This window comes from Balaenoptera ricei, chromosome 11 (genome assembly GCF_028023285.1).
Source record: "Balaenoptera ricei isolate mBalRic1 chromosome 11, mBalRic1.hap2, whole genome shotgun sequence".
Lineage (NCBI taxonomy): Eukaryota > Metazoa > Chordata > Mammalia > Artiodactyla > Balaenopteridae > Balaenoptera > Balaenoptera ricei.
The window spans coordinates 23,467,541-23,580,280 of NC_082649.1; the positions used below are offsets into that span (position 1 = coordinate 23,467,541).

General features: G+C 42.7%; 2 protein-coding genes, 1 long non-coding RNA gene, 1 other non-coding gene and 2 pseudogenes across 11 annotated transcripts; 3 read left to right on the top strand and 3 right to left on the bottom strand.

Annotated features, from left to right (window-relative positions):
• Positions 1–10,866: 10,866 nt before the first annotated feature.
• On the top strand, positions 10,867–17,200 carry LOC132374351 (BOLA class I histocompatibility antigen, alpha chain BL3-7-like; annotated as a pseudogene).
• A 15,811-nt stretch (positions 17,201–33,011) lies between these two features.
• LOC132374514 (class I histocompatibility antigen, Gogo-C*0203 alpha chain-like) lies at positions 33,012–43,106 on the bottom strand (annotated as a pseudogene).
• Positions 43,107–47,767: 4,661 nt separating this feature from the next.
• LOC132374515 (uncharacterized) lies at positions 47,768–79,096 on the bottom strand. 2 transcript variants are annotated; one of them, XR_009505682.1, is made up of 4 exons: positions 77,843–79,096; positions 64,253–64,467; positions 64,073–64,149; positions 61,256–63,977 (listed from the first exon to the last, which is right to left on the bottom strand). It is a non-coding gene; the product is annotated as an uncharacterized LOC132374515 (long non-coding RNA). The 2 variants fall into 2 exon arrangements; XR_009505681.1 differs by lacking the exons at positions 61,256–63,977; positions 64,073–64,149 and adding an exon at positions 47,768–50,186.
• Positions 61,937–62,075, bottom strand: LOC132375488 (small nucleolar RNA SNORA70). Its single transcript, XR_009506037.1, has one exon. It is a non-coding gene; the product is annotated as a small nucleolar RNA SNORA70 (small nucleolar RNA).
• On the top strand, positions 77,880–91,588 carry TRIM39 (tripartite motif containing 39). Of its 3 annotated transcripts, none has more exons than XM_059938237.1 (7): positions 77,880–79,347; positions 80,971–81,430; positions 82,777–82,872; positions 86,719–86,949; positions 88,133–88,155; positions 88,736–88,851; positions 89,596–91,588. In XM_059938237.1, exons 2-7 carry the CDS (start codon positions 80,978–80,980, stop codon positions 90,141–90,143), a joined length of 1,467 nt encoding a protein of 488 aa, XP_059794220.1. In that variant the 5' UTR covers positions 77,880–79,347; positions 80,971–80,977; the 3' UTR covers positions 90,144–91,588. The 3 variants fall into 3 exon arrangements, with proteins under 3 accessions (XP_059794220.1, XP_059794219.1, XP_059794221.1); XM_059938236.1 differs by having other exon boundaries at positions 77,881–78,890; XM_059938238.1 differs by lacking the exon at positions 77,880–79,347 and adding an exon at positions 79,361–79,593.
• A 1,212-nt stretch (positions 91,589–92,800) lies between these two features.
• RPP21 (ribonuclease P/MRP subunit p21) lies at positions 92,801–102,445 on the top strand. 5 transcript variants are annotated; one of them, XM_059938243.1, is made up of 6 exons: positions 92,805–92,932; positions 93,009–93,109; positions 93,205–93,287; positions 94,298–94,423; positions 95,755–95,894; positions 102,214–102,445. In XM_059938243.1, the coding sequence occupies exons 1-6, from the start codon at positions 92,840–92,842 to the stop codon at positions 102,289–102,291; spliced, it is 621 nt and encodes a 206-aa protein (XP_059794226.1). In that variant the 5' UTR covers positions 92,805–92,839; the 3' UTR covers positions 102,292–102,445. The 5 variants fall into 5 exon arrangements, with proteins under 5 accessions (XP_059794225.1, XP_059794226.1, XP_059794224.1 ...); XM_059938242.1 differs by lacking the exon at positions 102,214–102,445 and having other exon boundaries at positions 92,801–92,932; positions 93,033–93,109; positions 95,755–98,149; XM_059938241.1 differs by lacking the exon at positions 102,214–102,445 and having other exon boundaries at positions 95,755–98,149.
• Positions 102,446–112,740: the final 10,295 nt, after the last annotated feature.

Below are 112,740 nucleotides of genomic sequence, written 5' to 3' on the forward strand. Positions count from 1 at the left end.
AGCTACATGTAAAAGAATGAAATTAGAACACTCCCGAACACCATACACAAAAATAAACTCAAAATGGATTCGAGACCTAAATGTAAGACCGGACACTATAAAACTCTTAGAGGAAAACATAGGAAGAAGACTCTTTGACATAAATCACAGCAAGATCTTTTTTGATCCACCTCCTAGAGTAATGGAAATAAAAACAAAAATAAACAAATGGGACCTAATGAAACTTAAAAGCTTTTGCACAGCAAAGGAAACCATAAACAAGACGAAAAGACAACCCTCAGAATGGGAGAAAATATTTGCAAACTAATCAACGGACAAAGGATTAATCTCCAAAATATATAAACAGCTCATGCAGCTCAATAGTAAAAAAACAAACAACGCAATCAAAAAATGGGCAGAAGCCCTAAATAGACTTTTCTCCAGAGAAGACATACAGATGGCCAAGAGGCAGATGAAAAGATGCTCAACATCACTAATTATTAGAGAAATGCAAATCAAAGCTACAATGAGGTATCACCTCACACCAGTTAGAATGGGCATCATCAGAAAATCTACAAACAACAAATGCTGGTGAGAGTGTAGAGAAAAGGGAACCCTCTTGCACTGTTGGTGGGAATGTAAATTGATACAGCCACTATGGAGAACAGTATGGAGGTTCCTTAAAAAACTAAAACTAGAACTACCATATGACCCAGCAATCCCACTACTGGGCATTTTCTCAGAGAAAACCATAACCCAAAAAGACACATGCACCCCAATGTTCATTGCAGCACTATTTACAATATCCAGGTCATGGAAGCAACCGAAATGCCCAACTACAGTCGCATGGATAAAGAAGATGTAGTACATATATACAATGGAATATTACTCAGAAGCTGGGCTGGAGCTCACCATGCGGCCATGTTATTCTCCTGTTGGATATATGTCATCTCACAGAACATCAACGTCAGACAAGGACATCTGAGGCCATGACGCAGTGAAACAAAACAAGCCCACGACATCATTCTGTCCAAGTACAGACCAAACAAGGCAGCACTGTGCACCTCACAATGGACCAAACCTTTCCCTGTGCTGACAAGAGTGACCACGGCTTCTTTCCAATTACAGCTGCATCCTCACTCTAGTCTTCCCTCCATACAGGGAAGATTCACTGACAAGCCCAGTCACAGAATTACCCACACTTCCTGACAACACCCAATCTAGAGTGAGCCCCTCCTCCATACGCCCTCCTCAAAATCACCCAACCAGAGCCCACATCCTGTATATGTTCTATCTAACACCTCACACTAAGACACCATGGTCCCCTATGGTGTGTCATCTCCCTCCTTGCTGCATCCAGTAATAACTCCAACTTGTTTGCCCACAAATTTGCTCCTGGCGGTCTTTGGCTGAAGAACATTGAGACAGGTTATCTGTTTGTCAATTTTTTTTTAAGCGTCATTGAGTTTGAATAGGGGCATGTGTTTGTATCTTTGTGAGTGTCTGGTTGACAGAAGATTTATGGCTTTTTATGATTTTTCAGCTTTGGGTCATATAACTCTTCATTCCACAAGTGTAAAAAATTCATGTAAAGGAACTTTCCTGGTGGTCCAGTGCTTAAGAATCCACCTTCCAATGCAGGGGATACAGGTTCGATCCCTGGTCAGGGAACTAAGATCCCACATGCCGCAGGGCAACTAAGCCCTTGCGCCACAACTAGAGAGCCCGCGGGCCTCAACTGCTGAGTCTGCGTGCTCTAGAGCCCATGCTTCACAACAAGAGAAGCCTGAACGCCACAACGAAGACCCAGCGCAACCGAAAAAAAATTCATGTATATTTTTATCTAGGAGAGAGGGGTCCACGGGTGAAGGGAAACAGAATTGATCGAACTTGGGGGGAAAGTATAGCAGGAGCAGTAAGTAAAGAATTCTAAGGTTACATCTTCTACTTTATAATTTTACAAGTATGTACAGGGCCTACAAGGTATTTGATATATGATGTATTCTATAACTACTTCCTCTTGGGCTAAGTGAACTCTTTGTCTCTGCTTATGTTTACCAGGTTAAGGAAAACAACACCAAGAGCTCAATGTAATATAGACAAGGATTATCTCCAGTGATGGGCAGTTTTGAACACTTATGACCTTAGGGTGATAAACTATGGTTTGGTTAATGTGTGAACACTCTAGTTGTTAAAATACATGTTAATGAAACTTTCGGTGCATGCTGTATTTTTTTTTTTTTTCCATACAAATACAAATATAATTTTTAGAAATTTCATGTAATGTCTGAAACATTTATATTAACATATTTCCATACATATTTCCATACAAATACAAATATAAGATTTTTAGAAATTTCATGTAATGTCTGAAACATTTATATTAACATATTTCCATACAAATAACCCAATGAAAGTTTAGTATGAGTTGTTTTGTTTGTTTTTTTATACTGCAGGTTCTTATTAGGCATCAGTTTTATACACATCAGTGTATACATGTCAATCCCAATCGCCCAATTCAGCACACCACCATCCCCACCCCACCGCAGTTTTCCCCCCTTGGTGTCCATATGTCCATTCTCTACATCTGTGTCTCAACTTCTGCCCTGCAAACTGGCTCATCTGTACCATTTTTCTAGGTTCCGCATACATGCATTAATATACGATATTTGTTTTTCTCTTTCTGACTTACTTCACTCTGTATGACAGTCTCTAGATCCATCCACGTCTCAACAAATGACTCAATTTCGTTCCTTTTTATGGCTGAGTAATATTCCATTGTATATATGTACCACATCTTCTTTATCCATTCGTCTGTTGATGGGCATTTAGGTTGCTTCCATGACCTGGCTATTGTAAATAGTGCTGCAATGAACATTCGGGTGCATGTGTCTTTTTGAATTACGGTTTTCTCTGGGTATATGCCCAGTAGTGGGATTGCTGGGTCATATGGTAATTCTATTTTTAGTTTTTTAAGGAACCTCCATATTGTTCTCCATAGTGGCTGTATCAATTTACATTCCCACCAACAGTGCAAGAGGGTTCCCTTTTCACCACACCCTCTCCAGCATTTGTTGTTTGTAGATTTTCTGATGATGCCCATTCTAACAGGAGTGAGGTGATACCTCATTGTAGTTTTGATTTGCATTTCTCTAATAATTAGTGATGTTGAGCATCTTTTCATGTGCTTCGTGGCCATCTGTATGTCTTCTTTGGAGAAATGTCTATTTAGGTCTTCTGCCCATTTTTGGATTGGGGTGTTTGTTTCTTTGATATTGAGCTGAATGAGCTGTTTATATATTTTGGAGATTAATCCTTTGTCCGTTGATTCATTTGCAAATATTTTCTCCCATTCTGAGGGTTGTCTTTTCGTCTTGTTTATGGTTTCCTTTGCTGTGCAAAAGCTTTGAAGTTTCATTAGGTCCCACTTGTTTATTTTTGTTTTTATTTCCATTACTCTAGGAGGTGGATCAAAAAAGATCTTGCTGTGATTTATGTCAAAGAGTGTTCTTCCTATGTTTTCCTCTAAGAGTTTTATAGTGTCCAGTCTTATATTTAGGTCTCTAATCCATTTTGAGTTTATTTTTGTGTATGGTGTTAGGGAGTATTCTAATTTCATTCTTTTACATGTAGCTGTCCAGTTTTCCCAGCACCACTTATTGAAGAGACTGTCTTTTCTCCATTGTATATCTTTGCCTCCTTTGTCATAGATTAGTTGACCATAGGTGCGTGGGTTAATCTCTGGGCTTTCTATCTTGTTCCATTGATCTATGTTTCTGTTTTTGTGCCAGTACCATATTGTCTTGATTACTGTAGCTTTGTAGTATAGTCTGAAGTCAGGGAGTCTGATTCCTCCAGCTCCATTTTTTTGCCTCAAGACTGCTTTGCCTATTCGGGGTCTTTTGTGTCTCCATACAAATTTTAAGATGATTTGTTCTAGCTCCGTAAAAAATGCCATTGGTAATTTGATAGGGATTGCATTGAATCTGTAGATTGCTTTGGGTAGTATACTCATTTTCACAATGTTGATTCTTCCAATCCAAGAACATGGTATATCTCTCCATCTGTTGGTATCATCTTTAATTTCTTTCATCAGTGTCTTATAGTTTTCTGCATACAGGTCTTTTGTCTCCCTAGGTAGGTTTATTCCTAGGTATTTTATTCTTTTTGTTGCAATGGTAAATGGGAGTGTTTCCATAATTTCTCTTTCAGATTTTTCATCATTAGTGTATAGGAATGCAAGAGATTTCTGTGCATTAATTTTGTATCCTGCAACTTTACCATATTCATTAATTAGCTCTAGCAGTTTTCTGGTGGCAGTTTTAGGATTCTCTATGTATAGTATCATGTCATCCGCAAACAGTGACAGTTTTACTTCTTCTTTTCCAATTTGTATTCCTTTTATTTCTTTTTCTTCTCTGATTGCCGTGGCTAGGACTTCCAAAACTATGTTGAATAATAGTGGTGAGAGTGGACATCCTTGTCTCGTTCCTGATCTTAGAGGAAATGCTTTCAGTTTTTCACCATTGAGAATGATGTTTGCTGTGGGTTTGTCGTATATGGCCTTTATTATGTTGAGGTAGGTTCCCTCTATGCCCACTTTCTGGAGAGTTTTTATCAGAAATGGGTGTTGAATTTTGTCAAAAGCTTTTTCTGCATCTATTGAGATGATCATATGGTTTTTATTCTTCAATTTGTTAATATGGTGTATCACATTGATTGATTTGCGTATATTGAAGAATCCTTGCATCCCTGGGATAAATCCCACTTGATCGTGGTGTATGATCCTTTTAATGTGTTGTTGGATTCTGTTTGCTAGTATTTTGTTGAGGATTTTTGCATCTATATTCATCAGTGATATTGGTCTGTAATTTTCTTTTTTTGTAGTGTCTTTGTCTGGTTTTGGTATCAGGGTGATGGTGGCCTCATAGAATGAGTTTGGGAGTGTTCCTTGCTCTGCAATTTTTTGGAAGAGTTTGAGAAGGATGGGTGTTAGCTCTTCTCTAAATGTTTGATAGAATTCACCTGTGAAGCCATCTGGTCCTGGACTTTTGTTTGTTGGAAGATTTTTAATCACAGTTTCAATTTCATTACTTGTGATTGGTCTGTTCATATTTTCTATTTCTTCCTGGTTCAGTCTTGGAAGGTTATACCTTTCTAAGAATTTGTCCATTTCTTCCAGGTTGTCCATTTTATTGGCATAAAGTTGCTTGTAGTAGTCTCTTAGGATGCTTTGTATTTCTGCAGTGTCTGTTGTAACTTCTCCTTTTTCATTTCTGATTTTATTGATTTGAGTCCTCTCCCTCTTTTTCTTGATGAGTCTGGCTAATGGCTTATCAATTTTGTTTATCTTCTCAAAGAACCAACTTTTAGTTTTATTGATCTTTGCTATTGTTTTCTTTGTTTCTATTTCATTTATTTCTGCTCTGATCTTTATGATTTCTTTCCTTCTGCTAACTTTGGGTTTTGTTTGTTCTTCTTTCTCTAGTTTCTTTAAGTGTAAGGTTAGATTGTTTACTTGAGCTTTTTCTTGTTTCTTTAGGTAGGCTTGTATAGCTATAAACTTCCCTCTTAGAACTGCTTTTGCTGCATCCCATAGGTTTTGGGTCGTCGTGTCTTCATTGTCATTTGTCTCTAGGTATTTTTTGATTTCCTCTTTGATTTCTTCAGTGATCTCTTGGTTATTTAGTAACGTATTGTTTAGCCTCCATGTGTTTGTCCTTTTTACGTTTTTTTCCCTGTAATTCATTTCTAATCTCATAGCATTGTGGTCAGAAAAGATGCTTGATATGATTTCAATTTTCTTAAATTTACTGAGGCTTGATTTGTGACCCAAGATGTGATCTATCTTGGAGAATGTTCCGTGCGCACTTGAGAAGAACGTGTAATCTGCTGTTTTTGGATGGAATGTCTGATATATATCAATGAAATCTATCTGGTCTATTGTGTCATTTAAAGCTTCTGTTTCCTTATTTATTTTCATTTTGGATGATCTGTCCATTGGTGTAAGTGAGGTGTTAAAGTCCCCCACTATTATTGTGTTACTGTCGATTTCCTCTTTTATAGCTGTTAGCAGTTGCCTTATGTATTGAGGTGCTCCTATGTTGGGTGCATATATATTTATAATTGTTATATCTTCTTCTTGGATTGATCCCTGGATCATTATGTAGTGTCCTTCCTTGTCTCTTGTAACATTCTTTATTTTAAAGTCTATTTTATCTGATATGAGTATAGCTACTCCAGCTTTCTTTTGATTTCCATTTGCATGGAATATCTTTTTCCATCCCCTCACTTTCAGTCTGTATGTGTCCCTAGGTCTAAAGTGGGTCTCTTGTAGACAGCATATATATGGGTCTTGTTTTTGTATCCATTCAGCCAGTCTATGTCTTTTGGTTGGGGCATTTAATCCATTCACGTTTAAGGTAATACTCGATATGTATATTCCTATGACCATTTTCTTAATTGTTTTGGGTTTGTTTTTGTAGGTCCTTTTCTTCTCTTGTGTTTCCCACTTAGAGAAGTTCCTTTAGCATTTGTTGTAGAGCTGGTTTGGTGGTGCTGAATTCTCTTAGCTTTTGCTTGTCTGTAAAGCTTTTGATTTCTCCATCAAATCTAAATGAGATCCTTGCCGGGTACAGTAATCTTGGTTGTAGGTTCTTCCCTTTCATCACTTTAAGTATATCATGCCACTCCCTTCTGGCTTGCAGAGTTTCTGCTGAGAAATCAGCTGTTAACCTTATGGGAGTTCCCTTGTATGTTATTTGTCGTTTTTCCCTTGCTGCTTTCAATAATTTTTCTTTGTCTTTAATTTTTGCCACTTTGATTACTATGTGTCTCGGCGTGTTTCTCCTTGGGTTTATCCTGTATGGGACTCTCTGTGCTTCCTGGACTTGGGTGGCTATTTCCTTTCCCATGTTAGGGAAGTTTTCGACTATAATCTCTTCAAATATTTTCTCTGGTCCTTTCTCTCTCTCTTCTCCTTCTGGGACCCCTATAATGCAAATGTTGTTGCGTTTAATGTTGTCCCAGAGGTCTCTTAGGCTGTCTTCATTTCTTTTCATTCTTTTTTCTTTAGTCTGTTCCGCAGCAGTGAATTCCATCATTCTGTCTTCCAGGTCACTTACCCGTTCTTCTGCCTCAGTTATTCTGCTATTGATTCCTTCTAGTGTAGTTTTCATTTCAGTTATTGTATTGGTCATCTCTGTTTGTTTGTTCTTTAATTCTTCTAGGTCTTTGTTAATCATTTCTTGCATCTTCTCAATCTTTGCCTCCATTCTTATTCCGAGGTCCTGGATCATCTTCACTATCATTATTCTGAATTCTTTTTCTGGAAGGTTGCCTATCTCCACTTCATTTAGTTGTTTTTCTGGGGTTTTTTCTTGTTCCTTCATCTGGTACATAGCCCTCTGCCTTTTCATCTTCTCTATCTTTCTGTAACTGTGGTTTTTGGTCCACAGGCTGCAGGATTATAGTTTTTCTTGCTTCTGTTGTCTGCCCTCTGGTGGTTGAGGCTATCTAAGAGGCTTGATGGGAGGCTCTGGTGGTGGGTAGAGCTGACTGTTGCTGTGGCGGTCAGAGCTCAGTAAAACCTTAATCCACTTGACTGTTGATGGGTGGGGCTGGGTTCCCTCCCTGTTGCTGTGGCGGTCAGAGCTCAGTAAAACCTTAATCCACTTGACTGTTGATGGGTGGGGCTGGGTTCCCTCCCTGTTGGCTGTTTTGCCTGAGGCAACCCAACACTGGAGCCTACCCGTGCTCTTTGGTGGGGTTAATGGCAGACTCTGGGAGGTCTCACGCCAAGGAGAACTTCCCAGAACCTCTGCTGCCAGTGTCCTTATCCCCACGGTGAAACAGAGCCACCACTCGCCTCTGCAGGAGACCCCCCAACACCAGCAGGTAGGTCTGGTTCAGTCTCCCCCAGGCTCACTGCTCCTTCCCCTGGGTCCTGATGCACACATTACTTTGTGTGTGCCCTCCAAGAGTGGGATCTCTGTTTCCCCCAGTCCCGTCAAAGTCCTGCAATCCAATTCCCACTAGGCTTCAAAGTCTGATTCTCTAGGAATTCCTCCTCCCGTTGCCTGACCCCCAGGTTGGGAAGCCTGACGTGGGGCTCAGAACCTTTACTCCAGTGGGTGGACTTCTGTGGTATAAGTGTTCGCCAGTCTGTGAGTCACCCACCCAGCAGTTATGGGGTTTGATTTTACTCTGATTGCGCCCCTCCTACCGTCTCACTGTGGCTTCTCCTCTGTCCTTGGACGTGGGGTATCCTCCTTGGTGAAGTCCAGGGTCTTCCTGTCAATGATTGTCCAGCAGCCAGTTGTGATTCTGGTGCTCTCGCAAGAGGGAGTGACAGCACGTCCTTCTACTCCGCCATCTTGGTTAATCTCAAGCCTGTGTCTGCATGCTGTATTTTAAGGATATATCTAAGACCCACGTAGACAAATCCATGATTTCCATATGAAGATTATTTTAATATGCATCAACCTATGAGTCACACAGTATCTTTTTGGGGGAAGAGACTTAAGATTAAGAATATTCTAGATATGCACTGCCCAATATGCTAGCTACTAGCCACATATGGCTATTTAAATTAAATATAAGTGATCAGCACAATAGCCAGTTTTGAGGTGCTAAGTAGCCACATGCAGCTAGGGGCTACCTGACTGGACAGGACAGATATAGAATAATTCCTTCATCACAGAACGTTCTATTGGCCAGGACTGCTCTTCATGCTTTGTGGGCCTCAAGTCATATACATTAGACCCATGTGAGATGAAAGGGCCAATATTATTTCCCTTAGAGACTATGTCAGATTTCTGTCTGGGATATGAATACATATTAAGCTGGTGTATAACAAAACCAAACTAGGTTATGAGTGGGTGTGGTGCTTTCAGGCACAAACTGTTCCCAGGTCCAAAGGGAAACACCTGTCCCTCCACCTCCCTCCCAGACACTGGCACCAATTTTCAGGGGGTGAGTTCTCTCCTAGAGGAGTCCTGGGCAGGGCCCTCAGCTAAGTTTAGGGAGGCAGCAAGTCCAGCTCGGGGAGAAGGATTCTTGGAAATGACGAGAAGGCAAAGGCAGGGATCAGTTGGGAGACTCCCTGGTTTATTCAGAACAGCAGTTCTCAGAGTGTGGTCTGTGGAACTCTTGACGTCACTGAGACCCTTTCATGAGATCCATGAGGTGAAACCTACTTTCATAGAATTACTAAGATAATATTTGTCTTTTTGCTATGTTGACACTTGCTTTGAGGTATAACAGCATTAATAGAGACTATGGTAGCAAACTGCACTAGTAATTATTTTCACCACAACTTACTTGCAGAAAAAAAAAAAAAGCATGTTTGCTTTAAAGTGTCCTGGTTGATGCATTAAAAATTCTTATCTCTTCTTAATAAACCATAATGGAAAAGAATATAAATATATATGTATATATACATAAATATATATATAACTGAATCACTTTGCTGTACAGCAGAAATTAACACATTGTAAATCAACTATACTTCAGTAAAATAAATTTTAAAAAATAAATAAATAAAAATTCTTATCTTTCCTAAATCACCATCCTTAAATCCTCATTTTAAAAGTATCTTCTGTGATGACATGGGAAGTACCCATCAAGCCCTTCTGCTACATTCCAAAGTACTATGTCCCAAGGAAAATAATTTGTGTGAGCTGAACTATCCTCTTTTTCATGGAATACAATTTTTACTTGAAAGAATGAATGACACTGGAAGATCCATATAACTTAGTGAAACAATGTATTACTTTTTAAAAATCTTACATTAGTACAAGAGACATTCAATGTGCAAAATAGGCTTATGGATTTTAATGTAACAGAATAGGAAATATTCAATGATATTGTTTCAGGTCCACTTTGAAAATAACCTTTGAGAAACTGCCACTTGTGCAGTTTTAGTTTTGTATCAAAGATAAACATCCACGATTATCTGAAAAGGTTATTAAAAATACTACTCCTACTGGGATTTCCCTGGCAGTCCAGTGGTTAAGACTTCCCCTTCCAGGGCTGGGGGTGAGGGTTTGATCCCTGGTCGGGAGCTAAGATCCCACATGGTTCGCTGCCAAAAAACCAAAACATAAAGCAGAAGCAACTCTGTAACAAATTCAATAAAGACTTTAAAAATGGTCCACATTAAAAAAAAAACAAACTACTCCTACATATGTGTGGGCCTTTTTATTTTCACAGACTTCAGTCAACATAACGAATTCAATGCAGAAGCAAACATGAAAATCCAGTGGTCTTCTAATGAGACAGACAAGAAAGAGACTTGCAAAAATATAAAAACGTAAAAAGCTCCACTTTTCCCAACTACCGTGTTTATTCTGGGAAATAGTTATTTTTCATATTAAATGCATGGGTTATTAATATTATTCTAAATAAATTAATTTAAAATGTTAAACTCTGTTATTTCTACTAAGGAAAATATCGGTAGAAGTAACCACATAAACAAAATTATCCTGGGGGGTCCTCACTAATTTGTAAGACTGTATGAATATTCTGACCAAAATGTTTTGAAAATCGCTGACTACACATCCCCTGGGCCAGGACTCGGGGAGACAGTGCGACAAACAGCTCCTGGTGCAGGAGGGGAGGGATCAGGGCAAAGTCCCAGGTCCCGGGGAGGGCGAGGCTCTCAAGGTCCCAGGCTCCAGGGCGGTGTCTGGGGCTCTGACGCTCCGTGTTAGGGTTCCCCGTCTCCCAGAGTTTCACTCTCTCTCTCACCACCTGTGTCGGGCCCTCCTGCCTGGACACTCGTGACGCGGACCCAGTTCTCACTCCCATTGGGTGCCGGTTTCTAGAAGCCAATCAGCGTCTGACCCGCCGAGACTCAACTTCTCCCCAGACCCCGAAGATGCGGTAATGGCACCGCGAACCCCCGGGGGTCGGGTGCGCAGGACCCCCAGGGAAGGTTCGATTCCGCCGCCCCCGGCCCAGACACGCCCCCTCACGCCGGTCCCCGCCTGTCCCTCCCTGGCTTCCCGCCCCCTCTTCTCTCCCCCGGAAGTCCCGGCCCTTCTCCGACCTTTTCCGTCTCACGAGCCCCTCGCCCCCTCCCCGCTCCCAGCCCCAACACCTCGGACCCAGGACCCGCGCCGGGAGGAGGGTCGGGCCGGGTCTCACCCCTCCCTGCCCCCAGGCTCCCACTCCCTGAGGAATTTCTACACCGGGGTGTCCCGGCCCGGCCGCGGGGAGCCCCCCTTCATCTCTGTCGGCTACGTGGACGACACTCAATTCGTGCGGTTCGACAGCGACGACCCGAATCCGAGGATGGAGCCGCGGGCGCCATGGGTGGAGCAGGAGGGGCCGGAGTACTGGGATCGGAACTCGCGGATCTACAAGCACCACGCACAGACTTTCCGAGTGAACCTGAACACCCTGCGCGGCTACTACAACCAGAGCGAGGCCGGTAAGCGACGCGGGCCCGGGTCCAGGTGGTCACGACCCCCATCCCCAGGGACGGGCCGGGATAGTCCCAACATTGCTAGACCCGCCCGGCACCCCCTACCCGGGAGGGTCCGCAGGTCTTTCACACGGTTTCATTTTCGGTTTAGGTTTAATCACTGTGATTGGTCGGGGCGGGGGCGGGGCTGACTTCGGGGCGGGGCCAGAGTCTCACTCCCCTGTGGATGTACGGCTGCGAAGTGGAGCAGGACGGGCGCCTCCTCTGCGGGTACAGACATTTAGCCTCCGGCGGCAAGGATTACCTCGCCCTGAACGAGGACCTGCGCTCCTGGACCGCGGTGGACACAGCGGCTCAGATCACCAAGCTTAAGTGGGAGGGCTCGGGTGAGGCAGAGCGCGACAGGAACTACCTGGAGGGCACCTGCGTGGAGTGGCTCAGCAGACACCTGGAGACCGGGAAGGACTCGCTGCAACGCGCAGGTACGAGGAGCCGCGGGGCCTCCCTGGTCTCCCCTCGGGCTGGAGCTGGCTTCCCACAAGGAGAGGAAAAGCAATCAGTATCAGAATATCACCCTTCCTTCTGGACGGGAGAGCGAGGAGTCCTTCTAGGTTCTTATATTCAGTACTAGAGACTGACTTGCCCAGAGGGCTAGACTTTTTTTTTTTTTTTTTTTTGGCTGCGTTGGGCCTTCGTTGCTTCGCGTGGTCTTTCTCTAGTTGCGGCGAGTCGCGGCTACTCTTCGTTTACGTGCGCGGGCTTCTCATTGTCGTGGCTTCTCTTGTTGTGGAGCACGGGGCTCTAGGCACGCGGGCTTCGGTGGCTCGTGGGCTCTAGAGCGCAGGCTCAGTAGTTGTGGCGCTCGGGCTTAGCTGCTCCACGGCATGTGGGATCTTACCTGACCAGGGATCGAACCCGTGGCGCCTGCACTGGCAGGCGGATTCTTAACCGCTGCGTCACGAGGGAAGCCCCGTTGGGCTTTTTCTAAAGGACAATTAAGGAATCCAGTCTCATGGGGATGGAAAGGGAGACCATCCCTGAAATAACTGATTAATAATTCCCTGTGACATTGACAGCAGTATTGTGAACCATGACTTTCTCCCTCAAGGCCTTGTTCTTGGCCTGAAAACACCTTTGGAGGCCTGACTCCAGCTTTGCTGAGTCCTTCGCCCTCCACCCAGACTAGGTCCAGAAATCTGTGTTTTCTTCCTTTGAGACCTGGAACCTCCTACCATAGTCTCTCATTCTAGAACTTTCCATGGAATAGGAGATATTCCCAGACCCCTGAGACGAGGCTGGTGTCTGGGTTTTGTGCTTCTCCTTCCCAACCCTTGTCCTCGCGTTTCTCAGGATGGTCACATGATGCTGCTTCAGTGGCCCATGGAAGTAACCCAAAGTGTGAATTTTCTGATTCTTCCTCCTCCGACCCTCCAAAGACACATGTGACCTGCCACCCCATCTCTGACCGTGAGGTCACCTTGAGGTGCCGGGCCCTGGACGTCTACCCATCGGAGATCACCCTGACCTGGCAGCGTGATGGGGAGGATCTGACCCAGGACATGGAGCTTGTGGAGACCAGGCCTTCAGGGGAACAGAACCTTCCAGAAGTGGGCGGCTGCGGTTGTGCCTTCTTGAGAGGAGCAGAGATACATGTGCCATGTGCAGCACGAGGTGCTGCCTGAGCCCATTACCCTGAGATGGGATAGAAAGGGGGATGGGTGGTCGAGCTTATTATCAGATAAAGCAAGAGCCTTTCAGGAGAACTTCAGCAAGGTCAGGACTCAAGCCTGAGGAAGGCCCTCACCTTCCCGTTCCTCCACAGAACCTCTTCAGCCCACCGTCCTCATGGCATCATTGTTGGCCTGGTTCTCTTGGTGGTCACTGGAGCTGTGGTGGCTGGAGCTGTGATCTGGAGGAAGAAGCACTCAGGTAGGGAAGGGAGGGAGGGATCTGAGTTTTCTTGTCTCACTGGGGGTGTTTCAAGCCCAGGTAGAAGTTTGCCTGCCTTGTTCCTGGGAAATACCATCCACACATATGTGCTTACTAGTCTGGAGCTGAGTGCTAACACTTACCCTTCTGTAAAGTATATGTGAAAATGAAAACAAATTTTTCACCTTGATAATTCTGGTGATGGGGACCTGATTCCCAGCACTTGAAGGTCAGAGGGGAAAGTCCCTGCTGAGGACAGACCTCCAGGAGGGCAGTTGGTCCAGTCCCTGCACATCTCCTTTTTTCATATTTCCTGACCTTACCCTGGGACTTTAGTCACAGTTCTGGAAACTTCCCTGGGGTCTAGGACTAGGGGGCTCCTCTAGGATCTCATGGCCCTGCCTCCTCCCTGGCCTATCATGTGATGTTTTCTTCCCACAGGCAGAGAAGGAGGGAGCTATGCTCAGGCTGCTAGTACACTTCGGTGGGTTGGAGGGTTATCCCTGAGACCCTTGGAATAGTATAGATGGGAGCCCATGGGGGGAATCTTACCCATCCCCTAATTCTTCCTTTAGTCTCATCTTCTGTGGGCTCTGACCAGGTCCTGTTTTGTTTTATCCTAGGCAGCGACAGTGCCCAGGGCTGTGATGTTATCTTTCACCAGTCCTAAAGGTGAGACCCTGGAGAGCCTGAAGCAGGAGAGGGGTGGGTCAGAGGTGACACCACTGGGTTATGGGGATTCTCTGAGTGGACATTTGGAACATACAGTGGACTGTTTAGAATGTCAAGACTTTTCTGAATGACTTAAATTTATTTATGATTATTTTCTTCTAAGTGTGAGACAGCTGCCTGCATAGGACTGAGTGATGCAAGATTAGTTCCCCCCCCCACCATTGTAGCTTCAGATCCCCTGATTCCTCTTTCTGCAGCTGCATCTGAATGTGTCTGTGTTCCTATTAGCATAATGTGAGGAGGTGGGGAAGACTGGCCCACCCCTGCCCACCGAGACCCCTCCCCACCCTGACTTCTGTTCTTTTCCCTGATCCACTTGCCTGTTCCAGCAGAGGCAGGGCTGGGCCCTTTCTACCTCTACTTTAACTTCAGGGTGCCCTGAGAAATACTGAAAATAAGAATCTGGATGTGAATTTGTTTCTAATTCATGTCATGACAGTCGATGTGTTAATAAACAAAAAAGATTCCTAAAGTTTAAGACAGGAAACAAATGGAAGCACTGAGAACCTTCCAGAATCTATGTGTATGCTGTGCTGAGTCTGATGTAGGTGGGACCAGAGAAGGATATAAGGAGCGTGGACAGGGCCTGTGTCCAGTCAGTGCTCAGTCCATTGTGGGCTTTGAAGTGGTCACTAATTGGATGGGTCATCTTCTCTGTTGTTTGTCCTTGTCCCTTCAGTAGAACCTTGTCCCACCAGGACCTGTGATCCAAGTCACCTGGGCCTTGTCCTGTCTCCGAGCTGTGGGAAGCAAGGGCTTCATGTGGCCGGGTCAGCCTAGACTCATGCCTCAGTCCAGCCCTCAGCCCTATCTTCTTTTGGATGTTTATGTTTTGCTTCTTTAGTTTTTTGCTTTTTTTTTTTTTTTTTAATTATGACTGTTCTTTTCATGTATAGAGTTCTGGTCTCATTCTGCTCTGGGTGTCCCCCATCTCTGACAACAGTAGAAGTCATTTTGCCTGTCAGGGTCCCCACAAGGCCTGTGGCAGCCCCTGCACACAGGAGTCTCTGTGGTATTGAGAGATGACTTTTCTCTCTCATTCAGCTCTTGTTCTCCTTCTAGGGCTGTTTCCTGGATTATTCTTTCCATCTTTTCCAAAGAACCAAAAACTGGAAAGGAACAAGGATTAAACCCTGGAAGTCCCAGTGCTACGTGATCTGATCAGACCACACACCTGAGCAGACTGCAGAGTTTTGGCACTGCGTCTAGACAGCACAGAGACCAGGGAGTCCTAAACTTTAATTTGCGTAAGAATCATCAGGACATCTTGATAAGATTCAGAAGGTCTGCAGTAGGGCATGGGATTCTGTATTATAACAAGGTTGGTGCTAATTCTGCTGACTTTCAGATCACATTTAGTAGCAAGAACATAGACCAGGATTCCCACACGGCTGTGCACCAGCCTCACCTGTAGGGCTTGTTGAATAAGCAAGTCTTGGGCTCCGTGCCCAGCATTCTGAGATGGTGGGTCTGGGAAGAAGCCTGAATATTTTGCAGCAATCCTTGCAAGCAATCTTGGGATTCAGCCGGATTGGGAACGACTGAGGTCAGTGATCAGAGCGCTCAGGTTGGGGAGGAGCCTTAAATCCACACTTAAACCTTGTTTTTTCCTGGGAAGAAAAGGGCAAGACGTATGCTGGAGACACATGTTGGTTTTTCTACCCTGGGGTATGTAGCCAGGTGGAAGACTGACGAAGTGTTATCAGCTCAAGATAATGAAAATCTATGAATCCTTGCTCTCTGAAACTATTCCCTGGATGGATTTCTCACTCATTCCTTGGTATAAACAATGGAATACAAGTTTTTCTAATTGTAACATAAATGAAAATTGTGTGTGTGTGTGTGTGTGTGTGTGTGTGTACCCTGGGAACTCATTTCATTTCAGGGAAAGCCACAGAACAAGCTTGAGGCTACACAGCCAGGAACAGAATCCATAATCCACTGCAGGTCGGGTCCCACATAGAGGGATTCTGTCTTGGAATCAGACATTTGGGGCCTTGGATGGGAGGGAGTTTATTTTGCATATGTGAGGAATGCAAATAATTAATGTCCAGAAGATGAACTGTGGTGATTTTCAAATGTCCACATACTGTATGATACCGAGAGGTAGAAACAATATCTTCCATAGTGGCTGTGCTATTTTGCATTCCTGCCAGCAAGGAATGAGTGTTCCCGCCCTGGTCTAAATGTTTGTGTGCCCTCAAAATTCATATGCTAAAATCCTAATGCCCAGTGGGATGGTATTAGTAGGCGGGGCCTTTGGGAAGTGCTTAAGTCATGAGAGTGGAGCCCTAATGAATGGGATGAGTGCCTACAATCCTGTTCCCAGTCCCCAAGATGTGGGGTTTTTTCCACACCACCAAGCAATTCTCTGATACCAGATGGGGGTCGAACAATTCAACTCAATTCTGACGCTGTCTACACTATCTACCTGGAGATCACATCAGATCACACAGGTTAAAGGTTCAGTCTCACAAGAATACCCACCCCTCCCAACTTCAGATGCTGATTGCAAATCCCAGTTGTCACCTATACTTCTGACTGATCAGTTAGGTATCAGTGGTTCCCAGGACCCCTCCTGATAATTTGCTAGAGAGGCTCACAGAACTCAGGAAAACAGTTTACTTAATGTTTATCAATTTATTATAAAAGGATATGATAAAGGATACAGATGAGCCTCCAGATGGAAGAGATTAATGGGGCAAAGTATGTGGGGAGGGGCACCAAGCTCCCATGCCCTCTCTGGATGCACCACTCTCCCAGCACCTCCACGTGTTCACCAACCTGAAAACTCTTCAAACTCCATCCTTTTGGGTTTTTATGGAGGCTTTATTACATAGGCATAGTTGATTAAGTCATTGGCCATTGGCAATTGATTCAACCTCCAGCCCCTCTCCCCTCCACGGAGGTCATGGGGGTGGGACTGAAAATTCCAACCCTCTAATCATGGTAGTCTCCTTTGGTGACCAGCCCTCATCCTTAAGTTAGCTAGGGGCGGTCCAAAGTCACTTCATTAACATAACAAAAGACACATTGATCGCTTTCATCACTAGGAAATTCCAAAGGCTTTTGTAGCCCTGTGCCAGGAAAGGGGAGGAAGACCAAATATACATTTCTTATTATAAATAACAACATCACAGTGCCTCACAGAGAGATCCTTAGCTCTTAACATTGTGTGAGGACACAGCCAGAAGGTGGCAGCTATGAATCAGGAAGACGGTCCGTACCCACCCTTGCAGGTACAGTGATCTTGGACATCTCAGCCTCCAGAACTACGAGCAATAACTTTCTGTTATTTATAAACAACCCGGTTGGTGCTGTTTTGTTACAGCAGCCCTAATAGACCATAGTTCCTGTTGCTCCACATCCTCACCAGTACTTGGTAATATCAGTTTTTATTTTAACTATTCTAATAGATGTGTAGTGGCATACTATTTTTTTATTTGCATTTCCCTAATGACATATGATATTGAGCATCTTTTCATATGCTTTTTCATATACCATCTATATTGTCTTTGGTGAATTATCTGTTCATATTTTACATATTTTTTAACTGGGTTATCTGTTTTCTTATTGTTGAGCTTTAAGGGTTCTTTGTATATTCTAGATACAAGTCTTTTATCAGATATGTGATTTGCAAATATTTTCTCCAAGTCTGTGGCCTGAGCTCTTTTACTGACATAACAACATATGCAAATGACCAAATATAAGCATAGATTTGTATTTTACAAAAAAATAATACTAGGGGCTTCCCTGCTGGCGCAGTGGTTGAGAATCTGCCTGCCAGTGCAGGGGACACGGGTTCGATCCCTGGTCTGGGAAGATCCCACATGCTGTGGAACAACTAAGCCCGTGCGCCACAACTGCTGAGCCTGCACTCTAGAGCCCATGAGCCAAAACTACTGAGCCCGCGTGCCACAACTACTGAAGCCCACACTCCTAGAGCCCATGCTCCGCAACAAGAGAAGCCACTGCAATGAGAAGGCTGTGCACCACAACAAAGAGTAGCCCCCACTCACCGCAACTAGAGAAAGCCCGCGCGCAGCAACGAAGACCTGACTCAGTCAAAAATAAATAAATTTATTTAAAAAAAAGAAAGAAATACTACTATTTTTCTGGAAAGAGAAATGAGAAATTGCTAACTCTAGTTTCTGGGCAGATGACCTGGGTGACTGGGGGATGGCAGCTGGGGAGATGTGACTTGTGTGTGTGTATTTATCTATACATCTATATCTATGTATCTATATATTCTGATATAGATACAAGATATAGATATATCCCTCAGCATTTTTAATTTTCTTGTGTATCAAAGAATGGTTTCAAAACTAAATTACAAAAAAAAAAAAAAGAAAAAAAAAAAACTAAATTACATTAAAATCCTTTAAGCTTGTAAAACACTTGACATCATGTCCAAATCATGTGTTAAAACTCATATTCTGATCCTCTATTCTAGCACCAATGATTTATTTTTGACTTTTTTTTTTTTTAGAGCAGTATTAGCTTCACAACAAAATTGAGAGGAAGGTACAGAGATTTCCCATATACCCCCCCGGCCCCCACCAATGCATAACCTCCCCCATTATCAACATCCCCCCCAGAGTGGTACATTTGTTATAATTGATGAACCCACATTGACACATCATGATCACTCCAAATCCACAGTTTACCTTGTTTACCTTAGGGTTCACCTTGGTGGTGTACATTCTATTGGTTTGAACAAATGTATAATATAGGTATCCATCATTATAATATACAGAGTATTTTTACTGCCCTGAAAATCCTCTGTGCTCCTCCTATTCATTCCTCCCCCTTCCTAATCCCTGGCAAACGCTGAACTCTTTACTGTCTCCATAGTTTTGCCTGTTCCAGAATGTCATACGGTTGGAATCATACAGTATGCAGCCTTTTCAGATTGGCTTTTACTTAATAATATGCATTTAAGGTTCCTCCATGTCTTTTCAAGGCTTGATAGCTCATTTGTTTTTAGCACTGAAAGTATTCTGTTGTCTAATGTACCACAGATTATTTATCCACCTACTGAAGGACATATTGATTGCTTCCAGGTTTTGGCAATTTTGAATAAAGCTGCTATAAACATCTGTGTGCAGGTTTTTGTGTGGACAAGAGTTTTCTCCTTTGGGGAAATACCACGGAGTGTGATTGCTGGATTGTATGGTAAGTTTGGTAACAAACAACCAAACTGCCTTCCAAAGTAGGTATACCATTTTGCATTCCCACCAGCGATGAATAAGACTTCCTGTTGTTCCACATCCTCCTCATCATTTGGTGGTGTCAGTTTTCTAAATTTTGGCTATTCTAACAAGTGTGTAGTGATATCTCATTGTTTTAATTTGTATTTCCCTGATGACTTACGTTGTGGAACATCTTTTCATATACTTGTTTGCCATATCTGTATATCTTCTTTGGTGGGGTGGCTGTTAAGGTCTTTTGCCCATTTTTTAATGGTTGTTTGTTTCACTGTTGCTGAGTTTTAGGACTTCTTTCTGTATTTTGGATAACAGTCCCTTACCAGATGTATCTTTTGCAAATATTTTCTCCTACTCTGTGGCTTGACTCTAATTCTCTTGACAGCAGAAGTTTTTAAAATTATTATTATTGAGCTATAATTGACATTATTTTCAGGTATAAACCTAATGATTCAATATTTGTATATATTGTAAAATGATCATCACAATAAGTCTAGTTAACATTCATCACCATATATAGTTATAAAACTTTTTTTCTTGTGATGAGAACTTTTAAGATCTACTTTCTTAGCAACTTTCAAATATGCAGTACAGTATTAACTATAGTCACCAGACTGTATATTACATCCCCAAGTCTTATTTATTTTATAACTGGAAGTTTGTACCTTTTGATCCCCTTCACCCATTTTTCCCACCCTCACCTCCCCCACCTCTGGTAACCACCACTCTGTATCTATGAGCTTGGGGACTTTTTTTAGGGGAGGGGATTATATTCCACATATAAATGAAGTCATATGATATGATATTTGCCTTTCTCTGTCTGACTTATTTCACTTAGCATAACGCTCTCAAGGTCCATCCATGTCACAAATGGCAAGATTTCATTTTTTTTATGGCTGAATAATATTCCAGTGTGTGTGTATCCGTGTGTGTGTATACCACATTTTCATATCCATTCAACCATCGATGGGCACTTTAGGTTGTTTCTATATCTTGGCTATTGTAAATAATACTGCAGTGAACATGGGCATGCACATCTCTTTTTGAGTTAGTGTTTTCATTTTCTTCAGATAAATACCCAGAAGTAGAATTGCTAGATCATATGGTAGTTCTCTTTTTAATTTTTTGAGGGATCTCCATACTGTTCTCCATAGTGGCTGCACCAATGTACATTGCCACCAACAGTGCACAAGGGTTCCTTTTTCTCCATATCCTCGCCCACACTTAAAGAAGATTTAAGTAAGTCCAGATTATCAATTATTTCTTTCATGGATTGTGCCTTTGGTGTTGTATCTAAAACGTCATCACCATACCCTAAATTCATCAAGGTTCTCTCCTATATCATCTTCTGGGTGTTTTATAGTTTTACATTATACATTTAGGCCTATCCTCCATTTTGAGTTAATTTTTGTGAAGCGTGTAAAGTCTGTGTCGAGACGGACATTTTTTAATATGGATGTCCAGTTGTTCTAGCACCATTTGTTGAAAGAGGTTATCTTTGCTCCATTGTATTGCCTTGCTCTTTTGTCAAAGGTCAGTTGACAGTATTTATGTGGGTCTATTTCTAGGCTCTTTATTCTGTTCAGTTGATCTACATTGTCCCTCAGCATCCACAGGGGATTGATTTCAGGACCCCTCAAAGATGCCAAAATCTGTGGATGCTCAAGTCCCTTTTACACAATGGCATAGTGTTTGCATATAACCTACACACATCATCCTGTGTACTTTAAATCATCTCTAGGTTACTTCTAATACCTAATACAATGTAACTGCCATGCAAATGGTTATAAATACAATGTAAATGCTATGAAAATAGTTGCTGGTATATAGCAAATTCAAATTTTGCTTTGGGGAACTTTTTGGAATTTTTTTTTTTTAATCTTGGGGGCAGTAGTTTGCCTTGTTTCCTCTCCTCTTTTACGAATCTCAGAAGAGTTGGTGATTTTTCAGTCTGTTCAGCTTTTTACTTGGTTTAAGGACAGAGAGGTGATTTCCAAGCTGCTTATGTGTAGAACCAAAACCAGAAACTCCCCAAAGATCTTTTCGCTGAACTATTTTGGCTTAAATTTTCCATTTCTAGAAAAGATTGGCTATAGTATATGGACAAATCCTTCCACTGAAAAGAGGTACAAATGCCATGTAAAACTCAAAAACCATCTTCTTAAAAGCATCAAAGAGTTGACAAGATAGTAATAAATGACCTAGCTCCCCAAAGAAGGGAAAGATCCTGCTTGGACTTCATAGAGAACAGTGTCCTGAAAATGGAGAAACAGCTCTGTAAATTTATTGCCCCAGAGCCCAGACATAGCAGTCCTGCACTTTCAGCTCTTTGTCCCAAACTCCTGACTTTTCTACCCATCTGCCTTCCCTTTAAAATTTTAAACCAAGCTTTTAAAATTCTGATTATAATGTATATGGATAGTGTATAATATATGATAATGTATATTCACTATAGAAAATTTATAAAATGCTGAAAATAATAAATGACAGTAAAAATAACTGTAACCCTCACACATGGAAATATTTTGTTGCATTTTCTTCTAGTTTATTATATAACCTGCTGCTGCCCAAGTGCTGAAACTCTAAGTTGATGAGCACAGACCTCAGTGGCCCCAAGCTCTGTGCCTGTATCTCTGCCTTCCAACCAGTTATGATGGATGGTCCCACTCCTATCTAAGGTCACCCCTCAGCTTGGGCATAAGATTGGGCCCCTGCTTCCCCCGAGAATCAATTTCCTAGTCTCTATTGTATCATTCATTCTTTTTTTTTTTTTTAAAAGAAATCTCCATTTTAATGTTTATTTATTTATTTATTTATGGCTGTGTTGGGTCTTCGTTTCTGCGCGAGGGCTTCCTCTAGTTGCAGCAAGCGGGGGCCACTCTTCATCGCGGTGCGCGGGCCTCTCACTATCGCGGCCTCTCTTGTTGCGGAACACAGGCTCCAGACGCGCAGGCTCAATAATTGTGGCTCACGGGCCCAGCCGCTCCGCGGCATGTGGGATCCTCCCAGACCAGGGCCCGAACCCGCGTCCCCTGCATCGGCAGGCAGACCCTCAACCACTGCGCCACCAGGGAAGCCCCTCATTCATTCTTGCATACAAATGTGCTGTAATACCTCTCATTAAAACAAACAAAATGAAACTAAAGAAATGAAAACAAAAATCATTCCAGGACTTCCCTGGCGTTCCAGTGGTTAAGACTCCGCGCTTCCAGTGCAGGGGGCTCAGGTTCGAACCCTGGTCAGGGAACTAAGACCCGCATGCCGTGCAGTGTGGGCCAAAACAACAACAACAACAGAAAAAAAATCATCCCATCAAAATCCACCACCTGATCCCACATCCCCCACCCACCAGTGCCCCATTTCTATGACACTCCTTATAGAACAATCCCTGAGTCCATTCTCTCACCTACTAGGTTGTCTTTTCGTTTTATCAGATGCATATACGCACATATCTTGAAAAGTAAATACCTCTACAAGGCTCGTTAAGGAGACATACATCCCCAGTCTTCCATGCATCCCATTTCCGATCCCAGAGCCAACTTCTGTCTGTTTCTCTTATTGTTACTTCTGTTGTCTACATAGCACGTTTGTAGTGCTCCTTCTTTGTTTTTCAGTTTGTGTATCATTTTAGTGGATTAGCTCTCTTTAACATACCACAGTCCTCCAAATAGTTATTTTATAATTTTGATTAGCTCAGTGTTCAATATCTACATTATTATAACCATGTAAATGCTATTCACAACTAAGCATTTAGTAGACTATGATTATTTTTTTCCCTTGAATTTTTAAAAAATTTTTCTGGAGTAAATAAATGTCTTATTCCTTCATTTGCTTAGTTTCTGCTGTATTCATTACGAAATCATTCCCAAACTTTCCTCCACCATCTAAATATTTATGAATATATTCAAGCACATCGGATATTCATTCTACCAGCTTCGTCTCTTTGCACAGACTCTCCCATAGACCTCGATGCTGCCACACGGGGACTGGTTCCCTGCACACCTGGGGCAGGGCTGATGTCCCACATCTCCTTCACCTCATCGGGGACAGCCCTCTGGCCTTTCTCTCCTACTGGCTTCCCTGTTGCCTGGATCCCATGTGTTCCTCTTTTTGGTTTTCTCAAACATTTCCCCCCTACTTCATCTAGTTAGTATCCTGAGAAAGGGAACATGTAAAGTAAAATATTGAAACCCTTAATATCTAAAAATGTCTTCAGGCTATGCTAACACTTATTCACATAGTGACTTGGTATAGAATTCTGTGTTGGAAATAATTTTCCTCAGAATTTGGAAGGCACTGCTTCAACATTTTCTAGCTTCTCCAGAGCAGATTTTCTTGCCTCTTGAAGTTTTCAGGTTCTCTTCTTTTCCACCCTTTTCCTGAAATTTCATTTGTGATGTATCTTCATGTGTATCTGTTTTCATCTCCTGTGCTGAGAACTTGGTTGGGACCACTCAAAATGTAAACTTTTGTCTGTCAAACTCTGAGAAAATTTCTTGAAATTTTAAAATTATTTGCTACTTTCCATTCTTTTTGAAACTTGTATTATTGATGTGTTGGAATCCCTTGATTGATAACCCAGAATTCGTATAGTTCTTGTCTCCTTCTTGCCATTACTTTTCCATTTGTAGCACTAAATGGAAGTACAACTTAATTTTCCAATTCATCTATTGAATTATTTATTTCTGTGATATTTCTAATTTTAAAGAGTGCTTTCTTCTTCTCTGACTGTATACAATTGTATGTAATTCTGTTCTTGTTTCATATGCCGTATCTTTTTTACATCTTTTAGATATTATTGATTATAGTCATAGGGAATCCGTTAGTTCTCCTGGTTATCTGCTTTCATGATTTCTGCTAAATGTTCATTTCCCTCACAACAGTGAGATCTCCATAGCACCAGGGTCTTACTCTTGTTCTTCACTCTGTCTCCAGGAACTAGCAGATCCTGATCCACTGGAGGCCTCAAAACATACGCTGGATGATGGACTTTAGTGTGGCTTGGGCAGTTAAGTCACACTGCCGCTTGATGACCTCCTGAGTTCTGAGCCTAGCAGTTTCCTATCACAGAACATTCTGGAACACTGCAACAGTTCATTTGCATGGGATGCAGAGTCATGCCTGCCACCTGATGGACAGGGAACCAAAGGAAGATGGGTCACAAAGGTCTCTGAGAGAAGATATCCTGGGTTCAACCCCAACTCTACCACCTCCTTAACCTCCCTGAGTTTCTCTTTCCCTGTCTGTACAAAGGGATCACAAATTGGGTGCTTCATGGGTTTGCTCCGAGGATTAAATTTGACTCTCCATGTAAATCACATGGCATTATTGCCTGAGAAATGTGTTCCTTTATTCACAGTTACCATCATTACAGCATTTAGATAAGTTCCACTATTTTGCTTTTATAAACCACAATTCAAGAAACATCCTTGAACACATTTTTGAGACATGTGTGATTATCTTCTTAGGATAAATTCTTTTTAGGAATTAGTTATTTCTTTTTTTTTTTTTGGCTGCATTGTGTGGCATGTGGGATCTTAGTTCCCCAACCAGGGATTGAACCTGTGCCCCCTGCATTGGAAGTGCAGATTCTTAACCACTGGACTGCCAGGGAAGTCCCAGGAATTTAGTTATTTCTGCATTAAAATGTAAGCATACTTAAATTGTTGAGATGATTTGCAAAAGTGCCCTTTAGAAATTTTACACTACTTATCTTTATTTCAAAGCTGAAAAAAAGCCTAACAGTTTATTAAAATTTAATGTACTCATTAGTTCTATTATTTTCCCCACAAATTCTATACTTCAGGATAGAGATGAGCAAAAGACTCTGGATTTTAGACAGCTTTCTTTGAATAGTTAAGAAAGTCAGCTTTGTGCTTAGCACACTAAAAAATAATTTTATATTATATAATCTTTTGGTATCATTTATATTTAGACCATGTCTGGGGAATCTAATATTCAATTACTAAATTAAATGTTCTCTTTACTACTTACTTTGTAACCCTATAATATTCTAAGAGTAAACACAAATTAATAGAGTTGGTAAGAAGAGGAGAAAAAAAGAAATTTTGTATTCCAGTTTTTAATCCCATCAAGCTTTATGACCAGTATATTTTTTCCCTATACTGGCAATATCCTCCTCATTCATTTTCATCTTTGCCAAGCTGATAGATTTTTTCATTCTTTTTTTTTTTAATTAAATAATTTATTTATTTTTGGCTGCGTTGGGTCTTTGTTGCTACACGCAGGCTTTTCTCTAGTTGCAGCGAGCGGGGACTACTCTTCGTTGTGGTGCGCGGGCTTCTCATCGTGGTGGCTTCTCTTGTTGCAGAGCACGGGCTCTAGGCGTGCGGGCTTCAGTAGTTGCAGCACACGGGCTCAGTAGTTGTGGCTCATGGGCTCTAGAGCAGGCTCAGTAATTGTGGCGCACAGGCTTACTTGCTCCGTAGCATGTGGGATCTTCCAGAGCAGGGCTCGAACCCGTGTCCCCTGCATCCTCAGGCAAATTCTTCACTGCGCCACCAGGGAAGCCCCCAAGCTGATAGATTTTAATTTTTATTTCATTTCTTATTTCACATTCTTGTTTTTGTTCACATTTATTGCTAATATATTTGTTTGACATTTAACCTATGTGTCAAAGAATTTACACAAATACTTGCACAAGATAAAGGAGCAGCTTGGAGCAGGAGATGTATAAGTACAAGTGGGCAAAAGACAATACAATTGAGAACCACAAGAAACAACAGATAGTACAAAGAGGCTCATAAAACTTCAATATTGTAATTATAAAACATAGAAAATAAAACAACCTGGATTATTTTGTATAAAGAGAAAAATGACAAGCTTGAAAATGCCATGATGGAGTATCAAGGATCAGATTTACTCTCCTGTCTTAAACAACGACAAATTCAGATAAATATATGAAACAACAGTATTCAGACCTTGGGCATCAGGCAGCACAAGAACTGTGACTCCTATGAGAAGGGAAACGAAAGCAGCAAGGCCTACAATTGTCCAGCTTCCTTCCTGGAGAGAGTTTCCAGGACACAGCGCGGGTGGGGAGGAGCCCTAACACAGCCCAGCAGTCTCAGTGAGTTAAGGGGACAGAGTTATGAACTGTGAGGACTAGGATGTTAGAATTAGCAGACAGTGACATTAGAAGTTATTATAAATGTACTCCTTATGTTCAAAAAGTTATATAAGGACATGAAAGGTATATAAAAGACCACAATCAAACTTCTAGAGATGAAAACGTCTGAGATAAAAATACAATGGATGGGACTTCCCTGGTGGTGCAGTGGTTAAGAATCTGCCTGCCAATGCAGTGGACACGGGTTCGATCCCTAGTCCAGGAAGATCCCACATGCCACGGAGCAACTAAGCCTGTGCGCCATGCCTGCGAGCCACAACTACTGAGCCCACTCGTTGCAACTACTGAAGCCCATGTGCCTAGAGTCCGTGCTCCACAAAAGAAGCCACCGCAATGAGAAGCCTGCGCACTGCAACGAAGAGTAGCCCCCACTCGCCGCAGCTGGAGAAAGCCCACGCACAGCAACGAAGACCCAAAGCAGCCAAAATAAATAAATAAATAACTTTTAAAAAAATACACTGGATGTGTATTGGTAGATTGGTAGATTGTGTTTGGATGTGTAATGGTAGATTTGATATTGCAGAAGAAAAGATCAGTGACCTTGAAGACATAAAAATTATACGAAGTAATAATTAATTATTACAGTGTATTACTAAGTTTGCAACATATGTTCAAGCAACATTATTCATAATAACCAAAAAAACAGAAATAACCTAAATGTCCATGAATAACACACGAGGTGACTATTTTCCTTGGAGGGACCCAGAGGATACTGTTTATCAGGCAATAAGGAATGTGCAGGCAAGGGGAGTATCAACCTCATTGTGCCTGTGCTTGGTAAGCCGGGCCTGACTCTAGGAGATGATATTACAGAACCTGGCTCCTTAGCATTAATGGGGATAATAGGATCCCAGAAAGCCAGAGGACAAGTGACAGCAAGTTAGAAACAAAGTGGGCAGAATTGCCAAAATAGCCAGCAATGTCAGAACTGAAGCCAGAAAATTCTGACTGCAAGGAATTTTGGAAATGGGTAACAGACCATTGTACTCCTAGGGGCAAGATAAATGGGCAGCCTACAAGAGTGTTGCTTAATATTTTAACCAATAGAAGAAAAATGAATAAGCTGAAGGCTGAGATTAATGGCTCCAATACAAAGTTATGATTCCTTGGGACTTCCCTGGCGGTCCAGTGGTTAAGACTCCATGCTCCCAATGCAGGGGGCTCGGCTTCGATCCCCGGTCAGGGAACTAGATCCTGCATGCCACAACTAAAAGATCCCGCGTGCCACAACTAAAAGATCCCGCATGCCGCAACTAAAAGATCCCACATGCCGCAACTAAAAAAGATCCCGCATGCCGCAGCAAAGATCTCGCATGCAGTGACGAAAGATCCCACGTGCCGCAACTAAGACCCAGCACAGCCAAGATAAATAATAAATAAGCAAATAAATGAAAAAATTTTTTTAAAAGTTATGATTCCTTGACCAGTTTCCAGACCCAAGCCAGATCTCAGACACAGAATCCATTAATTAAAGGAGAGGCCAGGTCCCCTGTTGAAGTCCCGTGCAGCACCATGTCAAGTGTACATCAGTAATTCCCCAAGCCCATCACTAAAGGAATCAATGGCCATTTATTCATACACTGAAGAAAGAAAATACCCTGATCTTTGCGAGGTTTATTAGACACAGGATCCAATTTGACACTAATTCTTGGGGAACCAAAGCACCACCATGGACTCCCATTAGGGAGAGGCATATGGGGACCAGGAAATAATTTGTTTCCTGTCTCAGGTCCACCAATATCTCAGTGGGTCCTCTGTGTCCACACATCCACTTGGTGGTTATTTCCCCAGTTTCCAAATGTGTCATTGGAATGGACATGCTTAACAATTGCCAGAACCCTCACATTGTTTCTTTGACCTGTGGAATAAAAGCCTGGTAGTAAGAGAGGCCAAGTGGAAGCCCATGAATTAGCCTTTGAACCTCAGGCAGGATAGAAAATTAAGACAATATTGTATCTTGAGGGCAATTAAAGAGGTTAATACCACCCTCAAATACATAAAGGATGCAGGCGTGGAGGGTAGTCCAAACATATTAAGTTAATTTGCTGGTCTGGTTCTTGCAAAAATTGGATGGATCATGGTAGATGATAGGGAACTGCTAGAAATTTAACTCAAATTAGCCTAATTGCAGCAGATGTGCTGAATGTGATATGTTTAAATAGAGCAGATTTATGCAGTTTCTGGTACATGATATAAGGCTATTGAATACCTAAAGGGAATTTTACCTCAATTCAGTTGCATAAACAAATGGCTCAGGCCTTCATGTCACCTACCACTGTTGTGCCTTTCTCTTTTCCTCATTTCTCACCTATGACCTAACGGGGAGTTCCTATGACCAGTTGACATAAGAAGGGAAAACCTGAGCTTGGGTCACAAATGTGGCAGCTCAGTATGTCGGTGTGAGCCAAAAGTGGACTACTGCCGTGCTGCACCATAGCCCCACTCAGGGATGACCAAAGACAGTGCTGAGGGGCCGTTCTTCCAATGGGCAGAACTTCAGGTGGTGCTCCTACTTACCCACATTGCATAAAGAAAAAGAAGTAGGGCTTCCCTGGTGGCGCAGTGGTTGAGAATCTGCCTGCTAATGCAGGGGACACGGGTTCGAGCCCTGGTCTGCGAAGATCCCACATGCCACGGAGCAGCTGGGCCCGTGAGCCACAACTACTGAGCCTGCGCGTCTGGAGCCTGTGCCCCGCAACGGGAGGGGCCGCGATAGTGAAAGGCCCGCGCACCGCGATGAAGAGCGGTCCCCACACCGCGATGAAGAGTGGCCCCCACTTGCCGTAACTAGAGAAAGCCCTCGAACGAACCGAAGACCCAACACAGCCAAAAATAAATAAATAAATAAATAAATAAAGTAGCTATAAAATTAAAAAAAAAAAAAAAAAGAAAAAGAAGTGGCCTGAGGTAAGACTATGCACAAACTCAGGCAGTGGCGGTGGCTTAACTGGAGGGGCCTGGGAGGGACCTAAAAGGAGCAAGATTGGAAGATCAGGACAAGAATATTTGGGAAGAAGCATATGGTAGGCACAAAGTGTTAGGATAAGCTGTATCACATGTTAATGCCCATCAAAAACGATCTACTATGCAAGAGACACTAAACAACCAAGTGCACAGAACGACTCAGCCAGTAGACATTAGCCAGCCTCTGTCCTTAGCTAACTCAGTGTTTGCACAACAAGCTATAAAAGGAATATCCATGGTTGGGCTCCCTTTCACCCAGGCTGATATAGTTACTGCTACAACTGAACAGCTGATCTTCCAGCAGCAAATAAACTCCAATGTGGTATTATTCCTTGAGGAGGGCAACCAGCCCCTTGGTGGCAAGTTGATTATGTTGTTACTCTTCCACCTTGGAAAAATCAGGGATTGATCTTGATCTAGGCTGACATGTATTCCAGGTAGGATTTTGCCCTTCTTTCCCACAGAGCATCACTCAGAACTATTAACCTAGGGCTCACATAGTAATATAAGTATCCAAGGCTATACTTCTAGTCATTAGACTAGACTAGTCATTAGACTAGTCATTGGGTGATGAAGAGAACACTAAATTCTGCTGGGCTCTCATTAAAAAATAACAATATTTGCATCATTGTGGCAGGACTCCTTCAGTCACAAGTTAACAGTTTTAGCAGAACAGATTGAGCATGTTGATCTACCTGAGAGGGCAGGGATGAGGCTGACTTGAGACATGACTGGATCTAGGGAATCAAACTTGTCATCAGCTCTCTCTCTCTGTTCCTAAGGAAGGTAGCCAAGATCATCTCTAACCTCCCTCACATTGCACCACTTTAACAACTTAAGCAGAAAAATAAACATCTTTCTCACAGTGTCCATACATAAAGTACCAGAGAAGGTTACCTTTGGACCAATCCCTGTTGCCAGGCAGATGTGGTACAATGTGGTACACCCTGATTGGTCAGGTCTGGGTCATGTGCCTCTCCTGGTACATCATAATATTTCCTAAGCTATTTAAGGTCATGCTGATTATTAAACCATGTAACTATAAATAAAAAGAACTTTCAGAATTCTTTGGGCCATGAGAAAAATGAGAGAACATTAGCTATTAGCAAAGTTGGCTTTCCTTTATGTTTCTTTTTAAAATTAATTAATTAATTAATTTGGTTGTGCCAGGTCTTAGTTGCAGTTTGCAGGCTCCTAAGTTGTGGTATGCATGTGGGATCTAGTTCCCTGACCAGGGATCGAACCCGGGCCCCCTGCATTGGGAGCGTGGAGTCTTAACCACTGGACCACCAGGGAAGTCCCTACCTTTATGTTTCTAGCTAACAAAACTGACTCTTTTAATCACAAAACTGATTCACCTTTCTAGGTGGTAAACAGACAGACTCTCAGATATTCCCAAAGATCTTCATCTCCTGGCATCCATGCCCATGTATAACCTTTACCCTTAGAGCATAAGCTGGAGCTAGTGACTCACTGGTAGCAAATAGAATTCGGGAAGTGAGCGATGGAATATTTATTTTGGGATGACCGGGGACAGGATATGAGGGAACTGAGGTCAGTTGTCTCAAGTTCAGCCGTCCAAGCCAGGTTGGGGAAGCACAGACTCCCAGTGAAAACCAATGTCAAGTGGCTCTGCATTCCTTTTCCACCTGAGGAGTTTCTCCTCTAGATCTCAGCCTCCACAGTCAATGCCTCGTGACAGGAGGAGGAGGAGGAGGAAGAGACCACCAGCAGTGATTCTAATGCTGGCTAGGACCGTTGTAAATATATTGGTTTGAAATGATTTCAAATCCACTTGTTTATACCTTAAGTGGAGCTGTTTTAATCCACTTGTTTATGGTAAGGACCAAAAAAAGTTGTTCTTCAAAGTAAAGTTGTTTTGACATAAGAATGAAGTAAGTTGTGTCAGGATGTCATCATGTCCTCTGCTGTTGACTGATAAGCACTTAGCAGCCCAGCTGCTGACGGGGGCCCTCTGGGGGCTTATCAATAAGAACATGTGGAGAAGCAACTATGGCAAAGGGACATTTACAATATAAAAAACCAACAGTTAGGGAGGAATATCTGAGAGTTTCAGTCAGGGCAAAGCTACCCTTCACGGATCTAGCTCTCTGAAGATATTGAGACACTTGCTCCTGCCCTGGCCAAGGCAACTCTTTGGTCAGCAGCGATGTTCAACCACGCAGCAGTCTCAGGAAGGGAAGGGACACTTGTTCCTGCTTCACCGAGGCCCTCCTGGTTTGCAGTGACATGAGCCATGCAATGGTCCCTGGAGTGATAACCCTCGGAGCAGCCTCGCCTGCCCACCAACACAGGCTCCAACGTTCCCTAGCAACATGCTCTAGCAAAGCCTTCTCTCCCGAGAAAACAAACTCCTATAAAAGATGCACCTCAAAGTACATTTGGACATTATTTCTGTAATCTCCCCTTGCCCAGAACAACAGTGTAATTAATCATTTGTTTGGAGTATGTTATTTCTTTATTAGCTTATTAAAAGACATTATCCTGTATGCTATTGGCTGATGAAATTATTATAATTTCCACAGTGAACCTGTGTTAAATAAACTATTGGCAAAGACAATCTCAGTCTCTGAGCACAATTTGCTGCCTCCAAACCAAATCATAAAACAAACAAGGAATCTGATCTGTAGTGAAAACAGGAAGTGAAGAAACAAAGACTCCCAAACCTAGCACGTGGTGAGCCCCATGGCTAGAAAGATGAGCACCAACATTTCCAGCCTGGACACTGCACTATTTCCTACAGTTTCCACTGCTGCATTGTTCACCCTTCACTTCTCGATTCTGTTCTCAGCGCAACAGCCAGACTGATGCTTCTAAAAAGAAGTCATACCAGGTCCCTCTTCTTCCAAAACTGTCTTGGAGTGCTACATCTTCCTCAGAGAAAAGTCAATCCAATATTCTCAAAGCCCACATGATCTGGTCGGACACTGGATTTCATCTCAGTTCCTCTCTCCTCCAGCTACGATGGCCTCCTCACTCTTCCTTGAGCACGCAGACACTCTCCTGCCCTAGTGCACTGGCACTGGAGGCTCCCCTGCCTGGAAAGAACTTGCCCCAGACATCCTCGTGGACATTCCTTCATGTCCTTCGCATCTTTACTCAAAGGTCACCTTCTCAATGAGGCCCACACTGACAATGATGCCCTAGTAAAACAGCCACCTTCCCTGTCCCCACACACTTACATGCTGGGTCTCCTTCCTCAAAGCATTTACCAACCTCTAAGGTAAACACTTCCTCTATTACTCTGCTTATAGTACCCACTCTGCCCCTTCCCACCAGAACATGCTCCACAGGCCAACAACTTTGCCTGACTTTAGTTTTCTGAAGTTTCTTAGATGCAAAAATAGTGTGTCATGTATCTGACACACAACATATATATCGGTTGAATGAATGATCAGTGGATAGCACCTCCATATTCTAAAGGCAGTATCTTTATTAATGTAGCCTAAGGCCACATGTTGTTCTGTGGCAGCTACAGCACGACATCTACTCTCACTGGTGTCAATCCTGCCTTGCTTTTCTCACAAGTGCTGCTCTCCCTCCCTCCCTCCCTCCTTCCTTCCTTCTCCTTCTTCCCACACCAACCCTCCTGCACACCACAGCACACAACTTCTTTCCCTCTTGAGAAAACAATGGTCCTTGACCTATGCGTCCTATTTTCCAATCCACTGTAAAGCTAAAGTAGACTCAGCTTTATAAATCCATGAGTCTGGCCTGAAGCCAGCACTAGCACTACTAGAGCTAAGGGCAGGGAGAAGGAGTAGTGAGCAGAGAAGATAAGAGGAATTTCTAAGATGAGAAACTATCAGATCCCTCCTCTCTACTAATTCTGGGATCTGGTTCCTTAAAGAAAGGTTGGGGAAAAGACGGAAAGAACAATCCAGAAAATAGCCTTAGAAGGAGGGCAAGAGCTGGATGAGTCAGAAAACTCATTTCTGCAGACCACTGACACTACAGTGAGCAGGGAGCTCCTGGGCCTTGTGGGGACAATGACAGGCAAAATCACTCCTGCTCCTGTCAAGAGATGGGGGACACCCAGAGTAAAATGAGACTAGAATTCATACCCAAGAACAAGAAGAGGCGTAATTCTCTATAGAAACAAATAAAAAATAATAATAAACACCCAAAAGATGAGGGCTGAGGGCCAGACCCAGTCCTGAGTCCTGGCTGACCCAACCACGTAAAGTCCTCACTGCCCAGAGTCCAGAAGACAAGACAAGGTCCAGGTGATGTCCGAGTCCCTGTGATCACAAGTCCTGGTGGGACAAGGTTCTACTGAAGGGACAAGGACAAAGAAGCTGAGAAGATGTGACCAGGAGTGACCACATCAAAGCCCATGATGCAGTGAGCAAGGAGTGGGCACAGGCCGTGTCCACGCTCGGCTCCTCACAGCCTCCTCCTGTCCCACCTGCAACAGACAGAGCACAGCAAGCACACGGATTCTGGAAGGTTCTCAGCACTTCCATTTATTTCTCGCAAAATTTAAGAATCTTCCTATCTTTTAATTAACCCACCAACACCACCTCACGACAAGAATCAGAAGAAACAAATTCATATCCAGATTACTATTTTCAATAAGGAGTAAGAAACTGCAATTCAGTGCAACGTGAAGTTAAGACAGGGATGGAGGTGGCCCAACCCCACCTCTGCTGGAACAGGCAAGTGGATCAGGGAAGAGAACACAGGTCAGGGTGGGGAGGGGTCGTGGTGGGCAGGGGTGGGCCAGTCTCCCCACCTCCTCACATTATGCTAAGAGGAACACAGACACATTCAGATGCGAGCTGCAGAAACAGAAGTCAGGGGATCCAAAGTCACAAAGGAGGGGGGTGGGGCACAAACAAATCTTACATCACTCAGTCCCACACAAGGCCATTCTCTCATACTGTGAAAGAAAATAATCATGAACAAATTCAAGTCAATCACCGTAAGTGGTCCATTCTTAACAGCCCCCCACATGCTCAAAATGTCCCACTCAAAGAATCTCCATAACCCAGTGTGTTCCCTCTGCCCCAGCCTCTCTCCCATTTTGGGCCCTTTAGGGCCTCACCTTTAGAATCAGTGAGAGCATCAGAGCCCAGAGCACTGTCACTGCCTGGGGGAGAACAAAACAGGACATGGCCAGAGCCCAGAGATGTGACTAAAGAAGGAATCATGGGGTGGGTGAGCTCCCCCATCGGCTCCCGTCTGCACTATCCCAAGGATCTCAGGGTTCACCCTCCACCACCACCTCTGCTCAATACTTACTTGCAGCCTGTGAATAGCCCCCTCTTTTTCCACTTGAGGAAAGAAACACAGTGTCCTGTGAGAAGCCAGGGAGAAGGCAGGTCATGAGGCCCTAAAGGAACCCCCTAGTCCTGAACCCCAGGGAAGTTTCCAGAACTGTGACTGAAAACCCAGGGCAGGATCCAAAAACATGAAGAAAGTAGATGTGCAGGGACTGGACCAACCACCCTCCTGGAGGCCTGTCCTCAGTAGTGACATTCCCTGACCTTCAAATCCTAGGAATCATGTCCCCGTCACCAGATTCATCACGTTGATATTGGTCTCGATTTTCACATGTGCCTTACAAAGAATAAGTGAAAGCAAAAGGTCCCAAACTTACTAAGCACACATGTGTGGATGGTACTTCCCAGTAACGAGGCAAGCAGACTTCTACGTGGGCTTGAAACCCCACAGCGGGACAAGAAAACTCAGATTCCCTCCCTCCCTTCCCTACCTGATTGATTCTTCCTGCACATCAAAACCACGACAGCTCCAGCTGCCACAGCTCCAGTGACCATAAAGAAAACCACACCAGCAGTGTTGCCCTTGATGGAGATGGGAAGGAAAGTTGGCTCTGGGAAGGAAAGAGAAGGGAAGGGGCCCAGACCTCAGTCTTTAGTCCTGACCTTGATGAAGTTCTCCAGAAGGGCTTCTGCTTCCCTGAGAATCTCCCCGCTCCATTCCCCTCCTTACCCCATCTCAGCGTAATGGGCTCAGGCAGCCCCTCGTGCTGCACATGGCACGTGTATCTCTGCTCCTCTCCAGAAGGCACAAGAACAGCCGCCCACTTCTGGAAGGTTCCGTCCCCTGAAGGCCTGGTCTCCACAAGCTCCATGTCCTGGGTCTGATCCTCCCCATCACGCTGCCAGGTCAGGGTGATCTCTGCAGGGTAGAAACTCAGGGCCCAGCATCTCAGGGTGACCTCCTATTAGGGCCGCTGTGTTGGGCCACGTGTGTTTTGGGAGGCTCTGTGGTAGACAAAGCAGGGAGGGCTCAGGCAAGGGCTCACTGAGTGGCATCGACTCCAAACACCAAGACACCACAACTCCTGATGGTTTGGCTGCTGACCAGGGGGAGACAGGGAGCTTCCTCTATCTGAAGGTAGAGGGACCCATATTAAGCTGAGCCAGGTTAAAGACAAGGGTGTGGGAACTCAATCTAACATTCTCCTCCAGGATAAGAGCCTTTTCAAAGACTCTCCACTCTTATCAAGCCTTTGGTCAATGTTTCTAGATACAGGTGTGTATCTAGTGGAAAAGTGCCAAAAGGGTGAAAAACCTCCAAGGTTCTATGAAGTAGCTCTGTGCCCTCCTGAGAGTAGTTTCCTGAGCCTAATAAGAATGGGTGGGTCAGGACTTCCCTGGTGGTCCAGTGGTAAAGAATCCGTCTTCCAATGCAGGGGACGTAGGTTCAATCCTTGGTCAGGGAACTAAAATCCCACTTGCCACGGGGCAACTAAGCCCATGTGCCACAACTACTGAGCTCGCACGCCTCAACTAGAGAGCCTGCATGCCACAAACTACAGAGCCCATGCACTCTGGAACCCGTGCGCCACAACTACAGAGCCCATGTGCCCTGGACACTGCGTGCCACAACTAGAGGAGAGAAAACCCGCCCGCCACAACTAGAGAGAACCCCACGCACCACAATGAAAGATCCCACATGCCTCAACGAAGATCCCGCATGCCACAACTAAGTCCCAATGCAGCCAAAAAATTAATTAATTTTTTAAAAACCAGTGTTTGAATCAAAGCTTTTAAAAAAAAAAAAAAAGAAGAAGAATGGGTGGGTCAGATGGCACCATCCAGGAGACTCAAGATAGGAAGCCCCCCAGTCCACATCTCTGGCTTGCAGGGAAGTCATCATCAGCACATTGGCCCCAGCCATCCCACACTAAATATCTTACACCCCTGTGCTGGATCAGTTCTGGAGGAGACCCCCTCACCTCACCCACACTCTGGAGAGAGAATGGCCCAAGCTGGGGATGGGGGAAGGGCTGAGTGGGTGGGCTGTGGGAGGTCATTACCAGTGCGGTTCAAGCTCTCCCCTCCAAATTTCAAGTATCTCTGCAGCCACAGGACGCACTCTTTCTCCAAGTAGTTCTCGTCTCTCTCAATGAAGTTCCCACCAGCCTCCCATTTTCATTTGGTGTACTGAGCAATGAATGGTGCTGCTGTGTATTGCAGAGAGTCCGTATGCAAGCTCAGGTAGTCCTCACCATCATAGCCATACTGCCAGTGCCCCGTGGGCCTGCCGTCCTGCTGGAGCTCACAGCCGAAGGTGAACTGGAGGGTGTGGGGACCTGCCCACCCCCAGGGACCAAGCAGTGTCAGTCAGGCGGAGCCTGACTCCAAGGCCTCCACATCCATGGTTCCAGCTCCCCCACACCTTCCCATCTTATCTCTTATCTTCTCCTTAGAGGCCATTCACATTCTATAGACAAACTAGTTTTGTCCTGATACTGATCTCTTTTACTGGCTGTCAGCTCTGCTGTGGGGAGTGGCCTATGGTTGGTTCCAGGAGGTACTGAAAAAGCCATGGATGGGGAGTTACAGATTTGGACTTTGCCATGAACTGTGTTATTTGGGCAAGTTATTCAACCTCCAGGGTTCCACATTTATCTTGTGTAAATGGAGGGTTAGATTATGACCTTACAGGTCTCTTCTGTGCTAAGAGTCTCAGATTCTAAGCACAAGTTCCTGAAAACAGGATCACACTACACAGCATTAACACAGGAGGGCACAGAGTGCTAAGTACAGTTTTCCTTGAATGCTATGGACTGAATTTTATCCCTCCAATATTCATATGTTGAAGCCCTAAACCTCGATGTAACTTTATTTGGAGATTCTAGGAGGTAATTAAGTTTAAATGGGGTCATGAGCATGGTGCCCTAATCCAACAGGGATTAGGGGGATAGGGCGATCTCTCACTCACTCCATGTGAGTACACCAAGGAAAGTGAGAATGTGGCTGACTGCAAGCCAGGAAGGGAGCCCTCACCAGAAAGTGAACCCTGCTGAATCTTGGTCTTGGACTTTCCAGCCTCTAGAACTGTCAGAAAATAAGTTTCTGTTGCTTAAATCATGCAGTCTGTGGTATTTTGTTATGGCAGCCCGAGCAGACTAATACACGAGGTACTAGAGAATGCAAATAACATCAATAAGCCCAAACTGCTGAAAAATTTCTTGAATGAATTTCAAAGTCAAATATAAATAAATCTGAGATCACTGCAGCCTGGATTCACCACACTCTCCTCTGGGTTCCCACAGTCTCCCAGCTCAAACTCCTAGTCCAACACTGACATACTCTAACCTTACTGTGTATCATCACTCTCTTCTTATGCTGTGAGCCCTTAGATGGCAGGTACTATGTCAGTGCCTGTGAAGTAAACATCTGATAGACCTTTGTTGAATTCATGCTCCTAGAAGGATCAACTGGTAAAAGCTGAGCAGCCTCAGTATTCAGCTTGAATTGTACTTCTCACTGGTTTATGCCTTGATTTGGCTTCAAGGCCCTTTACAGACTTGTTTCAACAGAGCTAAACTCTCAAGAGCCATTAACTAGAAATGATTAAACTTCAGTCTATCCCCTGAACTCACTATGCCAAATCCCACCCCACACCTTGCTGCACCCTAATTTCCTACTGCTTGAAACATCTTTTACTTTCTTCATAGACCTAAGTAATACACATCCATCAGGTTCTATATAAAGTTCCGCCTCATTCATGAAACTCTGACCACTGGGGTGTGTTGCCTATGAACCTCAGTAAACTATTTCTCTGCTTCTCATTTGGCATTTAAGGAGGTTCCTGTCTTTGACATCTCTGGGTATGCATCAAAGGGTTAATAAAGTTTTCACAGAAGTGTGAGTACCCTCCCATATTAATTGTAAGCTCTCTGAAGACAAACACCAGGTTATACTTTTCTGGATCCCCACCTCCAGCACCCAAAAGAGACATACTAAGCATATGTCCATGACCCAATAAAACTGCTTAGTTCATCTATTTATTATTAAGTCATGTCAAACAGACCCTATGCCATTGTGACCAGACTAGCCCAGCTTTCATTCTCAAGTGTTAACTTGTACACGTTCTCCTGCCCCAGCCTGATCCTATGGGAACACTTGTAGAGAGGGCCTTTCACCCATGGGGATTGGTGTGATGTGATAACCACCACTTCCCTCTGCTTTTTCTGAGGCAACTACCTGTTTGCTTTTGTGTCAGCGCTTTGTTCAGACCATCCTCCATGGTTTGGTTGTAATATTGCTGCACATTCCTCAGATTTAAGTGGAAAATCTTCATCCGACTTGTGAAGATCTTGGTCTCATCCTCAAAGTAACTCGGCTCCTCCATCAACCACTGAACAGAAGACTTTGCCTTCATCTCCTCACTGTCATAGCGAATGAAGGGCTGGTCATCCACGAAGCCAAAAGCAGTAAATGAAGGGACTCCTGGAGCTGGCTCAGACACAGCCGAGTAGAAATAATGCAGAGAGTGTGATCCTGAGGTAAGAACAAGAGACAGTGGGTCAGAGCAAGCTCCAGAATTTACTGAGTGAGGATCTAGGGAATGAGTGTGTGTGCACGTGTGTCTAATAAGAGACACACGGCACACAACATAAAACAATGAAAAAGACAATTACAACACTTGGCATAAGTGAATTCAAATCCCACACAGAGTACGCACTGAGAGAATTTGAAGAAATAAATATATACACACCCATATGTATACACATACAAATATATATGTATACACATACAAATATATATGTATATATATATTTACATACATACAGAGTAAGAGATTGATTTACTTTAAGGAATTATTAGCTCATGCAGTCTTGGAGGGCTGGCAAGTCCAAATCTGCAGGGCAGACCTGCATGCTGGATACCTAAGGAAGACTCGATGTTGCAGTTTGTGTCCAAACGCAGTCTGGAAGCAGAATTCCCTCTTCCTCAGGAGACCTCAGTCTTCCCCTTAAGGCCTTAAACTGATTAGACAAGGCCTACCCACATTATCACTAGGGTAATTTACATTACTCAAAGTCTACTGATTTTTTTTTTCTTTTGGCCATGCCATGTGGCTCACAGGATTTTAGTTCCCCGACAAGGGATCGAACCTGGGGTCCTGGCAATGACAGTGTCGAGTCCTAACCACTGGACCACCAGGGAATTTCCAAAGTCTACTGATTTACATGTTAATTTCAACTAAAAAATAACTTCATAGCAAAATCTAGACTAGTGTTAGACCAAATAGCTAGGTGCCAGGATCTAGTCAAGTTGACACATGAGATTAACCATCGCAAGCACTTAGCACAAATACATAATTACATAGTACATATACAAATGTATATATAAAAATATATGTGTATTATACATATATACACCATATGTATATGAGAGGGAGAGGAATAAGTGAAAAATCCATATACCTTACAAAGGTACCAGGAACATAAATTCATGTATAGCAGATATATAATATAGAAAGTACAAATGCCCCATAATAATATCCAAGAGAGAACCACTATTAACTATTTGTTCTAAATTTCCCCCTTTTTTCCCCTATTCATACATTAGTAAAGATGGATGGAAGTTTGAAATAAATGTTTCTTCCAATTCAGATTGTTCTACACTTTTAATTTATCATGTGGACATGTTTCCTGTCCATATATATAGACTCTTATCTTTTTTCCTAATGACAAGTGTGGTATTTCACTGTATGTACATAGCTTATTTAACTATTCCAGTACTGTTTTTCCCAATTATTCACTAATATACATAATGCCTCAAAAGTATTCTTGCACTTATTTCTTTGCATACTAGAGAAAGTGTTTCTATGAATTCTTAATTTAAGTGGAAATGTTGAAACAAAGCTTATGAATAGTTTGAATATTAATAGGTAGTACCAAAGTGCTCCACAAAAAGATCATCAATTTATACCCACATTAACAGGAGAATTTGCAATATATAGTTTTTTGTTTGTCACTCAACAGATTATTTAATAAGCAAGTTTCACTCAATAGATTATTTAAAAAGTCAACAAAAACTTGGGAGGGCCTTTTCTACAGAATTAAAGTGTGTTTTTTGTTTTTTAATTGAAGAGTTGCTTTACAATGTTGTGTTAGTTTCAGGTGTACAGCATAGTGATTCAGTATTTTGGCAGATTATATTCCATAATAGATTATTATAAGATAATGGGTATAATTTCCTTTGTTATACGATAAATCCTTATCTACTTTATATATAGTAGTTTGTATCTGTTAGTCCCATACCCCTAATTTGTCCCTCCCCTCTTGCCCTCTCCTCTTTGGTAATCACAGATTTGATTTCTATGTCTGAGTCTGTTTTGTTTATACATTCATTTGTATTATTTTTTAGATTCCACATATAAGTGATGTCATATAGTATTTTTTTGTCTGACTTATTTCACTAAGCATAATATTTTCTAGATCTATCAACATTGCTGCAAATGGCAGTTGAAATATATATTTTTTAATGTACTTATGTTGTAATTAGAGAGGTTGAATATAATTTCATGTTTACTGGGCAACTGAATTTATTCTTCTGTAAATTACTTATTCATATCATTTATATGCTTTTAACGGAATTGTTTTTCTCTGTTAAGAAGAACCTCTCCATTTTTACCCCTTGGTGTGGTCTCCTCCTTTGATGAATAAGTCCCTCTCACCGTGAACTGACTCTGACCCCACTCAGATCTAGACTCCATGAAGAAGCACCTGCTGAGTCAAGTCAAGAAGTCCTTCCTGAGGAACCAAGACAGTGGACATGCAAGCCAGCGGTCCCTCTGTCTGTTCTCTGCCAATCCCTACTGTGGCCCTGCACCTGAACAGGGGCTATGCAGGGAGCAAGGCTGTTGTTAGATGTTCAGAGACACTGAATTCCAGGGAATGATGGTGAAGAGAAAGAAAAAAAAAAACAAGAGCATAAGAAAGACGAAAGACACTGCATACAAACTCCCCTTTATTCTTTCTAAGGTTCAGTCCAGCAGCCATATCCTGGATGACTTGGTCCATTCAGGCAGACAGGAAATGTACAAATATGGAAAAGTTCACACCTTACTCCCATTAAACACTCTCACCAAACCAGTTAGGTTTGCACAGAAATAAAGTCTGTTTCCTAAATATTATCACTGTGTTGGAGCATTTCCTCTGTGGTCTGCTATTATTTCTTTGTTTTATTTTAATTCTTTTAATAACTGTATGAAGTGACATTTAAATTCCATGTTAGAGGTGAGAAAACTGAAGCTTAGTAGCAAAGCTTTAATTAGAACACATCTCTCTCTCTTGCTCATAAATAGGTGAGACAAAAAAAAAAAGAGTGAAACCGACATCACATTCATGCTGCCAGATATGAATGTCAAGAATTTGTTTCATTTTCCATCGAGTTTTTCCTTGCTAGTCCAGAAACATTTTAATCAGCAATTAAGTCATGAGCCTGGCTTTCCATCTGGTTTTCTTAGTACACCTCTAGACTCTGAAGTTTAACAACAGCTGCTGAGCAACCATGCATAGGACACCTGAGGCTGGAGACAACGGTTTCTCATTAGTTTGCATAAAGGAAAATCCAAAAATAGCAGCTTGGGGTGGGGAGAGCTTTACATAGTTTCGGGTCGGGGTTTTCCTGGATGAGTCATATTTAACGAGTACATCAGTGAAGCACTTCTTCCATCTGAATAAATGTGAATGTTTGTGCGTGTTATCTCTTTCAACTCTGTCATTAACCAAGCTTCTGATAAATAAAAAAGAAGTTATTTAAAATATTTTATCCCATCTTTTTAGATTTCTGTTTTTGTAAATTTTTATAATGTGCATAATGTATTGGTACAATGGAACATCTACATACTTTATAAATAAACACACACTTTAAACTGTAAAGAAAGATGATTTAAAACCTTGGACACCATGGACCCCAAACTCTTGCTTCTGGCTGTGGCTCTGCCCTTCGAAATATTCAACAAGCCTCTTTTCTAAGTGGCTTTGAAGAACCAGAAACATCTATTCTGAGGAAGAATACGTAATTCGTAACTTCCAGCCTCGTTCAGAGATCTGCCAGCTTCCTTCTTGTTTGCACTACATGCCCTTCTTTGACAGAGCCCGCACAATAGTAAGCCTGTGACAGCCTGCACCAAGATTTTGGAAAGTCACCCTTGAGCTTCCAGTGCTCTGAAGTTCCATTCTGGAGTTTTCCTCTGCCGGATTCGGTTTCCCCTGCAACTCTTCCCAGCCCGCTGCCCCCAGTTCCCCACTCAACGGGCTCGGGTCTCTGGCAGGAAGGTCAGGAAGGAGTGAAAGAGGACAGGGGCCCACAGCATCGCCTCAGCTGTTATGATTGGCCCCAAGGCCCCCCAGCACAACCGGGACGGGGCACTCAGCGCCGGGGCAGCCGGCTTCACTCCAGCTCTTTACCCAACAGGGCGGGGCCTTAGAGGTACAAAAACTGCTGAGGGCGAACAGGAAAGGGTTGGGGAGGGAAACTAGAGCACCAGCCAGAGAGAGATAAGCACTGCAAAAACGCTCTCTGGAAAAGTCCCACTGGAATTGGTTTCGGAGAAAGTCCCAGATGAACAGGAAACGCTCCCGGTCCCGCATAGCCAACGCCACACCAAGTCAGCCAGTAGCTCAGGGCTGGTCTAGAGGCACCCACCCCCTTATTGGACTTCAGATCCTAGGCAGGTCTCTCAGCTTAGGAGCCTTGGTTCCTTCCTCACCCAATGCAAATAATGTTCATCTATACATAGAAAACCACAGAGAAGTTAAAAGAGTGATGTAGCAACTTGGAAAAATATAGCCATATATGGAACGTAATAAACATACAATTAAAATTGAATTGGACTTCCCTGGTGGTGCAGTGGTTAAGACTCCGAGCTTCCAGTGCAGGGAGCACAGGTTCGATCCCTCGGCTCGGGGAAGTTCCGGAGGCCATGGGGTGTTGCCAAAACTTAATTAATTAATTTAAAAAAGAAAAAACAAACCTGGGGACTTCCCTGGTGGCGCAGTGGTCAAGAATCCGCCTGCCAATGCAGGGGATATGGGTTCCATCCCTGGTGGAGGAAGTAAGATCCCACATGCTGCAAGGCCACAGGGAAAAACAAAGTTACATATTTAGGGGGGAAATCGGCAATAAATACACAAAAATAATGTTCTGATTTGGGGTGATTTTTTTCCCTCCAGTTCCAAGTTTTATGGAATGCACTGCCTTTGACTTATAACAGCTAATTAATCAGTCACATTGGCAATCATTTCACAGTACATACATATATCAAATCATTATATCCTACACCTTAAACTAATATAATGTTATATGTCAATTTTACCTGAAAAACTGGGGATAAAAATAAAATGTCCAATTCAAATAAGTTCAGCAGGAGCATTGTTTGTATAAGACAGAAACTGTTATGAGGAACCTGGGAGGGGCAGTTACCCTGCCTACTCTGGGCAAAGTGAGAGGACTGCTGGGTCACAGAGTTGCCTCAGAGGGTGAGGGAAGCTCTCCTCCCTGGTTTGGCGGTTCAAGTGGACCAGGTTCAGACCCCCACAGTGGGTTGCTGGGGGTGAGGGAGGTTGGTAAAGCTTGGGACAAGGACGTAGAGCCAAGAGAAAGATTAAAAAACAAAAACAAAGGACATCCCCTTTCCCTTTCCACCCGGCTTCTCTTTTGCTCACATCTGTATGGTTGAAAGCATACCCTGATAGGAGCCAGTAGGGACCAGAAGTCAGGACTTCTCCTACCTTCTGTTTCTCTAATCTCCCTAATCCTGCCTCCCATAAATCACCACACCCCCACCCTACCCTATCCCAACGGCCATACTCACTGGCAAGAATGGCCTTCGGCATTCCCTGGAACAGCAGCAGTAGGAGGTGAGCCCTCATCACACCAATTCTTATTATCAAGCGCAAGGTCATTCAGGGGGACCCAGTACAACACAACCTGCAACTTGTAGCTAAAGCCAGGGGAGCAGAAGGAACAAAGATGTGGGCTAGTCCTCAGAAGAAAGCAAAGGGTTTAGCAGCCAATAGTTCCTGTGATATATAGTTCCTGTGACTATCTTGATAGCTTCAGCTTTGTAGTAAATTTTGAAACCAGGAAGTATGAGCCTTCTGATTTTGTTCTTCATTTCAAGATTATTTTGGCTTTTCTGGTTCTCTTTCATTTCCATATGAATTTTAGAATTAGCTTGTCAATTTCTGCAAAGAAGTTAACTGGGATTTTATAGGGATTGCATTGAATCTGTAGCTCAGTGTGGAGAATATTGCCATCTCAATAATATTAAGTCAGGACTTCCCTAGTGGTCCAGTGGTTAAGACTCCGTGCTTCCACTGCAGGAGGCATGGGTTTGATCCCTGGTCGGGGAATTAAGATCCCGAACGCCACACCGCCAAAAAAAAAAATATTAAGTCTTCTGATCCTTGAAAGTGATAAGTCTCTCCATTTATTTAGATCTCCTTTATTTTCTTTCAGCAATATTTTTTTTCATTTCAGAGTATAAATTATACACTTAATTGTTATATTTATTCCTAAATATTTTATTCTTTTTGATGCTATCACTCATGGAACTGTGTTCTTACGTATATTTTGAATTGCTCATTGCTACTGTATAGAAATACAACTGGGGGGACTTCCCTGGTGGTCCAGTGGTAAAGAATACACCTTCCAATGCAGGTGACTTGGGTTTGATCCCTGGTTGGGGAACTAAGATCCAACATGCCCCAGGGCAACTAAGCCCGAGCACCACAACTACTGAGCCCGCATGCCGCAAACTACAGGGCCCACGCGCCACAACTAGAGAGAAGCCCGCACGCTGTAAGGAAAGATCCTGCCTGCTGCAACTAAGACCTGTCACAGCCAAAAAAAAGAAAATAAAATAAAATGTCAAATAAACTTTTTTTAAAAATACAATTGATTCTTGTATATTAACCTTTGTATTTGTTTTCTGTTGCTCTGTAACAATATTATCACCAACTTGTCTGCTTAACAGAATAGTATCTTATCTCACACAACTTATCTCACAGTTTCTGTGGGCCAGGAGTGGAGTATGATTTAGCTATGTCCACTCAATTTTGGACCATCCCATCCAAAATGGTGTCAGCAGGGCTGGGGTCTTATCTCAAAACTTTACTGGGGAAAGACTGGTTTCCATCTTATGTGGATGATGGCAGAATTCAGTCTCTTGTGGTTTTGGGGCTCAAGGTTTCAGTTATTTGCTGGCTGTCTGCTGGAGGCTGCCCTTGGCTCCTAGAAGCTGGCCTCAGATCCTTGCCACATGAACCTCCCAACATGACCACTTGTTTCATTAAAGCCAACAAGGGAGGAAGTGTCTTTGCAAATTTGGGATCACAGTCCTATGTAACAAGGTGTAACAAGTGACATCACATCACACATGCTGTATTCTATTGATCAGAAGCAAGTCACAGGTCCTGCCCAAACTCAAGGAAGATAACGCAAGAGTGCAAATGCCAGGATGTGGGGCTCATGGGGGCCATCTTAAAGTCTGTCCACCAGTCTGTCATCTGACCCCTTATAATTCATGTCCATCCCATATGCGTAATAAATTCACCCCCTCCATGAACACCAAAGCTCTCATCCCATTACAGTATCAGCTCAACATCTAGAACCTCTTCATATAAATAAATCAGGTCCAGGCATGGATAAAGTTCCATGAATATAGTTCTTTTCAATTTGTCAATCTGTAAAACTAAAAACAAATTATCTGCCTCACACACTCCAACATATGGTAGGACAGGCGTCGGATAACAGCTGTAAACATTCCCATTCAATATGGGGAGGGGGGATAATGGAGATACTATTGCATAGCAATTCTGGTATTCAGCTGGGCAAATGTTGGATGGGATGGTCCTGATTAAGTTTCGAGACCTGAGAATAATTCTCAGGGTTTTTGGCTCTGCCCTGTGGACGCTTGATTCCACCCTCTTAGTCATCCTTCCTTTTTCATGAAAGGCAGCACTTGTTTGTACCTGAGTCATTTTATCAGCTTGTTTCCTACCAATAGAATCTGGGGGGGCCTGACAGCAACCTTTCCTTCCCGTTCTGCATTCTCTTCATCCTTTTCAGTACGAACTGCCAGTGATTTTATTGACTAACCTTCTTATAAAACACTGTGGGCCTTCCATGGATTTCACTGGTGTTGACAATTAGACAAAGGCCACAAACACAGATCTTTTCAAGATCTTGGGCTCTTGCTGAGATGGCTGAGGGACAAGATATTTAAGCTTCCTAGAATTGCTATGGTTTAACTGAGAGGTTCTATGAGGCATACACTTAGTATTTTTAAAGGGCCTGTTTAACTGAGAGGTTCTATGAGGCATACACTTAGTATTTTTAAAGGGCCTGTTTAACTGAGAGGTTCTATGAGGCATACACTTAGTATTTTTAAAGGGCCTGTTGTGTGACTGAATTTTACTTGATGCTTAGGTCTTTCTGAGGTTTTAACTAAAATTGTAGAGTCATACCCTCAGCTTTTTCTCTATGCCATGCTTTCCTGATAGTGCTGAAAATTCATTTCTAATTTTAATGCTTTTTGTCATCTGGAGAGGCTGAGAATTTTCAAAATAATCAAACCCTGGTTCCTTTTTTCTTTAGCTCTTCTTCCCTCAATTTATCTTTCTCCTCTTACATGTTACTATAAACAGTAAGAAGAAAGCAAGCAGCACCTGCAACACGTTGCTCAGAAATCTCCTTAGCTATATAACCAGGTTCATTGCTTACAAGTTCTGCTTCCCACATAACTGTAGGAGATAATTTAGCTAAGCTTTCCACTACTACTTAACAAAGACTTCCTCTTCTTCTAGTTTCCAATAAGATGTTCCTCATTTCCTTCTGAGCCCTCATTGGCAGATTAAAGCCCAGGTTTCTACTAAGTGTGTTCACAGAAATGTAGGCTTTCTCCAGCATGCTTCTTTCTTTCTTCCTTTCTTTTTTTTTTAATTTAATTTTATTTATTTATTTTTCATACAGCAGGTTCTTATTAGTTATCTATTTTATACACATCAGTGTATACATGTCAATCCCAATCTCCCAATTCGTCCCCCCAACCATCACCACCCCCACTTTCACCCCTTTGTGTTCATACTTTTGTTCTCTACATCTGTGTCTCTATTTCTGCCCTGCAAAGCGGTTCATCTGTACCGTTTTTCTAGATTCCACATATATGCATTAATATACGGTATTTGTTTTTCTCCTTCTGACTTACTTTACTCTGTATGACAGTCTCTACATCCATCCACTTCTCTACAAATGCCCGAATTTTCTTCCTTTTTATGGCTGAGTAATATTCCGTTGTATATATGTACCACAACTTCTTTATCCATGCAACTGTAGATGGGCATTTAGGTTGCTTCCATGACCTGGCTATTGTAAACAGTGCTGCAATGAACATTGGGGTGCATGTGTCTTTTTGAGTTATGGTTTTCTCTGAGTATATGCCCAGTAGTGGGATTGCTGGGTCATATGGTAATTCTAGTTTTAGTTTTTTAAGGAACCTCCATACTGTTCCCCATAGTGGCTGTATCAATTTACATTCCCACCAACAGTGCAAGAGGGTTCCCTTTTCTCTACACCCTCACCAGCATTTGTTGTTTGTAGATTTTCTGATGATGCCCATTCTAACTGGTGTGAGGTGATACCTCATTGTAGCTTTGATTTGCATTTCTCTAATAATTAGTGATGCTGAGCATCTTTTCATCTGCATCTTGGCCATCGGTATGTCTTTTTTTTTTTAATATTTATTCATTATTCTACCTGTGTGATTTGTATCATTGTATTTTTTTTATTTTATTTATTTATTTATTTATTTTTAGCTGTGTTGGGTCTTAATTTCTGTGCGCGGCCTTTCTCTAGTTGTGACAAGTGGGGGCTACTCTTCATCGCGGTGCATGGACCTCTCACTATCATGGCCTCTCTTGTTGCGGAGCACAGGCTTCAGACGCGCAGGCTCAGTAGTTGTGGCTTACGGGCCCAGTTGCTCCGTGGCATGTGGGATCTTACCATATCAGGGCTCAAACCCGTGTCCCCTGCATTGGCAGGCAGATTCTCAACCACTGCGCCACCAGGGAAGCCCCCATCTGTATGTCTTCTCTGGAGAAAAGTCTATTTAGGTCTTCTGCCCATTTTTTGATTGCGTTGTTTGTTTTTTTACTATTGAGCTGCATGAGCTGTTTATATATTTTGGAGATTAATCCTTTGTCCGTTGATTCGTTTGCAAATATTTTCTCCCATTCTGAGGGTTGTCTTTTCGTCTTGTTTATGGTTTCCTTTGCTGTGCAAAAGCTTTTAAGTTTCATTAGGTCCCATTTGTTTATTTTTGGTTTTATTTCCATTACCCTAGGAGGTGAGTCAAAAAAGATCTTGCTGTGATTTATGTCAAAGAGTCTTCTTCCTATGTTTTCCTCTAAGAGTTTTATAGTGTCCGGTCTTACATTTAGGTCTCGAATCCATTTTGAGTTTATTTTTGTGTATGGTGTTCGGAAGTGTTCTAATTTCATTCTTTTACATGTAGCTGTCCAGTTTTCCCAGCACCACTTATTGAAGAGACTGTCTTTTCTCCATTGTATATCCTTGCCGTCTTTGTCATAGATTGGTTGACCATAGGTGCGTGGGTTTACCTCTGGGCTTTCTATCTTGTTCCACTGATCTACGTTTCTGTTTTTGTGTCAGTACCATATTGTCTTGATTACTGTAGCTTTGTAGTATAGTCTGAAGTCAGGGAGTCTGATTCCTCCAGCTCCGTTTTTTCCCCTCAAGACTGCTTTGGCTATTCAGAGGCTTTTCTGTCTCCATACAAATTTTAAGATTTTTTGTTCTAGTTCTGTAAAAAATGCTATCAGTAATTTGATAGGGATTGCATTGAATCTGTAGGTTGCTTTGGATAGTATAGTCATTTTCACAATATTGATTCTTCCAATCCAAGAACATGATATATCTCTCCATCTGTTTGTGTCATTTTTTTTTTTGAGAGAGAAATTTTATTTTCACACACACACTGTATTTTATTTTTACAAGAGATAAATAGACTGACATCAAGCATTGTACATGGATGACCACAACAAAAGCAACAATGATTGCAATTACCAAACATGAAACACACTCATACTATGTCATAATATTGACATTCAGTCCAGTAATCCTCCACTGTAGCAGCTCCTTTACTTTGCAGTGAAAACTGATTTGTATATTCTTTGCCTCTGAGTCCTTGTGGGATTTTTTTTTTTAATTCAAACAGAAAGTCACAAAAATTATACTCATCCTCATGAGTTCACTCAGTCCCATGTAATTAATTTTTTTTCATCTTGATCTTTTGTTAGCACTTTTATGAGTTCATCAGTTTTTCATTAGAGTTCTGAAAATGCTTATTTATTCAGTTCAGCAGTACAGTCAATTACCAGAAACCTGTACTTGTCAGAGTCTTTTCCATGAATTTCTTGAAGATGAAACCCTTTTATAGGAACATATTTGCAAAAGCATCAGAGTACACCCAGAACTGTCTGTAAATGACAAAAGAGTTTAAAATGACCATGGTTAAAGATTTGATGAAAGTTCATAATAATGCAGTTGACAAGAAAATTAGTTATTTCTGAGATATACATTTTAAAGTAATAACTAGGATTATGACTTATAACATTATACCAGAACATATAAGATATTTAGAAATTTCATGTAATGTCTGAAACATTTATATTAACATATTTCCATACACATAACCCAATGAAAGTTTAGTATTAGTTGGTTTGTTTGTTTGTTTTTTTATACTGCAAGCTCTTATTAGTCATCAATTTTATGCACATCAGTGTATACATGTCAATCCCAATTGCCCAATTCATCACACAACCATCCCCACCCCACCACAGTTTTCCCCGCTTGCTGTCCATGTCTGTCCTCTACATCTGTGTCTCAACTTCTGCCCTGCAAACTGGCTCATCTGTACCATTTTTCTAGGTTCCACATACACGGGTTAATATACGATATTTGTTTTTCTCTTTCTGACTTACTTCACTCTGTATGACAGACTCTAGATCCATCCACGTCTCAAAAAATGACTCAATTTCGTTCCTTTTTATGGCTGGGTAATATTCCATTGTATATATATACCACATCTTCTTTATCCATTCGTCTGTTGATGGGCATTTAGGTTGCTTCCATGACCTGGCTATTGTAAATAGTGCTGCAATGAACATTCGGGTGCATGTGTCTTTTTGAATTACGGTTTTCTCTGGGTATATGCCCAGTAGTGGGATTGCTGGATCATATGGTAATTCTATTTTTAGTTTTTTAAGAAAACTCCATATTGTTCTCCATAGTGGCTGTATCAATTTACATTCCCACCAACAGTGCAAGAGGGTTCCCTTTTCTCCACACTCTCTCCAGCATTTGTTGTTTGTAGATTTTCTGAAGATGCCCATTCTAACTGGTGTGAGGTCTGATTCCTCCAGCTCCGTTTTTTTCCCTCAAGACTGCTTTGGCTATTCGAGGTCTTTTGTGTCTCCAAACAAATTTTAAGATGATTTGTTCTAGCTCCGTAAAAAATGCCATTGGTAACTTGATAGGGATTGCATTGAATCTGTAGATTGCTTTGGGTAGTATAGTCATTTTCACAATGTTGATTCTTCCAATCCAAGAACATGGTATATCTCTCCATCTGTTGGTATCATCTTTAATTTCTTTCATCAGTGTCTTATAGTTTTCTGCATACAGGTCTTTTGTCTCCCTAGGTAGGTTTATTCCTAGGTATTTTATTATTTTTGTTGCAATGGTAAATGGGAGTGTTTCCATAATTTCTCTTTCAGATTTTTCATCATTAGTGTATAGGAATGCAAGAGATTTCTGTGCATTAATTTTGTATAGTGCAACTTTACCAAATTCATTGATTAGCTCTAGTAGTTTTCTGGTGGCATCTTTAAGATTATCCATGTATAGTATAATGTCATCTGCAAACAGTGACAGTTTTACTTCTTCTTTTCCAATGTGTATTCCTTTTATTTCTTTTTCTTCTCTGATTGCCGTAGCTAGGACTTCCAAAACTATGTTGAATAATAGTGGTGAGAGTGGACATCCTCATCTTGTTCCTGATCTTAGAGGAAATGCTTTCAGTTTTTCACCATTGAGAATGATGTTTGCTGTGGGTTTATCATGTATGGCCTTTATTAGGTTGAGGTAGGTTCCCTGTATGCCCACTTTCTGGAGAGTTTTTATCATACACGGGTGTTGTGTTGAATTTTGTCAAAAGCTTTTTCTGCATCTATTGAGATGGTCATATGGTTTTTATTCTTCAATTTGTTAATATGGTATATCACATTGATTGATTTGCATATATTGAAGAATCCTTGCATCCCTGAAATAAATCCCATTAGACCATGGTGTATGATCTTTTTAATGTGCTGTTGGATTCTGTTTGCTAGTATTTTTTTAAATTAATTAATTAACTTATTTATTTTTGGCTGTGTTGGGTCTTTGTTGCCGCGCACGGGCTTTCTTTAGTTGCAGTGAGCGGGGGCTACTCTTCGTTGTGGTGCGCAGGCTTCTCATCATCGTGGCTTCTCTTGTTGTGGAGCACGGGCTCTAGGCATGCAGGCTTCAGTAGTTGTGGCACGTGGGCTCAGTAGTTGTGACTTGCAGGCTCTAGAGCTCAGGCTCAGTAGTTGTGGCGCATGGGCTTAGTTGCTCCACGGCATGTGGGATCTTCCCAGGCCAGGGCTCGAACCCCTGTCCCTTGCATTGGCAGGCGGATTCTTAACCACTGTGCCACCAAGGAAGCCCTGTTTGCTAGTATTTTGTTGAGGATTTTTGCATCTATATTCATCAGTGATATTGGTCTGTAATTTTTTTTGTAGTATCTTTGTCTGGTTTTGGTAACAGGGTGATGGTGGCCTCGCAGAATGAGTTTGGGAGTGTTCCTTCCTCTGCAACTTTTTGGAAGAATTGAGAAGGATGGGTGTAAGCTCTTCTCTAAATGTTTGATAGAATTCACCTGTGAAGCCATCTGGTCCTGGACTTTCGTTTGTTTTAAGATTTTTAATCACAGTTTCAATTTCATTACTTGTGACTTGTCTGTTCATATTTTCTATTTCTTCCTGGTTCAGTCTTGGAAGGATACCTTTCTAAGAATTTGTCCATTTCTTCCAGGTTGTCCATTTCACTGGCATAGAGTTGCTTGTAGTAGTCTCTTAGGCTTTGTATTTCTGCCATGTCTGTTGTAACTTCTCCTTTTTCATTTCTAATTTTATTGATTTGAGTCCTCTCCCTCTTTTTCTTGATGAGTCTGGCTAAAGGTTTATCAAATTTGTTTATCTTCTCAAAGAACTAGCTTTTAGTTTTATTGATCTTTGCTATTGTTTTCTTTGTTTCTATTTCATTCATTTCTGCTTTAATTTTCATGATTTCTTTCCTTCTACTAATTTTGGGTTGTCTTTGTTCTTCTTTCTCTAGTTCCTTTAGATGTAGGAACCTAAGATTGTTTGAGATTTTTTTCTTGTTTCTTGAGGTAGGACTGTATTGCTATAAACTTCCCTCTTAGAACACTTTTTCCTACAACCCATAGGTTTTGGATCATGTTTTCATTGTCATTTGTCTGTAGGTATTTTTTGATTTCCTCTTTGATTTCTCCAGTGATATCTTGATTATTTAGTAACATATTGTTTAGCCTCCGTGTGTTTGTGTTTTTTACGTTTTTTTCCCTGTAATTGATTTCTAATCTCATAGCGTTGTGGTCAGAAAAGATGCTTGATATATGATTTCAGTTTTCTTAAATTTACTGACGCTTGACTTGTGACCCAAGATGTGATCTGTCCTGGAGAAGGTTCCGTGTGCACTTGAGAAGAAAGTGTAATCTGCCGTTTTTGGATGGAATGTCCCATAAACATCAATTAAATCTATCTGATCTACTGTGTCATTTAAAGCTTGTGTTTCCTTATTAATTTTCTGTCTGGATGATCCGTCCATTGGTGTAAGTGAGGTGTTAAAATCCCCCACTATTACTGTGTTACTGTTGATTTCCTCTTTTAGAGCTGTTAGCAGTTGCCTTATGTATTGAGGTGCTCCTATGTTGGGTGCATATATATTTATAATTGTTACATCTTCTTCTTGGGTTGATCCCTTGATCATTATGTAGTGTCCCTCCTTGTCTCTTGTAACATTCTTTATTTTAAAGTCTATTTTATCTGATATGAGTATTGCTACTCCAGCTTTCTTTTGATTTCCATTTGCATGGAATATCTTTTTCCATCCTCGCACTTTCAGTCTGTATGTGTCCCTAGGTCTGAAGTGGGTCTCTTTAGACAGCATATATATGGGTCTTATTTTTATATCCATTCAGCGAGCCTGTGTCTTTTGGTTGGAGCATTTAATCCGTTCACATTTAAGGTAAATATCGATATGTATGTTCCTATTACCATTTTCTTAATTGTTTTGGGTTTGTTTTTGTAGGTCCTTTTCTTCTCTTGTGTTTCCCACTTAGAGAAGTTGCTTTAACATTTGTTGTAGAGGTGGTTTGGAGGTGCTGAATTCTCTTAGCTTTTGCTTGTCTGTAAAGCTTTTGATGTCTCCGTCGACTCTGAATGAGATCCTTGCCAGGTAGAGTAATCTTCCCTTTCATCACTTTAAATATATCGTGCCACTCCCTTCTGGCTTGTAGAGTTTCTACTGAGAAATCAGCTGTTAACCTTATGGGAGTTCCCTTGTAAGTTATTTGTTGTTTTTCCCTTGTTGCCTTCAATAATTTTTCTTTGTCTTTAATTTTGGTCAGTTTGATTACTATGTGTCTTGCCGTATTTCTCCTTGGGTTTATCCAGCCTGGGACTCTCTGCACTTCCTGGACTTGGATGGCTATTTCCTTTCCCAGGTTAGGGAAGTTTTCGACTATAATCTCTTCAAATATTTTCTTGGGTCCTTCTCTCTCTCTTCTCCTTCTGGGACCCCTATAATGCAAATGTTGTTGCATATAATGTTGTCCCAGAGGTCTCTTAGACTGTCTTCATTTCTTTTCATTCTTTTTTCTTTATTCTGTTCTGCAGCAGTGAATTCCACCATTCTGTCTTCCAGGTCACTTATCCATTCTTCTGCCTCAGTTATTCTGCGATTGGTTCCTTCTAGTGTATTTTTCATTTCAGTTATTGTATTGCTCATCTCTGTTTGTTTGTTCTTTAATTCTTCTAGGTCTTTGTGAAACATTTCTTGCATCTTCTCGATCTTTGCCTCCATTCTTTTTCTGAGGTCCTGTATCATCTTCACTATCATTATTGTGAATTCTTTTTCTGGAAGGTTGCCTATCTCCACTTCATTTAGATGTTTTTCTGGGGTTTATCTTGGTCCTTCATCTGGTACATAGTCCTCTGCCTTTTCATTTTGTCTGTCTTTCTGTGAATGTGGTTTTTGTTCCACAGGCTGCAGGATTGTAGTTCTTCTTCCTTCTGCTGTCTGCCCTCTGGTGGATGAGGCTATCTAAGAGGCCTGTGCAAGCTTCCTGATGGGAGGGACTGGTGGTGGGTAGAGCTGGGTGTTGCTCTGGCGGGCAGAGCTCAGTAAAACTTTAGTTCGCTTGTCTGCTGATGGGTGGAGCCGAGTTCCCTCCCTGTTGGTTGTTTGGCCTGACCCAGCACTGGCGCCTGCAGGCTTTTTGGTGGGGCTAATGGTGGACTCCGGGAGGGCTCACGCCAAGGAGCACTTCCCAGAACCTCTACTGCCAGTGTCCTTGTTCCCACGGTGAGCACAGCTACCCTCTGCCTCTGCAGGAGACCCTCCAACACTTGCAGGTAGGTCTGCTTCAGTCTCCTATGGGGTCATTGCTCCTTCCCCCAGGTCCTGATGCACACATCACTTTGTGTGTGCCCTCCAAGAGTGGAGTCTGTTTCCCCCAGTCCTGTCAAAGTCCTGCAATCAAATCCCACTAGCCTTCAAAATCTGATTCTCTGGGAATTCCTCCTCCCGTTGCCAGACCCCCAGCTTGGGAAGCCTGACATGGGGCTCAGAACCTTCACTCCAGTGGGTGGACTTCTTTGTTATAAGTGTTCTCCATTTTGTGAGTCATCCACCCAGCAGTTACGGGATTTGATTTTATTGTGATTGCCCCCCTCCTACCGTCTCATTGTGGCTTCTCCTTTATCTTTGGATGTGGGGTATCTTTTTTGGTGAGTTCCAGTGTCTTCCTGTCAATGGTTGTTCAGCAGTTAGTTGTGATTCCAGTGCTCTCACAAGAGGGAGTCTTCCCTTCCTTCCTTCCTTCTTCCTTCCTTCCTCCCTTTTTCTTTTCTTCCTTTCTCTTTCTTCCTTTTTTCTTTCTTTCTTTCCTTCCTTCCTTTTCGTTTTCTTTCTTCCTTTCCTTTCCTTTCCTTTCCCTTCCTGTGAAAGCACTGAGTCCTAACCAGTGGACCACCAGGGACTTCCCTCCACCATGCTTTTTTTTTTTTTAATATTTATTCATTTATTTGGTTGCACCAGGTCTCAGTTGCAGCAGGCGGGCTCCTTAGTTACAACTCACAGGCTCCTTAGTTGAGGCATATGAACTCTTACTTGCAGCATGCATGTGGGATCTAGTTCCCTGACCAGGGATCAAACCCGGGCCCCCTGCATTGGGAGCACAGAGTCTTAACCACTGCACCACCAGGGAAGTCCCCCACCATGCTTAAAATTCTCCTAGCCTCTACCAACTGCCTGGTTCCAAACCTGCTATTCCATTTGTAGGTCTTTGTTATAGCAATATCCCACTTTCAGGTACTAAAATACATATTACATTTCTACTAATGCCTAACAATATTACCATCAATTCAACAGCTAAAACCATAAACATTTATTATCTTGCAGGCTTTGTGGGGCAGGAATCTGGGCACAGATTAGTGGGTCCTCTGCTTAGGGCCTCACAAGCCTGCAATCAAGGTATTGGCCATCTCAAGACTTGACAAGAGAAGGATCTGCTTTCAAGCTCCCAAACTGTTGGCAGAATTCAATTCCATGTGGCTATAGGAAGAAGGGCTTCAGCTTGTTGCTGATTGCTGACCAGAGGCCACCCAAGCTCCAAGAAGCAGCCCTCAATTACTTTCCATGTTCCTCCCAACATGGCTGCTTGCTTCATCAAAGCCACTAGAGAAGAAAGCCTCTTTCTTAGACGTGACAATCCTATGTAATGTAATCACATAAGTGATATCCCATAACCCTGGCCATAGTCTATTGGCCAAGAGCCTCAAGTGTAAGTTATCACACGAATGAACACCAGGAGGCAGGGACTATAGGGGCTACCTTAGAATCTATCTGCCACAATCTTGTACTGTATTACCTGGCTGAATTAATTTATTCATTCCAGTAATCTGTGTGTTTGGGAGGGTACCTTAGGGTTTTCAAAATGCAGGATCACATTATTTTCAAATAAAGATAGCGTTATTTCTTCCTTTCCAATGTAGATGTCTTTTTTTTTTTTTTTCTAATTGCACTAGCTATAACCTCTAGTACAATGCTTATAGAAATGGTGGCAGCAGACATACCTTGTTCTCAATCTTGGGGGAAAGCATTCATTCTTTCACCATTAAGATGTCAGGTTTTTCATAAATGCTCTTTATCAGGTTAAATAAGTTCTCTCTGTGGCAAACTCTAAGATGACCCCTAATGATCCTCATTTTCTAATATTTATGCCCTTTTATTATAACCCTCCCCTTGACTGTCTCTGGGACCTTTGACTTGTTTCTAACGGAGAGAATATGGCAAAAGTGATGGGATGTCATGCCTATGATCACATTGCTACAGAGTCTGTTTTGCTAGTAGACTTTCTTGAGACACTCTCCTGTGCTGGCTTTGAAGCAGCAGCCATGTTGAGAGTCCCATGTGACAAGGAGCTGAGGGTGGCTACTAGGAGCTGAGGGCAACCTCCAGCCAACAACCAGCAAGAAGTCAAGTCCCTCAGTCTTATAACCACAGGGAACTGAATTCTACTGACGTCCTTAGTGAATGTGGAAGTGGATCTTACAGTCAATCCTCCAGCTAAGAACACAACTGACACCTTAATACAGCCTTGCAGAGAACCCAGCTGAGGTATACTTGGAGTCCTGACCCACAGAAATTGTGAGATAATAAATGTGTGTTGATTTGGGGGCTAGGTTTGTAATCACTTATTATGTAGCACCGAAAACTATGTATGTTTAATCCATTCACATTTAATGTTATTTTTTATGAGTGGATTTGTTTACCATGTTTTTTTCTTTTTTTAATGTATCTCATGTCTTTTTGTTCCTCTGTTCCTTCTTTATTGTCTTTTATTAGGTAGATATTTTGCTATGAGCCATATAAATTATTTTGTTCATTTCTAAGTGTAATTCTGAATTATTTTATAGTGGTTTCTTTAGGAATTACAATCTCTACCTTAACATATCACAGTATACTTTGGATAAATACTAATTTAATTCCAGTAAGCAGAGAAACCTTGCTCTGATATAGTTTTGTTATGACTCCTCTCCTTCGTGTTATTGTCATATATATTACATAGCTATATTTGTAACATAGTGTCATAAATATTGATTTATATAATTTTCTTTTAAAGAAGTTGAGAAAAGAGAAAAAACATACTTGAGCCTTTCATTTTAAACTCTGTATTTAGCATTTCCAGTACTCTTCCTCTTGTGGGTTCAAATTACCATTTTTGTCATTTCCTTACTCCAAAAGAGTTCCATTCCTTCCTCCATCCTTTGTCCAATTATTCACATGAATATATATTACATCTGAAGATGTTATAAGCCCAACGCAATAAATTTATTATTGCTTTATATAATTTAAGTCAGATAAGAAAAGATAAAAATACATTTATAATGTTTTTCATAATTATGTTCATATTACCTTTCCTGGTGCTCTTTGTTTTTTTCAGGCGGATTGGGGTTATTGTCTGGTGTCATTTCTTCTCAGCCTAAAGAACTTAACTATAGTATTTCTTGTAAAACAGATCTGCTAGCAATAAATCCTCTCAGTGTCTTTGGGAATGTCTTTGTCTTCAGTTTCAAATCATAGTTTTGCTAGATATAGGATTCTTTGTTAACAGGTTATTTGGTGGTTTCTGTGTTTTTGTTTAGCTTTATTTTGCTTTTCATTTTGAATGTATCAATGTTTTCTGGCCTCTATTGTTTCTGATGAGAAGTTAGCTGTTATTCTTATTGTGTGTGGGTGTGTGTTTAATATGTAATGAGCTTTTTCTCCTACTGCTTGCAAATTTTTCTCCTTTCTTTTGTTCACGATCTTTTGACCATAATATGTCTTGGTGTGGATCATCTTACTTGGAGTTTGATACATCTCTTGAGTGTATAGATTCAAGTTTCTCATCAAATTTGGGAAGTTTCAAGCCTTTATTTCTTTATTTTTTCTGCTTTTTCTCTTTCCTCCTTTTCTGAGACTCCTATTATGCATACGTTGGTACTGATGTTGTCCCACAGTATCTGAGGCTCTGTTCATATTTTTTTATTCTTATTTCTTCCAGTTCTTCATACCAGATAAACTCTATTGAACTATCCTCAAATTCTTTCTTCTGCCTGCTCAATTCTGCTATTGAGTCCTTCTACTGAACAGGTTTTATTTTGTTTCTTGGGTTTTTTTTGCTTTGTATGTGTATTTTTTTTTAATTTTTTAGAAGATTTTATTGTTTTAGAAAAGTTTTAGATTTTCAACAAAATTGAGAGGAAGGTACAGAGATTTTTCCATACACCCTCTGCCCCCACACTTACACAGTCTCCCCCATTATCAACACAACTCACCAGAATGGTACATTTTTTTACCAAGGATGAACCTACATTGACACATCATAATCATGAAGTCCATAGTTTTCCTTAGTGTTCACTCTTGGAATTGTACATACTATGATTTGAACAAATGTATGACATATATTCATTATTATTATAGCATACAAAGCATTTTCATTGCCCTAAAAATCCTCTGTGTTCTGCCTATTTATCTCCCTACCTCACCCCACCCCACCCCACCAGTTACCACTAGGTTTTCTTGTCTCTGTAGTTTTGCCTTTTCCATATGTCATATAGTTGGAATCAACCTTGCATCATTTATATTCCCACCTAGTTCTCCCCACAGTACATGCTGGATATTTTAAACAAAATTATAGATATATCATTTCATCTGTAATATTTTTAATGTATCCCTAAAATTAATTTTATAAATTTCATAATTACAGTATCATTTCTAAAAATAACAATTCTTAACATCATCAAACATTCAGTGCATGTTCACACTTCCCTAATTATATTTTTTTCTTAACAACTGAGGTGTTTAAACCAGGATCCAAAGAGATGTACTCATTGATTTTGGTTGCTATGTCTCCTAACTTACTGATTCCCTCTCTTCTTTTTTTTTTCTCTTGAAATTTATTTGGTTAGAAATCAGCCTTCACTTCTAGCACAGCTTACCTACAGCTTCCTGTTTCCTGCCCTTTGAGGTCACAAAATTACTTCTTAGTTAAGATACTGACATTTTCTTCGAAACTCCTTTCTCTTAAGTTTATTTAGTACCTTCAACAACTCTTTCTCCTCATAGTGAGATTTCAAGTGTCTAGAAAAACACATCCCTACATAAGGGGGTCTATAACCCACTGTCCTAACCTCATTAACTCACTCTAGTGTTGTTCTATTATCTTTATGATGCAAGAAGCAGAACTGTCTGAGAATAACACTGCGAACTCATGCTGGGTAGCCTGAATAATAAGCTAATTAGAACCTGGGGTTCCTTCTTCTCCCAGCGAGTGGGGCTGCAAGAAATCACCATCCAGTTGGATCAGTGGTGTTTTTAACACTTGGCAAAGGAGTCTATAATTTGCCATGGGCCCCCAGGCCTCCAGTTATTGGGCAGTTGGCATTTCCGTACATCTGCAATATATTATCTATTACTGCATAACAAATTACCCCAAACAAGAGGATCTCACAGCATCTCACAGTTTCTGTGGGTCAGCAATCCAACCACAGCATAAGCTGGGTCATCTATTTCAGGGTGCCTACAAGGCTGCAATCAAGGTGTTGGCAAGAGTGGGGCTCATAAAAAGAAACGAAATTGAGTTATTTGTAGTGAGGTGGATGTACCTAGACAGAGTGAAGTAAGTCAGAAAGAGAAAAACAAATACTGTATGCTAACACATATATACGGAATCTTAAAAAAAAAAAATGGTTCTGAAGAACCTAGGGGCAGGACAGGAATAAAGACGCAGACATAGAGAATGGACTTGAGGACACGGGGAGGGGGAAGGGTAAGCTGGGACGAAGTGAGAGAGTGTCATGGACATATGTACACTACCAAATGTAAAACCGATAGGTAGTGGGAAGCAGCCGCATAGCACAGGGAGATCAGCTCGGTGCTTTGTGACCACCTAGAGGGGTGGGATAGGGAGGGTGGGAGGGAGATGCAAGAGGGAAGAGATATGGGGATATATGTATATGTATAGCTGACTCACTTTGCTATAAAGCAGAAACTAACACACCATTGTAAAGCAATTATACTCCAATAAAGATGTTAAAAAAAATGCAGATGATGTCCAAATAAAACTTTCTTTTCACTTCAAAGTTTGACTCAGCTTATCTTGGGAATGTGAGGAGGGTGTTGAGGAAGAGTCTGTTAGAGGTTCATGGGAGAGGCAAGTGGAGGGGGCAGGGGGAAGAGGTGGTGGGGACAAAGGGAGAGACTGAGCACACTGGACGGTATCCAACAGTGCTCTGAGACTAAGGAGGGAGCACCATGAGCGGTGTTAGGTGCCATAGAGAAGACTAAGGAAAGGCCTCTGAGGACTACTGGAAGACAGTGTAAATTAAGTGGCGAGAAGAAGTGGGACTGCAGAAGTCAAAGAAAGATGAGAATTTTTTTTTTGACAGGAAAGTAGGATTTATTGGTGGGCATGAGTAAGGAGGGGACAGCGCCAAAGCTCTCAAGAGTGCAGGGCCCATCATTTGTCCAGGGGCCACAATTAGGGATGCATTTGACCACACAGCCATCCGGGATGAGCCACTTTTCTGCCACCATGTTTTCAAATTCATCCCCATTAAACAGTAAATCCCCACTTCTTGGAGATGTGGATCTTCTGGTGGCCAGGGAACTTGAACTTGGCCCTGCGGAGGGCCTCAATCACATGCTCCTTGTTCTGCAGCTTGGTGTGGATGGACATTATGATTTGGCCAATGTGGACCCTGGCCACTGTGCCCTGGGGCTTTCCAAACACACCGCACATACCTGTCTGGAGCCTAGACTGGGGACATCATGCCAGTCATGAATGTCCACTGGAAAGGGCTGTCTCCAAGGTCCCTTAGGGCAACCCATTCAGGCAACAGGCTGCATACACTACCGAGGAGGCTGCTGTTTGCAGCCATTGCACACTGGGCCCCCATGGGGAAAGATGAGAATTGAGGAAAGTAAAATAAATGCAGACCACTTCTCTCACTGCAGCAAAGGGAAGATTGTTGCTACATAGGTCAGCCGGGCCAATAAAAGCTTTGTTAAATTCTGATTTGAAAGCAAAAAAGAGGAAGCACTATAAAGACTGATAAAAGAAAAAAGACTATGAAAACAATAACTCTAAAGGAGTTACGAAAAAAATAAAAAATAAAGGAGTTATGATCAAGACTACAGTTAGTTTGGAACTGGCTATATCTCTGGAGAAACATTTTGGAATTAGCTGTCTCTTTTCCCAGCTATGACCTCAGATTCCTGAAGGGACTATGTCTGTCTTGTTCACTGGTATCCATGGGACCTAGCACAATGCCTAACACAGTCTCTCAATAAAAGTTTGCTACTGATGGACTCTTCCTTCAATATTTGAGGAGTACATGCTTAATAAGTGTCCTCAGTGGTCCATGGCCCACCTCTACTGCAAAGAGAAAGAGTAATTTCCATGAGCAGTTTGCAAAGATCTTGGCTTCCCTAGAAAGTGCTCAGTTTGACAAACGAGAAGGATCACTTTGCTCCTTTCACCAGCCAAAGCAAAGACTGTAGAAAGCTGTTTTAAACTTTCTCTCCTTACATTTGAATGGGACCACATATGGAATCCCCCATATACCTAAGTGCACAAAGATGCAGTGTCTATTTCTCTACAAGTGGTCTGTTCTTCCTCACAAATCTCCCACCTATAAAGTTAGGACAGCCCATTGGACAAGATCATAAAGAGTCTTGTAAGCCATTCCAGAGAGATTTAGGTCTTACCCAATCAGTGAAGGATAAAAGTCATCATCAAAGATGACTGAGTAGGGGAATACTACAGAGTTCTGAGTCAGAAATATCACCGAGGAGGCAGTACAGAGGAAAGACTGGGAGTGAGGCAAGGGAGTGAGACCAAATGCTCAGATAAAGGTAGGGAGTCAGCTGCCACAGTATAGGAAGGGCCTGAAATAGGACAGTCAAAGTGGAAAAGGAAGGAGGGGACAGCTAAGATGTTTAGAAATGTCAGAAACTGGCAATTAATTAAATGGGAGGGATACAGGAGAGGAATTACAACATAATTAACAAAGCAGTGAAGCACTGGATATCAACAGCAAAGAAAATGCCCTTTAAAAAAAAAAAGGAAGAAAAAAAAATCTCATCCCAGTAGTTTCACATCCTAAGGGTCAGGATCTCCACCTGGAATCTTTCTGCAGTGCTCTATGGGAACAGGGAGAGGATTTTAGAGGCTATCACTTTTGGGTCACTTCCTAAGCAGTGGAATTCTTAGGATGGGAGGGAGGACATTCTAGTTCCTCAGGGATTCACTGAAGTGAATCAGGGCATGATCAGTGACAACACTGTGTTGCTCCCAGAGTGGACAAAGGTCTGAGTGTGAGAGATACAGAGCTCCTGAAGTCTCTCTGACAGATAAATCCATCAGCCTCTGGAACCTACCTAATCCTTCTCCAGTCCTAATCTCCTTAATCCTAAATCTGAGCTCAGTTCTGCCAGCACCTCTAGAGTAAATCATAAGGTCTGAGACCTCAGCAACAAGAGAAGCAGAGTTGGACTCACTGAGGCAGCCAAAAGAAAGAGGGAGAGATGGAGAAATGCAAAATAACAGAAGATCTGACTCTACCACCTGGGTAGTGCCTTTCATTCTCCTGTGTTTTCCAGTAAGTCATTAGCAGATCATCTGCCATCTTCTTTTTCTTCAAGAACCAATCAAAACTCAAATTTGCATTTGGGAAACAGAAACTTTCAGAAAACCCAGAGACATCTTTTCAGGACCATGGAGAGCAGAAGGTGGTCGCTCCTGAGGAAACGTTCCATCCCAACATGAAGATGAGGGAAAGAAAGAATAAAGGGTAGTGGAGTCATTAATGGAGAGCATTCAGGTGAGGTAGAAAGACCTGCAATATAAAATCCAAAAGGGCCTTATAGAGCACCTAGTCTGAACTCCTCATAGGAGGGATACTCTTGAGCCAGAAAAGGAAATTCTCCATACCTTCATTATAGCCAACAGTTCTCTTCAGCGATTTATCTTAAAAGGTATCTATAGGGAGTTGAGACTTTTTCAATTTCCTTGGAAGAAATGCATACAAAAAGAACCTTTGATTGATGGTTCTAAAAAGAGCATTACAAACAAGAACCGAAATATTGATACCATAAAGGTAAAGAATCTCACCTAGGTAGGATGACACAAGAGCTGCCAACTCAAGGTTAGTCCTTGGGTCTCCTGACACCCGTGCAGTGTTTTCTTCTTTCTAGTTCTTGAGTGGTTAAGGATCTAGATTCTCCTCTGGCTCTGCCATACACCAGCTGTGTGACCGCAGGCAAATTACTCATTCATTCCAAGACTTGATCTCCTTCTTTGAGCTAAGGCTTCCTGTGTGTCAGACACTGTGAAGCAATGGGAAAACAAAGACAATTTCTGCTCTCAAGTAGCTCCTACTCCAGTGGAGGACAGATATAAAAAACATCAATAGTTCAAGAACACTATAAAAGTACAGAAGTTTTCCAAAGAAAAATATTAACAACTTGGAGGTGGGAGCAAGATTAAGAGGAATCCAGGAAAACAAAGGCATCAAGCTGTAAAATAGGGCACTAGATTTAGGGAACTACAAATAACAATAACTTAGTTCTGATGGATGATAATTTGGCAGTGGGGAGAGCTGGAGTAATAAAACCTTCCACATACTAATGTTGTGGAAGTCAAAGGAGACAAAGCACTATATAGATAAATATTAGCTATGTATTATGCCAACAGCTACCCCTATGAGAAAAAGATTCTTTAATTCAACAAACATTTATAGAATACCTACTACATACTCACTGTACTAGGAGAAGCCACTTCTCCTTTTGGTCCCCTCCCTAAAATAGAGCCAGCTTGAGAATCAAGAAAACCAAATTCTGCAATCTTTCCTGGAGGTAAAAGTGCCTCTTCTATGCATATCAAGCAAGGGGAGTGGAGGAGAGCTTGACAATCCCATGATCCCTCTACTGAAGTGTCACTTAGATAAGCACATCTTGCACTTGTGTGATTTGAAAAAAGGCTTTGCCTACAGACCAAAGAATACCAGGGATGACCTCTGGTATGATCCCCTTGGCACCAAGTAATCAAGCAAGGTGGTATCATGACACAGAGTCAGATGATCAAAAGTGGCAAATTTCCCAGGCTCAGCTGACAATGAGAGCATACGTAAAAGTGGTTAGAAAAATCATCTTTATGCCAGTTACTATTTTCAACTTCTCCTACTTAGTACTAATTCTCTTAGCTTCCCATAACCAAATATTTGCATATGAACAAGTAGCAGCCATGGTTCTACAATCTGACTAGTCCACTGACCAACTCAATGTCTACATCAAGGACATCTGGATATTGCAGTGTCATGTAAACTTCTCTCTGGTGAAGTGTCTACAGACACCAGTGAAATTTAAAATTTATACCCTATATTGGGTTGAATAGTGTCCCCCCAAAATTCATGTCCACTAGGAACCTCAGAATGCAATCTTATTTGGAAATAGGGTCCTTGTAAATGTAATCAAGTTAAAATGAGGGCATACTGGATTAAGATGGGCATTAATCCAATGACTGATGTTCTTTTTAGAAGAGGGAATTTTGGACACAGACACACAGACACACAGACACACACACACACACACACACACAGAGAACACCATGTGACCGTGGAGAGAGAGACTGCCAAGGAACACAAAGTATTGCCAGCCACCACAAGAAGCTAGGAGAGAGGCATGGAACAGATTCTCCCTCAGAGCCTCCAGAAGCAATCAACCTGACCAACACCTTGATTTCAGTCTTCCTCCAGACCTGTGAGAGAATAAATTTTGTTCTTTTAAGCCACCAGTTTGTGATACCTTGTTATAGCAACCCTAGGAAACTAATACATACCCCCCTCCCAGTACATGTTTTCCTTCTATGTGCCCTAGGATTTAGGATTTTTTAATCTTCTCAGACAGAAAAGGATAGATATCAATGCTAGTAACTGTATTAGCACATGGAAAGGGGTACTCGTGAGAGCAACAGAATGACTGAGCAATTCAAACCAAAAGAGCACCTTCACAGGTGATGTAAAGGGCAGGGAAATTTACTTCTGAAGGCTCTATAAATTGAGACCCTTTAATCTCTGCAGTAGTTTTTTAAATACCTACAAATTCTTTGATACAAATTCTAGGGAGGGAGAGAAGGGCAGCAGTTAAGAAGAATTCCTGGAACTCAGTAACACATTAGCTGTGAGTGAGAGGGAAAAATCTCAGTTCATACATGTTGAGCTCCAGATGTGTGAGTTTCAGGAGAGACATATAAGCCAGAAACAAATTTTGAGAATCTTTAGCATACAGATTAGCAGATCTCAAATGAGCTTCTCTGGCCAAATGCACAAGAATTGTCTGGGGAAACCTATGAAAACACGGAGTGCCAGTTAATACTTAAATGAACTCTATAATTAAAAATTTACTACTATTAGTAAGAGATTGTGACGGGGGTCTAGATATAAGAAATAGTCAAATATCAATTATTTCTTACTTCTTTATCCAAGCAATGAAGCACCTGGTATGCTTATCAGAAACTGGGGGAAAATCTCCACTCATAACAGCCAAAAAAATGCTAAATGAATCTGTTTTTTAAAAATGAAGATTTTGGGACTTCCCTGGTGGCACAGTGGTCGAGAATCCACCTGCCAATGCAGGGGACACGGGTTGGAGCCCTGGTCTGGGAAGACCCCACATGCCGTGGCGCAACTAAGCCCATATGCCACAACTACTGAGCCTGCACTCTAGAGCCCACAAGCCACAACTACTGAGCCCGTGTGCCACAACTACTGAAACCGGCTCGCCTAGAGCCCGAGCTCCACAACAAGAGAAGCCACCACAGTGAGAAACTCGTGCACCACAATGAAGAGTAGCCCCGACTCGTAGGAACTAGAGAAAGCCCGTGCACAGCAACAAAGACCCAGCACAGCCAAAATTAAATAAATTTTTTTTTAAAAATGAAGATCTTACTGAAGAAATAAAACAAGACCTAAATAAATGGAAAACAAACCACATTCTTGGCTGGGAAGACACATAAAAAATACCAACAATACCCAAGTTAACTTATACATTTAATGTTTTTCCGTTTAGAATCACAATAGGTTTTTCTCTTTTTCTTTCACAGGAGAGAACAGTAAAAAATGATTTCAGAGTGTATAGGGAATACATGTCCAAAAACATCTAAGAAAAAGTATAAAAATAACAGGAAAGAGAGACTTGCCTGTCTAGATTTCAGAAAATACTATAAAATCAATGAAATAAGATCTATGGTGTTGGTGTAAGAAGAGATAAATAGAAGATTAGAATATAGAATCAAAAATCCAGAAACAGATCTCACTATGAAAGAATTTCAGATATGACAAGTGTGATAGTTTAATTCAATGAAAAGAGGATGATTATTTAATAAATGTAGCTAGTACAACTAGCCATCCATCTAAGCCATCTAATGCATGCTATTCAACAGTAACAACTAGCCTCATGTGGCCACTAAGCACCTAAAATGCGCCTAGTCTAGAATTGAGATTTGATATGAGTGTAAAATATACATTGGATTTCAAAGACTTAGTCTGAGAAAACATAAAATATCCCACTAATAATTGTTTAAAATGGATCACATGTAAAAATATTTTTGATATGATGGGTTAAGTTGGTGAAATAAAATATATTATTACAATTAATTTCACTTCTTTTTACTTTTTTTTAATGCAGCTTTGCTAGAAAACTTAAAATTACGTAAGTATCTTACATTTTATTTCTACTAGACAGCACTGCTCTAGAGAAAAATAAAGATCTTCCCTTTACATCATATTTTTAAAAACAAAGATAAAGGGCTTCCCTAGTGGCGCAGTGGTTGAGAATCTGCCTGCCAATGCAGGGGACACGGGTTCGAGCCCTGGTCTGGGAAGATCCCATCATGCCGTGGAGCGACTAGGCCCGTGAGCCACAACTACTGAGCCTGCGCGTCTGGAGCCTGTGCTCCGCAACAAGAGAGGCCGCGATAGTGAGAGGCCCGCGCACCGCGATGAAGAGTGGCCCCCACTCGCCGCAACTAGAGAAAGCCCTCGCACAGAAACGAAGACCCAACACAGACATAAATTAATTAATTAATTAATTAATTAATTTTTAAAAAAACACAAAAAAACAAAGATAAAGACTTAAATGCAAAAAATAAAAAACACTGTAAGAAAACCTAGGAAAGTAAATTAGAATCTGAGGGTCAGGCTAGATTTCTTAATGAGGACAGTATGTCAAGTGTGTGTATGTATGTATGTATAAACTGATAAGCAAAAGACAGACAACCCAACAGGAAAAACAGGCAAAAGACAGGATTGGAAATGCACAGAAAACAAATCCCAATAACAAACAAACAAACAATAACAACAAAAAGATATTCAAAATTACTAAGTAAGAAAAAGTGTAATTCAAATAACCAAGACATTTTTTACTGGCCAGAAAAAAAATAAAAACAGATAATAACTCTCTCTCCTGGGGATGTGGGAAAGGGGAAAGCTCATACACTGCTGCCAAGGTAAATGTAAAGAATAACAGCCTTCTTAAAAAGCAGTAAGGGGGCTTCCCAAGTGGTGCAGTGGTTAAGAATCTGCCTGCCAATGTAGGGGCCACAGGTTCGAGCCCTGGTCCGGGAAGATACCAGATGCCACAGAGCAACTAAGCCCATGCACCAAAACTACTGAGCCTGCACTCTAGAGACCACGAGCCACAACTACTGAGCCCAAGTGCCACAACTACTGCAGCCCACACACCTAGAGCCCATGCTCTGCAACAAGAGAAGCCACCGCAGTGAGAAGCCCACACACCACAACGAAGAGAAGCCCCCGCTCATCGCAACTAAAGAAAGCCCACGTGCAGCAACAAAGACCCAACACAACCAAAAGAAAAAAAAAAAGAAAAAAATGCAGCAATGAAATATCCATAAAAATTAGTACTACAGTTGTTCCACACAGATACCAAAATCCACTGATGCTCAAGTCCCTTCTAAAAAATGGCAGCCCTCTGTATCCACAGATGCAGAACCTACAGATACAGAACCCACGGATACAGAGAGCTGATTGTAAATAATACCCTTCAACCCCGGAACTGTTTTCACAGTAATGAATCCACTAGCACATAAGGACAAATGTTCAGAGAATCTTTAGTCTAACACTATTTATGCAGCAGCAAAATAAAATAAAGAGGAAACTAAGGCAAAAGAAAGGAAACTAAGTAACAACAGGAAACTAAGTAAATGCCCATCTGCAATAAAAGACTGGAAAATGTATGTCACCTGCAGAACAAGACCTGTTATGCAATCATTACAATTTTAATGAAAAAAATAAGCAAAAATTTTTAAATATGAAAATGTCAACAGTGGCTCCACTGTAAGCAAACAGACTATCTCATAATATGCTGGTGTGGGCAGGAATCGGTACAACCTTATGGGAAGGAAACTAGAAGACAATTAGAATTTTAAATTTCCATGCCTTTTGACTCAGTAGCTCAGTTTCCAGAAATCTGTCCTACTAATACAGATGGTATGACAATTTAAAGACATACGTGCAGAGCAGAAGCAAGAAGAACTACAATTCTGAAGCTTGTGGAAGGAAAACCACATTCACAGAAAGATAGACAAAATGAAAAGGCAGAGGACTTTGTACCAGATGAAGGAACAAGATAAAACCCCAGCAAAACAACTAAATGAAGTGGAGATAGGCAACCTTCCAGAAAAAGAATTCACAATAATGATAGTGAAGATTATCCAGGACCTCGGAAAAAGAAGGGAGGCAAAGATCAAGAATATGCAAGAAATGTTTAACAAAGACCTAGAAGAAAGAACAAACAGAGATGAACAATACAATAACTGAAATGAAAAATACACTAGAAGGAATCAATAGCAGAATAACTGAGGCAGAACAACGGATAAGTGACCTGGAAGACAGAATGGTGGAATTCACTGCTGCAGAACAGAATAAAGAAAAAAGAATGAAAAGAAATGAAGACAGTCTAAGAGACCTCTGGGACAACATTAAATGCAACAACATTCGCATTATAGGGGTCCCAGAAGGAGAAGAGAGAGAGAAAGGACCCGAGAAAATATTTGAAGAGATTATAGTCAAAAACTTCCTTAACATGGGAAAGGAAAAAGCCACCCAAGTCCAGGAAGTGCAGAGAGTCCCAGGCAGGATAAACCCAAGGAGAAACACGCTGAGACACACAGTAATCAAATCGACAAAAATTAAAAACAAAGAAAAATTATTGAAGGCAACAAGGGAAAAACAACAAATAACTTACAAGGGAACTCCCATAAGGTTAACAGCTGATTTCTCAGCAGAAACTCTACAAGCCACAAAGGAGTGGCATGATATATTTAAAGGGAGTGGCATGATATATTTAAAGTGATAAAAGGGAAGAACCTACAACCAAGATTACTCTACCTGGCAAGGATCTCATTCAGATTCAATGGAGAAATCAAAAGCTTTACAGACAAGCAAAAGCTAAGAGAATTCAGCACCACCAAACCAGCTCTACAACAAACGCTAAAGGAACTTCTCTAAGTGGGAAACACAAGAGAAGAAAAGAACCTACAAAAACAAACCCATAACAATTAAGAAAATGGTCATAGGAACATACATATTGATAATTACCTTAAACGTGAATGGATTAAATGCTCCAACCAAGAGACGCAGGCTCACTGAATGGATACAAAAACAAGACCCATCTATATGCTTGTCTACAAGAGACCCACTTCAGACCTAGGGACACATACAGACTGAAAGTGAGGAAATGGAAAAAGATATTCCATGCAAATGGAAATCAAAAGAAAGCTGGAGTAGCAATATTCATATCAGATAAAATAGACTTTAAAATAAAGAATGTTGCAAGAGACAAGGAAGGACACTACATAATGATCAAGGGATAAATCCAAAAAGAAAATATAACAATTATATATATATATATATATATATATATATATATATATATACACATACACACACACATATACATATATATGTGTATGTGTATATATATATATATATAAATATACATATATATATATATATATATATATATACGTACCCAACATAGAAGCACCTCAATACATAAGGCAACTACTAACAGCTATAAAAGAGGAAATCAACAGTAACACAATAATAGTGGGGGACTTTAACACCTCATTTACACCAATGGACAGATCATCCAAACAGAAAATTATAAGGAATCACAAGCTTTAAATGACACAATAGATCAGATAGATTTAATTGGTATTTATGGGACATTCCATCCAAAAACGGCAGATTACACTTTCTTCTCAAGTGCACACGGAACCTTCTCCAGGACAGATCACATCTTGGTCACAAATCAAGCCTCAGTAAATTTAAGAAAACTGAAATCATATCAAGCATCTTTTCTGACCACAACACTATGAGATTAGAAATCAATTACAGTGAAAAAAACATAAAAAACACAAGCACATGGAGGCTAAACAATATGTTACTAAATAACCAAGAGATCACTGAAGAAATCAAAGAGGAAATCAAAAAATACCTAGAGACAAATGACAACGAAAACATGATGATCCAAAACCTATGGGATGCAGCAAAAGCAGTTCTAAGAGGGAAGTTTATAGCAATACAATCCTACCTCAAGAAACAAGAAAAATCTCAAATAAACAATCTTAGGTTCCTACACCTGAAAGAACTAGAGAAAGAAGAACAAACAAAAACCAAAGTTAGCAGAAGGAAAGAAATCATAAAGATCAGAGCAGAAATAAATGAAATAGAAACATAGAAAACAACAGCAAAGATCAATAAAACTGGTTCTTTGAGAACATAAACAAAATTGATAAACCATTAGCCAGACTCATCAAGAAAAGGAGGGAGAGGACTCAAATCAATAAAATTAGAAATGAAAAAGAAGAAGTTACAACAGACATGGCAGAAATACAAAGCATCCTAAGAGACTACTACAAGCAACTCTATGCCAATAAAATGGACAACCTGGAAGAAATGGACAAATTCTTAGAAAGGTATAACCTTCCAAGACTGAACCAGGAAGAAATAGAAAATATGAACAGACCAATCAGAAGTAAGGAAATTGAAACTGTGATTAAAAATCTACCAACAAACAAAACTCCAGGACCAGATGGTTTCATATGTGAATTCTATCAAACATTTAGAGAAGAGCTAACACCCATCCTTCTCAAACTCTTCCAAAAAATTGCAGAGGAAGGAACACTCCCAAACTCATTCTATGAGGCCACCATCACCCTGATACCAAAACCACACAAAGATACTACAAAAAAAGAAAATTACAGACCAATATCACTGATGAATATAGATGCAAAAATCCTCAACAAAATACTAGCAAACAGAATCCAACAGCACATTAAAAGGATCACACACCATGATCAAGTGGGATTTATCCCAGGGATGCAAGGATTCTTCAATATACGCAAATCAATCAATGTGATACACCATATTAACAAATTGAAGAATAAAAACCATATGATCATCTCAATAGATGCAGAAAAAGCTTTTGACAAAATTCAACACAACACCCATTTATGATAAAAACTCTCCAAAAAGTGGGCATACAGGGACCCTACCTCAACGTAATAAAGGCCATATACAATAAACCCATAGCAAACATCATTATCAATAGTGAAAAACTGAAGGCATTTCCTCTAAGATCAGGAACAAGATGAGGATGTCCACTCTCGCCACTATTATTCAACATATTTTGGAAGTCCTAGCCACAGCAATCAGAGAAGAAATAGAAATAAAAGGAATACAAATTGGAAAAGAAAAAGTAAAACTGTCACTGTTTGCAGATGACATGATACTATACATAGAGAATCCTAATGCCACCAGAAAACTACTAGAGCTAATCCATGAATTTGGTAAAGTTGCAGGATACAAAATTAATGCACAGAAATCTACTGTATCCTATACACAAATGATCAAAATTCTGAAAGAGAAATTAAGGAAACACTCCCATTTACCATTGCAGCAAAAAGAATAAAATACCTAGGAATAAACCTACCTAAGGAGACAAAAGACCTGTATGAAGAAAACTATAAGACACTGATGAAAGACATTAAAGATGATACAAACAGATGGAGAGATATACCATGTTCTTGGATTGGAAGAATCAATATCGTGAAAATGACTATACTACCCAAAGCAATCTACAGATTCAATGCAATCCCTATCAAATTACCAATGGCTTTTTTTTTTTCTTTTAAATAGTTGTTTCATTTCCCCAACTCAATCGTTTGGGTTATTTTACTTTTTTTTTTTTTTTTTAATTTTATTTATTTATTTATTTATTTATGGCTGTGTTGGATCTTCGTTTCTGTGCGAGGGCTTTCTCCAGTTGCGGCAAGCGGGGGCCACTCTTCATCGCGGTGCGTGGGCCTCTCACTATCGCGGCCTCTCTTGTTGCGGAGCACAGGCTCCAGACGCGCAGGCTCAGCAATTGTGGCTCACGGGCCCAGTTGCTCCACGGCATGTGGGATCTTCCCAGACCAGGGCTCGAACCCGTGTCCCCTGCATTGGCAGGCAGATTCTCAACCACTGCGCCACCAGGGAAGCCCCCCAATGGCATTTTTTACAGAACTAAAATTTAAAAATCTTAAAATTTGTATGGAGACACAAAAGACCCCAAATAGCCAAAGCAGTCTTGAGGGAAAAAAACGGAGCTGGACGAATCAGACTCCCTGACTTCAGAGTATACTACAAAGCTACAGTAATCAAGACAATATGACAGGGCTTCCCTGGTGGTGCAGTGGTTAAGAATCCGCCTGCCGATGCAGAGGACACGGGTTCGAGGTCTCGTCCGGGAAGATCCCACATACCGTGGAGCAACTAAGCCCGTGCGCCACAACTACTGAGCCTGTGCTCTAGAGCCCGTGAGCCACAACTACTGAAGCCCGCACACCTAGAGCCCGTGCTCCACAACAAGAGAAGCCACTGCAATGAGAATCCCATGCACCACAACGAAGAGTAGCCTCCGCTCGCCACAACTAGAGAAAGCCTGCGTGCAGCAATGAAGACCCAACGAAGCCAAAAATAATAAATAAATAAAAATAAAATGAAAAAGAAAAAGAAGACAATATGGTACTGGCACAAAAACAGAAATACAGACCAATGGAACAGGATAGAAAGCCCAGAGATAAACCCACGCACCTGTAGTCAACTAATCTACGACAAAGGAGGCAAGGATATATAATGGAGAAAAGACAGTCTCTTCAATAAGTGGTGCTGGGAAAACTGGACAGCTACATGTAAAAGAATGAAATTAGAATACTCCCTAACACCATACACAAAAATAAACTCAAAATGGATTCAAGACCTAAATGTAAGACTGGACACTATAAAACTCTTAGAGGAAAACATAGGAAGAAGACTCTTTGACATAAATCACAGCAAGATCTTTTTGATCCACCTCCTAGAGTAATGGAAATAAAACCAAAAATAAACAAATGGGACCTAATGAAACTTAAAAGCTTTTGCAAAGCAAAGGAAAGCACAAACAAGACGAAAAGACAACCCTCAGAATGGGAGAAAATATTTGTAAATGAATCAACGGACAAAGTATTAATCTCCAAAATATATAAACAGCTCATGCAGCTCAATGTAAAAAAAGCCCAAACAACCCAATCAAAAAATGGGCATAAGACCTAAATAGACATTTCTCCAAAGAAGACATACAGATGGCCAAGAAGCACATGAAAAGCTGCTCAACATCACTAATTATTAGAGAAATGCAAGTCAAAACTACAGTGAGGTATCACCTCACACCAGTTAGAATGGGCATCTTCAGAAAATCTACAAACAACAAATTCTGGAGAGGGTGTGGAGAAAAGGGAATCCCCTTGCACTGTTGGTGGGAATGTAAATTGATACAGCCACTATGGAGAACAGTATGGAGGTTCCTTAAAAAACTAAAAATAGAACTACCATATGACCCAGCAATCCCACTACTGGGCATATACTCAGAGAAAACCATAACTCAAAAAGACACATGCACCCCAATGTTCACTGCAGCACTATTTACAATAGTCATGTCATGGAAGCAACCTAAATGCCCATCTACAGTTGCATGGATAAAGAAGATGTGGTACATATATACAATGGAATATTACTCAGCCATTAAAAGGAATGAAATTGGGTCATTTGTAGAGAAGTAGATGGATGTAGAGACTGTCATACAGAGTGAAGTAAGTCAGAAAGAGAAAAACAAATACCGTATATTAACGCATATATGTGGAACCTAGAAAAATGGTACAGATGAACCAGTTTGCAGGGCAGAAATAGAGACACAGATGTAGAGAACAAAGGTATGGACACCAAGGAGGGAGAGTGGCGGGGTGTGGGGTGGTGGTGGTGGGATGAACTGGGAGATTGGGATGTATAAAATGGATAACTAATAAGAACCTGCTGTTTAAAAAAATAAAATAAATTTCAAAAATTCAAAAACAAATAAAAGACGCATTCCTTATTGAGAAGTTGAAAAAAAAAAAGACATCGGGGCAAATATATTAAATCATTACATTGTACACCCTAAACTAACACAGTGTTATACGTCAGTTATATCACAATAAAACTGAGGGAAAAAGATATATGTACAAGAATGTTCACTACAGCCTTTATTTAATAAGACTTGGAAAAACCCTAAATGTCTTCTCTAAACAAAATGGCTGAATAAATTATACGTCTACACAATGAAGCAGTGATATAGACTTGAAAAAGAACAAGGTAGTTCCAATGTTACTGAATTGGGAAGATAAAAGACAGCCAGTATAAAGTATAAAAAGCACAGTGTGTAAAGCATAAAAAGCACAGGATAAAGTATAAAAAGACTGACGACTGTCTTTCTGCAGTTTAAATTTTTTATAATTTAAAAAAATGGTGGGGGAAAATTAGATGCTTTGCCTTTTTCTGAGGAAGCATTTCGGAAGTCTGGACAGTTGAACCCTCTCCCTCTCCAACCTACCATATCTCATATCTGACCTCAACCAGTTTTCTACCTGCACTGCTAATACATCCTTTTCCTCTATATGACTCAGTGGTTCCAAGATATCTTCTGATATAAAAGATATATCAGATATATCTTTTACTGATATAAAAACAATATTAAAGTGTATATTTAATTTTTTTTAATTATCATTCATATTACTATTATTCATTTTTGCATATTCCTATGTTGGAAATCCCTTGTTGATATAAATCAACATCACAATTCAGTGTTATTCCACCTCTCCTGAACTGCAATCCCTTTTAATTTTAGACAACGAATACCTTTCCTTGTTTAAAGAATGTACTTGTATCTTAGTGTATTCATAAATCTCAGCCGACCAAGTTTCACAGGTCATAACAAATTTGTGTTAAGATTTCAAATTTCCTTTATTATTATTTTGTGTGTTATCATATAGACAGATGGAAATAAGAGATCATAGCATTGTGTTAACCCACTTTCCCAGGCATTCTCTCTTGAAAAATATTGGGTACTTCATTACTGTTCTATGTCAGGGGTCAGCGAACTATGGTCTGCTACCTGTGTTTGTACAGCCCACAAGCTAAGAAATGTGTTTACATTTTTAAATGATTGGGGGTAAAATCAAAAGGAGAATAAAATTTCAAGGCAAGTGAAGAATTTATATGAAATTCAAATTTCAGCAACGCTCGCTCATTTAGTATAGTCTAACGCTATTTTCATACTACAAAGACAGAACTGAGTATGGGCAACAAAGCCAAAATATGTCCTATTTGGCTCCTTACAGGAAAGGTTTGCCAAACCCTGTTCTATGACATAGTACATGCCCTTCATAATTTTATAGTTTTACCTAGACATTCTCCCCCTTTCCTTCCATACTGAGCATAAAGTCATCTTAATAATCTATTAGTCTCCAGGCCAACACATTCTTCATATTCCTCAGAAATGCACTTCCTCCTGGAAATTTGCTTAATATTACCACCCCTGGCCACCTACAAACAGAAAGCCAGAATGAAGTGCTAGCCAACACCTTAAAAGTTACAAATCATAACCAGAACCAAACCTCACCACGCTCCCTATAAAGTAAGGATAAAGAGGCTGACCCCTCAGTTTGTGGATTTCAAACTACCCTACCTTAGAACTGAGGCAGTCCGTGAACTAGAAAAAGTACTGCTGCTAAAATTCCCAATGGTCAAATAACAATGAGGGGAAAAGAAGTTAATAAATGTAATTTTATCAAGTTTAATCCTCTTCAAATCACTGCTACTGAAAAAAAGTGAACAAAAAGCAAAGAACAGTGAAAAAAAGCAGACCAGCTGTATTTAGCATGCCTGACCCTAAATCTTTATACCTCCCACATGAGATATTTTCTGCAAATAAATAGTTCCTGGCTCCCAGGATGAGAGGTTAAATACTGCACAGTGTCTGTAAACAGCATCACAACTTACACAGGAACAAGTAGGGCCATTGGGCCATTTCACCTGGAAGGGTACACCAAAATGTGCTCATTTCTTTCGGTTAGCATTCTGTATGCCAAGTGTTGGCAGACAGAAGGCGGGGCGAGCTGCGTTTCCTACCAGCAGTGTCCACTCTTAGCACTAACTCCTGCCCAGCCGCAGCACACCTTTCCCCAGCCCCAACTTCTCCCCAGTCCCATCACCCTTTTACCCAGCATCCACTCCTCCCCAGCTCCATCAACTCAACTCAGCACCTCCTCCCAGTCTCATCACACCTCTGTCCGCCGACTCTTCCCCAGCCTCATCATCTCGCTCTCGTCCTCCAAAGTCACAGGGCTGCGAAGCTTCCAGCAACAGGAGAGGAAAGTAAGGAGGCTATAACGCAGGAGTCCGGAGTCCCCGCACAACCACCATCTGCTCTTGAGGAGAAACTCAAGCCAAAGCCACAAAACTGGAAAAAGACGGGATTGGCTCGCACCCAGAACGGGTGCTCACGGCGCGCTCGCTGCGGTCGGGCACCGAGCGAGGAGCTGAGGACACAAAGGGGAGCAGCAGAGTCACAGTACCAGCTCTTTCGGGGCTTCCACTCCATCGGAGGAGGTAGATTATTTCCGTAAAGCTCGCCTAGCAAGGACAAGGTGACCAGCATCCGAAGTCCACGGCAGGGAAAACTGAGCTAATCCTTGAATGTTAAAAGGCTTAAACTCAACTTGTCGGAAGTGACGTGCCAGCTGAGACCCGCAGGTCCACCACGTAATTGGCCGCCGACTCGGCGAGCCACCTTCTCCCGGGACTGGCCTGGAGAGAGGAGCAGTGTAGCTCAAAGTCCGCAACCCGCCCTTGTCCCGCCCCCGGCGGCTCCCAGCCCCAACCGGGACCAGCCCGAGCCGGGTCAGAACCCGGGCCCACACCCTGGGCGGGACGGTCCCGCCTGCCCCGGCGCCCGTAGACGCCCTGTGGGCAATGGGCTTCAGCGCTTCGCCACGCGCATGCGCGGCCCTCTTTCTCCAGAGTATTCCTCGGGTCACCTGGACGACCGCATTTCAGCCACCTGCCCCTCCGGGCCTCTTCTCGCCCTTAACGCCTGCTGCTGGTTTTCCCCTCCGGCGCCCCGCCTTCTCCTTGTTCCGCAGGCGCCGCTAGGCCTTCTCGCGGCCGCCCGCCGATACCCGGGCTTCCACTGACACGAACCTCTCAGCGCGGCTTCCGCTTCCGGCGAGTATTGTGTGTCGCGCTGCGGGGCGGGGGCGGGGGGAGGAGGAAGGAGGGAGGCAGCGCTCCGGCGGCTCTGCGCCCCGCACTCCCGGACCCGAAGCCGGGAAGGTAGGTGCTGTCCCGCCGCCGCGCCGGGGCCTTGGGGCCTGTCCCCGCTGACCGGCTCCGCACGCCGCGTCCTAGCGCCCCGCGACTGCGTCACCGGCCCCCCGCACGTAACCACAGCTGCCTCCGCCCGCCTCGGGCCCGGGCGGACGTTTTGCCGCCCCGGCGACGTCAGCGCGTCCGGCGTTGCTTGGCTACCCCGCCGTTCCCCCGTCCCGCTGCCGCTCGCCTCCCCGGGTGAAACTCTTACGCCGTCACCGCGGCTCTCGGCTGCGTCATAGCGGCGGGCATCCCACCTTCACGTCACACCTCCTCCTCACCTGGACACACATCCCTCCCTCCCTGCCAACAACGACGTTTCCTCTCCCCCCACTCCAGTCCCCCGCGCCAGATCTGGCGGGAGAAGATGGAGACGGGGGTGGGACCGAGTTGTGGACCACGCCCAGGAAAGGGTCGCAAGGTGGGACCCCCGACAGTGGTAGAAACAAAATGAGGACGGCTTTGAAGTTTGCCCTTCTACTGAGACACGAGGAATAGAAGGGAAAAAATGACCAACCCAGAGACACCGAAGGCCTCACTAGTGCTGTAGCTCCAAGTCCTCTCCCCATACCTCCCTAACCATTCCCCATCTCTCTTTCACACTACTTCTTTGCTAGTCTAGATCCATCCTGCTCCCTAACTCTGCAAACAGTTCAACTCACCCCAGGTGAGGAAACCACCTAATTTCTAGAAGATTAGGGAAAGGGAAGGGTTACTCGTCAAAGTTGGATTCCCGTAGGTAGAGAAAAATCGTCTGACTGCACTTCTCTCCTGGTTGAGGGAGGAAATTCAGATCCAAATAGGTTATCAGTTCCTACTCCAAATTAAATACTTTTCACGTGTGCCGTCAACATATACAGGAATAATCATTGTTAACCCAACTCATTACATGGCCACTTCTCTCTCAATACACAGACTTACTAAATTTCCTTCTGTTGGGTCCCTTAGGGAGGGGGTTAAGGGGATAGAGAAGTCAGCTATTTCATGGATAAAAGTGGTGATGTATTAAGGATGGAGTAGAGGACCAGCCTTCTGCTTTATAAATCTCTTAAATGCATTTCCAATTCTTTTGAGGCTTCATTAGAAGTTTTTGATTGCCTCTTTACTTTTCTCTCTCTAAATTCCCAACCACTCCAGAACCTATTAGTTGGAGGTACAGTACATCCAAGGAATTAGTTATCGATAACTATTTCAAAAGACTCCAGTCACTGCTGAATACTTAAAATAGACTTGTCAGCTCTCTCTTCAAAAAATTATTGCCCTGGGCTCAGTAATAGACTTTAGTTGCCCTGAATTTATCACTTTTCAGCAGTTCCAGATGTCCAAATGCACACAAATAGAAATGAGTTGTTGTATGAAATCATTTCATTCCAAGAAAAGGGCACACTTCCTCTAGGCTAGCCTGATAAAAGGAAGAATAATTTCAAACTTTCTGAAAAGAAGAGGTTGTCACCCTTGCCTAACTCATTCTATTTATCACCCTTTGAAAGACTGAGAGAACAGTGGCAGAGAATCAAGCTTAGGCTCCAATGAGCTATTGTAGTAAAACTCTTCTGTAATATTAAACTTTAAAATATACTTAATTTAAGAAATCTTAATTAATGTTTTGACTTTTGTGGCACTCTTCGCTTTCCCATACTCTTTTCTCATCTATTAGAAGAAGATGTCACGCTAGGAATACATTGGTCTGAAACTCTTGGTTCTAAGATACAAGTGGAATGAACCTGGATCAGGAGAAGTACTCAGCTAGAGTTGAAGGAAGCCTCTGTTTCTAGCAAGAGAAAGCAGTGGTAAAAGACAAGATTGAGGGTTGTGTGTCATTTTGCTGAAGAGAAAAAAAAAATTGATGGCTGGGAGTCAAAAGTTTTGGAAATGGAGAAACAAAAGAGGTTGATGTAGTGGAAGAGAAGATGTAAAATACCATGATGGGGCTAAATCTGGACTTAGGATTTAACATGGGAGTAACTGTCAGGCCAGGGATGCAAAAAAAACTAAACCTCCAACTAACATTTTTTTTTTTCTCTTCTCCCATCCTTACCTCAAGTTAAATAATGGCAGAGACAAGCCTGTTAGAGGCCGGGGCCTCTGCAGCCTCCACAGCTGCAGCTCTGGAGAACTTACAGGTGGAGGCAAGTTGCTCTGTGTGCCTGGAGTATCTGAAGGAGCCTGTCATCATTGAGTGTGGGCACAACTTCTGCAAAGCTTGCATCACTCGCTGGTGGGAGGACCTAGAGAGGGACTTCCCTTGTCCTGTATGTCGAAAGACGTCCCGCTACCGCAGTCTCCGGCCTAATCGACAGCTGGGCAGCATGGTGGAAATTGCCAAGCAGCTCCAGGCCGTCAAGCGGAAGATCCGAGATGAGAGCCTCTGCCCCCAACACCATGAAGCCCTCAGCCTCTTCTGCTATGAGGACCAGGAGGCTGTGTGTTTGATATGTGCAATTTCCCACACCCACCGGGCCCACACCGTCGTGCCACTGGACGATGCCACACAGGAGTACAAGGTAGGGAACCAGACACATGATGCCAATGCAGGGCAAGAGGGAGGAGCACAGAGGATGGGAGACTCCCTGGGTAGAGGATTTTAAGTTCCTGAGGGCAAGACGGTATCTGATCCTCACTCTATAGTCCCTTCAGAGCTATGTACACCAGGGCACACAGTATGTCTGATCAATTATCCTCAGGCATGAAGAAAAGCAGTAAGGAGTACCCCCAAAACTTCTGTCTGACTTTTATAACACATTTGAGTATGTGTGGTCTTGGAATGTATCATATTTTTCATAAATGAATGAAACCATGTGGAGAAGATCAAACTTAAGAACTGAAAAATGGCCTGGTTTCTTCATTCTGTCCCCCTGCTCAGCACACCCCTTGTTTACCCACTGGTATTGGGAACAGGTAACCTCACTTTAGAATGATCCCCACCAGGCTAAGCTGAACCAGTCTGTTTGCATCTTCCCCCAATAAAGGATAATACGGCATCTGGTTTAACTTACTACTGGGACACAGGGTAAATGTTTGAGTAATAGGAACTAGAGATTTTAATGTCTTAGCACTTTATCAGGTACTTTGCCTAATTAATAAATGTTAATAATGTTAATAAAATCTTGGAAATAAGACTTTATGGTAGTTTGAAGAATAAGTAATCAAGATTTTATTATATTTGCAAGTGGTTAGAATTGGATAGGAAAACAAGTTTAAAGAAAGATATCAGGGTACAGGAGGTCACTTTGACAGTAACAAGCAGTTCCTTGAGTTAGAAAATTAATAGGGCTGGGGAAGGACAGAGAGTTGGTGACAGTGGAACAGTGAGATTCAGTGAAAGGAAGGTTTCAGAGCAAGGAAGGTGATGGAGACAGGCTGGTGGCAGGAGGAGGGACCTGTAGGAAGCTGACACCTCAAATGACAGGCCAGGAAGGGAGTTGGATCAAGAGGCAGTGAGATGGATAGGAAGCAAACAAATGGTTTAAAACAAATAGGTTAGGGCTTCCCTGGTGGCGCAGTGGTTGAGAGTCTGCCTGCCAATGCAGGGGACGTGGGTTCGAGCCCTGGTCTGGGAAGATCCCACATGCTGCGGAGCAACTAGGCCCGTGAGCCACAACTACTGAGCCTGCGTGTCTGGAGCCTGTGCTCCGCAACAAGAGAGGCTGCGATAGTGAGAGGCCCGCGCACCGCGATGAAGAGTGGCCCCTGCTCACCACAACTAGAGAGAGCCCTTGCACAGAAACGAAGACCCAACACAGCCAAAAATAAAAATTAATTAATTAATTTAAAAAAAAATAGGTTAGCCTCTGAACGTAGGATGTACTAGCCAACTCCAAATGCCATTCTCCCACTTCTCACCCCTCAGGAAAAGCTGCAGAAGTGCCTGGAGCCCCTGGAGCGGAAGCTGCAGGAGATCACCCGCTGCAAGTCCTCTGAGGAGAAGAAGCCTGGGGAGCTCAAGGTAAAGGCAGGCAATCCCATTTGGGCTGCTCTGCAGGCAATTAACTGAACAGTAACCACACATTATTTAATCCACCAGTTCTGGTTTATTAGAAAAATGCTGTTCTCTCAAAAACAATGATATTTTATTAAGCTTGACTGTGATTAAACATTGTACTTAAATTGTCATGGATTAAGAATTGAGGAGAAGGATGTAAGAGGTGAAGGACAGAACATCTTATATCTGGCGAGTTGAGGGAGTTCATGCCCCTTGGCCTCCTTTTCTTTGTAGAGCAGGGAAGGAGGCTCTCTGCTGAGAGATCCTTAGAGGGATTGAGGAAAGGAGAATGTGGAAGGTGCACTGGGGAGGAAGAATGAAGGAGCTGCCCAACAGCTCCCAGAAGAACCCCCCAGCGACATTAGGACCACATTCTCTTAATTCAAGTAAGCTCAAGTATGCTAGATGATAATGGTTCCTAGAATGTTCTTACCCTCCTCATCCTCTACCTATAGGATCCTGTCCATCCTAAGATGAAAACCACTTCCTATGTAGCCTTTCCTGACCCTTTAGAAATTAGCTTTCTTAATTTTCATACAGTTTCACATCTCTTCCATAGCATTACCATATTTGTAGCATGGTATTTTGGTATCTGCCTTATTTCTTCTGTTGGACAGTGAAACATGTATTAATTATAGTGGTAATAATACCTAGTATTTATTGAATCCTGTGCATTAATTCATTAGGTGTCCATGACATTCCAAACTTAGAAGATTGTATTATGTCTTAGGGTTTTGCCCAGTATTAAGTTCTAAGAGTTCAGGCTATACTTGGCCCAAGTGGGACATAGAGGAGGTACAAGACAAGGAGAAGGGAGTCCAGGAAGTCATATTTGACAAGAGTGAACTTAGATACCCTGTAAGGTAAGTATTGTTATCCCCAGTTTACAAAGTAGGAAACAGAACTTGGATAAGTGTCTAGTCCAAGATTATATAGCCAGTATGTGCAAAATCAGAGATACTAATTCTGCAGAAATCAGTAAATATTTACTAAGCTTCCAGTATAGGCCAAACCCTGTCTTTGACACTGGGGAACAATGATGAGCAAAAGCACAGTCCCTGCCCTCCTTGAGCTTACAGTCAAGTAGAGAAAACATAAATGACATGGCACAAAAAGCACAGTTGCAAATTCCTAAGAAGACAGCAGAGAAACTTGATGTCATTAAAGGCTTCCAAAAGAAATAATGAGTTTTTGGAGTTGAGATTTAGGGATCACCAGAAATTAAACACAGGTTTGAAATCCGTAGAAACACTAATTTTTTTTTTTTTTTAACAATGACATTTCAACAGGAAGCAAGTATTATTACCTTAGTCCTTTATACATTTTAACAAACAAACATTTGAATTTTTTTAAAATTTGAACTAATTTTGATTGCAAAGGTGAACGTTAAAAAAAAAAAGTTATTTGTCCTTTTGGAGGGCTCCTGAAGAACTTAAAATATGTGAAAATGAAGCTTATTCCCAGTCATTAGCTTTCCTCTTCCTGTTGATCACCTTCTTAAAGGTAAAGGATGGAGAGGGGAATAAAAATTTTAAAAACCTGCTAAATGCTTGAACAGAACTGTGGTGTGTTTTTTTTTTAAATGTAAATTATCATTTCAGTGGTCTCGGAAACTCACCAACCACCAGCATTCCTTCAGTGACCTTTTGAATTCTCTCCCTCATCCCCACCTCCAGACCCAATGCCCCTTTTAGAAATAAATAATTTGTAATTAATCATGCTGAAATGAAAATTATGGATAAAATTATCTATCCACATAATTTTTAAAAGAGGCTATCATGCCCAAATATAGTATAATATAATATAACATAGAAGTAATTTATAATAAAATCTGGTATGTAAACATTTAGGCATGACTACCCTGAAAGACAGTACAGTGCAGTTTTATCCTTGCACCTATATCAACAATGCAACAAATACAAATTCAGACTGACGGAATTGTGTAGTACTGTTGACTCAAATGCCACTAGCAGTTTAGCTGTTGGTGCCATAATTTTTCAAAATGATAAATAACTTACAGTAAAGTTCTAAGAAAAACAAAATACAGTCTTAATGAGTTTTCAGCCATTCCTGAAAAATTCAGGTATATTAAAACCATATAAGAATTACTCTGTGTTTGTATATAAAGTGGCATTCAAGTCCAGGACTCCCATTTTTTTAATATCCAGCAGAACATTAGAAAATGGTGCAGTTCATCTTACTGGGTTGTCTTCACACATTGGAGGAGTGTTAGCATCCTTCCCAGGAGCTCCCCGAATCATGGCAAACAGAAATGCTCCCTGTTTCCAAAACATCCCTAGAGGGAGGTAACACCCTGATTAAGAACCACTGCCCTACAAAATAGAAGGAAAAAAAGAGAAGGGATTATGAGATTATAAGAGAGCCCTTTGCTTTCTTTTTACCACAGTTACGAACCTAAATTCTACCCATACATCACCCCTAAACACACAGACACACAGGAAAAAAGGTTGTGTTTTACTTAATGGTAAATGTTGTGAGAATAGATTTTGTTCCAATATGCTCCTGAGGAGGCAGCAGTGAAATGGGAAGCAGCAAGCAGCTCTAGAACTGGAGCTAGTCAGCCTCTGCTGGAAACTAACTTGAAATCCAGAAACATAAGGCTTGTAAGGCCCACCTGGCTTTGCAGCCCCACTCTCTATTCACCCTCAACCCTGCCTTCCAGGCCCTATCCACTTCCTCCTTCCAGAGTCCCAGTCTCTGCTTCTAACTTTGCTTTCCTCTTGGGCTGATTCCTCCCCATCAGACACGTGATGCTTAGGGAATCCTTTGGGGAGATCACTTCTTGTTGCAGTTGAGGTGCAAAAGGGAGGATATGTCTGCTGATAACTCTCAGAATGGGTTATGGCTGGAGTTTGAGTCATATGTTATCCAATTTCAGAAATGTTAGAGGTTTAACTGAAAGAAAGCATGTTTCAAATTTCAAGCAAATAATTTACTCACAAACTTCTATAACCTGTTCCTGGGGTGTGAACTGTCAGTCTGTGAAGTGACTTGAAGCTGTTTAACAGGTTCAGCCCTGAAATCTACATTTATATTTTGTAACAACCCATTTCTAAAATCTTGTTGATTCTGATATTTTTCCAGTTGCTTCTCTGATTTTTATCAAGTAAATGTCTTGCAATGTACAAATGATAACAATCTCTGACTTTCCAGTATTTGTACTTTCCTTTTCTTGACAGATTGCATTAACTAGAATTTTAGAGTAGGCCATAGCAGAGGTATCTCTGATATCTGTAATAGTACATGTCATATTATTGGGTTCTTATGTCTTGAATATTTTTACTAAAATATAAAAGTGTAGCTTTTTTAGAAGCTAATTTAATAAAGAAGATAAATTTTTTTAACATTGGTTTATTTTCTTATCTCCCCAATGGTCTTCATCCCATCATCAGTAGGGGTGACAATGAGGATGGAGCCATTCTTTTCTTTTCTTTTTTTAAAATTTTTATTGGAGTATAGTGTAGACTATTTTGTTCATTTCTACTGTACAGCAAAGTGAATCAGCTATACGTATATATATATATTCCCCTCTTTTTTGGATTTCCTTCCCATTTAGGTCACTACAGAGCACTGAGTAGAATTCCCTGTGCTATACAGTAGGTTCTTATTAGTTAGGGATGGAGCCATTCTTTACAAAAGGAAATTCCAATGGAGAGAAACATGCGTGTCCTGTTAAGCTCTTTCCAATGACGCTGGAAGTCTGTGTGAATTCATGCACATGGTGGGTGGGGAAAGGCACTTTATGCCCCACTGGCCCTGTTAAACATAATACCCACCCTCTGTTCTCAGAGACTAGTGGAGAGTCGTCAACAGCAGATCCTAAAGGAATTTGAAGAGCTTCATCGGCGGCTGGATGAAGAGCAGCAGGTGTTACTTTCACGACTAGAGGAGGAGGAACAGGACATTCTACAGCGCCTCCGAGAAAATGCTGCTCACCTTGGAGACAAGCGCCGGGACCTGGCCCACTTGGCTGCTGAGGTGGAGGGCAAGTGCTTACAGTCGGGCTTCGAGATGCTTAAGGTTCGACCTTTGCCCCTGCATAGCCCCTCAGGCCAAGCGCAGTCTAGCTTTGCACAGGCCATTCTGTCAGCCTGCAATGCTCACTCCTCCGCTCTGCCTCTCTAAATCCAATTCATTCTTCCAGACATGCTCAAAGGATCTTTCTCTACAGAAAGCCTTCTCTGATTTCTCCCATCCCCTTCTGATCATTTCTGTGTTCTTATGTCTTGTCAACAATTATGTGCTTAACTTGTACCAAAGAAAAAATTCACTCTTTTGAGAGGAGGGCAGTCTAGTCTGAATTAGTGAAAAAACTATGCATTAAAAATTGTGTAAATGCAGTAACCGTTACTTTTAAGTCCTGGAACTTGATTTACCTAGTGCACAGAAAGAATAGAATCATAGTTTGAAGGACACTTGAAATAATGTATAAGTAATATATTGCTTTTGATATGTAAATGGTGCCTCTTAAATGTTTGAAATAATCTGTTTTCTTAAGCAAATGAATGGTGTTAGCAAGGCTGTAGGAAACATATTTCTTACCTTAGAGATCACATTACCAGCATTTGAATCAGTGAGGCTTCGTTGTACATTTATCTGCATGTTATATATTGCTTGGTATTTACTCTCGTGTCCTTTCATGTATGTGTGTTCTGCCTTCCACATTAAACTGGGAAATCCTTGGGGGGCAGAGATTTGTCTTCTTTGTCTTCTGGACCCCAAGTATTCACAAATCAGGATTGGCACACAGTTACTAATATTTATTAACCAATACTAGGCAAGGGATACCAAACCACAACGGGAGAGTGTGATTCGTTCCTATGCCAGCAGTCTGGAACTATCTGTACTGATCCTCAAGGAGACAGGTGTGTGGTTGGTACTTGGGGGACAGAGTAAAGAGCAGACACAATCCCTGTCCCTGGCATTGAGTCCCAGTGTTCTTGAGGAACAAAGATAAGCACCCAAGAAACTATTTGGAAGTGATATCAGTTACCAAGCTTCATGATGACTGAGAGTTGAAAGTGGGGGTTAGGTTGGGAGAGATGTACTCAGATCCCTCCGGAGCTCGTCCCCTTGCACTGTGACCCATAGTTTGCCTTATGCCTATTTAGTAGATCTAGAACTTTTGGGAGGAGGGGAACCTTTTGCCTTTAGGACCCTTGACTACCAGGACCAATATTGCTTTCTTTTCTCCTTCCTCTAGGATGTCAAAAGTACCCTGGAAAAGTAAGTGATTCTTGTATCTCTTTGAGTGAGTTAGGTCTTGGCTTAAAGAGTAGGGCTACAATAAGGAGTTGGGAGAATAAGGATGGGAAAGTCATGCAGTGTCTGGGTAGAAAAAGGGAGAAGGTTTATTGCATCCATGAAGCCAGTTAGAGAGCAAATCACTGGGAGTACTAGTCCCTTACCTTTTCCCCTTTGAGCATCAGGACTTCCTAGATACAAAGATAATGAAATAGAACCAGATTCTACCTGGGCCTATGGGTGGAATTGTGTCCAAACAAGATGGAAGGAGGAACTGGTTGGGGGTGGCGGGGGGAGGTGGTTATCTATTTGCATGAAATATAACAGTACCTCCAAAAAGTTCTAAGACTGATTATTAAGATAAGGGTTTGTCTAGGGGACCATATGGCTTTCCATAGATAGGCAAAAGAAAGCAATAAGCAAGTACTTGTCTTGAGGGAGGAGAAAGTGTGAGGATGGAGAATTTTAGTTTCTCCCTAGAGATGACAACATCTGAATACTCACTAAGCTGGAGCTTCCCCTGACCCTGCCCTTTCTTCCCCTATCTTCCCATCCCTCCTAGATGTGAGAAGGTGAAGACCATGGAGGTGACTTCAGTATCCATAGAGCTGGAAAAGAACTTCAGCAATTTCCCCCGACAGTACTTTGCACTAAGGAAAATCCTTAAACAGCTAATTGGTGAGTTGTTCCCAAAAGGAAACTAGCAGAGGGAATTGACAGAGAGAAGAGAGTCTTTAGGTCCTACTTTATCTGGACTTCAATTATCCCCTCTGTCACTTTTCATGTCCATATCCACACCCACTCCTTTACCTGGTTTTCAGTCTCACTCTGAGTCACAGAACTCAAAGTGAGAAGCTTCAGGTGTCATCTACTCTTAGTCCCATACTTTTCTAAATAGGGACCCAGAGAGGTTAAATAATTTGCTGAAACTGGTCCCCTCTTGAGAGTGAAAGGGAGTCTTATTAATACTTACTTGGAAAATAGTCATAAGCCAGACTGTTCCAGGAAAACAGACACATGGTCACCCTATCGCTAGACTATAAGGCTATCTTGCTCTGTACCCTTCTTAACATTTTTATTTTTTCTGACCGTTGGACTGTGCCTTGTGCTTCTCCACACAGTGAGATGGATGATGATGTCAGGGAGGATGGAGGGAGGACTAGTCAGGAGCCTAAACCACCAGCCCTTGCAGAGTCAAGAGATCATTACCTGTTTATTTTAGGGCCAGGATGAGAAGTGAAGCCATTGTTCCCTCCCCTCCTCTCCCTTAGGTGACACCGAGGATTGAGAAAGTTAAGCAAACCACGGGGTTCTGGGGGCTTTCAGGGAGCAGGCTCTGCAAAGGCAGGCTGGAAGAGTGAGGCAGGGGCGTTTAGCTATTCCCGTCCTCATCTAGCTCCCCACTCTGGCTTCTCCCGCCAGCGGATGTGACCCTGGACCCTGAGACTGCTCATCCTAACCTAGTCCTGTCGGAAGATCGTAAGAGCGTCAAGTTCGTGGAGACAAGACTCCGGGATCTCCCTGATACACCACAGCGTTTCACCTTCTACCCTTGTGTCCTGGCTACTGAGGGTTTCACCTCAGGTCGACACTACTGGGAGGTGGAGGTGGGCGACAAGACCCACTGGGCAGTGGGCGTGTGCCGGGACTCTGTGAGCCGAAAGGGCGAACTGACCCCACTCCCTGAGACTGGCTACTGGCGGGTGCGGCTGTGGAACGGGGACAAGTATGCAGCCACCACCACACCTTTTACCCCTTTGCACATCAAGGTGAAACCCAAGCGGGTAGGCATATTCCTAGACTATGAGGCCGGTACACTGTCTTTTTACAACGTCACAGACCGCTCTCATATCTACACCTTCACTGATACTTTTACTGAGAAACTTTGGCCCCTCTTCTACCCAGGCATCCGGGCTGGTCGGAAGAATGCTGCACCACTTACCATCAGGCCCCCAACAGATTGGGAGTGACAGGTAGGGACATGGGAATAATCAGGGTGAGGCAGGGTCAAGAGCTACGGGCCTTCCTTCCTGTGACCTGCTGGAACGTCTTCGTGTCTGCCTGGTTCCAGTCCTGAACCATCTGGGAGAACACCTTGGTTTCTAGAATGGTTTATGGGGAGAAGTAGTTAGGACTGGGCTGGGACGAGAGCACTGCAGTGTCTCCCTCCTCACTGTTAGGGTGGAGAGCTGGTTCCCAGGGGGCAGTCTCCTCTGAAGTCCATCAGGTTTTCTATTGCACAAGGATGGGTTGGAAGGAAGGAGAGGCTTTTCCAGAAACAACAAGTCTGTCGGAGGGTCTGACTTGCTCAAACCAGAGGAGGAAACAGAAACCCCTGTACATCCTTTTAGGGGGTTTTTTGACCCAAAATAGTCTTGTTTTTTTAGGAAGATCACAGGGGTCTTTGTACCTCTAAATTGAAATAAAGATGAATGACAGTTGCTCTCGTGGGTGTAGAAGTTGAGGAGTTATTTTCAGGGCAGAGATTGGGCATCAAGAAGGTTAGAAAGAAGGTCAGGAAAGGGGGCTAAATGAACAGATTCCTAAAGACTAATGAAGGGGAGAAGGGTTTCTTTGGTTGCCATTATGAGTAGGATTGGCCAGAGGTAGGAATGTGGGGAGGAGGGGGTTGGAAGAAAGAGAACCCAGGTCCCTGCCTTAGCCTTCAGCAGAGATGTCTCATCGCCCACCTCCTTGTAGTTGCTCATCTCCAAGAGCTGTTACCTTGCTCATCTGGAGAGGCAAGATGCAAGACACATCTACCCTTTCACTGCTTTCCCAAGGGAACTTGGAAAGGAGAGAGTCAGGTACTAGAGGAAAGAGAAAAGTATTCCTATCCAAAGCCCTGGCCTTAAAGAATGCTACTAAGTAGCTACTCCCAAGTTGTCAGTCTTGTTACCTGGCTAAGGTGTCCAAGCCAGACAGGGAAAAAGAAAACGGAGTCTTCCTCACCCTGGGGACAGGGTAGAAGAGGGTGGTATGTATAGGGAAGGGCCAGATAGGCAACTTCCTTTGGCCTGTGTGCATCTGGCCTGGAACTAGTGTTCCCAAGAGCCGGATTTTGTTTGTTGCCATCCTTCACCTTTTGCCATTTCTCATATCAGAGAATGTAAATCATTTTAATGTTAGGCCAAAATAAATAACCTGTAGGGTACATATGTTGTCAAAAAAGGTAAAGCAATGCATGCCAAACCAAACTAAAATGACTGGATTATCTGCTACTTGGGTGATCAGGGGTTCACAGAAGATTAGGACAAGAAACTGCAATTCATTGAGGGCATTTCAGCTCCTCCTACCACCTCAACAGGACTTTGTCCAGACTCTCCTCTTACCTTTGTGCCTTGACTGTGGTTCTTTGTGGCAAGATGCTTTGGTTGGTAAAACATAATATGGAACAAAGGATCCACTGAAGTGATCTATGTGTCCTGTGTTAATTTGATGATAATCTCTGTTGATGTGTAAGAAACGGTTAAAAATGCATGTTCCTTGGAATTCCCTGGCGGTCCAGTGGTCAGGACTCCACGCTCTCACTGTCAGGGGCCCAGGTTTGTTCCCTGGTCAGGGAACTAACATCCCACAAGCTGCACGGCGTGGCTAAAAAAAAAAAGTTTTGTGTTCCTGGGGCTCACCTTCAGTGATTGATCGAGGTCTGGAGTGGGCCTGGGCATCTACCTTTTAAACACTCCTCATTTGAGCCTGAAGACCCTTGTGAAACTAATCTGAGAGGAAATTTCAGCCATTTCCTTCAAACTGGAGGCCTGGTTGGTTCCCTGTCCAGCCTGCTGGGGGGCGGGGAGGAGGGGGTCTGGGAGAGGAGAGAACCCTCATTCTCCCCTGACTTAGTCTGCCCTCTCCCCATCTCAGGATTTATTCATCCTCTACTTAACCTCAGGAACGAGTGGTTATTAACTATGAAGCAGAAGTGAACACAGGATGTCAAACAGAGCAAAGGAGAGACAGAGGTCTAAGGGAGGGATGTGAGGAAAGCATGTGAAACACTACAGGGGATATTTTTTCAGGGGCAGGGGATGCTGTTGACAGGTTTCCTCCGGTACCTAAGACCAGGAGTTAGTGAGGATCACCTACTTACTGTGTGTCCAGCACTGCATTTTGGTAAGTGGAAACGATTGGGAGTAAGCTGTGCTTTCTAAGGGGCAGGAGCCCTCTTCCCTCCCTCCACTGCCCTCAAGATCCTTTCCAATTTCACTGGCACTGGCACTAGTGGTTTTTTTGAATGTATAAACTGCTCCTTCAGTCTGTAGGTCTTCCAGGCATCTGCCTTTGGCTTCAGGAGCATAGGGCAGGAAGTCTAGCTGGGTATATACTGCACATAACCATCTCCCCAACCTATCTGCATAAAGAGACCAGTCTTCTGTCCTGAAGATGTTTAGCAGTTTAAGATTCTCTCCTGCTCCACTAACCTCTCCAGTCTCTACCTAATATAATCATGGGCTTGAGGAAGACTAAAAGGAAGCCAAAACTCATAAAGGAACCCCTGGCTTGGATTGCAGGGGATGGTGTGGGTTTGCAAATAGATGGGTCTGTGAGGCCGCAGGGTGTCGCCAGAGTAAGGACGGCACGGGAGCGCGCACGGCCCCAGGAACTACAGTTCCCAGGAGGCCTTTGCGCGGACGCCCGGGAGTGGGGCTACCCCGGGGTGGGGCCTATGGACTGCGGCGTGTGGGGAGCTAACGCGGCTCGGATGGCCGGGCAGGTGAAGGACCGCGAGGCCTTCCAGAGGCTCAGCTTCCTGTACCAGGTGAGTCCGCGTTGCGGCGCACGCACGGGGAGGCGGCCCAGTGCGGAGGGACCCCAGTGACGGCTCCTTCCCTCAGGCTGCTCACTGCATCCTCGCGCAGGACCCCGAGAACCAGGCACTGGCGAGGTTTTACTGCCACACGGAGAAGACCATAGCGAAGCGGCTCGTATTGCGGCGGTGAGAGGGGTGCGGAGCCCGGCGGCGGGCTGGACGGGGGAAAGAGGGGAGAGGGAGAGCGGGCGCCCAGACCACCACCTACCTCCGCCCCCCAGGGACCCTTCGGTGAAGAGGACCCTCTGTCGTGGCTGCTCTTCCCTCCTCATCCCGGGCCTGACCTGCACCCAGCGCCAGAGACGTGAGTGCTCCCTCCTGCCGAGGTGGGAAGTTTGAGGAACACCAGTGGGCTGGGGGAGGGCACGGGCAATGATCCCTTCCTCGATGTAGATGGGTGCCAGGTGTGGGATTTGGAGGCGTCGGCTTTCTCCAGCTCTGAGTTAACAACTTAACTCCACTTGGACAAACTAGGTCTGGGCAGTAGAGAAGTGACGTTGCCATGAGAAGCAACCTCGCCCGTGCATGATAATAGATGTTATTTGACATCTTGGAGGACATGATTCCCATATTCATTCATTCATTCAACAGTTATTTTTCTGAGATGTGTCAAGTATTGCTTTAGAGTCATTATTCTCATTGAAATTATAGTCTGATGGGACAGACTAAGACAGAAACAATTAGAATAGCATAGAAAAATGCTTTAATTAGGGAAGTAGAATACTAAGTTACTTAAACCAGTGATGGTGAGGTTCATTATAAGGGAGGGGAGTGGGAGATGGAAATCCTAGGCATTTGTGAGGCTGCAGACAAGAGAGCTTGTGGTGCTGTCAAGGAACTGAGAGCCCAGGAGGCTGGCTTTGATGTGGGCAAGGGCAAGTCAGGAGGCCGGAGAGGGAAACAGGGCAGATCTTGAAGAGTCTTGTTAAGGAGTTTAGACTTTATCTTAAAGGGTACCAAGAGGGACTTCCCTGGTGGTCTAGTGGTTAAGACTCCGCACTCCCAATGCAGGGGGCCCAGGTTCAATCCCTAGTCAGGGAGCTAGATCCCGCATGCAGCAATGAAGATCCCGCACGACCGACCCGCACGCGGTAACAAAGATCTCACGTGCTGCCCACTAAGACCCGGCACAACCAAATAAATAAATAAAGGGTACCAAGAAAATGACAGACTTTATGCAGAGACCTGACACCATCAAATCAAAGTGGGGAGGGAGTAGAATCGCTACTGGAAAACGGTGGAGGCAAAACTGGGTGCAGGAGACCTTTTCTTCTCCTAAACCTGGGCACTCTCTTTTCCCCACATGCACCCCAGGCTGCAAGGCTCAGCGCTGGACTGTACAGACCTGCCTGACATGCCAGCGCAGCCAGCGGTTCCTCAACGATCCCAGGCATCTGCTCTGGGGAGACCGACCTGAGGCCCAGCTGGGGAGCCAGGCAGGTGAGAGGTGGTTGAGGAAAGGGGGGGTACCCCAGGGGGGTAGGGACAGTGGGTAACATAGAGCTGCAGAGGACACATGGGTGGGTTCTGGGTTGGTGTGAAAGGTGCCACAGTCTTAAAAAACTAATTCTGCTCATCTACTCAGATCCCAAACCACCACAACCCCTGCCAAACACAGCCCACCGCATTCCAGCCCACCTTCCTGAGGAGAAAGTGCAGCCTCAGAGTTCCAATCGCCAGTGATGGATTCACCCTGTCTTCCAAATAAATGTTAATTCTCTTTAACTTTGCATGATTCTGTTCTGTATTTCAGCTCTTAACTCCATTTTCCTCTGGTTCTGTCTGTATTTCTCTGTCAGCAGCTAACCTCTTCTTTGTCCTTTTAGTCCTTTGTCGTTATCATCCTCATACTCCCACCATTCAGGGAGATCCCAATTACCACTTGGCCCCATGAAGCAGCTCCCATTTCCAGGACCCTGCCTCCAGTGCCCCTCCACCCCTGCTTCCTCAGTGCGGTGCCACGATTGGAACTCAGGCTCCGGGCTTGTCTGCGAGGCCCTGATCCTTCTTAAGGCAGTCCATTTTTAGGTAGCCCTGACTGTTGACTAAAGGGCTGGACAGACAGACTGCTGATGCCACTGATGCTGTTTTTAAAGGAGGGAAAAAAAGTTTGGGTGGGGTTGGTGGAGGGAAGGTTTAGATTCTCCAGGCCCACTTCCTTTTGGGTCTTTTCCCAATCTCTGTGTTTTCTTCTATAAAATTCTAATAAGAGAAGTTGTACAACCTGAACTAATAAAGTCAAAGGTACTAACAAACGGACACTGGCAGATATTACACAAGTAAGTTCTGTAGGTAAACCTTCAAGGTTTTCTTGAGAATCAGTAAACAACAAAAATTGTTTTATTTGATATCCCTGGACAATTTACTCGAAGTCAGAATTTCAGACTGACCTCTTTGCTAGGTGCCAGCTAATCAGTTTACCCCAAAAGTAGACAAACAAAATTCCCTATTCCCAGAATGCAGTTTCCTCTCTTCTCTTTCTCTTGTAAATCCTGGTTGCACTTATTCATTGCTGCATAAAAATCACTGCATAATGTTGTAGCTTAAAACAACAATGATGTGTTATTTCCCCTGATTCTGTGGGCTAGACTGATTGAGAGCCTGTCTGGGTGGTTCTTCTGTTCCGTATAGCATCAGCTGGAATCACTCAGCTGCATTTAGTTGGAGGCTGGTACCTGGTCTGGAAGACTCAAAAAGCTTCATTTGCATGTTTGCACCTCATTGCTTCTCCATGTGGCCTTGCTCTGTAACTGGCCTTGATGTCCTCACAGCATGGCTGTCTCTGGGTGGTTGGACTTCCTTACAAAGCTTCTGGCTTCCACAGAGAGTATTCCAAGAAGACAAGCTCCACGGTGCAAGTGCTTATCAAGCCTCTGTCCTCGTCACGCTTGCTAATGTCACCTTGACCAGAGTAAGTCATGTGGCCAAGCCCACATTCAGTGTGGAAGGGGCTACACTGGGGCGTGGATACTGGGAGGTTCATTGGTTCCTTGAGGACCACCAGTGTAGCAGTCTACCACATCCTTGTTTTGCCTTTGTCCCTGACTCATTCTCTTCACTGATTCCTTCACATGCCAGTACGCTGTTTGCATGGAAAATACTTATCAGTGTGCAAGTAACTAAATGTTTCTGAGTTATTCTTTGATGTTTATTTCTGGAGATAGTATTCAATGGGTCAACTGTAGCAGCCAACACAAACATGTAGCCTGAAGATGCACCCCATGCAGGCCTGGACCCTTTGTGTTCTCAGCTCACCTTCCTTGGTTCCCTCCTTGAGTGTCATTTCTGAGCTGGTTGGTTCTTACGCACTAAATCTGATTCTTGGCCAAGTTGTTTTGACTGTGATTATGATTGCACATGACTGAACATGTCCACAGTGGGATAGCACTGGGGTTCCTCTAACTAGAGATCATAGCCCTCTTCCTCCTCCCAAAACTCTGTCCTTTTTCATGTTTACTTATTATGATACAATAGTTGTCAGTATGTGCAAAAATGGATTTCCTATAACAAAGAGGAAATCAAAGCCCTATTATTCAATAGTCAGTTTTCTTTAATGTTTCTAAACAATTCAGTAATTCAAAATCTGTGCTCTTTTAGGACCTGTTAGATAAAATTAAATAGAGGAGAGAGAAGAAACTTACGTCATCCCAACTGAATCAAAAAAACAAGGTCTGGGAATCCCCTGGCAGTCCAGTGGTTAGGACTCTGCACTTCCACTGCAGAGGGCTCAGGTTCCATCTCTGGTTGGGGAACTAAGATCTGGCAGGCCGCATGGTGTCGCCAAAAAAAAAGAAGAAAAAAAGATTTGGGGAAGGTAAGGGATCTAGTCATTGTTGGTTCAAAACCTCAGGAGCTTCCTAGGTAAAATCTGAAACCAGCCCCTGTACATGGAGAGCAAGGAGAGATCAAAGAAAGAGGCGGACCACTCCAGATTGGTAGGTGGCAGGTTTAAAATAAGCAAGGAAACTTACATACGAGGCTTTGTCTTGGGCAGCAGCAAGACGAGTAGACCTCCACACTCACCCACCAGAATCTTAAAAAGTTTATATAGAGGCCTTAATAGGGTTCAGTCATGCCTTCAGTCCAGATGGTCTCAACAACACCTTGCTCTCTCAAAGTTGTGCCCTTGGAACAGCTCCCACTGTGGGAACAGTGGGCAGAACTCACACTCCAAGGACAGGGGAGTGGGTGAGGAGCCCCTGATTGCCCGGGTCCAGTTCGAGGGTCAACCAGCAGTCATGTCCTCATGATTACCTCCTTCAACAGTCATGCTGATATCTGGGAGAAACTTCCAGGCAGAAGGAACAGCTCGGGCAAGTGTCCTGAAGAGGGAGCCTGCGCAAGAGCCTGCGTATTCATAGTTCGCAAGAGGCCAGTGTGAGTGAACAGAGTGAGCCAGGTGGAGAGTAGTAAATGTGGCCAGGAGATAATGGGAGACCAAGGATCTCTAGGCCATCATAAGGAAATTGACTGGTTCATTGGGAGGCCATTGGAGGTTTTTAGCAAGAAATGACATGATCTGGCTTAACATTTTAAAAGGATCACTCTGATCTAACAGTAGACTGACTAGGAGAGCAAGATTGGAAGAAAGGAAAACAGGGAGCTGTTGTGGTCACCCATGTGAGAGATGATAGTGGCTTGGACAAGGGTCTTCACAGAGGGAGAGCAGTGTTCAGATTTTAGATCTAGTTTGAAGGTAGAACCCATAGATTTCCTGATGGACTAGCAGAGGGATGTAAGAAAAAGGACAAACAATTCCACAAAACTAAAGTTTAAACGGTCTCGTGATATGTGCTATAATATATTCAGAACAAGATATTGGTCTGTACTTTGAAAATATTCTCTGTAAAGGATATTTTATGAATTCCTATTTGATCCAAATGTACAGAGTCCAATATATCTCCAGCCCTGATGTGTGTATTAGTTTCCTAGGGCTGCCATAACGAAGTGCCACAAAGTGGGTGGGTTACAACAACAGAAGTTTATTCTCTCACAGTGCTGGAAGCTAGAAGTCAAGCCATCCACAGGACAACGCTTTCTCCAAAGGCTCTGTAGAAGGAGTCTTCCTTGCTTGTTCCTAACTTCTGATGTTTATCAGCAATCCTTGGTGATCCTTGGCTTGTAGATATGTCACTCCAGTCTCTGCCTCCAACACTGTATGGCATTCTCCCTGTTTGTCTCCAGACAAACAAGGACATCAGTCATTGGAGTAGGGCCCACCCTAATCCAATATGATGTCCTCTTAACTTGATTATATCTGCAAAGACCCTATTTCCAAATAAGGTCACATTCACATGTTCTAGGTGGACAAAAATTTGGTGGGGGACATTATTCATCTCAGTGCAGGGTGGAAGTTGGGTTTGGAATTCAATCTAATCATTCCCAGGGCTTCTGGAAAGTACACTGTATGTAGAATGGAGAGACATGCCATCACTTCTGTAACTCTCTATGAACTTTTCTCTCTGTAATGTTAATGCTATAAGGTTCTTAGCATATATCCTCTCATTATAAAGATAAAATACCTGATGCTGTCCATTGAGCCTTTTGAGGATCTGTTGTATAAATCAGGGGGAATATTTTCTGATTTCAAAGAAGAATGAGACAGAACAATAATTCACTGTGTTAATGAACTAAAAGAGAAAAAAAAATCATATAATTTCAGTAAATGTAGAAAAAGCATTTGACAGAATCTAACATTTATTCCTAATAAGATCTCTCAGCAAATGAGGAATAGATGAAAAGTTCCTCAACCTTAAAAGGACATCTATGAAAAAGCTACAACTAGCATCACATTTAATGGTGAAAAAATGAATGCTTTCCCCCTAAAGTCAGGAAAAAGACAAGGTTGGCTACTGTCACCTCTTCTACTCATCATTGAACTAGTGGCTCTAGCCAGTGCAACAAGGCAAGAAAAAGAAACAAAAGGCATCCAGATTGGAAAGGAAGGAGTAAAATTGTTTTAGTTTGCAGAAGACATGATCATCTATGCAGGAAGTCTTAAGACATCACTTGAAAAGCTCGTACAGGGACTTCCCTGGTGATCCGGTGGTTAAGACTCTGCACTTCCACTGCAGGGGGCGTGGGTTTGATTCCTGGTCCACGTGGGTTTGATCCCTGAATGCTGTGCAATGCAGCCAAAAAATAAATAAATAAAAATAAAAAATAAAAAGCTCCTACACCTAATAAATGAGTTTAGCAAGAGTGCAGGATATAAAAAAAAAAAATTGTATTTCTACGTACTAGAAATTGTATTTCTATACACAATTAGAAATTAATATTAAAAACCAATACCATTTACAATAGCATCCAGATATTAAATACTTAGGGATAAATACGACAAAAATTATGAAAGGCCTATATACTGAAAACTACAAAATATTGTTCCAAGACCCAAATAAATGGAGAGATATAACGTGTTCATGAATTGGAAGACTCAATATTATTGAGATGTCAATTCTCCCAAAACATGTCTCCCTAGATTTAAAGCAATCTCAAGCCCTTTTTTTTTTTTTTTACTCTGAAAGTCATAATAGCCAAAACAACTCTGAAAAAGAATAACAAATTGGAGGAATTAAAGACTTGAGTTCAAGACTTATAAAGCAATAGTAGACAATATAGTCTTGGTTTAAAGATAGACAAATAGATCAATGGAGCAGAATAAAGTCCAGAAATAGATCAATACATGTATGGATAACTTATTTTGGGCAAAGGCAAAAAGACAATTCGGTAAAGAAATGACATTTCTTTACAACAAATGATGCTGAAACAATTGCTTATCCATGTGCATAAAAAGGTAACTTCAATCCACTGGTCTCCTCAGCCCTCCGGTCACCCATCTCCTAGTCACTGCCTTTCTCTATCTTGCTGCCCCTTTTCTGTCTCAGGAACCCCTTCACCCCCTACCCCTTCCCTGCCCCATCAACCTTGGACCCCAGGAAGGAGGGTCAGACAAGGTATCAGCTCCTCCCTACCCCCAGGAGGTATTTCTACAGAGTCTGAGGATGGAGCCTTAAGCGCAGGGTGGAGCAGGGAGGGCTGGAGTATTGAAACCCAAAGACCACAGATCTTCAAGGGTTAAACCTGAAGCTCAGCACCTTTCACCTTCCCTTCTAAGAGCTGCTTTCCTGGCCTGTCATATCCAAGACCATCATATTCCCTGTGCGAGTCATTATCCTCCCACCTATGGGACTTGCCTTTATCTTCTTGCTGTTACCTTGATGCTTGTTATAGGGAAGAGAAAGAGTCCAGGTAGGAAAGAGAGCCCCCATTTCCTTATGGCTTCCCCACCCTAAGTGGCGGAATTGCCCCATTTTCTGCCCCCGTTACCGCTGGGCTAGAAATGACTACACCTAGATATGCAGCAGGCTGTGGGAAGGAGACTGGCTCTCAGGTGGGCAAGGCCTTAGCCTAGTTGAGCAACCACTGCCTGGGGGGCCGAAATCTGCAGGGAGCCAGGCTCGATGGGACTGGGTACTTGGGGTAGGAGTTTTCTGCATTAGAAGCTTGATTGTCAGGTGGGCAGACTGAGAAAGTTTAGGCTAGAAGCAGAGCAGGGAGGCTGCTGCCTGTTGAACCATAGTCCCTGCATCCCAGGACTTTCTGGGGTCAGACTGCTGCTTCAGCAGAGCGGGCCACTTCGTGGTGTTTACAGGCCACAGAGATCTGTTTGAAGCCAGATTTCCCCTGCTGTCCCCTTGAGGTCTCTGCTCAGTAGGTCTGGGGTGTACCTGAGAGGTACCCAGGATGCCTGGAAATCAGATTTCCATAATACAGTTCACCCTCCTATAAATTCTGTCCTTGGTTTTTATAAATTTTTTATATGAAGTTAAATGTTAGCATAACAGATATGTGAATAAGTGAGAAAATTCGGTGAACGTGTGTACATAGATGCCTCGCAAGCTTAAGCATTAGGTGAGGACGGCAGGTTAACTGTAGCCAGCACAGGTGAGGACAGAGGAACAGAGCTCAGGCCACCAGAACTGGGTGTCCTCCCTGTTTTAAAAGGTACCTGGGATTTTGCTTCTACTCTGATATGTATGGTGACGCCAACAGATCAGGAGATGATTACCATTGAAAAGATAGTTTTACTCTGGTTCCCAAGAAGTGAGGAGGGGGCGTTGCACACCACACTGAGCAGGGCCACAGGCAGAACACTGAGGTCGAGGTCAGTTGCAGATAGAGAGCAAGCGGAACAGCAGGAATGCCTGTATTGTGGTTTTTGTGGGAAGGAACTGGTGAGGCAGGGCAACAACGGGCCGACTAGGTTTGGCATTGCTAGTTTGAATAATCTTAGCGAGCTCCAAGGTGTAGCCCTAGTTGTCTGATGCCTGGTGCTGGGGCGGTTAGGGCCTAGGGTTAATGTCTCACAAGTTTAAGAGGGAATAAAGCAGGCGGGTGAGAGGGTGCAGGCTCCAGATTGGTTAGTTTGCATGTCAAAGGGTGAGCTCCTGGGAGAGTTGATTGCTATCTCTAAGAGTAGGCTAACCCCGGGAGGGGCAGTCCCTCCCTAATCTGCAAGGCCCAACAGGTCAAAAACTTCAGAAACTAGAAAATATGGTTAACATACTCACACCCAGAAGTTACAGGTCAGAGGCCTAGGGTCTCTGCCGCAGGATAGGCTTCGGGAGAGCAGCTGACTAGTCCCAATGAAACAGGAGGGAAGGGGGCAGGGCACAATCTTTAAAAGAATGATAGAGCCCGAGGACATGACATAAACTGATTAGAACCAAATAGGTCCAAGATGGCAGACAAGTTGACTTCCACTAGACCTTGAGCCGCAGTATATGCTCACTGTAACACATCAGCAAGCTAAATGACACACTCACAGGTGCCATGGCAGTTCCAACGCCGACCATCAAAGGCCAAAAAAGTGGGTGGTGGCCCGATTTCTGGAAATCCCCACAACAGCTGGAATACTCCTCCCACTCATTAGCCTATGAAATTACCCACTCCTATAAAAACTGACAACCCCATACCCTGGTGCCACTCTCACCTTCTGAGATGGGCCACACTCTGTCTGTGGAGTGTGTTTCTCTCTAAATAAATCCACTTCTTACCTATCACTTTATCTCCCACTGAATTCTTTCTGCCATGAGACATCAAAACCTGAGCTTCATTAAGTCCTGAAACCAGGTGTTAACCTGAGATCAGGCCTTTTACCTAATCTCAGATAAAAGACCGTGGGGGCTTCCCTGGTGGCGCAGTGGTTAAGAATCCACCTGCCAATGCAGGGGACGTGGGTTCGAGCCCTGGTCCGGGAAGATCCCACATGCAGTGGAGCAACTAAGCCTATGCACCACAACTACTGAGCCCTCATGTGGCAACTACTGAAGACCGCGCACCTGGAGCCCGTGCTCCGCAACAAGAGAAGCCACCACAATGAGAAGCCGGCGCACCGCAACGAAGAGCAGCCCCCGCTCGCCACAACTAGAGAAAGTCCATGCACAGCAACAAAGACCCAACACAGCCAAAAATTTAAAAAAACAAATAAATTTATTTTAAAAAAAGACTGTGGGTTTTGGTCAGGTTCAAGTCCCAATCTGGGTTTAGGCTGGGTTCGTGTCCCGGCACGTGGGTTCAAGTCCCAATCTGAGGTGCACGGTTTCACCAACACTTCCCTTTCCCATATTGCTTCCTGATCCTGCCCTAGTCTGGACTGAGATAGTTCTGGAAACTTCACTGGGGCCCAAGACTAGCAGCTCCTTAAGAGTGTTCACCCTGGCATCTCACAGGATGTTTTCTCCTCATAAGGGGTAAAGACTGGGACTTTTTTTCCCTGAAACTGAGTAAGTAGGTAGGAGGGTCAGAGAAGGAGCCTTAGGATGAGGGAGACAGGAGTCCAGAGGAGGATTCTGTCCTCAGAATCTGTAGGCTGTGACCAGATTTATTTACAAGTTTCTGTTTGAACACCTGTTTTCAGTTCTTTGGGGTATATACTTAGGAGTGGAATTGTGGGATCATATGGTAGTTCCGTTTTTTGGGGAACCACCAAACTCTCTTCCACAGCTGCTGCACCATTTTACATTCCCACTAGCAATATACAAGCATTCTAATTTCTCTCCATTCTTGCACTTGTTATTTTGTTTGTTTATTATAGCCATCCTAGTGGGCGGGCATGAAGTGCTATCTCCTTATGGTTTTGATTTGCATTTCCCTAAGACTAATGATGTTGAGCATCTTTTCCTATACTTGTTGACCATTTGTATATCTTTGGAAAAATATCTATTCAAGACCTTTGCCCCCCCCCCTTTTTTTTTGTCACTCTGCACAGCTTGCAGGATCTGTCATAGCGCTGGTGGGTGTGTCATTTAGTCTGCTAATGTATTACAATGAGCGTATACTGAGGCTCAAGGTCTACTGGAAGTCAACTTGTCTGCCATCTTGGACCTAGTTGGTTCTAACCAGTTTTTGTCATGTTCTATGTCTATGTCATTCTTTTAAAGGTTGTGCCCTGCCCCCTTCCCTCCTGTTTCATTTCCACTTGTTTCTCCCAAGGCCTCTCGCCTTCTGAGACGGCCCACACTCTGTCTGTGGAGTGTGTTTCTCTCTAAATAAATCCACTTCTATCTATCACTTTGTCTCTCACTGAATTCTTTCTGCAGTGAGACATCAAGAACCTGAGCTTCATTAAGTCCTGAGACCAGGTGTGTGATCTCAGTTAAAAGACCATGGGTTCAAGCCCCAATCTGAGTTGCACGGTTTCAGTTCCTCACAGTCCATCAGTGTTCTGGCCTCTTAAAACAATTGCTCATGTAATAAGCACTCAAGATTTTCTTGAAATTCTGCCTTGGTTTTTGTTTGTCATTTCTTGCATCATTGCTGTTTTCCTGATGTGTTTCAGCACTTATCTCATTACATCTAGATTATTAAGCATGTGACTGATCCTTGAATTTCTGTCTCAGCTGCTGCATTTGGGTTCTGCCCTTTCTCTCTGTCTTATTACACAAGGATTAGGAAGCATTCCCTGAACAAAAGAATTTTCCACCATCTCAGGGTTGAATATGAATTGCTATTAACATCTGAATTTATATTTAGAGAAGGTGGGTGTTGTACAACCAAGCCTCTTAAACTTGCAAGCTCTCCAAGGTCATCTAAACCACACTGTTGATCTTCCTCCAGTGTACAGTTACCCTGGGGAGCCAATGATGTCATAACATCCATTCCAGAGATGTGTTTTTGCTGAAGTGAATGATCCTGAAGTGTTTTGGGTTCTGATAAGTATATAGCCAAAGTGGATACTGACTCCAGGAATCCTGATCTTGTAACATTCTCCCATTAAAAATCACCGGGAGCTATCTATGATTTAGGCATTTAGAGGTTTTTTTCATCAATTTCTGTCCTCTTCGGGGCTTCACAGCGTTGTTGAGTCTTCCGCTTGGCAGAGCCTTGCCAAAGCAGGGCAGAGCTGCGGGCTGGGAGAGGCGGCTGGGACGGGCCCCAGGCGAGCAGGGACGGAGGCCTCGGGGTGCGCGGATCCGCCTGCGGCTGGCCGCGGTGCCAACTCCGCGACACCAGATCGGTGTCTCTGCACGAGTTCCTGGAGTTTTGTACCCGCACAGTCCAGCATCGCGGCTGGCGGATAGAGGACATTAAATAACCGTTGGTTGATTTAAGGAATGAGCGACGCAGCGATGCGTCTGAGCTGCACAGCCGGCAAGCCGCAAACACTCCCGGGCCACTTCTGGGTCTGGCTCTCTTTTCCAGCTGCTGAGATTCTTCCTTTCCCTTTCACTTCCACTTCTCGACTTGCTGGGAGGTCCTGCTCTGACTCCCACCTAAGAGCTTCCGCTGGTCTCCCCCTATTGTCACGCTTCTCAGACACCGCTCCATCCCCGCCACACACACAGAGATATGGGACTTGTCTTGCGAGGTTCAGGGTTCTCCCAGCTCAGATGTGTTCCCCAAGCTTGGACATGCCTTTTGCTTCCCAGAGGTGTAGGGAAGAAGCAATTCGACTTTGTCCTTTGAGCTTCTTGTTGTGTCTGGGAAGCGTGGGACCCTGTGGGTTAGTGAGAGACCAGAGGAGACTCAAGGGACAGAGTTCACGGTCCTTATTGTCCCTTATTGGAAATTTGCAATATCTCAATAGGATTTTTCCTCAATATGAGGGAAAAAGTCAAATTGGAGAAAGAGCCGAGAGGAAGAAGAGGAGATGATGGGCTCCGGTGCTAGAAAATAGTTCACGAGAAACCTAACGCAGTCTAAAACCCGGAAGAAAAGTGGCTTTGCAGAAGTTCCTCTGCAGTTGCATTGGTCACAGATTGTCAGTTTCCCTCGCCCAGAGTCCGCTCCTTTGGCGCCACCTTGTGGCAGCTCCACCCTGCCTGAATTGCGGCCCTTGTTCTCCGCTGATTGCGCGGCCCTGCCCTCACACAGGGCCCCTCAGCTACCCCAGCTCATTCCAAGTACACAAATAGCACTCAAACCTGATTTACGCAAGTGCCCCAACCCAGGAAATCCATGTCCCTTTCGCCTCGGGACCTCTGACAGCGCGGGCTTCTACTCTAGCAGAACCAGAGACCGCTGCCCTGGTCTGTTCTGCCTTCCCTTCTACCCTTTGTGGCTGCTTCATCTCAGGCATTTGCCCTTGGCTGGGATGCCAGTCTCAGTGCGTGGCCACTGGCCTAGCTGAGATCGTCATTATCTGTCCCTGAGATTTCTGCCAAGTTTTCCTAACACATTTCTTTTCTTCCAGTCTTACTCTCCTCCAAAGACTCTGCCAGCCACCAGAGAGATATTTGTAGAGCAAGATGTCATTTGATCCTTCCCCTACTTAAAAATCTTCAGTGGCCCACACAATCATTTCGAGAAAACATAGCCCTAAATAGCATATAGTCTTGAATACATATAAAGCAAAAGCTATCAATATGTAGTATACATCTGTAAAGCATTTTAATTGCAGAAAATGTATGCCAAAGTCACAGTAAATAACATTGCACTACAAACTATAGGATGTCAATAATTTGCTTCCCTTTAATCATTCTACTTACAAATTACTACTGGCCGTAGGCTGACTAATGGCCCCTAATCACATCCTAATGCCTGAAAACTGTGAATATTGCCTTAGATGGCAAAAGGGACTTTGCAGATATGATGAAACTGAAGATCTTGAAAAAGGGGGGTTATCCTGAATTTGCAGGGTGGGCCCAGATGTAATCACAACAGTCCTTATCAGAGAAGGAAGGAGGAGTCAGAGTCAGAAGAGAAGGTGATGTGATGATGGAAGCAGAGATTGAAGTGATGTACTTTAACGGTGGAGGAAGGAGCTACAAACCAAGCAACATAGGCAGACTCTAGAAGCTGGAAAGTGTAAGAGAATGAGTTTTTCCTTAGAGCCTCCAGCAGGAACCAGCCCAGCTGACACCCTGACTTCAGTCCACTGAAACTAATTTTGGACTTCTGACTTCAAGACCTGTAAGAGAATAAATTTTTTTGCCCCTCAGGTGAGCCCCTAAGACTTGGAGGATCCAACACAACTTTTCCAATTCAAATATATGGTTCTGATCTGGCTAGATCAGACCATCAGATCAATGGTCTTTCAGGATCATTCTTGAGTCATACTGGGGAAAATCAAGAAAACCATGAGTTACCTTGACACATCATAGCTACCAAAAATGTTTACTGAATTTATGGGGACTTCCCTGGCGGTCCAGTGGTTAAGACTCCGCGCTTCCACCACAGGGGTCGCAGGCTGGATCCCTGGTCAGGGAACTAAGATCCCACATGCCACACAGTGCGGCCAAAAAGAAAAGAAAAAAGAAAAAAAGTGTTTGCTGAATTTAAATGGATCTCTTAAATACATCACTGGTTTACATCAGCTTACAGAACCTTTGCTTGTCCACCAGGGGCCAGCCCACCCTCCTGCATTTGCCATTATTAACCAACGTGCAGAATTGTATCCTACCAAATCAGCAGCCCCACTTCTAGCACGTCTGCAGAAGAGAACCCAGGGAATGTATGTCCCAGAATCCCCATAGCTCAAGTTCAAGTTTTCCAGTGGGAGAGACTTGCATGAGATATGGGGCCCAGAAGAGGGAGATCTCGCTATCCATCAGGCACATGAGTGAGCAGGCACATGTGAAATTCTCAGCAGCTACTGTACCAGGTTTGACACCCACCTGCTTTGCCTTGCAGACTGAGACACAGGATGGGAGTTTTCTCACAGGTTCTAGAGAATTACAGCAATCTCCCAGAAAGCTTGTGAGAACCACCCATCAGTGCTTTGAGCTGAGATCTCCAGCATTTGCTTCCCTAACCTTCCAACTTCAGCTCCTCAGAATTTTGGTGGTGACTGGTATTATTTTCCTATATCTGCCATAGCAAATTACCACAAACTTAGTGGCTTAAAACAACATGAATTTGTTATCTTACAGTTCTGGATGTCAAAGTCTGAAATAGGTTTCACGAGGCTAAAATCAAGATGTCGGAGAGGCTGTGTTCCTTCTGCAGCCTCTAGGAGAGAATCTGTTTCCTTGCCTTCTCCAGTCTCCAGAGGCTGCCTGCATTTCTCAGCTTGTGGCCCCTTCCTCCGTCTTCTGAGTCAACAATCAAATCACTGTGACCTCTGACTCTGTCGTCGAATCTCATTCTCTAACTCTAACTCTCCTGCCTTCCTTTTTTACTTGTAAAGAACCCTGTGTTACATTGGACCTGCCTGTATAATCCAGGATAATACTCCCATCTCAAGAAGCAAAAAGTCCCTTTTGTCATATCAGGTGACATTTTCACATGTTCCAGGGATTAAGACATGGGCTTTTTAGGAGACCATTGTCACGCCTACCACATGACTTCACTGATGTTTGCTCCCCGGATTTTCAACTGTGGTGGAAACTGTTATTCCTGTGTTAATTTTTTTATTCCTGGAATACCAGAGTAGGGCTGTTTTTCTGAAAAAGCCTACACTGATACAAGAAGAGCTGAAAAATTGTGCTCCTATTATCCGGACGTCTCCAAATGGTGCTGATTTCTTAATATGCAATAGGTATAAATTAGGCAATGATCTTGCCGGGGCAATGGAAGGAGGAAAAAAAGGAATCATCAGAAAGCCCCTGTCCCTTGTCCATGATGTCTGGTCCTCTTGGGCTCTGGGCTGCAATTTTCCTCTCACATTGACCCCAGCCAATTCCTGACTGAAAGGGCTTTTCACATGATTTGTGTTCAGTTCTTGGATTTGTCATCTTCTCTCTGTCCTCTCGTGTATCTTCATGTTTGTGTTTTTCTTCTCTTCCAACACTGTAGTCCTGCCTCGATTCTTATCATTGTACTCTTCCTGGCTTGCACACAAGTAAGCCAATTCTCCAAGAAGAAATTCCAGACACCTCTTCATTATTTGTTAGTTACTGTTTTTATTTGGCTGCAGAGTTTACGGGGCAAGCTCTCAAGTTTCTTAACTTTCTATTTTACAAAATTGACTATAGGGCTTCCCTGGTGGCACAGTGGTTAAGAATCTGCCTGCCAATGCAGGGGAGATGGGTTCAAGCCTTAGTCTGGGAAGATCCCACATGCCGTGGAGCAACTGAGCCCGAGCGCCACAACTACCGAGCCTGCGCTCTAGAGCCCATGCTCCGCAACAAGAAAAGCCTGTGCACTGTAATGAAGAGTAGCCCCTGGCTCGCCACAACTAGAGAAAGCCTGCACGCAGCAACAAAGACCCAATGCAGCCAAAAGTAAATAAATGAAATTAATTAATTTTTTAAAATTGACTATAAAAATAATGCATTCACAGGAAATGAAACAATCAAATTTGTATAAATATATTTTTAAATCTCTGCCATCACTAAACCCACACCCACTTTATTGAGGTAATTAATATTATCAGTCTACTCCCTATATTTTCGATTTCTCCATTTTCATAAACACTTGTATTGAGGGACTTCCCTGGCGGTCCAGTGGTTAAGATTCTGTGCTTCCACTGCAGGGGTCAACAGGTTCAATCCCTGGCCTGGGAACTAAGATCCCGCATGCCACATGGCGTGGCCAAAAAAACAAAAAACAGAAAGCAACAACAACAAAAAAACTATATTGGGTGTTTTTCTCTCATAGCTTCTTTTTTTAAGCAAAGAAACACACTAATTTTACTTGACACAATCATTTTTAACAACTTGAGATATAAATCACATACCATACAATTCATGCAAAGTGTACAATTCGGTGGTTTTAATATATTCACAGAGTTGTGCCACCGTTAGCACAATCAATTCTAGAACACTTATCACCCACGAAAGAAACACCATACTCATTAGCTGTCACTCTCCATTTCCCCCAAGACCCCAGTCTTAGGCAATTACCAACGTATGTTTTATTTCTACAGATTTCCTATTCTGAATATTTCATATAAATTAAATCATACAATATGTGGCCTTTTGGGTCTGGCTTCTTTCACTTAGGATAATGTTTTCGAGGTTCATCCTTTTTGTAGCATTATTAGTACTTCCTTTCTTCCCTTTCTTCTTCCTCTTCTTCTTTTTCTCCTCTTCCTCCCCTCCCCCTTCTTCTTCCTCTTCTTCTCCTCTCCTCCTCCTTCTTCTTCTTCTTCTTCGCTGAATAATATTCCATTGTATAGACATACTACAATTTGTTTATTCATTTATTATTTGACAAACGTTTGCGTTGTTTCCATTTTTTGCTATTATAAATAATGTTGTTATAAACACTTGTGTACAATGTTTTTGTGTGGACATGTGTTTTTATTTCTCTTTAAGTGCTTACTTTAGTCTAAATGCTGTTACACTGTAGGTTCACTGTAGATGGGCTGTCTGGCAGAACAGAGGCTCAGGTGACTTATTGCCTCTGTGAGTCACTTCCTCTTCTGCCCAAACTGGCTCTTCTATTATAGTGACATCACAGTTAATGATGTATTGGAAGCGGGGTAGATTCAGAATTTGAGACTGTGATTAATGACTGTGTTTAAAATCACAATTTCATGACCATTAGGGTTTACCTTAAACTTTCCTCTCTGGTATCCCATTGTATCCAGTTTAGAGGGAACTACAGCTTCCTGTACACTAGGACATGTAGATCTGTCCACAGTGCTGAAAGTCTTAAATTGGCAGATTCCACCAACTCCATGAATGGCCTTCTTATTGTGGAAAATTGCTCTATGGTTGAATTTGTACATTCGTTATTTATAAGTTTAGAGCATCTGGGTTACTGAAAAATCCAGCAATAAGTTGGGAAGATAACATACAGAAAGATCCACAAAATATTATCTTATGCTCTATACTGAAATGTACAGAACAAAACAAAAGTAGACCACATAATGAGTGAGAAGTTTATCTTTAAGTTTTTTATCAGGATATAAATAAGTTCAGTATTATTGTGGAGGAAAGAGAAAGAATTCAGATTTCAATTAACTTTGATTATCCCCTCCCAATTTATATCCTTTTTAACCTCACAAGACATTTCAATTTTTTCCATAGTTTATCTTCATTCAATGTTATGCACACACTTACCCTTATTTCTTGTTTATTTTTTATTTAAACTCACACCCTCCTCCTGAGACCTCTCCTTTTGCCTGAAGTACATTCTTCAGAGTTCCTTTAGTAATGGTCTGTTTGTGTCAAATTGTCTGCCTTTGGAAAATCCCATTGAAATTTTAGTTTTAATTATTGTGGTTTTTTAAATTAATTAATTAATTTTGGCTGCGTTGGGTCTTCGTTGCTGCTTGCAGGCTTTCTCTAGTTGCAGAGAGCAGGGGCTGCCCTTCGTTGAGGAGCACAGGCTCTAGGCGCGCGGGCTTCAGTAGTTGTGGCTCGCGGGCTTAGTTGCTCTGTGGCATGTGGGATCTTCCTGGACCAGGGCTCAAACCCGTGTCCCCTGCATTGGCAGGCGGATTCTTAACCACTGCGCCACCAGGGAAGTCCTTGTATTTTCATTTATAAAATGTTGTATATAATTCTTTTCAAATTTTCTTGGATATTCTTTACAATTTCTTATTAACTGAAAATATTTAAAATTTTGTCTTTTATTCACAGTAAGAATATGCTATTTTATAACCTATTTTTATTACTCTAATTTCAAAGTTACAGAATTCTGTTGTTTGTTTTTTTTTCTGTTTCTTCTTTCAAGGTATCTTGTTTCTTGTGAACATATATTTTCTTTTTTAGTGTTAAGTATTCATTTTGCTTATGAAATGATTTTTGGAATTTTCAAAGCATGGATGATAGTAGATTCCTCCAGACCTCTCTTGTGTTTGCTTTCACCAGATTCCTTGGAGTATGGCCTTCTTAATGTTGAATTCATGGCATGCTAATATTCAGAACATCCATGTAATGTGAACTTGGGTTGTCAATCCATAAGAGAGAACACCTGTGGTTTAAACTTAGGCTGTGGTATTATTCTGCTGCCTGCTTGGGAAATCAGTATAGGAAAAATTCAGACTCTTTATGCATCAGGAGAGGGGCCACCTGTACTCCTTGATGGGGATCTTCCTGTGACCCATTTGTTCCTGCTGGGGGTGACCATGACTCCCAATTCCATCCCTGTAAAACAGTAAAAAAAAAGAAAATCAGACATGAGAGCATCTAAAATTTTCCTGTGACCCCCTTTTTGGGAAGTAGAGGGATGTGCTCCAGGAAGAGGAGGGCATATACCAAAAAAGAGGAAGATGTGGGATCTGGGAAAACAGGGCATCAACCTATGAGAAGGGAAAGGGAGTCAACAGGAAGGCAGAGGGGAGCCTTAACCAAGAAAATTACCTAGGCAGCAACCATCATGGTTTTGAAGGGATTGAGAAGGGATTCACTTAACTGGGGGGAGTGTTGGGGGGATACATTTATAAAATTAAAACATCATGGAAAGTAAGAAAATGAAAACATCAGGCAATTATTAAATCCCTGACAAACACCAGTATGTATGGAAAGGACAATTAAGAGAGTTTTACATGTGGCTCAGGCATGAGTAGCATTCCCATAAGTAAATAATTGTAACTCTGACTCTCAGTCCAGTCAGCTGGACTACCTACCCTAAGAGGATGAAATTACATTTATTGGGGGGTGGGGGAGTTGAAAGTGTGGGAGGAAGGGATGTTGGCATGTCAAAGATAATTTCTATCAATAAAACTGAAAAATCAAACGAAGCACGAATGTATGCTATCAAGAGACATGGAGATAACAAACAAAACGTAAGCTAAAAGGCTTGAAAATAGTTGTTTTCCAGAAAAGGGGTAGAAGGGAATGGTTGGGAGAAGGTAGAGGAGAGATGGTATTTTGCTACTGGCAAGGCACTGTGTAACTTTTTCTGTTTTTTCTTTTTTGCCGAGCCACTTGTGGGATCTCCCTGACCAGGGATGGAACCAGGCACTCGGCAGTGAAAGCGTGGAGTCCTAACCACTGGACCACCAGGGAATTCCTGAGGCACTGTGTAACTTAATGAAGGGGGAAGTGGACAGGGCAGGCAGCCAGCCTCACTCAGAGAATAGGGTTCCAAGGAGTGGTGACGGGTCTGTGGGTTCCTGAAACCTCTTCTTCTGAGCCCGAGCACGAGCAGGACTGCCCTTGGGGCTGAGGCCACCAGCACCCAGGGCTAGCAAGGGCACTGAAGCTGCTGTAATATGGAGAGAGGCAAGAGGAGACTCCAACCTTTTGACCTGAGTGGGTCGGCATACTCTAGTCTCCCTGGTGTCTCCATTCCTGGAGTTAATATGACAAATTGCCTCTAAATTCATCCACTTGGATGGAACTCCTCCCCCCACTTCCTATACCCCTCACCACCACCATTTCCTAGAAGGGTTGTTCTGCACGTTGTTCATCGATTTGTTT

Bases quoted from the DNA above. Each gene is read 5' to 3' on its own strand.
- RPP21 (XM_059938241.1), top strand. From the start codon at position 92,840: ATGGACTGCGGCGTGTGGGGAGCTAACGCGGCTCGGATGGCCGGGCAG. The intron at 92,933-93,008 runs GTGAGTCCGCGT...TCCTTCCCTCAG, and splicing joins GGCTCAGCTTCCTGTACCAG to GCTGCTCACTGCATCCTCGC. The intron at 93,288-94,297 runs GTGAGTGCTCCC...CATGCACCCCAG, and splicing joins CTGCACCCAGCGCCAGAGAC to GCTGCAAGGCTCAGCGCTGG.
- TRIM39 (XM_059938237.1), top strand. From the start codon at position 80,978: ATGGCAGAGACAAGCCTGTTAGAGGCCGGGGCCTCTGCAGCCTCCACA. The intron at 81,431-82,776 runs GTAGGGAACCAG...CTCACCCCTCAG, and splicing joins ATGCCACACAGGAGTACAAG to GAAAAGCTGCAGAAGTGCCT. The intron at 88,156-88,735 runs GTAAGTGATTCT...CATCCCTCCTAG, and splicing joins GTCAAAAGTACCCTGGAAAA to ATGTGAGAAGGTGAAGACCA.